Below are 144,179 nucleotides of genomic sequence, written 5' to 3'. Positions count from 1 at the left end.
CTGAATCTTGCTCCCAGATCCGATTAAAGAGCTCTGTGTTTTGACAGCACATTCCATCCAATGCATTGCTCTCACTTCTTATACATCATTCATGCTTTTACCTCTAGTCTCAACAATTCCTACACTCTCCTGACTAGCCTCTTGCAAACTACTCTTTGTAAACTTGAGATCATCCAAAACTCCACTTGCCTTGTCTTAACTCACATCAGGTCCCATTCCTACTTTGCTCCTTGTGGTTGCTGAACAACATTGACCCCCAATTGAGCAAAATCGCAATTTTAAAATTCTCTTGTTTGATTTTAAATGTTACCAAAGCCTCAGCCTCTCCCTATCTGTGTAACCTCCTGCAGCTCTACAATCCTGAAATCTCTACACGCCTCTCATCCTGGCCTCTTGTGTATCTGCAATTTTCATCTCTAGACAAAGGCTTCAGTGACCCAAATTCCTAATCTCTGGATTTCACTTCCTAAACCTCTCTCTCTCTCACACACACACATGCACACACATGCACACACACACACACACACACAAGTTGTCTTTTAGGATGTCCTCATAACCCACCTTTTTGATAAAGAATTGATTACAGAATCTGACTTTTGGCTCTGGATTCAGGAGAGCATAGAAAGCTCCCAACTCCAAAAACCCAACCGAAGAGAAAGTGTCAGAGATATTTTAACTTTTGTTTTGGGTAATGGGGTGGAGATGGGGTGGATGTGGGTTGGGGGGAGGGGTTTGTTGTTAACATTAATTGGACCCTCTACATCTGTATTCTTAATGCCACATCAAAAATATTGCACCCTCTTTGACCTGTCAATCAAATTGTGAACTGACAAGTACCACACTGTGATAATGATAGGCTGTGAAATCTGCCATACAGTACAAATCCCATCACAGTCAGTATTGGGAAAGACAGAGAAATAGTAAATACATTTTAAAAAAATACGTACTTTCTTTCAAGAGATTTATTGTGGAAGAATATATTTACATTTGAGGAATTTCAGAAAGGCTTTGATAGATTGATTCCAGAGATAAAAGTCATGTCTTGTGTGAAGAAGGATTGAGTAGTATAAGCCTCACAATGCCAGGGACCCGGGTTCAATTCCAACCTTGGGCAACCGCCTGTGTGGAGTTTGCACATTCTCTCCGCGTCTGCGTGGGTTTCCTCTGGGTGCTCTGGTTTCCTCCCACAATCCAAAGATGTACAGGTCATCTGGCCATGCTAAATTGTCCATAGTGTTCATGGATGTGTAAGTTAGGTGCTTTGGTCAGGGGTAAATGTAGAGGGGGGTGGGTCTGGGTGGGTTACTTTTGGAGGGTCGTTGTGGACTTGTTGGTCGAAGGGCCTGTTTCCACACTGCAGGGTTTCTAATTCTAATAAAAACTCTCTGGAGTTTAGAGGTAGTTAGATTCTTTATGACCAAGACGGTGAAAGATTGTCAGGGATATGCAGGAATGTAGGGTTGAGGTTAAAGTCAGATCAGCCACAGTCTTATTGACTGGTAGAGCAGGCTTGAAGGGCCGAATGGTCTACTCCTGTTCCTCATTCATATGTTCACATGTAGATAGGACAGATGGTTAAGAAGGTATATGAATACTTATCTTTATTAGTCAACCATTTTATACAGGATATAACATTAGCTCGGCCACGGCTGTTGTACTGGTTGCCACACTGTAGAAAGGATATGATTGCCCTTAGGGGGGGCGGGGGGCGGGGAAGAAGGGCAGAGGAGATTTACCAGAAAGTTGTCTGGTCTGGAGTGATTCAGCCAGAGACTGGAGAATCTCCTTGGAGCAGAGGAGGCTGAGGGAGGATCTGACTGAGATGTACACAGTTATGAGGGGCATAGACATTCCCCTCTAGCAGAGGGTTCACTAACTAGGGGGCACACTTTCAAAGTGAGGAGCAAGGGGTTTAGAGGGGAATTGATGAAAATAAGTTCACCCAAAGAATGGCGGGGTCTGGAACTCTCTACCTAAAAGGGTGGTGGAAGGAGGAACCCTGAAGACCTTTAAGAAATTTTTAGATGAGCATTTAAAGCACCATAGCATACAAGGCTATGGACCAAATGCTGTAATATGGGACTGGATATTTGAGAACAAGCACAAACACAATTGGGTGAAGGGCCTTCTGTGCTGCAAAAACTCTGTGACTCTGTGATACCCACCTCTTCCCTGAGGATGTCCATTCCCTGAGAGTTCATGGTCCATCAGCAGCAGGTGGATCTCAGGTCTGAGCAGCACCCCCTGGGTTCAGTGGCCACTTCTGGGACTGCATGCAGCTGGAGGTGAGAGGTGGGGGAGGCAGTTTTGGCTTAAGGTGGGAGTAAACATGATGTTGGTGAGGTGAGGGATTGCCTCTGATGGTCATAGGAGGTGTCCGAGAGGATGGTCCCTTTCTTGCCAACAGCTTGAGCAGCGGACATTATCAGAATTTCCAGTCAGTGGTTCCTCATCCAAACATCGGAATTGTACAGAGTGAGTGAATGAGAGAGAGAGAGAGAGAGAGACGCTCCCTGTTCATCTTTACTTGGCCTGACTTTCCAACTCTACAGAGTGACTCTGATTTCCGTTCGCTCAGCTTTAATGTTCTAGTACCTGTATTTGCAGCTTTTGTCTTTATTGGAACCCGGGGAATCAGATATTCTCCCACAACATTCCCGTCACTGTGGGAAAGAGGCATCAGGCCAATTACCGGCTGTGGTTGGTCATGTTCTGGAACTGGACAGAGGCACCAACCACTGGCTAACCATCTGGCAGAGCCACAGAGAGTGAGGGACACTGAACTGAGGAGCCATCGGCCTTATCTTGTGGGTCAGAGAGATTAGAAACTGAACACAGACACCAGGGCATAACTAATCCAAGGTGACTTGGGTCAGCAATGCTGGTTGATAACAGAGAGAGAGAAAGTGGAAGGAACTGAATGAGAGACAGAGACAGACAGCCAGACAGAGACAGAGCAGAGAGACAAGGAGGGAAAGAGAGAGAGAGAGACAGAGAGAGAGAGAAAGAGAGAGAGACAGAGAGAGAGAAAAAGAGAGATAGAGTTTGAGTATGAAACAGAGAGAAACACTGAAAGATAATGACAAAGACAAAGAGGGACATAATAGCAGAGGGACATAATAGCAGAGGGACAAGGGCAAAGAGAGGGAGACAGAAAGAGAGACTGGACGAGTGATGAAGACAGACAGCTAAAGACAGAGTGGCAGAGCAGAGACAGCATGTATTATCACTAAACTATTAATCCAGAGACCCTGGTAATGTTCTGGAGACCTAGGTTCAAATCTGATCATGGCAAATAGTGTAATTTGAATTCAATAAAAATCTGGGATTAAGTCTAATGAAGGTCATGAAACTATTACAGATTATGGGGAAAAGCAGCTCTCTGGATTCATTGGTGCCTTTAAAGAAGGAAATTTCCTGTCCTTACCTGGTCTTGCTTATGTCAGATACTACACCGACAGCGATGGGGCTGACTCTGAACTGCGCTCTGGATAATTAGGGTAGAAGATACTGACCTGGTTAGTAATGGCCCACATCCTGTGAATAAATAATAAATAAACACATCAGAGCTGAGGGAGGAGGGAGGGAATGGAGTGAGAGACAGAAACAAAGAAATCAAGAGAAAAACAGGTCAGGGGAGAATGAGAGGGAGAGAGAGAAGGAAAGAAACAGGCAGTGAGAGAGACATGGACAAAGGAAGGGAAGTGACAGAGAGAGCACATATTCAATCAAACAAATTCTGTCAAATGGAGACAGAGATAACTAAATGAATCCACCAAAGGGGTGAGCTGCATTAATATAGTGCCTGCAATTTGATCTGGTATGTTCAGTCAGTGTATTGGCTGAGGCATTCTCAAAAGCCTGGACCATGAGATGGCTTTAATAAAGCCTTTAGTGGTGAAGTGAATGAAGTTGCTATTCTAAAAAGTTTGAATTGAATTGGTAAGTCATTATTAGCAAGTGGCATGAAGTAGGCACACTGACTGCACATGTGTTCAGACAGATCTCTGCACAAACTGCTTCTGACGTGGAGCTCCATGTGTTGCCTCTGACGCTGTCAGCTTGCTCTGCAGTTAATGTAGCGTCTCGCTGATGTTAATGACTGCGGAGAGTATTCAAACCCAGTCCAACATCCTGGGCAGAAACAGTGGCAGTGAGTCTGTACATTGTCCTGGGGCTGAGGGGGCAGAAACAGTCAGAGGAAATGACAGAGATCTGGTTTTCATTTCAAAAACATCATCTATTTGTTTAATTTAAACATTGAGTGCACTGAATAACTTTGGAGACTAAATGTGAGCCCTGTAATCATGCCAGCCATCCGAAGGAATCACAGAAACACAATGGTATTCAGCCCATTGAGCCTGCTCTGGTTATATTGCTTAGAGCCAAACTCCTGCCTTTCCCCCCATCCCTGTGCTCTAATTCTATCCAAATAACCATCCAATGGCCCTTTTGAATATCTAGTTTGAACCTGCCTCCCTCACATTTTCAGTGCATTCCAGACCCTAACTACTCGCTGGGTTAAAAGGCTTTTTCTCACATCACTATTGATCTTTTAGCAATTCACTTTAGCTCAGTGCTCTCTTCCTCTTGATGTTGATAGCCGTACCTATGGAATGGTAGGGACCAGTGGATGGGTAAAGATCACTCACTGTTGTCAAGTACAAGGGGCTGGGAATCCTATTAGAGCTGTACAGAGTCGGGCAGCTGTGTCTCAGTAAGGACAAATCAGGGATGGGTGCAGTGAGGCTTTTCTGGGATGATCCAAACTACATTTACCCACCCATTCCCGAGACAGGCAGTACTTGATGTGGAAAGGTTGAGCAGTTTGGGCCTGTACCCATTGGGGTTTCAACGAATGATGGTGAGTGGATAACCAGGTTTATTACACCATGGCTGGTTCTCATTTGCAGCCACAGAAACACCTCTCTATTCCCCTTACAAGTGAATTCCTTGTAACTGGGTGGCTCAGTGATTAGCAGGGACCAGGGGTTCAATTCCAGCCTGGGGTGACTGTCTGTGTGGAGTTTGCACATTCTCCCCCTGTCTGCATGGGCTTCCTCCGGGTGCTCTGGGTTCCTCCCACAGTCCAAAGATGTGCAGGTCAGGTGGATTGGCCATGGGAAATTGCCCGTAGTGTCCAGGAATATGCAGGTTAGGTGCATTAGCCATGGGAAATGCAGGATACAGGGATGGGTCTGGGTGGGATGCACTTCAGAAGGCTAGTGTGGGCTCAATGGGAGTGACAGATCTTTGTTCAGGTAAGGGCAGTAAGGAATAGAGATCTGGGGATTGATGGAATTCAGATGTAGATCAGTCATGAAAATTGGAGGAGTGGGGAGGGTATGGGGATTCTGGAGTGAGCTCCAGTGGATGGTATTGTCCTACAGGACCCCTCCCCCCACTTTGTTAAATGTGCACCGGAGACAGACACTCCTGGAGCACATGGTCATGGGATGTCACTGTTCACTCCAACAACCCGGAGGGAGCCAGGATGGTAACTCAGGCCCACTGGAGGTGAGGAGCCTCCTGGATAACCAACCAGAATCTCACAGCCCAAACCCGAGCCTCCACAACTCAGGGCTGACGGAATCAAAGCAACAGAAGAAAACTATTCAGCCTCTTAGCCTGTTGTATCGTTCATTGACATCATAATTAATCAGTGACCAAACACTGTATACCTGCCTTATCCCTTATCCCTTAATGCACATTACAAAAATTGATCAATTTCTGATTTACCAATGACTGATTAAGCATCCACTGTTGTTTGTGTAAATGTTCCAAATATTTCCATCCCTTCATGCAAGAAAATGTTCCTCATTCCACTCCCATAAAGAAAAGCTTTTAATCTCTGATCCTAATCCTAGACTCCATAAGCGGTGAAAGTAGGTTTTTACTCTCTAATCATATTGTTACCCCCTCAGTGAGGTAGTGCGCTGAAAATCATAGAAGATAGAACATTACAATGGAGTACAGGCCCTTCTGCCCTCGATGTTGTGCCAACCTGTCATACCAATCTGAACCCAATCTAACCTACACTATTCCATGTACTTCCATATGCTTGTCCAATGACGACTTAAATGTACTTAAAGTTGGCGAAACTACTACCGTTGCAGGCAAAGCATTCCATACCCTTCCTACTCTCTGAGTAAAGAAACTATCTCTGACATCTGTCCTATATCTATCACCCCTCAATTTAAAGCTATGCCCCCTTGTGCTCACCATCACCATACTTGTAAAAAGGCTCTCCCTGTCCAGCCTATCTAACCCTCTGATTATCTTATATGTCTCTATTAAGTCACCTCTCAACCTTCTTCTCTCTAACAAAAACAGCCTCAAGTCCCTCAGCCTTTCCTTGTAAGACCTTCCCTCCATACCAGGCAACATCCTAATAATTCTCCCCTGCACCCTTTCCAAAGTTTCCACATCCTTCTTATAATGCGGTGACCAGAACTGTACACAATACTCCAAGTGCCGCCACACCAGAGTTTTGCACAGCTGCAGCATAACCTCATGGTTCCGGAACTTGATCCCTCTATTAATAAAAGCTAAAACACTGTATGCCTTCTTAACAGCCCTGTCAACCTGGGTGGCAACTTTCAAGGATCTGTGCACATGGACACCGAGATCTCTCTGCTCATCTACACTACCAAGAATCTTACCATTAGCCCAGTACTTTGCATTCTGGTTACTCCGACCAAAGTGAATCACCTCACACTTGTCCGCATTAAACTCCATTTGCCACCTCTCAGCCCAGCTCTGCAGCTTATCTATGTCTCTCTGTAACGTACAACATCCTTCATCACTATCCATAACTCCAACGGCCTTAGTGTCGTCTGCAAATTTACTAACCCACCCTTCTATGCCCTCATCCAGGCCGTGTATAAAAATGACGAACAGCAGTGGACCCAACGCTGATTCTTGTGGTACACCACTAGTAACTGGACTCCAGGGTGAACATTTCCCATCAACCACCACCCTCTTCTTTCAGCAAGCCAATTACTGATCCAAACTGCTATATTTTCCACAATCCCATTCCTCCGTATTTTGTACAATAGCCTACTGTGGGGAACCTTATCGCACGCCTTGCTGAAATCCATTTACACCACATCAACCGGTTTACTCTCATCTACCTGGTTGGTCACCTTCTCAAAGAACTTAGGCTCTGCTATTCCTGGAGACATCACAAAACTTAAAGGTTTTAAGAAGAAATTGCAAAGTCCCTAAATGACTTGATTTTCAGACTCGGTTGGATAGAAATCATGGACCAGGTTTCTGCACTTCACAAGTAAACATGATTTATCACAGGTCTTTGGATTCTAGCTACTGGTAAACAATTGAACTAAATTGAGTAAACACTGCAAATTACACTCCAAACCCCTTACAAACTGCTCTCTCTCTCTCACACACACACATATGCACACACACACACACACAACTCAGAAATAAATGACGGGAAACAGTTGCAAAGTCTATGCTCACAATATCTGTTCAAGTTGGTTTTGTAGATCCAACATTTTCTCCTTCATTTCCCTTCTTCCAAATCCTTCCTCTGGTTTGCAAGAGGCATGGGGTGGCTGGTTTCTGACTTTTCCGATTCGGAGTCACAGCTTGTACTAACTGTTGAAGGAAAGATAAGCTGGTTATGCTCTGGTTTTACATGGCTTACTGCAGAAAACTGAGAGAGAATTTCTGGGTACTGCAGACCTGCTGGCTTCACTTCTGAGCTAAACTAAGTTTCGCTCTGTCTCGCTCACAGCCCAAGCTCTTCAGCACCCTGACAACCAATCATCATGTTGTTGCCTTTGTCATTGATAATTGTTTCATAGTCCACAATCCAATCAGCTTCATTTGTAAAGAGCCCCTCAGCTCTAATTTATCTGCAGATTGCTGGAATCCACAGCTACACAGAGTTCAGTATATGTATCAAACTCCTTATGTTCAGAACATGCAGCCATCCTTGTAAATCCTTGGGATAAAACAGCCTTTCTCACTTCAGTCCAAAGGTTTACAAAGCAGAAAAAAAATCAAAAGTCTTTACCTTAATAATTTCCACTAATGTGTAAAAACATTTGATCATATTACCTTCTAAACTCCAATGAATATGATGCTAGTTTGTGGAATCCTTGCTCATGTTTTAAGCCCTGAAGTCCAAGTTTCCTTCCAAAATGCTTTGAGTATTGTATTCAATTCTGGTCACCACATTACAGGAAGGACGTGGGGGCTTTAAAGAGAGTGCAGAAGAGGTTTACCAGGATGCTTCCTGGATTAGAGGGTATGAGCTATAAGGAGAGGCTAGAAAGATTCTGACTGTTTTCTCTGGAGCAGAGGAGGCTGAGGGAAGTCTCGTTAGAAATCTGATAGGTTTGACGGTCAGAATTTTTTTCCCAGAGTTGCTATGTTTAATACTACGGGGCATGCATTTAAGGTGACAGGGGAAAGTTCAAAGGGGATGTGACGGGCAAGTTTTTTTGCACAGATATTGGTAGGAATCTGGATATGATAGGGAAATTTAAGGGACTTTTAGATAAGCACAAAGATTTGGTAGGCAGAAGATTAGATTACAGTGTGGAAACAGGCCCTTTGGCCCAACAAGTCCACACCAACCCACCCAGACTCATTCCCCTATATTTACCCCTTCATCTAACTCTACGGGCAATTTAGCATGGCCAATTCACCTAACCTACACATTTTTGGATTGTGGGAGGAAACCGGAGCACCCGGAGGAAACCCACGCAGACACGGGGAGAACGTGCAAACTCCACACAGATAGTTGCCTGAGGTGGGAATTGAACCTGGGTCTCTGGCGCTGTGAGGTAGCAGTGCTAACCACTGTTCCACCGTGCCACCCCAAGAGATTAGTGTAAATTCAGCACAACATTGTGGGCTGAAGGGCCCATCCCTGTGCTATTCTGTTCTAAGTTCTATGTTCTAAATTCTCCACAGCACTCTCTCTAAAGTCAATATCTCCTTTCTGGGGTGTCCACAGCACTCTCTCTAAAGTCAATATCTCCTTTCTGGGGTGTGGTGGCCAGAGCAGCTCTCAGTGTGACTCCAGATGTGGTCCAACCAAAGCTTTATAAGGCTGAACTATTACACTTAACCCCTTATCCTGGTGTGTGCAGGCAAAGACTGAGACATATTCAAAGGAGATTGTTTGGTGAAGTTGTGAGACCAAGACTTTTGCATATTACACAAGTGAGAGCAGATTAATCTGAGCTCAGGCTGCAATTCTTACAGTTTTATTCCATTGTAGTCAAAGAAGATTGAATAATTGATGGGCAAGAGCTGGATGAGTAAATGCTTCACAGCCTGAATGGAAAAACTCCTGAATCCCGTAGGAGGAAGTGACCGTTTTCTGCACAATGCGTGGGGTTCATTATCCCAGTCATTCACATTTCTCCCTCATTGTCTCCTTTCCGCCCCTGACAGCGAATAGTCTTTCTGCTGTACCTTGCCAATTCGCAGCTCCCTGAGTCCGAACAATGGCTGTCAGCTGATGCTAACTTCAGAAAAAGAGATCACTGCCATACCTGTCACAGGTCTGACATGAAAACACACAGGCACATACATTAACATAGTTAACACCATGGTATGCAGACTTCAACACTTGCTAACGCACACATATTAACATGTCACACACGTTAACACACACATTAACAAGTTGCATGCACACTTTAACACACGCTAACACACACTTTATCATATTGACACAGATATTAATGCACACAGGAGAAAAGACACATATTCTCATACACAGATGCATTAACACATACTCTCACATAGTTAGGCTCAGGCTCACACACACACACAGTCACACACCTGCATGTGAACATGCAAGCACTCCCAAGCACACTTGCATTTGCACTCTGAAGAAGTCATACCAGACTCAAGGCATTAACTCTGTTTCTCTCTCCACAGATACAGCCAGACCTGCTGAGTTTCTACAGCAATCTTTGTTTTGTTACACACGCACTAGGACACATCCAAGCATACATATACACATTAACACACATACTCTCAAACATACATGCTCACAAGCACGCTTACACATTAACACACATGCACAAAATCACAAACACACACGGTCATACATGCACACAAAATTTCACCTACATGTGCACATGTATGCGCACACACACGAGCACACGCAAGCACACATGCACACATACACACTCACACTCTCTCACACATTCTGAAGGTGACAAGAGTGAGTCTAAAAGCAATATTTAAACTTATTAAGCTATTATGAGGGCATGAAAATAAAGCTAACTAAAGTCAACTGATAAATTGAGGTTAACTCAATAGAGAAATAGCTACGGATACTTAAGGGGATACAAAACAAAAGTTGCATTCCAAAAAGAAGGAAGAAGAATCTGAGCAAAGGACCTGAAATCCATGCAAACTGAGAAAGTTATGATTTATAAAGACAATTAGAGCACTGGAACATCTGAATATTGTACTTCAGTGGGAGAGTCATTTCTGTATTCTTCTAATCAGGAAAGTAAGCCAATAAAGATATTGAGAGGGCCTGGAGCTAGTCAGTCACTGATGCTGCCTGACTATGTGTCTTTTGGGGGATTTTTGTAGCAGAAAGTAATAATTGAAGGTGCACACCTGTAACTCATAAACTAGTCCCATGATATAGTTGGATTACCTGATAACTTAGAATGGAATAGTGTGACCAATGCTGTTCGCAAGAATTGAAGAAGACTATTGGTTAAACAGAGAATGACTACAGAATGCTGAGAGACAGAAGGATTCTGGTGCATCAGTCACAGAACGTTAACACACAGGTACGGCACATAATCAAGAAGAGCAATGGGATGCTATAGGGACATGGGAACATAGGAACAAAGGAATTAGGAATGGTAGCAGGCAGTTCAGCCCTTCCAACCTGCTGTGCCCTTTAACATGATCATGGCTAATCTTATCCTGGTCTCGACTCCTGCCTGCTGCCCCATAGCCTTTTATCTCGCTTTTAATCAGAAACATCTATTTTTTCTTGAATCTGTTGATTGATTCTGCCTCCATTGCACTCTGTGACAGCGAGTTCCACAGATTCACAACCCTCTGAGAGAAGTGGTTTCCCCTCATCTTAGTTTTGAACCAACCTCTTCTATCCTTTATCATGGGAGGAGTTGAATGTAAAAGTAAGGGTAAGAATGAACAAAGAACGGTGGATGCTGAAAATCTGAAATGTTTTGGGAGGCACAGTGGTTCAGTGGTTAGCACTGCTACCTCACAGTGCCAGGGACCAGAGTTTGAAGTGCAGCTTTGGGTGACTTTCAGTGTGGAGGTTGCACATTCTCTCTGTGTCTGTGTGGGTTTCCTCTGGGTGCTCCAGTTTCCTCCCACAGACCAGGCTAATGGATTAGCACTAGGAAATGCAGGACTACAGGGATGGGATGGATCTGGGTGGGATGCTCTTTGGAGCAGTGGTGTGGATTTGAATTGAATTGAATTTATTGTCACATGTACAGAGGCACAGTGAAAAACTTTGTCTTGCGAGCAGTACAGGCAGATCCCATAGTTAAGTAGCATAGATAATTAAATAATTGGTAAACAGCCGGAAAAACAAAAACATAGGTACAGGCGAATGTTAAGGGTTTGTGAGTCCATTCAGTATGAGCAATATAACCTGCTTTCACACTGTAGAGATTCCACAAAAAAAAGAGGAAATTGTTGGAGAAACTCAGCAGGTCTGGCAGCATCTGTGGAGAGAGAAACAGAGTTAACGTTTTGAGTTCAGTGACCTTTTGTTACAACCTTTTCAGAGAAGGATCTAAACACATTTGAGATAGTTTTAAGGTTTATTGGATGTATACAGAACAACCTCGGTTATCCGAACATCAATCATCTGATATTCGGATTATCCAAACAAGATCTCAAGGTCCCATAAAAATGTTATCTGTTATCCGAACAATCAGTTATGCAAACAATCAGTTATCCGAACAAAATACTCGCTGCCCGTCTCATTCGGATAATCGAGGTTGTTCTGTACAGAGGAACCTCGATCATCCGAAGGACACGGACGTGCTATATTTTGTTCAGTTAATCAAATTCCAGATAATCGAATGCCGGATTGCGTAGTTTAGCCCGGCATCGGGACCTTGTGATGTTGCCGGATAATCCGATATTTGGATAATCGAATACCGGATAATCAAGGTTCCTCTGTACTGGGAAAAAAGATATCTTATCAATGGCCATAAGGCAATGATTTCAGCACATGGACTGCAGCAGTTCATAAAGAATAGAATTGAATAGAATTTATTATTGTCATGTGTACCAGGGCATAGTGAATAGCTTTGAGCAATACCCAGAGCAATACAGGCAGATCACAGGTTAATAATAGATAAGTAAATAATAGGTAAAACAGCAGCAAAAACAAAAACACAGGTGCAGGCAAATGTTAAGAGTTTGTGAGTCCAGTCATATTCTAACAACAGTGGGGTAGAAACTGTTACGAAACCAGCTGGTGCGTCTGTTCAGGCTTCTGTACCTTCCCCCCAAAAGCATTGCCAGGGTGGGATGGATCTTTGAGAATGCTGGCTACCTTTCCTTGACAGCGAGCCTGGTAGATGGATTCTCTAGATGGGAGGTTGGCCTTTGTGATTGTCCGGGCCAGGTTCACCATTCTCTGTCTTTGATTTTGAATGGTACAGTTGCCATACCAGGTAGTGATACATCCAGACAGAATGCTCTCGATGGCGCACTTATAAAAGTTGATAACGGTATTCACCATCATGCCAAATTTTCTCAGCTGCCTGAGGAAAAAGAGACGTTGTTGGGTCTTTGTAACCAGTGCATCCACATGAAGTGTCCAAGAAAGCTTGTTGTGGATGACCACTCCCAGGAGCCTGACATTCTCCACTTGTTCCACCTCTGTGCTGTTAATGTGTAGGGAGGCATGAGAAACATCCCGCTGAAAGTCAATAATGAGTTCCTTGGTTTTGACAGCTTGAGATCTAGGTTGTTCTCAGTGCACCATTTTTCCAGGTCTTCCACCTCCCGCCTGTAGTCTGTTTCGTCACCATCTGAAATTTGACCCGACTATGATGGTGTCATCAGTGAACTTGTAAATGGCATTAGTCTGGTATTTGGCAACGCAGTCATGGGTATACAGTGAGCACAGTAGGGGGCTGAGTACACACCCCTAGGGTGCTCCAGTGTTGAGTGTTAGTGACAATGGAATATTGTCCCCAATCTTCACTGATTGTGGCCTGTGGGTTAGAAAACTGAGGATCAGTTGCAGAGAGTGGGGTTTAGTCCAAGATCACTAAGTTTAGTAATCAGTCTTGAGTGGATAATAGTGTTGAAGGCTGAACTGTAGTCAAGAGTAGGATTCTTGCATAGCTATTCTTGGTGTCAAGATGTTCTAAGGAGGAGTGAAGGGCAAGTGATATAGCATCTGACATGGATCTGTTGGTCCGATAGGCAAATTGGTAGGTCAAGAGGAGTGGGGAGGCTGGAGTTGATGAATGTCATGACCAGCCTTTCAAAACACTTCATGACCATCATGTTTAGGGCCACTGGGTGGTAGTCATTGGGACACACTGTATGAGCCTTCTTGGGCACAGGGATGATGTTGTAGAGTACAGGTTGGAGTAGGATCTCTACCAACACCCAGCCAATGGGGATACATCCAAGGCCAATAATCTAGGTCCGGGGTCAAAGAGTCCCTCAGCTCAGGTCAGAGGCCAGGGGTGGGATTAGAAGCACAGATCTGGGGCAGCACGGGGCCAATGATTTCTGTCCCGGCTCATCACTATCTGCTCAACAGAGGTGGGTCCAAACTGTTGGTCCTACCAGTAACATCCATTTCCTTGCATGTGAATGCTTAAAAGAAATTATAGGATCATAGAACTGTCTGATAATATGGGACGGCATGGTGGCTCAGTGGTTAGCACTGTTGCCTCACAGTGCCAGGGACCTGGGTTCGATTCCAGCCTTGGGTGACTGTCTGTATGGAGTTTGCACATTCTTCCTGTGTCTGCGTGGGTTTCCTCCCACAATCCAAAGATGTGCAGGTTAAGTGAATTGGCCATGCTAAAAGTCAGGGGTAAACATAGGGGAGGAGGAACGGGTCTGGGTGGGTTACTCTTTCGAAGGTTGGTGTGGACTTGTTGGGCTGAAGGGCCTGTTTCCATGCTGTAGGGATTCTATGAATGATAGAACTTTGCAGTACAGTCAGAGGTCATTCGATCCATTGTGTCAGTACTGGTTCCTGCTGGAGTTAGCCAGCTAGTCCCATTCTCCAGCCCAACATCTGCAGTCCTCTGAGAAAGTTCTCCAGAGAGCAAGTTATAAAATAAAGTGTCCACAATAAGGGTGTGAAATGACTGTCAGACTGCGTCAAACCATAGAATTTGGCTCCAGGATGAGATAAGAGGAGCCAGCTAATGCCCAGCTGTAAAGAAGCCAGGAACAGCCATGATTGATAGCTTGTCTCGCATTCCATATCATTACTTTGCTGTCTACCCATTTCTCTATCAAACCTATACATCTAACTGTCTGGTAATACATATTGCTATTGATCAGTCCAGCACTCAAACTGTCTTTTCCTGTGTTCATTAATTTATCTAGATCTCTATCTATCTACTTTTCCACTTATTCAAGTTATTGCATGGGATGTGGGAGTCGCTGGCTGGGCCAGCATTTATCCCCATCCCTAATTGCCCTGGAGAAGGTGGTGGTGAGCTTCCTTCTTAAACCGCTGTCAACACTGTGCTGTAGGTAGACCCACAATTCCTGATGAAGGGCTTTTGCCCGAAACGTCGATTTTGCTGAAGCTCCTCGGATGCTGCCTGAACTGCTGTGCTCTTCCAGCGCCATTGATCCGGAACCACAATTCCCTTAGGCAGGGAATTCCAGGATTTTGACCAAGTGACACTAAAGGAACAGCGATATATTTCCAAGTCAGGATGGTGAGTGACTTGGAGAGGAACTTGAACATAATGGTGTTCCCATGTATCTGCTGCCCTGTCCTTCGAGATTGAAGTGGTCATGGGTTTGGAAGGTGCTGCCTAAGGATTTTAGTGAATTTCTGCAGTGCCTCTTGTAGATGGTACACACTGCTGCTACTTGAGCATTGGTGGTGGAGGGAGTGGATGTTTGTGGATGTGGTGGCAATCAAGCGGGCTGCTTTGTCTTGGATGGTGTTAATCTTCTTGAGTGTAGTTGGAGCAGTCCCCATCCAGGCAAATGGGGAGTATTCCATCACACTGCTGACTTGGGCCTTATACATGGTGGACAGGCTTTGGGGAGTCAGGAGGTGAGTTACTCGCTGCAGTATTCCTAGCGTATGACCTGTTTTCATAGCCACTGTGTTTATATGGCAAGTCCAATTCAGTTTCTGGTCAATAGTAACACCCAAGATGTTGATAGTGAGGGATTCAGAGACAGTAATGCCATTGAAATTCAAAGAGATGATGGTTATATTCTCTCTTGCTGGAGGTGGTCATTATTAGGTATTTACACATTAGACCACCTGTTTCATTATTTCCTCTATCTGACCAGCATGCAGCAACATTGACATCAGTCATCTCCTTATCTGAATTTAATGCCTATTTGGTTGTCTGGCCATCCTCAATCGGATATGAACTGAAATCATTGTATGTAATAATTATTCTTTAGGTCATAATTACAACTCCTCTTCTACAAACAATGACTTCTTATTCTTTATAAAAGCAATTTACTGCGGATGCTGGAATCTGAAACCAAAAGAGAAAATGCTAGAAAATCTCAGCAGTCTGGCAGCATCTACAAGGAGAGAAAAGGGCTGACATTTTGAGTCTAACTGACCCTTTGTCTCTGTCACTTTGCACCATCACCATTCCTTTGGTCATTTCATCAGTCCTGGCTTCTACCTGATTACACACCCTCCTTTTCATTCCCCCTCAGAACCCTGATCCCTCATTCTGCATTTTGTACTCACTAATACCTCCTCCAACTTTTTGACTTCCACTGAATGGCCATGACTTAAGACACAGCTCTGCTTTTTCTCTCTTTGCCTGATCCTGCTTAATCCTCTGAGCATTTTCCCTTTTTAATCCCCAATCCAAGAGCCTAGGAGAGTTATGTAAAGTGAAGATGGCAGTGTTGCTGAACTAGAAATCCAGAGGACCAGAACAATGGGGGATTGGGTTCAAATCTCACCATGACATTAGATGAATTTAAATTTAATTAAAGGCTATTGAACTTGAAATTTGTCTCAGCTATTGATACTGTTTGCTGTAAAATTCAATCTAGTTCACAAACATTCTTTAGGGAAGGAAATCTGCCATCCTTACCTGGTGTGGCCTACATGTGACTCCAGACCCACAGCAATGTGGGCAACTCTTAATTGCTCTCTCAATATGGATGGACAATAAGTGTTGATGTTGCTGGCGTCACTTGAAAGAATAAAACATTTAAAAATGCTGCGTTGTTTTGTAAGTTTTAAGTTACTTATGGATAAAGATAAGGGTTGCCCCCAGGGTGAAAGTGCTAAATTGAGGAAACAATTTTAGGCAGGAACTCGGGAATGTAGATTGGGAATGGGTGTAAATCCACATCTGACATGTGGAAATTTTTGAAAGGGTACAAAATTATGAGGGGCATAGATAGGGTAAATAGGCAAAGTCTTTTCCCTAGGGTCGAGGAGTCCAGGTTTAGGGTGAGAGGGGAAAGATACAAAAGAGATTTATGGGGCAACTTTTTCACACAGAGGGTGGTACGCGGTGGGCGACACGGTGGCAGGTGGGCGACACGGTGGCAGGTGGGCGACACGGTGGCACAGTGGTTAGCACTGCTGCCTCACAGCGCCTGAGACCCGGGTTCAATTCCCGCCTCAGGCGACTGACTGTGTGGAGTTTGCACGTTCTCCCCGTGTCTGCGTGGGTTTCCTCCGGGTGCTCCGGTTTCCTCCCACATTCCAAAGATGTGCAGGTTAGGTGAATTGGCTATGCTAAATTGCCCGTAGCGTTAGGTAAGGGGTAAATGTAGGGGTATGGGTGGGTTGCGCTTCGGCGGGTCGGTGTGGACTTATTGGGCCGAAGGGCCTGTTTCCACACTGTAATCTAATCTAATCTAATCTAATCTACGCGTATGGAATGAGCTGCCAGAGAAAGTGGTAGAGGCTTGTACAGTTGCAACATTCAAGAGGCATTTGAATGGGTATATGAATAGGAAGGATTTGGAGGAATATGGGCCGGGTGCTGGCAGGTGGGACTAGATTGGGTTGGGATATCTGGTCAGCATGGACGGGTTGGACCGAAGGGTCTGTTTCCATGCTGCACATCTCTAGGACTCTATGACAGTTGATCAGAGTTCAGGACCAGCATATTCCTGTGAAAATGAAGGACAAGGATGTTAAGATTCGTGAATCTTGGATGACAAGAAAAATTGAGACCTTAATCAAAAAGAAAATGCAAACTCAATAGAGATAGAGCCCTTGAAGAATGCAAAGATAACAGGAAAGAAATCAAAGAAGGAATTAGAAGAACATAAAATGTCTTTGGCAAATAGGATAAAGAAAACTTCCAAGGCTATTTATACATATGTAAGTAGCAAGAGGGTAGCAGGGGAAAGGGTACACAAGGACAAAGGAGGAAATTGATGCATGGAGCCAGAGGAAGTGAGTGAGGTCCTTCGGAATACTTTACATCAGTATTCACAAAGGAGAAGGACATGGTGGATGGTGAGTCTCGGAAGGGGCATTTTGGTATTCTGGGGCATGTCAATATAAAAAAAGAAAAGGTGTTGGATGTTTGGAAAAGCATTAAGGTAGTCACGTCCCCAGTGCCTGATGGGATCTATCCCAGAATGCTGAGGGAGGCAGCTAAGAAAACTGCTGGGGCCTTGTATGAAATCTTTAGTGACAAGAGAGGACCCAGAGTCCTGGGGAATAACCAACGTTGTTCCTTTGTTTAAGAAGGGAAGCAGGGATAATCCAGGAAATTACAGGCCAGTGAGCTTCACATTAATGATAGAGAATTACAGGAGAAAATTCTTAGGGACAGGATTTACTCATACTTGGAAAGATGTGGACTTATTAATGATAGGCAGCATGGCTTTGTGCAGGGAAGGTTGTGTCTCATAGATTTGATTCAGTTTTCTGAGGAAGTGATAAAGGTGATTGATGAAGGCAGTTTATGAAGTTTGGTAAGGCCTATGACAAAGTCCCTCACAGCAGGCTGATACAAAAGATTAAGCCACAGGGGATCTGTGGTGAGCTGGTAAGATGGATGCAGAACCAGGTTGATCCTAGAAGACAGAGAGTAGAGATGAAATGGTGGAGATGTGTGACCAATGGTGTTCTGCAGGGATCCCTATTTTTTGTAATATATATGAATGAATTGGAGAATAATGTAGGTGGTCTGATTAGTAAGTTTGTGGATGACACAAATATCAGGGGAGCTGTGATAATGGAGAGGATTGCCAGAGGATACAGTAGGATATCGATAGGCTAGAGGCTTGGGTGGAGAAATGGCAGATAAATTTAATCTGGACAAATGTGAGGTAATGCACTTGGAAGGTCTAAGGCAGGAGGGAAGCACACAGTAAATGGCAGAACACTTAGAAGCATTAATATACAGAGGAATCTAGGCGTACTGATCCACAGTTCCCTGAAAATGGCCATGCAAGTGGATAAGGTGGTCAAAAAACATATGGCATGCTGGCCTTCATTGATCAGGGCATAGAGTATGAACATTGGCCTGTCATTTTGTAGGTTTGGAACATTGTGTACAGTTCTGGTCACTCCACTACCAGAAGGATGCAGAGGCTTTGGAGGGGATACTGAAAAGTTAGCAAGAATTTGCCTGGTTTGGAGGGTATTAACTATGAGGAGAGGTTGGACAAACTTGGCTTGTTTTCACTTAAATGTCAAAAGACAAGAAGTGACCTGATGGATTTTCAGAGGGAGGTTAAGAAATTGATGTAGCACTGGGTCAGACGTAGGCCAGACTAGATCAGGATCTAAAAATTATGACAGGCACAGACAGAATGAATAGAACATAGAACATAGAACAATACAGCGCAGAACAGGCCTTTCGGCCCTCGATGTTGTGCCGACCTGTGAACTATTCTCAGCTCGTCCTCCTACACTATCCCATCATCATCCATGTGCTGATCCAAGGATTGTTTAAATCTCCCTAATGTGGCTGAGTGACTACATTAGCAGGTAGGGCATTCCACACCCTTCCCACTCTCTGAGTAAAGAACCTGCCTCTGATATCTGTCTTAAATCTATCACCCCTCAACTTGTAGTTATGCCCGCTCGTACAAGCTGACATCATCATCCTAGGAAAAAGTATTTCACTGTCTACCCTATCTAATCTTCTGATCATCTTGTATGTCTCTATCAAATCCCCCCTTAGCCTTCTTCTTTCCAGTGAGAACAGACCCAAGTCTCTCAGCCTTTCCTCATAAGAGCTTCCCTTCAGACCAGGCAACATCCAGGTAAATCTCCTTTGTACCTTTTCCAATGTTTCCACATCCTTCCCGAACTATGGGGACCAGAACTGTACACAATATTCCAAGTGTGGCCGCGCTAACGTTTTTTATAGTTGCAGCATGATATTGCGGCTCCGGAACTCAATCCCTCTACAAATGAAACCTAACACACCATATACCTTCTTAACAGCACTATCCACCTGTGTGGTAACTTTCAGGGTTGGCCGGAATCTTTTTCCCAGGATAGAAATGTCAATTACGAGGGGATATAGGTTTAAGGTAATGGGGGTAAGTTTAAAGGAGATGTGAGAAGCAGGTATTTTATACAGAGGGTGATAAGTATCTGGAATACTCAGCCAGAGGAAGTGTTAGAAGCAGATACAATAGCAATGTAAGATATATCTTGACAAATACATGAATAGGCAGTGAATAGAGGGCCATGTAGAGGCAAAAGATTTTCACTTTAGGAAGGCATCATGTGTCGGTGCAATGTTGGTAGACCAAAGGGTCTGTTCCTGTGCTGAATTGTTCTCTGTTCTATATGAAAGCAAGTACTTGTCATTTCAATTGAAATTAAATTCCCTATAGTTTTGGAAACAGGCCCTTCAGCCCAACAAGTCCACACCAACCCTCCGAAGAGTAACCCAATCAGACTCATTTCCCTACATTTACCCCTGACTAATGCACCTAACACTATCAGCAAGTTAGCATGGCCAATTTACTGGATCTGCACATCTTTTGGAATGTGGGAGGAAACCAGAGCACCTGGAGGAAACCCACGCAGACACAGGGAGAATGTGCAAGCTCCACACAGACAGTCACCGAGGCGAGAATCAAACCCAGGTCCCTGGTGCTATGAGGCAGCAGTGCTAACCAATGAGCCACTGTGCTGCCCACATGTTGTGTTGTGAGACCTGAATTAGCATTAGCATCTTTCAGGAACTGAACCCACAATTTAAACGAGAACCCCCCCTCCCTCCCCCCTCAGACAGCTAACAACACTTGGGCCAACCTTAATCTCATTCCTGAATGGACAGGCCCTCTCTAGCTCCAGCCCTCCCAGCTGCTGGTTCACTCTGGGGGTAAGAGTGATTCTATCTCCCACCTTTCCAGAGATTTGGGAGCCTAACTCTATTTCAATGAGGCTGAATTTGGTTCAGGTCTCAGCAAAGCACATGCGCAGGAGATTCCTTCTATCCTGGCCCTGTGATCATGCCAAACTCCAGCACCCCTGACACATTACCCCCTCTTTGCTACCCATTCTGATGCTGACTTCCCAATGGCCAGTGAGTTGAATCGTTCTTCCACAAATGACTTTTTTAAAAGTATTAATGTCTTTTCACTATTTATCAACATTTTCTTATTATTCTGTGGGATGTGAGTGCCGCTGGTCGGATCAGTGTTTATTGCCCATCCCTAATTGCCCTGTGAGCTGCCTTCAAGAACCACTTCAGTTCATGTGGTTTCTGAAGCAGCTTGATGTAAATTCTGTTTCTCCCTCCATTTATGCTGCCCGACCTGCTGAGTTTCTCCAACGTTCTCTGTGTTTGTTTCAAGACTTCCAGCTTCTGCAATATTTTGCTTTTATTATGATGGGATTTGAGCTCATTTCTTTTAGGGAAGGACATCTGACATCCTTACCTGGTCTGGCCTACATGTGACCCAGTCCCATAACGATTTCTTAACCGCCCTCTGAAATGGCATGGCAAGGCATTCCATCCAAGGGCAATTAAAGATTTGAGTCAAATGAGGACCTTGCCAGCGACATTGACATCCCACAAAGGAAGGAAAAAATGTGGGGGTGTATTCCTTCAACCGGCCTGGCACCTGATATGATCCCTTCCTCAATTCCAACCATCCATCAGCTCACACTGGTACTGTCCATGGTGCTGAAACCAAATCTGCCTCCATTGGAACAAGGTCAAAAATCACACGACACCAGATTATAGTCCAACAGATTTATTTGAAAACACAAGTTTTTGGAGTCTCGCTCTTTCTTCAGCTGCTAGCTATTGGAACAAACAGCAACAAACAAACAAAGGGTTTGAAAAACATTCCATGTCCCTCTGCTCCAAACTTCTCTTCAGCGTTTTACAACCAGCACTAATTGCCAGGACACTCACCTATTATCGAGCACAAATAGCAAACAGCCCATTAAGCTTGGAACTTTGACAATGAAATTGTTTAATTATTTATCACTTATGTGGCACCACATAGATTTGCTCCTGATGGATGACCTTCTCTAAAATATTGGAAGGGTCTGATGGAGTGGACACAGAGAGAACGTTTCCTAGTGATGGGAAAAACAATGATCATAAATTGACAGCACAAGATGGTCACCATGAAATCCAGTCAGGAATTTAGAAGAAACTGCTTCACCTGGTGAGTGGTGAGAATGTGCAGCTCCAGGGAGTGGATGAAAGAGATGGAAGAGGTACATTTTAACGGGAAGCTAGATGAATATCTGAGGGAATGAGGATGAGAAGGTAGGTGGGAGTGGTGCTGGAAACGCACAGCAGGTCAGGCAGCATCTGAGGAGCAGGAAAATTGGCGTTTTGGGCAAAAGGTCTTCATCAGGATGCTGCCCTTCATTCATGATGAAGGGCTTTTGCCCAAAATGTCGATTTTCCTGCTCCTCAGATGCTGCCTGACCTGCTGTGCTTTTCCAACATCACTCTAGTCTAGACTCTGATCTCCAGCATCTGCAGTCCTCATCTTTGCCTATATAGACAGGGGGAAATGGGAGGATGTTGGAGTGGAACATATACACCAGGCTGGAGTAATCGAATGGCCTACTTCAGCAGTATATCTGATTTCATCCTGTGTTCAAATAAGACTTCCGAAAAGTAAGGTGCCTGGGTTTAGACTCACTTTCCCTAAGATACCAACAAAGTGCTTAAGTCCATGAGACCCCCTCAATTGCCTCAGCATCACCTACATACTCGAGTTTGGGGGATGCAAACACTTTTCCAGGTAACCCATTCAAATTGATTGTGAATTCACTGTCACCTGATTAGGACATGTACAAGCTATAAAGTGAAGTAATTCGCTCTCAAGGTATGTCATCTTTCATACTCATTGCAAAGGGATCAGAATACTAGAGTAAATAAATCTTACAGAAATTCTGCAGAGGTTTATTGAAGCTGTACTTGGAGGATTGTATATGGTTTTAGTCTTATGCTTGAGGAAAGAGAGATTTGTTCGAGAGGGATTTGTTCCGGGATTTAAATGTTTTAGTAGGTTTAGAGGTGGGGGTAAAAGAGGGGGAGGTGTGGCATTGCTTGTCAAAGATAGTATTACAGCGGTGGAAAGGACGATGGATGAGGACTTGCCATCTGAGGTAGTTTGGGATGAGGTTAGGAATAGGAAAGGTGAGGTCACCCTGTTAGGAGTCTTTTACAGGCCTCCTAATAGTCCTAGAATCATTGAAGAAAGGATTGGGAAGGTGATTCAGGAGATGAGTGACAGTAATAGGGTGGTTGTTATGGGGGACTTTAACTTTCCTGATATTGATTGGGAAAGCTATAGCTCAAGTTCGTTAGATGGGTCAGTGTTTGTTCAATGTGTGCAGGAGAGTTTCCTGACACAATATGTAGACAGGCCAACAAGAGGTGAGGCCATACTGGATTTGGTTCTGGGTAACGAACCAGGCCAGGTGTTAGAATTAGAGGTAGGTGAGCACTTTGGGGATAGTGACCATAATTCGGTGATTTTTACACTCGTGATGGAGAGGGATAAGTGTGTACTACAGGGCAAGAATTATAGCTGGGGTAAGGGAAATTATGATGCGGTGAGGCATGACTTAGGATGTGTGGCTTGGAAAAGTAGACTCCAAGGCAAGAGTGTAAATGATATGTGGAACTTGTTCAAGGGGCAACTATTGAGTGTCCTTGATAATTATGTACCTGTCAGGCAGGTAGGAAAGGGTCGTGCGAGGGAGCCGTGGTTTAATAAGGAATTGGAATCCCTTGTTAAATGGAAGAGGGCGGCCTATCTCAAGATGAGACGTGAAGGTTCAATTGGGGCGATTGAGAGTTATAGGGTAGCCAGGAAGGACCTGAAGAGAGAGCTAAAAGCAGCAAGGAGGGGACATGAAAGGTCCTTAGTAGATAGGATTAGGGAAAACCCTAAGGCTTTCTATAGGTATGTTAGGAATAAAAGAATGACTAGGGTAGGAATAGGTCCAGTCAAGGATAGTAGGGGGAAGTTGCGTGTGGAGGCGGAAGAGATTGGGGAGACACTGAATGAATACTTTTCTTCAGTATTCACTCAGGAACAGGGCATTGTTGTCGATGAGAATACTGAGGCACAAATAAGTAGAATGGATGGCTTTGAGGTATGTAGAGAAGAGGTGTTGGAAATCCTGGAAAAGGTGAAAATAGATAAGTCCCCTGGGCCTGATGGCATTTATCCTAGGATTCTCTGGGAAGCAAGGGAGGAGATTGCAGAGCCATTGGCCTTGATTTTTATGTCCTCTTTGTCTACAGGAGTAGTCCCAGAAGACTGGAGGATAGCAAATGTGGTTCCCTTGTTCAAAAAGGGGAGTAGGGATAGCCCTAGTAACTATAGGCCGGTGAGTCTCACTTCTGTTGTGGGCAAAGTCTTAGAGAGAATTGTAAGGGATAGGATTTATGCACATCTAGATAGGAATAATGTGATCAAGGATAGTCAGCATGGTTTTGTGAAGGGCAAGTCGTGCCTCACAAACCTTATTGAATTCTTTGAAAAGGTGACGAAGGAGGTTGATGAGGGGAAAGCGGTAGATGTGGTATATATGGATTTTAGTAAGGCGTTTGATAAGGTTCCCCATGGTAGGCTACTGCAGAAAATACGGAGATATGGCATTGAGGGTGAGTTGGAGGTTTGGATTAGGAATTGGCTGGATGGAAGAAGACAGAGGGTAGTAGTTGATGGCAAAGTTTCTTCATGGAGTGCCGTCACTAGCGGTGTTCCGCAAGGATCTGTTTTGGGACCATTGCTGTTTGTCATTTTTATAAATGACCTGGAAGAGGGGTTAGAAGGTTGGGTGAGCAAGTTTGCGGATGATACGAAAGTCGGAGGAGTTGTTGACAGTGAGGAAGCATGTGGCAGGTTACAGCAGGATATAGAGAAGCTGCAGAGCTGGGCAGAAAGGTGGCAGATGGAATTCAATGTAGCTAAGTGCGAGGTGATTCACTTTGGGAAGAATAACAAAAAGATGGGGTACTGGGCTAATGGTCGGATACTTGGTAGTGTGGATGAGCAGAGGGATCTTGGTGTCCATGTACACAGATCTCTGAAAGTTGCCACCCAGGTAAATAGTGCGGTGAGGAAGGCATATGGCGTACTGGCTTTTATTGGTAGAGGAATTGAGTTCCGGAGTCCTGAGGTCATGATGCAGTTGTATAAGACTCTGGTACGGCCGCATCTGGAATATTGTGTGCAGTTTTGGTCGCCATACTATAGGAAGGATGTGGAGGCATTGGAACGGGTGCAGAGGAGGTTTACCAGGATGTTGCCTGGTATGGAAGGAAAATCGTATGAGGAAAGACTGAGGCACTTGGGGCTGTTTTCACTAGAGAAAAGAAGGTTTAGGGGTGACTTGATTGAGGTGTACAAGATGATTAGGGGGTTAGATAGGGTCGACAGTATGAACCTTTTCCCGCGTATTGAGTCGGGTATTACAAGGGGGCATAGCTTTAAATTAAGGGGGGGTAGATATAGGACTGATGTTAGGGGTAGGTTCTTCACTTAGCGAGTCGTTAGTTCATGGAATGCCCTGCCAGTAACAGTGGTGGACTCTCCCTCTTTATGGGCATTTAAGAGGGCATTGGATAGGTATATGGAGGATAGTGGGTTAGTGTAGTTTAGGTGGGCTTGGATCGGCGCAACATCGAGGGCCCAAGGGCCTGTACTGCGCTGTATTCTTCTATGTTCTATGTTCTATGAAATGCAACAAGTGGTCACCAGCCTGGGTGCCTGGGATAAAGATAATTATCCAGTTAAGAGAGCTTGAACATAGAGCTGTACAGCACAGAAACAGGCCCTTTGGCCAATAATGTTGTACAGATCATGACACAAAATTAAATTAAACCATTCTGCCTACCCTTGGTCCATATCCCTCCATTCCTTGCACATTCATGCGCTTATCCATAAGCCCCTGGAACTCCCCTATTGTATTCACCATCACTGCTGGCAGCACATTTCAGACTCCTACCACTCTCTGTGTAAACACTTGCCCCTCACATCTCCCTTGAACTTTCTCCTCACCTTAAATGCATGCCCCGCACTATTAGACATTTCACCTCTGGGAAAAAGATTCTGACCGTCAACCATATCCATGCATTTTATAATTTTATTGACTTCTACCAACTCTCCCCTCAGCCTCCACCACCCCAGAGAAAACAACCTGAATTTTTCTAGCCTTTCTTTATAGCTTACAATCTCTAATCCAGGCAGCATCCTGGTAAACCTCTTCTACACCCTCTCCATAGCCTCCACATCTTTCCTGTAAGGTGGTGACCAGAATTGAACACAATACTGTAAGTGTGCCCTAACCAAAGTCTTATAAATCTGCAACATGACATCCTGACTCTTGTACTCAATTCCCCAATCAATAAAGGCAAGCATGCCATACACCTTCTGTACCGCCCTAGCTACTGAAGCTGCCACTTCAGGGAGTAGGCCTATTGCTCCCTGGAGTGGAAAGGAATGAGAAATGCTCTCACCCATGCAAATGGGACTTCTAGTGGGGCTTTGACTGGATAAATGGTAAGAAACTGTTTCCCCCAGTTGGGAAACTCTTGATCACAGCAACAGCAATGTTTAGTTGTATATCAGCTTTACAGAGTGAAAGGCCCAAAGGTGCTTGGGAACTTTGTGGAGATATTTGCCAGGGAGAGAGTGCAGCAGATGTGTCCAGACTGACTGCTGGGATTCTCAGACTGTCTAATGTTCCTCTAGAATTTCAAAGCATGAAAGCTGATTGTGTATAAAATTACAAACCTTTTACAGGGTAGATATAGATCGAGAGTTTCAGCTAGCTGGGAGTTTTGAACCAGGGGACACAGCCTCAGGGTCGAAAAGTGTGGCGGTGGAAAAGCACAGCAGGTCAGACAGCATCCGAGGAACAGGAGAGTCGACATTTCGGGAATATCATCATTATTATCATCATTACATAAGAAGCCCCATCATTCCTGATGAAGGCCCTATGCCCGAAACATTGACTCTCCTGCACCTCGGATGCTGCCTGACCTGCTGTGCTTTTCCAGCACCACACTCTCGACTCTGATCTCCAGCATCCCCACTTTCTCCTCAAACAGCCTCAGGTTAAAGGGTTGAATATGTAAGAGTGTGATGAGGAGACATTTCTTCATGCAAAGTGTGGTGAATCTTTGGAATTCTCTGCCTGAGAGCTGTGGAAACTCAACCATATGTTCAAGACTGAGATTGATAAATTACTAAATGTTACCTATGTCAAGGCATTCTTTTTCATTTATTCTTTCAGGAATGTCAGTGTCACTGGTAAGGCTAGCCTTTGCTGCCCATCTCTGATTATATTTGAACTGAGTGTCTCACTCAGCCACTTCAGATGGCAATTAAGAATCAACCATATTGCTGTGGGTCTGGAGTCACATGTAGGCCAGACCAAGTAAGGACGACAGATTTCCTTACCTTGAGAATCTGATGGGTTTTTACAACAATTGGTGACGGTTTCATGGTCTCAATTACTAAGACTATTTTTCAATTCTAGATTTTATGAATTGAGTAGAAATATCTCTACTTGCTGTAGCAAGATTTGAACCCACATTACCAGAGGATTACAGAAATTGCTGGCAAAATCCTTCAGGTCTGGCAACATCTGTGAGGAGAAAGCAAAATTAATGTTTCAAGTCCAGTGACTCTTCATTCTGATGATTTGAGTTTCATCAGCAATTTCTGGTTGTGTTTGAGATCTCCTGCATTTCCTATTCTTTGTTTGATGCAGCAGAGGATCTGCTGTGTGTCTGGATCACTGACCAAGTGAAGGCTTGCACTCGGTCATCACCTCCACTGGAATTAGGGGAGAAGAGGCAGTTGAGGGATTGAACAGAAAAATGCCAATGTAGATGTTGCTTGACTAGGAGCCAGAGTGGGTTAGTGAGCGAGGGAGACTGGAATTTGCTGTGAGGGAAAATACAGGCAACAGACTTTTTTGGATGACCTCAAGATTATGGAATGTGGGAGACCAGTCGGGAATGCATTGGAATTGTTGATTTCACAGTTAATAATGGCATGGATGAGAGTTTCAGCAGCAAGAGAATAGCAACCGGTTTCAGGCTGGGGTAACGTTCCAGAAGTGGAAACAGGCAAACGTTGTGTTGTCATAAATATGAAATTCATCTCAGAGTCAAATGCAAGACCAACCTTGCCAGCAGACTGGTTTAATCTCTGATTGGTGCAAAGGAGAGGGGCATTAAAAATTACACTGTGTTCTCAGGTGATGCGCTGAGGAGTTGCAATTAGCTCAGGAAAAGCAGAGATCCAAGGATCTATCGTTATGTTTCACAGAGATAGCAGTGTGGGAGCAGGAAGAAAAGGTGACTCTCAGTTCAGTGGACAAAAATGGAAGTTGAGGACAGCAGTCACCCATGGCTGGACAACAGTGGAGATGATTCCCGAGGGCATGGAAAATTGGGGAGGTGCAGGAATGTCGAACTGAGGTTAAGATTAGGTCAGCCCATAATCTTATTGAATGGCAGAGCAGGATTGAAGAGCCAAGTGGCCTACTCCTGTTCCTTGCTTTGTTTGTAGGTGCTGGAAGTGGAGGGGGAGTCAGCGTGTCATAGACTGGGTCAAGGAGGACATGGAACAGAAAAGTGACATTTATTACAGTCAACTTGGATGTCATCAGTGACTTTGACAGAACCGTTTGAGGACTCGGACAGAAATCTGCTTGAAAGGATTCAAACAGAAAAGCCCGGAACAGAATTCGGTGGCAAGCCCCATTTAGCAAATTTGAAAAGGAAATGTAGGAATGTAATATAATGTAGAAATGTATGCGGGAAATGGGATGATAGTTCACAAGGACAATAAGGTTAAAGATTGTTTTTTGAGAAGAGGCATAGTGATGACAGATTTAAAAGAAAAAAATCAAACATTTGAAAAAAAGAGAACAGTGAAGCACAGAAAATAGGTGCAGGAGTAGGCCATTCAGCCCTTCGAGCCTGTACCATCATTCAATATGATCGTGGCTGACCATGTAATCTCAGTATGCTACTCCCGCCCTCTCCCCATACCCCTTGATCCCTTTAGCAGCAAGGACCACATCCAGCTCTCTCTTGAATATGTCTCGTGAACTGGCCCCAACAGCTTCCTGTGGGAGAGAATCCCAGTTTCACAACTCTCCGAGTGAAAAACGTTTTCCTCATCTCAGTCCTGAATGGCTTATCCCTTATTCTTAAGACTGTGACTCCTGGTTCTGGAGTTCCCCCAATATCAAGAAAATTCTTCCTCCATCTGATTGAAACTTTGATGCTCAGTTGCTGAGTACATTGAATGCAGAGATGGATCGATTCTAAAGGCTAAGGGAAGGACAGGAACAGTGTGGGAATTGGTCAAGGCTCAGTCATGAGCTTGTTGAATGGTGGAATCACCTCGAGAGGATTAAAGAAATGCCACTTGGTCCAATTTCTTAGTTTCTTATGTTCCTTGCCAAACAATCAAGAAAGATGTCAGCCAACAAGCCACTCACCAAGAGCTCTTTATTGCCTCTGCAAAATCACAACATTGTGAGTACAAGCAATTAATAGATAACAATAGATGTGCTCAGAATTAACCAGTATCATCAAATCACAAAATAAATAGACAGGTTTACTGTACTCAACTATATGAGGTCATGCAGGCATTTCAATGTATTATTGTCAATTAACATTAATGAGCATTGAATATCAATTATACCACTGATCACAGTTTAATATTCTTATAACTGATGAGGTAGGGTCAAATCTCTACATGGATGACAAGTTAATGACATTCCATAGTCAGTACACCATACAAGTAAGGATCTATATACGGGAAGACTAATATTTCCATTGACCTCATATCCTTGCCCTTATGACTGGGAGTCAATGTTAGAGTCAACAGCGTTCCTGCTCTGGGATGCAATTGTTGGTTTCTGGAGATTTAGCCGTGAGGTTATCTGCTCTACCCGGGTCTCTGACTGTGGCCATAACCAGCTGACAGTTCTGTCTGAGTCAAGTGGAGAGCTCTCACCTTCTCTCATCTCAACCATCTGCATAACAAAGTGACAGTTCACTCTGTCTGACAACTATTATCTGACAGAGAAGTTCAGTGGACTTGGCTGAGTGATTTATCTTAGAATCATAGAACGGTTATAGCTCTTCATCCACCTGTAACCTTCATCCATCGGCACCTTATCTTCCCATCTACCTCTAACCCTGCCTCCCCCCTCCCACCCCACTTAATGCGCAAGTTCTCTCAGCTGCCATGAAAAGTGGCGATGGCACCTTTAGATGGCAGAATACTGCAGCTAACACTGCAAAAGGGGGTGTATGTTCGTCAGTAATCTTCTTTGCTGCTAACTGCAAGGTTCTTCCACACTGCGAATGCTCTCAGGCCAGAGGTTCACCTGAGGAACTTCACAAAAGATAAGCTGCACATTTTTAATCTGATCGGGGTCAAAGCGGGGATTGTGACCCAATAGATTGGCCAACTCGGACCAGAAGATATGGACCAGGATGATGTGTGACTTGGAGGGGAATCCTCAGGGAGGTGATGGTCTTCCCATGCATTTACTGCTCTTGTCCTTCTAGCTGGTAGAGGCTGTGGGTTTGGAAAGTTGGAGGAATCTGTGTGAATTGGTGTGATGTATCTTTTTGCTTCTGAGCATCAGTGGGAAAGGGAGTGAACATTGAATGTTGAAAAGAGGATGCCAATCAATCAGGCAAATTCTTGAATATTTTTGGAGCTGCACTTGTCTCCATAAGTGGGAAATATTCCATCTCACTCCTGACTTGTGCCTTGCCGATGGTGGACAGACTTTGGGGAGTCAGGAAGTGAGTTACTCGCCGCAGTATTCCCAGCTGCTGACCTGGTCTTACATTTATATAGCTGGTCCAACTGAGGACTAACAAGAGAGGTTTTATACCATAATCTTTCACTGAGTCATTAACTTAAAATGTTCAGAATGAGTTGAGATTAAAATCTTTAAGTATTAATGTTTCACTACCAGAGCTTCAGTTCAATACTTGATCAATCTTTGAGCTAAAAGCCCATTTCAAACATATACAAGGTAGCTCAGCACCATCTTCTCCAGGGCAGTGAGAGACAGGCAATACCAGTGGGTGCAGTTCCTCCTTGTTAAGGTCCGCATGTGGATGTTAAATGGGGCAAATTCCTCTCCAACCGCTCCCATTATAGAGAATCTGTACCTCTCGCTGTTTAATCGCACGTATTGAGATTGGACAAATGAACTCTTTCCCCTTTCCCTTTAGATCAATGAGTTAGAATATCCATAGATTAATTCTCTTCCCATTGTGCAGAATTCCAATGATCTAGCTCATTTCCACGTTCAGCCAAATTCTATGGGATAAATGGACAATTCCATTTGGTTTTGTGAAGTGGATTCAACACCATGTTTGAACAGCATCATCTGATTAGTTGTGAATCCTCATTTGACTCTACAGGATGTACTTTCTTCTCAACTTCACCTTGAAGTGAGTGGATTATTTGTGTGTTGGATCACACTGTGGTGAGTTGTGTATGATGCTTGTTCACCATCTGTTCTTCCTGCCTACACCGAATGCCTGAGTGAATTCTTAGAGAACTGCAGGAAGAGGGTTTGTAAACTCGCTACAGTTTTCTGAAACAGAAATACAGGCCACAGGTGGAATACTGTGTGCAGTTCTTCTCTCCACACTATCAAAATTGCATGATTGCACTGGAGAGGATACAGAGGAGTTTCACTGGGATTTTGCCTGGGATGAAGAGACTCAGTTATTAGGAGAGACTGGACAGGCAGGGTTTGTTATCAGTAGGGGAGGCTGGAGGGCGGGCACTGATTGAGGGACATAAAATTATGAGAGGCATAAATTGGTTAGACTGCGAGAATCGTTTCCCCGTGGCAGATGTGTTTGAGACGAGATGGCATAAGTTTAAGGTGGGGAGCAAATGGTTCAGAGGAGATATGAGAAAGAATTCTTTTACCCAGAGGATGGTAGAAATATGGAATGAGTTGCCTGAGATGGTGGTGGAGGCATTTGAAAAAATTACCTCTGAGCACTTAAAATGTGAGGGCACAGCAGGTGCAAGTTTTATCAAATGCAGGTAAATGGATGGGATTAATGTAGTTTGGGGTTTGTTCGTCAGTATAGACATGGTGGGCCGATGGGCCTACTTCTATGCTGCATGACTCTATTTTCACCTAAATCAGAAGTAGGAAAAGGCCATTTGGCCCTTTGAGTTTAGTCCGCCATTCAATATGATCATGGTTGATCCTCTACCTCAATGTCATATTCTGTCCAAACTCCTTGAAGCCTTTAAAATCTAATAATCTATCTCCATTTTGTGGCCTGGCCTCCACAGATTTTGATGCTTGAGAATTCCACAGGTTCATGACCCTTTAAGTGAAGAAATGTTTCCTCATTTCAGTCCTAAAGAGTCCACCTTAATTCTGAGACCGTTTCCCCAGAATCCCCCAAAACCAGGGGAAAACATAAATCAAAGCAGCAATTACTGCAGAAATTCAGCAGGTCTGACAGCATCTGTAGAGAGAAAAAAAAACAGAGTTTACATTTCGAGCCCCGTGTCCTTTCATGAAAGAACTCGAAATGTTAACTCTGCTTTTATCTCTCCACAGATGCTGCCAGACTAGCTGACAGTCTCCAGCAATTTGCTTCAGATTTCCAGCATCAGGAGTTCTTAGTTTTTATTTCAAAGGAAACATCCTCCCTGTTAGAATTTTATGCAATTCAAGTCTTGGCAATGTAAGTCAAAGTTGGGTATTTATTTGAACACTGTCATACAGTCCTAGAGCATGGAAACAGACCCTTTGGTCCAACTCGTCCATGCTGACCAGGTTTCCCAAGGGTTAATAGTGTTTTCACACACCAATATATGTGCTGATCTAAACTCTGACAGTCACAATCTCATTGCAATGAATAACTACCAGAATTACAACAGCCAATTGCTACCGAGAGCCTGTTAGAGCCAACCTCAATCAACCTGAACCCTTAGACCATCAACAAATCTGGGGGATTTCTAGTCACTGTTGTTTCTCGCCTCACACATGGTGACTCTGAAATGAACATCATTATTACAGTGATAAGTCTACAAAGATCGGGGACTTACTCATTACTGGTATATTAACCTGGAAGAAATGTAAATGCAATAGGAATAAACCTACTTAATCTTCAGGGATAGATTCATAATATCAATCTAGGAAAGAACGTACATTGCAGTAACAACTGGGGAGAGATTCATTACAGGATAGTAATATGAAGAAACACTGATATTACCCTCGTAAATCTGTTCTAACATCAGTGGGACGTTGTGCTGGTTCTAGGAGTGTTTAATATTTCCTGGGATGTGGGCGTCACTGGCAAGGCCAGCATTTGTTGCCCATCCCTTGGACTGGCCTTGATCTGTGGGTCTCGCTCAGCCATCTCAAGGGGCATTGCTGTGGGTTTGGAGTCACATGTAGGCCAGACCAAGTGAGGGCAGCAGATTTTCTTCCCTAAAGATGGGCTTTTACAGCAATTGATAATTGTTGATGATTGGTCACCATGACTGAGAGTAGCTTTATAATTCAGTAATTAACTGAATCGAATTTTAACCAGCTGCTAGGCCTCAGAGAGGCATCTCTGGATTCCTAGGCCAGGGACATTACTGCTTCATTATCATCAAGCAAACTTATATTTGTCTCACATCCATACTGTACATTAATCAAGAGCAAACTATGGACAGAGCAGACATTTATTTTCTACTTAACCCTATACTTATCCCTGTCCTAGAAGCTTTTAGTGGGAACAGTGTAGACGGACCTTCATATTTAACCCTATGCTGGACCTGTCCTGTGAGTGTTTGTTGAGGACAGTGTAGAGGGAGCTTTACTTTGTATGAAACCCCTTGCTGTCCTTGTCCTGGGTGTGTTTGATGAGGACAGTTTAGAGAAAGCTTTATTCTGTATGAAACCCCATGCTGTCCCTGTCCTGGGAATATTTGATGGGGACAGTAGAGAGAGGGCTTTACTCTGTAACTGACCCTGTGCTTTAACTAGGAGAAAGTGAGGACTGCAGATGCTGGAGATCAGAGCTGAAAAATGTGTTGCTGGAAAAGCGCAGCAGGTCAGGCAGCATCCAAGGAGCAGGAGAACCGACGTTTCGGGCATAAGCCCTTCTTCAGGAATTCAGGAAACATCGATTCTCCCGCTCCTTGGATGCTGCCTGACCTGCTGCGCTTTTCCAGCAACACATTTTTCAGCCCTGTGCTTTAACTGTCCTGCGAGTGTTTGATGGGGATAGTGTAAAGAGATTTCTACTCTGTATCTAACCCTGTGCTGTATCTGAACTGAGAATGAGTAATGGTCAATGGAGATGAAGTTTGACTGCAATGTAACCTCTTTGTGATGAATGCTGGGGCTGATTTCTGACTTTAATTGCAATTCTTCATTTCCAAGCCTAGACATTTCTAGTTTTGAGAAGCTGCTAACTGTGAAAGGGAATGGAAGCTGCATTGACTGAATGGTCTAGCTTTCTCCTCAGTCCTAGTGATGAAACACACAGCATTATAGCGAAACACAAGTGGAATGCAGCTCATCAGTTACTTACACTTCCTCCAGGATTTTTAATCGCTCTGTTAGCTTGTACAATAAGCCTGCTTTACGTGCTCCTCTTCCCATTAGTTTCACAGTAAGGCCTGAGGAGCTCTGTACAGTCATGCTGCTTGATAATTGGTGGTTGTGATTTCCTACACTGTGGACCAATATCTCTAGCATGCTGCCATTGCAGAGGCTGTAGGAATTGCCCCAGTTTTGGGTAACGGTTAGTGATGGTTCCCTGGCAACATTCCTCTCCTTGCCGCAATGTAGGCCATTCAGCCCTTCCAGCCTGTGCAATTGAGCTGTGGTCTTAACACCATCAAAGAACAACTGATTCAACCCTTCCTGGCCCCTGAAGAGGGGATAATGGACTCGAAACTCTGTTTCTCTCCTGACAGACCTGCTGAGTTTCTCCAGCATTTTCTGTTTCTGTGCTATCCCCTCCTGGTGTTGCCCTTTCCTCCTGATCTTCAGCCCCCACCCCACCCCAAGCTTCTCAGGTAGAGAAAGTTTTAGATTTCCATTATATGGCCTGTTGTTTGTGATAAACTGGCTGTACTTGAGGATGATGGGGCATTGTACGAGGGGGCATAGGTACAAAGTGAGGGGTGATAGATTTAAGGCAGATGTCAGAGACAGGTTCTTTACTCAGAGAGTGGTAAGGGTGTGGAATGCCCTGCCTATCAATGTAGTTAACTCAGCCACATTGGGGAGATTTAAACAATCCTTGGATAAACACATGGATGATGATGGGATAGTGTAGGGGGATGGGCTTAGACAAGTCAGCACTACATCGAGGGCCGAAGGGCCTGTTCTATGCTGTATGTTATATGTTCTATGTACCCCCCATTTTAAGCTCCAGCCGGGGGTTGATATCCCTATCACTGCTCCAGAGTCGAGGGTAGAGTTGTCGTCCGGTGCTCATGATTTTGTGTTGAGCCTTTGGAAACAAAGACAGTGGGTCAGATCGCGACTGGCAGAGCTCTAATGAAGAGTCATTGTGACTCAAAACATTAGCTTGCTCTCTCTCTCTCTCTCTCTGCAGACACTGCCTGACCTGCTGGGATCTCCAGCACTTTTTTTTTGTTTTCAGCCCAGATTCCAGCATCTGCAGTCATTTGCTCCTCCAGGATTCTTAGGGGACTTGATAGGGTGGATGTGGAAAGTTTGTTCCTCCTGGTGTGAGTGAGTCCATGAGCAGAGGGAATCATCTCAGAATACGGGCTGCCCATTCGAGCAGAAATGAGGAGGAATTTCTACTCTTTACTATAGAGGGCTATCAATGCTGGATCATTAAGTAATTACAAATCTGAGATAGATTTTTAATCAGTAAGGGAATCAAGAATTATGGAGAAAAGGCAGGAAGGTCAGGAGCTGAAGATTGTCAAGTCAAATTATCAATGATCTCATTGAATGGCAGGACAGTCTTGATGGGTTCAATGGCTTACTTCTGTTGCTACGTGTTATAGTCTTATTTCTTCGTTTGAGAAGTATTTTATATCTTTGCCCTTTTCACTTGATCATTTTACGAATGGGAACAGTTTCTCCCTATCCGCTCTGAGCTTTTGAAAGCTTTTATCAAACCTCCCAGTAATAAAAATAAAATCATCCATGGTGATTATGGTAATTTAACCCCTGACCCAACACAGGGGTCATGACTATCAGAATAGAAACGAAGCTTGACAATATTTATCTCGGGTTGGTGACAGAAAAGTAATTGAAGAGAAAACACTGCGCCACAAATTCAGGTGGAGACTATAACAGCCTGTTTGGAAATGTGGGCACTACTCAAATGAAAATTGCTGCTACAATTTAAGGAGATGTAAAGATTTATTATTTGTTGAGGAATGAGCAGTTATAGGTTTAAATTCTATCGAATAAAAACTAATTTTGGACAGTGTGCAAATCCGAAGGAGCAATTAAGCATTTTTCTCATTTGAGATTATATTAGGTTCACGTCATCAGTTGTGGGTCTAATTCCAGCCACACATCATAAAACTAGAATTCATTTCTGCTCTTTTGTTCTCCAGAATCAACAACAGTGCTACCACTCACAGCAACAGCAAGTGGCTCCCCCGAGAACAAAGCAGAGGCATTGTATTCATCTGGACAAATATTAGTCATTGAGCAGCCGGACATAACTGTCAGTTATTGTGCACACAAGTGGCATTAATCAGTTACTGAAGCAGTCAAGGACAACTCCTTTGTGGTGACAGTTAATTAGGATTTTTCACAATGTGATGATCGCTCTATCATTTCACAATCGCTGATATCCGAGGAAGAGATGGTTGAATTCAGCTGCATTTGAAAGATTGGTTGCTCTCTTCCTCAGGCCACCTCCAATCCAAATACAAACTCACTCAGACCATTAGACCTAGGCGCCGAAGTAGGCCATTCAGCCCATTGAGTTTGCTCCACCATTCAATGGGATAATGTCTGATCTGATAATCCTCAATTCCACTTTCCTGTTTTTTCTCCATAATCGTTGATCACTGATTAAAAAGCCTTGAATATACTTAATGACCCAGCCTTAATAGCCCTCCGTGGTAAAGAATTCCACAGATGCACTTCCTTCTCAGAGAAGAAATTCCTCCTGAACTCTTTCTTAAATACGTGATCCTTTATTCTGGGATTATCCCCTTTGGTCCTAGACTCTTCCAAATGGGGAAAGTTACATTTTTGAAGTGTAGATGCTGTTGCAATGTAGGATAAAGAGGTGCAATAGTATTTAAAAAAAAACAATAACCAGATAAATATAAGAAAAAATGAAATATATTAGGCCATTCGGCCCTTCACCTGTCTTTGTCATTCATCAGAGTGACAGCTGATCCAATTGTAGCCTCAATTCCACTTTCCAACAACCTTCCCCCTCCATCCCCCAACCCTACATCACCCCAAAACATTTGGGTCCCTTGTTGACCAAAATCCCATCTACCACAGCCTTGGTAAGATTTAATGATCCAGACATTGCTGTTCTGTCTGTCAGAGAACTCCAAAGACTAACAGCTCTTTGTGAAAAGAAATACCTCTTCATCTCTGTCTGGATGAGGAACACTTTCTTTTGCAATTGTGCCACTGAGATAATCACCATATGACCAGCTACTGGGAAGATAGTCCATTCTGGTAATGTTGATGGAGTGGGATTTACTGATCCTGGGGGGAATCTCCCAGCTGAAATAATAACCAATGCCATCAGACCATAAGCAAGAGGAACAGAAGTAGGCCCCTCAAGTCTGCTCTGCCATTCAATAGGATCCTGGTTAATTCAACATTTCTCACATGCATTTTCCTGCCACTTTCCTTTAACCCTTGATTCTCCGATTACTCAAGTATCTATCTGTCTCAGCCTTAAATGTACACAAGGACCCTGCCCCCACAGCTCTCTGTGGCAAGGAGTTCCAAAACCTCTCAACCGTCTGAGAGAAAAAATTCTTCCTCATCTCTGTCCTCAATTGGCGCCCCTTTATTCTGAAATTATGCCCTCTGGTCTTAGACTCTCCCATGAGGGGAAACACACTCTCAGCATTTACCCTGTCAAGCCCCTGAAGATCTCATTTTAATGAGATCGTCTCTCATTCTTCTAAACTCCAATGAATAGAGTTCCAATCTGTTTAGGCTTTCCTCATAAGACAACTCTTCCACACTGGGAATCATCAAGTGAACTGTCTCTTCTCTGAACTGTCATTATCTGCAAGTTTAGTACCAGAGGACTGGAGGTTTGCAAATGTTGTGCCCTTGTTCAAGAAGGGCTATAATGACCCAGTGAAATATTTATAAGAGGTAGGATTCATAATCATCTAGCAAGCAACAATTTGCTTTCAGATAGTCAACATGGTTTCATTAAAGACAAGTCGTGTCTCACAAGTCTCATTGACTTTTTTGAGAATGTGACCAAGCATTTGGATGAGGGTAGGGCAGTTGACGTGGTGTACATGGACTTTAGTAAAGCCTTTGATAAGATTCCACATGGTAGGCTGTTGTAGAAAATGTGGAGGCATGGGATTGAAGGTGATTTAGCAGTTTGGATGAGAAACTGGCTTTCTAAAAGAAGGCAGCGAGTGGTGGTTGATGGAAAATATTCAGCCTGGTGTGTGATTACTAGTGGTTTGAGACCACTGCTGTTTGTCATTTTTATAAATGACATAGACACGGGCACAGGTGGATGGGTTAGTAAGTTTGCAGATGACACTAAAGTCGGTGGAGTGGTGGACAGTGTGGAAGAATTGCAGGTTGCAGGGGGACTTGGATAAACTGCAGAATTGGGCTGAGAAGTGGCAAATGGAGTTCAATGCAGATAAATGTGAGGTGATTCACTGAGGGAGAATAACAGGAAGGCAGAATACTGGGTCAATGGTAGTGTGGATGTGCAGATGGATCTTGGTGTCCATGTACATAGATCCCTGAAAGTTGCCACCCCGGTTGATAGTGCCGTTTAAAAAGCATACGGTGTGTAAGGTTTCATTGGTAGAGGGATTGCGTTCTGGAGCTGTGATATCATGCTGCAACCGTACAAAATGCTAGTGCGGCTGCACTTGGAATATTGTGTACAGTTCTGGTCACCCCATTACAGGAAGGATGTGGAAGCATTAGAAAAGGTACAGAGGAGACTTACCAGGATGTTGCCTGGTCTGGAGGGAAGGCCTTATGAGGAAAGGCTGAGAGACTTGGGTCTGTTCTCATTGGAAAGAAGAAGGCTAAGAGGGGATTTGATAGAACATTTGATCAGAGGATTATATAGGGTGGACAGTGAGAGTCTTATTCCTAGGATGATGACGTCAACTTGTATGAGGGGGAATAGCTGTAAATGGAGGGATGATAGACTTAAGACAGATGTCAGAAGCAGCTTCTTTACTCAGAGAGTGGTAAGGGTGTAGAATGCCCTGCCTGCCAATGTAGTTAACTCAGCCACATTAGGGAGATTTAAACAATCCTTGGATAAGCACATGGATGATGATGCGATAGATAGGGGGGTGGGAGGGGGGCTGTGATTGGTTCACAGATCAGCATAACATCGAGGGCTGAAGGGCCTGTTCTCCACTGTATTGTTCTATGTTCTACGTTCTAACTGCCTCCACAGAGATGATATCTTTCCTTAAATAAGGGGACCAAAGCTCCTGACAGTACTCTAGGTGTGGGCTCACCAGTACCCTGTACAGTAAGATGTCCCTACTCTTATATTCCAACCCCCTTGAACTAAGAGCTAACATTCCATTAGTCTTCCTGGTTACCTGTGTACTACCATTCTGTGTTTCATGTACACGTAACTCCCGAGTCCCTTTATGTTGCCGTTTTCTGCAGTTTTTCTCTAAGCAGATGGGTCCTTGGCTTAATGAACTGGGCTGAACACAATGACAGGATATCCTGTGAATTCTTTAGCCCCTCAAGTTGGATACTTGAATCAGAGAGATGACTGCTCATTAAAAGAGCTGAATTCCAGAGGTGAGGGGAGAACGATAGCCCTTGACGTCAAGGCTGCGTTCGACATAGTGTGGCATCAAGAAGCTAGACTGGAGTCAATGAGCATTGGAGTTCTCTGCTGAAGAGAACAGCAATGTCTGGGTCATTAAAATGTATCAAGGGAGAGGTAGATGGGATGTTGATCCATAAGGGAGTCAAAGGTTTTGGGGAGATGTGGGGTTTGGGGAGCAGAAGGGGGAGGGGTGTGGGAAAGTTGAATTGAGGCCACAATCCACCCCACCTCCTGCCAAATATTTCATCTGTTCTTACAATTATCTGGAGTTGGAGTCAGACCTGACACGCAGGAAGATGCTTATGACTGTTGGAGGTCAAACAACGGGCAAATCTTCAGGACCACCTCCTCTGAAACAAAACTACCTCAATTTATTCTCATTAAGACAAAGGTCCTTTAAGAGAACTGGCAACTCTCCTGAGCATCCAGTGCTGCTGTTGCAATAATAGATTGTAATGGTTTGCATGATGTTTATCATTTGAGAGTTAAGAGCTCTAACAGGAGAAAATGATTACCTGCAACAGGCTGCAATTACAGCTGGGTTTGGGGATGTGTTTCATATCCCATTGTTACGTAAGTTGTGAGAGTGAATCAATTAAATCAACGAAGTGGAAGAGCTTGTGTTCCAATTCCCACACCCCCCTTAGAGGAAAGAGTCTCAAAGTAAAGGGTAATTTTCCAGGTCCTACTCAGAATTATTCTCCTCTCACAGTCTATTAAATGGCTCACCTCCGCCAGTTTCTTCATATAACCATCGGGGGTTTTCAAATCAAAGCTCAGCAGTGAGGACTCACTTCTTACTCATGAATAAGATTCTAAGAGGATTTATTTCCTGATACCACCCTGAATGGACTCACTCTAATTTTCGGATTACTGTGGGCTGTCTTGCCCATTGTCCATATCCTGCTATTCTGAGGAAGGGTCACTCGACTCGAAATGTTAATTCTGATTTCTCCCCGCAGATGCTGGCAGAACTGCTGAGCTTTTCCAGCAATTTCTGATCTTGTTCCTGCTATTCTTCTCCATTGAAAACCAATCCCAATTCCCCAGCTCATCCTTTTGATCACATCCTCCAAATCCCAAGTTTTGGATTTTGAGGGCAGGTTACAGAAATTTGACCTGTGTCCCCAACTTCTTTTATCTTTCATTGAATGTGGCCGGCAATTTGCTGCCCATCCTCAATTGGCCCCTGAATTGAGTGCCTCACTTGGCCATTTCAGAGGGCAGTGAAAATTTGGCCACATTGCTGGGGGCCTGGAGTCACATGTAGGCCGGAGCGACAGATTTTTCTTTCCTGAAGAACATTTGTAAAGAGGATGGGGCTTTTACAACATGGATGCTGCTTTCCTGGGCCCCTTTGATGTGAATAGTTTTCAGTTTATGAATTGAATTTACATTCCACCAGCTCTTATGTTGGGATTCAAACCCGGGCCCTTCGGAAGCCTCAGGATTACTGATCCAGTGACATTGCCAGCAGAAGGTTGAGGCGTGATTCTACAGAAGTCTTGAAGCTAAGGAAGCAGAGCTGAAAGAGTATATAGAGACAAAGTCTTTCCTGTGCTGGGACAGTCCACAATAACCAGAAAATTAGAGTGAGCCCATTTGGGTGATATCAGGAAATAAAATCCTCTTAGAATCTTACATGATTCAATAAGGACAACTCTCATTCTTCTAAACTCCAATGAGTACAGGCCCAACCTCCTCAACCCCTCCTCATAAGACAGTCCTCCACATTGGGTATCAATTGGGTGAACCTTCTCTGGATGCCTCCAATGCAGTACATCTTTCCTTAGATAAAGGACTCCAAACTGTTCGCAGTTTCCCAGTTGTGGTCTGACTGGTGGCTTGTATAGGTTTAGCTAACCTTGACTCATTGACTCCTTACCCTGCCTCTCCTACCCCTTCCCACCACTTGCTGTACGTGGCACAACTCACAGCTGTCAGATACCCTGGAATATACGAGCATCCCGGCGCCATCTTTAGTTAGCCATTGTACACCTTTGTGATTTGATTTATTATTGTTACATGTGACCAAGGTAAAGTGAAAAGCATTGTTCTGTGCTAACCAAACAAATCACACCTTACATAAGTACATCAGGTTAATTGAACAGAATGCAGAATATAATGTTATGGCCACAGAGGAGGCTTCAGAGGAAAATCAGCTCTAATATATGAGAAGTCTGTTCAGAAATCTGATAAAAGAGGGGAAGAAGCTGTTCTTAATTCGGTTGGTATGTGTTTTCAAGCATTTGTATCTTCTGCCTGACGGAAGAGGATGGAAGAGATTATAACTGTGGTCTTTCATTATGTTGGCTGCTTTCCTGAGGCAGTGAAAAATGTAGACATAGAATGGAAGGAAGGTTAGTTTTCCTGATGGACTGGGGCTGCGTTCACAACTCTCTGTAATTTCTTGCGGTCTTGCCATACCAAGCTGTGATGCAAGCAGATAGGATGCTTTCTAAGTGAATCTGGATACATTGGTCAGAATCACTGTGGACAGGCCAGATTTCTTTAGCCTTCTGAGGAAGTAGACACATTGCTGTGCCCATGGCCACACCTTGGACTTTAAGAAAGTGAAAGGAGTTAAAGGAGCAGTTATTCAAAGTGAGGACAAGCTAGGTTTGGCGGAGAAGGGTGGTGGTGGATCCTGATGGTTCAGGCATTTTTTTTGAGGAAGAAGTGGAGACCCCTGAGACGACCCTGATAGAAGATGGGTGTCTAAAGGGATTGCTTGTCTATGGTAAAGAGAAGACAGCTGGAGTCCACAAACTGGAAATTCTGAAACTGGTGTAAAGTGTCAGAGGAATCGCAGATTAAGTGTGGAGGGGAGCAAAATATCGAGTCAAGAATAAGAAGGGCTGAGTCCCGTGGGACAGGAACATACAGAATCCATGGGTCAGCTCAGACAGTCCTGTTTGTGGATTTTGGGAAGGAGGTAGAAATGAGTTGTGTGGGCTTGGGAGTTCACCAGAAACTGTCATTGTAATGCTGCAGCAAGGACACACACCCAGCTCATGAACTGCACCAGGCTGTATCTCCAGGCTCCTCTCTCTCTCACTGTCATAGCACTCATCTCACTCTGAGTCTGTCTGGAAGCCTGCACTGGCTTTTTGCCCCTTGTCCCTCGACCAGACATACCAGTCTCATATTACTGTGGCCTCGCTGTTGGACACAGACACAAAATCAGGAAGCTTGTTCTGTTTGGTATCTGGTTTCACTCAAGACAGGGGAGAGAGTCTTTGCAAAGAGCATCCTGACACAATGTGTCGGGGGCAGCCTCGGACACCAGATCAGGGCTTGAACACAGGCAGGCAGCCACTCGCGGTGCTTAAGAGGCCGGGTCCTCTCGACTTTACAGGTGAGGAGCCGATTGTCAGTCAACATATCCCCGACCTTGACTCTTCCTGCCCCACTGGGGGCTGTTTCCTCCTGGAAGGAGAGAGAGGCAGGTTTTAAGGGAGGTGAAAATGGGGGCTGGGGTGGAGGGGCGCACAACTGATACTGTCAGTGCAGGAACTGCTTCCCTCTGTTGCACAGATTTGGAAAATTGATCAATTTCTCTTCCAATTTCACCCCATTCTCACCTTCACCTGGCCCATCGCTGACTCCTCCCCTCTCTTCCACAACATCTCTGTTTCCATTTCTGGGGAAAGACTGGCCACCAATATCCACTACAAACCCACAGTTACCTTGACTACCCATCCTCACACCTTGCTTCCTGTAAAGACGCTATTCCATTTTCCCAGTTCCTCCGTCTCTGTCATATCTGTGCCAATTATGCCAACGTCTCCAAACTGTCCACCTTCTTCCTCAACCGAGGATTTCCCAGCACCGTTGTAGACAGGGCCCTCAGTCGGGTCTGATCCATCTCCCACACTTCAACCCTTACCCCCCTCTATTCCCTCCCAAAACAACAATAGGTCCCCCTGACCCTTACCTACGATCCCTCAGCCCCACAGCACCTTCCCCTGCAACTGCTGAAGGTGTAACACCTTTCCATTTACTTCCTCCCTCCTCAGTGTCGAATGGCCCAAACACACCTTTCAGGGGATGCAGCATTTCACATGCACTTCACTCAATCTAGTCCACTGCAGTCGCTGTTCACAATGTAGTCTCCTTTACACTGGGAAAACGAAATGTAGACTGGGCGTCCACTTCATCTATGGAGCAGGAGAATCAGCGTTTCAGGCATAAGCCCTTCATCAGGAATGAGCACATGACCCTCATTCCTAAGGAAAGGCTTATGCCTGATTCTTCTGCTCCTCGGATGCTGCCTGACCTGCTGGGCTTTTCCAGCACCACACTCTTGACTCTGAGCTTCAGCATCTGCAATCCTCACCTTCTCCTGAGCGTTCACTTCACAGAACATCTACATTCTGCCACAAAAGATCCCAAGCTTCCTGTGGCCACTTTAACACACCACCCTGTTCCCTGGCCAACATCTCTGGGTTTGCTGAAGTGCTCCAATGAGGGTCAACACAAGCTGGAAGAAGAGCATCTCATTTTCCACATGGGAAAGCTAAAACCTTCTTAACTCAATATTCAGTTCAACAATTTCAGGGCTTGAGCAGCTTTCCCACACTTCCCTGACCCCCACACACCAGGTCTTGTTATCACATGGTCTGCTATTATACATAATCCATTGTTAGCCATTAACAGTCCTCATTGGATCGTAGACTGACGGCGTTGTACAACACGGAAACAGACCATTTGGTCCAACTTGTCCATACTGACCAGATATTACAAATTAATCTACTCCAATTTTTCAGCATTTGGCCCATAGCCCTCGAACCTCTTCCTATTCATATACCGACCCAGATTCCTTTTAAATGTTGTAATTATAGCAGCCTCCAGCATTCCCTTTGTCAGCTCATTTCATACACACACCACCCTCTGTGTGAAACAGTTGCTGCTTGGGTCCCTTTTATATCTTTCCCCCCTCACCTTGAACCCATGCCCTCCAGTTTTGGTCTTTGCTTTCCTGGGGAAAAGACCTTAGCTTTTCACCTTATCCATGTCTGTCATGATTTGGTAAACCCCTGTAAGGTCACCCTTCAGCATCCAACGCTCCAGGGAAAATAATCCCAGGACACTTTTCGAGGTATCATTATTTGTTTCTCCAAGTTCTCTAGCATCTACTGATGCATAATACCTGTTTATTATCTCACCCGTGTCCTGCGGTTCCACACTTAGATGGTCTTGTTGATCTTTAAAAGGCTCTGTTCTCTCTGTAATTACTCTTTTGCCCTTAATGTAATTGTGCAATCTCTTTGGATTCTCCTTAACCCTATTTGCCAAAGCTATCTCATGTCCCCTTTTTGCCTTCCTGATTTCGCTCTTGAGTATTAGCAGCTATTCATTCTCCTAGCCTGACCATTATCTACTCCTTTGTCTGTCTGTTTAACTGTTTTTCTTTCTCCATGGGCTCTATCCCCACCTATTGTTTACTCCTTACCCTTCCCCCAACCCTATCTTCTGCATTAATAAAAACAACCTTTTCCTAGCTACCATCAGTTCTGAAGGAGGGTCACTGGACCTGAAATGTTAACTCTGATATCTCTCCGCAGATACTGTTGAGTTTTTTCCAGCAATTTCTGTTTTTGTTTCAGAAAATCTTTCCTGGTTGAGGAGTCTAGAACAAAGGTTCACAGCCTCAGGATAAACCATTTAGGAGTGAGATGTTGAAAACACGTTTTCACTCAAAAGGTAGTGAACCTGTGGAACTCTCTACCCAGAAGGTTGTGGTGGTCATGTCACTGAATATATTCAAGAGATACATCTATTTTTAACTTTGAACTGGACTGGAAACAGCAAATCTGCTTTCTCCCTCCACAGATGCTGTTAGACGTGTTCAGTTTCTTCAGCACTTTCTATTTTGTTCCAGTCTCTCTGTGTTTCTTTCCTATAGTAAGAAGTGGGGATGTTTGCTGGTGATTGCGCAATGTTCACCGCTATTTGTGACTCCTCAGATACTTTACAGCTGATGACCGAATGATGCCCCAAGAAGTGATGGAGGATATGTCAGAGGGAGAATTTGTAGCAAATCTGCGTATTAGGAAAGGAATTGTGTTAGAGAAATTGGTAGGATTGAAAGCAGATAACTCCCAAGTGCCTCATTATCGACATGGCAGAGAACTTCAGCAGGTGGCCTGAGAAATCGTGGGTGCATTGGTGGTTCGTTTTCAAGATCTTTAAATTTTGAAACATTACCTACAGATTAGAGATTAGCTAATGTAATCCCATTATTTAAAAAGGGAGGTAGACAGAAAAAACGGGAATTATAGACTTGTGAGTGTAAGTCAAACGTAGGGAAAACATTTGAGTCCATTGCTTTTCGCATTAGAGAGCGGCGGGAGATGGGCGGAAGTGAAGACAGAGCGCAAAGCCGGTCGGGAAGGTAAGTGATTGTTATTTGAGTGGGTGTGTTCTAGACCCCAGGCCCTACATAGTAGGGCCTCCCTCCCTCCCTCCTCCTCTAACCTAAATTAAAAGTCCACAGACTTGCCCCAAAAAGAGGGTCCAAGGAAGTTCCTGTGGATTGAAGAATAAGGCTTTAGCTCAGGAGTCTTTGACAAGGAGGTTGAGTGAAGTGATTACGCCACAGTTGAAGAGGGTGAAGACATGACTGCCCAGCTGGTTCAGTGCGCTACGTGCTTGATGTGGGAGGTCAATGACTCTGATGTGTCTGGCTCGTATAAGTGTGGAAAGTGTGTGTACGTTCAGCTACTGACAGAGCATATTTGCAGCGCTGATGAAAGAACTCGAGGACCTTAGGCTCATCCGAGAGAACGAGATCTTTCTGGACAAGACTTTCAGCGAGGTTATTACACCAATCGTACCAGAAGAGAGCAGAAGAGAGCAGACGATGAGGAAGGCAGAGAGGAGACAGGTGCAAGAGACCCCGGGGGAAGTACCTGTCAGGAACAAGTTGAATCTTTTGGAAACAGTAGAGACAGATGACACTGCCAGTCCGCGAGGCGGCCAGGTCTGTCAATCAAAAGTTGGCGTGGAGGCAGAGCGGAAGAGTCAGACATCGCACAGAGCCGTTGTAATAGGGGACTCTATAGTGAGAGGAACTGACCGGGTTTTTTGTGGCAGCAGGCGGGACTTAAGGATGGTGTGTTGCCTTCCTGGTGCCAGGGTTAAAGACATCACAGAGTGCAGGAAATCCTCAAGGACGAAGGTGAAGAGCCAGAGATGGTGGTACATGTCGGCACAAATGATGTCGGGAAGAAGAAGAGGAACATACTACATCTGGACTTCGGAGAACTAGGAAGAAGGCTGAAAAGCAGGACGTCCAAGGTGGTTATCTCCGGTTTGCTTCCAGTTCCTGGGGCTGTGAGGCCAGAAACAGGGAGATAATGGACTTGAACATGTGGTTGGGGAACTGGTGCAGGAAGCAAGGATTTAAATTCTTGGATCACTGGGGTATGTTTTGTGGTAAGCATGAATTCTACAAGAGATACGGTTTGCACCTTAATAGGTTAGTGACCAGCATTCTGGTTTGCTACTGCAGCACAGCTATGTTTGAACTAAGTAGCGGGGGGGAGGGGACAAACTGGATGTTTAAGAAGGAAATTGGAGGGAAAGTTAGAACAAGGGAAGTCAAGAAAGACAACTGTATCAATGAGGCAGAAAACTCAGAAAGGGATCATGCTGTAAGGTTGAGTGAAATAGGAGTTGATGGGAAGGCTGAGGGCAGTAACAAATTAAAAATACTATACATGAATTCACGAAGCATTAGAAATAAGATGGATGAGCTTGAAGCTCTTTTGGAAATTGGCAGATTACGATTATTGTGGGGATAACTGAGACGTGGCTTCAAGTGGACAGGGCCTGGGAAATGAATATTCAAGGATACATGTGCTATCGTAAGGACAGACTGAGGGGCAGAGGGGGTGGGGTGGCCATGTTGGTAAGGGATTATTCCTGATGAAGGGCTTTTGCCCGAAACATCGATTTTGCTGCTCATTGCATGCTGCCTGAACTGCTGTGCTCTTCCAGCACCACTAATCCAGAATGTTGGTAAGGGATGATATTCAGTCACTTGCGCGGGGGGACCTAGAATCAGGGGATGTAGAGTCAGTGTGGATAGAGCTGAGAAATACTAAGGGTAAAAAGACCCTCTTGGGAGTTATCTACAGGTCCCCAAACAGTAGTCTGGATGTCGGATGTAAGTTAAATCAGGAGCTGAAATTGGCCTGTCGCAAAGATGATACTACAGTTGTTATGGGGATTTCAACATGCAGGTAGACTGGGAGAATCAGGATGGTATTGGACCTTAAGAAAGAGATTTTGTGGAGTGCCTCAGAGATGGATTCTTAGAACAGCTGGTGCTGGAGCCGACCAGGGAGAAGGCAATTCTGGATCTGGTATTGTGCAACGAACCAGAATTGGTCAGGGACCTCGAAGTGAAGGAGCCATTGGGAAGTAGTGACCATAATACAATAAGCTTCAATCTGCAATTTGAGAGGGAGAGGGTACAATTGGAAGTGACAATTTTTCAGTTGAATAAAGGGAACTATGGAGCTATGAGGGAGGAGCTGGCCAAAGTTCAATGGTGCAATACCTTAGCAGGGATGACAGTGGAGGAACAATGGCAGATATTTCTGTGTGTAATGCAGAAGTTGCAGGATCAGTTCATTCCAAAAAGGAAGAAAGATCCGAGGAGGAGGCATAGGTGGCCGTGGCTGACGAGGGAAGTTAAGAAACATAGAAAGTTAAAAGAGAAAAAAGTATAACACAGCAAAGATAAGTGGGAAAACGGAGCACTGGGAAGCTTTTAAAGAACAACAGAGGATTACTGAGAAGGAAATACGCAGAGAAAAAAATGAGGTACGAAGGTAAACTGGCCAATAATATAAACGAGGATAGTAAAAGTTTTTTTCGGTATGTGAAAGGCAAAAAAATTGTTAAGATTAAAATTGGGCCCTTGAAGACAGAAACAGGGGAATATATTACGGAGAACAAAGAAATGGCAGAAGAATTGAATTGGTACTTCAGATCTGTGTTCACTGGGGAAGACACAAGCAATCTCCCTGAGGTAACAGTGGCTGAAGGACCTGAACTGAAGGGAATTTATATTTGCCAGGAATTGGTGTTGGAGAGACTGTTAGGTCTGAAGGTTGATAAGTCCCCGGGGCCTGACGGTCTACATCCCAGGGTACTGAAGGAGGTGGCTCGAGAAATCGTGGATGCGTTGGTGATTATTTTCCAGTGTTCGATAGATTCGGGATCAGTTCTTGCGGATTGGAGGGTGGCTAATGTTATTCCATTTTTTAAGGAAGGTAGGAGAGAGAAAGCAGGAAATTATAGACCAGTTAGTCTGACCTCAGTGGTGGGAAAGATGCTGGAGCCTATTATAAAGGATGAAATTATGACACATCTGGATAGTAGTAACAGGATAGGTCAGTGTCAGCATGGATTTATGAATTTTTTAATTCCAGGAGATTTGTCAAGCATGATTTCCTCTTGAGGATGTAACTCTGAAGATGGAAGAGGGAGATCCAGTAGATGTAGTGTACCTGGACTTTCAGAAAGCTTTTGATAAAGTCCCACATAGGAGGTTAGTGAGCAAAATTAGGGCACATGGTATTGGGGGCAAAGTACTAACTTGAATTGAAAGTTGGTTGGCTGATAGGAAACAAAGAGTAGTGATAAACGGCTCCATTTCGGAATGGCAGGCAGTGACCAGTGGGGTACCGCAGGGATCAGTACTGGGACCGCAGCTTTTTACAATATAGGTGAATGATATAGAAGATGGTATTAGTAATAACATTAGCAAATTTGCTGATGATACTAAGCTGGGTGGCAGGGTGAAATGTGATGAGGATGTTAGGAGATTACAGGGTGACCTGGACAAGTTAGGTGAGTGGTCAGTTGCATGGCAGATGCAGTTTAATGTGGATAAATGTACGGTTATCCACTTTGGTAGCAAGAACAGGAAAGCAGATTACTACTTAAATGGAATCAATTTAGGTAAAGGGGCAGTACAAAGAGATCTGGGTGTTCTTGTAAACCAGTCAATGAAGGTAAGCATGCAGGTACAGCAGGTAGTGAAGAAGGCTAATAGCATGCTGTCCTTCATAACAAGAGGGATTGAGTATAGAAGCAAAGAAGTTCTTCTGCAGCTGTATAGGGCCCTGGTGAGACCACACCTGGAGTACTGTGTGCAGTTCTGATCTCCAAATTTGAAGAAAGACATTCTGGCTATTGAGGGAGTATAGGTTCACAAGGTCAATTCCTGGAATGGCGGGATTACTTTACACTAAAAGACTGGAGCGACTGGGCTTGTATATACTTGAGTTTAGAAGACTGAGAGGGGATATGATTGAGACATATAAGATTATTAAAGGATTGGACACTCTGGAGGCAGGAAACATGTTTCCACAGATGGGTGAGTGACGAACAAGAGGACACAGCTTAAAAATACGGGGTAGACCATTTAGGACAGAGATGAGGAGAAACTTCTTTACCCAGAGAGTGGTGGCTGTGTGGAATGCTCTGCCCCAGAGGGCAGTGGAGGCCCAGTCTCTGGATTCATTTAAAAAAGAGTTGGATAGAGCTCTCAAAGATAGTGGAATCAAGGGTTATGGAGATAAGGCAGGAAGAGGATACTGATTAAGGATGATCAGCCATGATAATCTTGAATGGTGGTGTAGGCTCGAAGGGCAGAATGTCCTACTCCTGCACCTATTGTCTATTGTCTATTATCAAGAATTTTATAGTAGAGCACTTAGAAAACAGTGGGATCATCAGACAGTCAGCATGGATCTACAAAAGGGAAAACATCATTGACAAACCTACTGGCATTCTTCAAGGATATAATAGCAGAGTTAATTGGGAAATATGTGGATATGGTTTATTTGGACTTTCAGAAGGCTTTCAACAAACACCCACATAAGAGATTGATGTTTAAAATTAACACATATGGGATTGGGAGTAGAGTTTTGAGATGGATAGAGAATTGGTTAGCAGACGGGAAACTAAGAATAGGATTAAGTGGGTTTATTTCTCAAAGGCAGGCAGTGACTAATCAGGTACCACAGGGATCGTACTAGAATCCAACTCTTCACAATGTAGATGAATGATTCAGCTGAGGGACTGAAACACAATATCTCACAATTTGCGAATGTCACTGAAATAATGCTCAGAGGCCTGTATCCATTCACCAAGTCACCCTTTATTTACATGTAGACAATCCATGACACTGATCCAGCTCCCTCAGGGCCATCTCTCAGAGTGAACAGAACTCCAACCCTCCTGTTTATTTATTTTTTTTTTTATTTTATTAAACAAATTACAAAACAGTTTACAAAAAAAACATTGACAGCTGTACACAAAAGACAGCAATTTTACAAGGGAGAGGAGCAGCAAAGCTAGGCCCTGAACCCTACCGTTCAACCAATTTACAGGGAGAGGAGGACAAACCTCAAATCCCAGTTCGACATATGACAAGACAGTGACAATGACATTTGTACATTAGACAATACCGTTACATACAAAAGTGCAGACAATACAGACCCAACCCTCCTGTTTATATCCGTCAGCCAGGGCTCACTGATTGGTCCAGGTTAATAGACCCAATCAGGGGACTCATATTCTATGAGGTTCACCTGACTGACCTTGTTAAAATCACTACAGTCACACAGCTGGATGGAAGGGCAAGGCGTGAGAAGGATGCAGAGATGTTGCAGTGTGATTTGGACAGGCTGAGTCAGTGAACAGATGCAGAACAATGTGGATAAATGTGAGGATATCCACTTTGAAGCAAAAAAAGGGAATGCAGATTATTATTTGAATGTCTGTAAACTGAGAAGGGGTGAGGGGGGAATGTTCAACAAGATCTGGGTGTCCTTGTGCACCAGTCACTGAAAGTAAATGTGAAGGTGCAGCAGACAGTAAAGGAGGCAAACTGCATGTTGACCTTCACAGTGAGAGTATTTGAGTACAGAAACAAGGATGTCTTTCAGCAATTATACAGGGCGTTGGTAAGGCTACACCTAGAATACTGTGTGCTGTTTGGTCTCCTTATCTGAGGACAGATATTCTTGCTATAGAGGGAGTACAGTGAAGGTTTACCAGGCTGATGCCTGGGATGGCAGCACTGATATATGGGGAGAGATTGAGTCTTGTTAGCATTATATTCTGGACTGGAGTTCAGAAGAATGAGGGTGGGAATTTCGTAGAGACCTGTAAAATTTTTATAGGACTAGACAGGTTAGATGTAAGCAGGCTACTCTTGATGGTGAGGGTCATAGTTTAGGGATACTGGAAACATTTTAGGATTGAGATGAGGAAAAATTTCTTCACTCAGAGAGTGGTGAGCTTGTGGAAGTCACTGGCATAGAAAGTAGTTGAGGCCAAAACACTACATTTTCAAGAAAGCGGTAGACATAACTCTTGTGGCTAAAGATATCAAGGGACATCCCTCAAAATTGCCACCCAAGTGGATAGGTTGTTAAGAAAGCATATGGTGTTTTGGCTTTCATTAACAGGGGGATCGAGTTTAAGAGCCGTGAGGTTTTGCTGCAGCTCTACAAGTCCCTAGTGAGACCACACTTGGAATATTGTGTCCAGTTGTGGTCGCCCAACTATAGGAAAGGTACAGAGGCTTTCGAGAGGGTGCAAAGAAGGTTTACCAGGATGCTGCCTGGACTGGAGGGCTTGCCTTATGAAGAAAGGTTGAATAAGCTCGGACTTTTCTCTCTGGAGAGAAGGAGGAAGAGAGGAGACCTGATCGAGGTATACAAAATAATGAGAGGAATAGATAGAGTCAATAGCCAGAGACTTTTCCCAGGGCAGGATTGACTGGTACGAGAAATCATAGTTTGAAGATATCAGGGGGAAAGTATAAAGGAGACATCAGAGGTAGGTTCTTTACGCAGAGAGTTGTGAATGTATGGAATGCGTTGTCAGTGGTGGTAGTGGTGGAAGCAGAGTCATTGGGGACATTTAAGCGACTGCTGGACATGCACATGGATAGCAATGAGTTGAGGGGTGCATAGGTTAAGTTACTATATTTGTCTTTAGGATTAGATCTCGGCACAACATCGTAGGCCAAAGGGCCTGTTCTGTGCTGTACCTTTCTATATTCTATGTTCTATGATACTGGGGCGAGGTTAAGTCATGTCCTTACTCTTCAAAGTCTGTCCACCATCTACAAGGCATAAGTCAGGAGTGTGATGGAATACTTCACATATGCCTGGATGGGGGAAGCCCCAACCACACTCAAGAAGCTTGACTCCAGCCCCTTTTATTGGCACCACATCCAAAAACATCCACTCCCTCCACCACCGATGCTTAGTAGCAGCAGTGTATATTATCTACAAGATGCACTGCAGAAATTTGCCAAGCCCACAACCACTTCCAACTCGAAGGACAAGGGCAGCAAATACATGGAAACACCACCTCCTGCAAGTTTCCCTCCAAGCCACTCACCATCCTGACATGGAAATGTATTACCATTCCTTCAATATCGCTGGGTCACAGCCACAATAAAATTGGAATGGCAGATAAAGGAAGTATGAATGCTGCTTGCTTGTCATGAATCCCATCAGGTTCACAAATATCTTTAGGGAAGAGAATGTACTCCACCTATTCAATTTGAGTATACAAGTGACCCCAACCTTATACCACTTGGTGAAACCATGATGCTCTCTGTGTTTTTGGTACAAGCAGAAATTGAAGTTTAAGTGTGTCACTGAGAGTCTGACAACTAATAGAACAAAAAGTTAATGTGGGAACAAATTAATCATCTCACTCACTGGGTTCTGGTGAGGGCTATGTTTGGAGGGTAATATTCTACAGCTGCTATAGTAAGGTGAGAGCTGAAATGCATTTTCATGCTGTTCCCAGAGACATAGAGTCATAGAGTCATAGAGATGTACAGCACGGAAACAGGTCCTTCAGTCCAACTCATCCATGCCGACCAGATATCCTAACCTAATCTAATCCCATTTGTCAGCAGTTGGCCCATATCCCTCTAAATTCTTCCTTTTCATATACCCATATGCCTTTCAAATGCTGTAAGTGTACCAGCCTCCATCACTTCCTCTGGCAGCCCATTCCAAGCACCATCCTCTGTGTGAAAAAGTTGCCCCTTAGATCTCTTTTATATCTTTCCCCTCTCACCCTAAACCTATGCCTTCTAGCTCTGAACTCCCCCACCCCAGGAAAAATACTTTGTCTATTTATCCTATCCATGCCCGTCATGATTTTATAAACCTCTATAAGATCACCCCTTAACCTCCGACGCTCCAGGGAAAACAGCCCCAGCTTATTCAACCTCTCCCTGTTGCTCAAATCCTCCAACCTTGGCAACATCCTTGTAAATCCTTTTTGAACTCTTTCAAATTTCACACCATCTTTCCGATAGGAAGGAGACCAGAATTTCATGCAATATTCCAAAGGTGGCCTAACCAATGTCCTGTACAGCTGCAACATGACCTCTCAACTCCTACACTCAATGCTCTGACCAATAAAGGAGAGCATAACAAATGCCTTCTTCATTATCCTATCAACCTGCCATTCTACTTTCAAGGAACTATGAACTTGCACTCCATGGTCTCTTTGTTCAATAACCAATATGTGTATAAGTCCTACTTTGATTTGCTGTCCCAAAACACTTCAAGTCACATTAATCTAAATTAAACTCTATTTGCCACTCCTCAGCCCATTGGCCCATCTGATCAAGATCCCATTGTAATCTGAGGTGACCTTCTTCATTGTCTACTCCACCTCCAATTTTGGTGTCATCCACAAGCTTAGTAATAATGCTGCTGGCATTTTTGGAACCTGGCATTGGTGTGGAAGGGTGCAATGCTGACCTGTTAAAGATTGATTCCCCAACACTAACATCCTTCATCTTGATCAGCGCAGAACTCATGTCAATTTGTCAGAAATTGGCCATACAACAAGAAAGGGAAAGACTTGAAATTTCCAAAAAGAAATCAACCAACTTACATCTTTAGTGAGAAATCTTACCAAACAGTTAAACGATTGATGAGTGTTGTGTCTGGTTTATGTTAGAAAGAGAAATCTGCCATCCTTACTCAGGCTGGCTAATATGTGACTACAGAGCCCACTGTAATGTGGCTGATTCTCAATCACCTTTGGAAATGGTGCTGTTCAGTTCAAGCAAACAACTAAGAATAGGCAATAAGTTCTGGCCCAGCCAGAGACACCAATATCTTGCTCTTTAATGAAAGTAAAAACTAGGTCAGATTCCGGTTTCCTCCCACAAAGATGTGCAGGTTAGGTGAATTGGCCATGGGAAATTGCCCGTAGTGTTCATGGATGTATAGTTAATTGCATTGCTCAGAGGAAATGTAGAGTAGGGGAAAGGGGCTGGATGGGATACTCTTTGGAGGGTCAGTGTGGAATTGTTGGGCCAAATGGCCCGTTCCACACTGTAGGAAGCCTATGATTCTATGAAGTCACATGACACCAGGTTATAGTCCAAAAGGATCATAAGCTTTCAGAGTGCGACCCTTTGTCAGGTGGAGTTCACTTCACCTGATGAAGGGGCAGTGCTCCAAAAGCTTGTGATTTCAAATAAACCTATTGGACTATAACCTGGTGTCATGTGACTTCTGACCTTGTCCACCCCAGTCCAACAGCGGCACCTCCACATCAATAAAAACTTCGCAGTGAATGTGGAACCTATCAGCTTTTTCGTGTGTGTGTGTGTGTATGTCTGTGTCTGTGTGTGGTTGGGGGTGGGTGGGGGGGGAGCAGTGGGGATACTGAGGTTAAATCAGAAGGCAAGGATGAGTCCAGACCCTGAAGGGATGGAGATCCAAGTGCGAACAGCGAACTCGAGAAGCCTGCAGCGCCAATCCTTTGGCCGGATTGTGCTTTGTCAATCAAACATCTCCTCCCCCCATTTCAATGCTCCTTGCATTTCAATGACAGAAGTGGTGTGTTGTCAATGTCCCATTGATTCCATTATGCCCAGTGAATGCTGGAATAAAGACAGGCTGTTGAGCTCTGTCCAATTTATATTGAATTTGTTTTGTGCTCAGATTGTTCTCCTTCCTCCTAAAAAGCTGAAGTGCATGATTTACCTCAGGGTGTGTGCCAGCTGCTGTGACTGAGAGATTATAAATATCCGCTAAGCGTGAATAATGGCCACCTCAGGGTTTATACTGACAAATTACACACTTCAAAATGGAGGCAATACTTAAAGGGGCACTGTCAAGACAGGAGGACGAAATTCCTGTTAGCACATATGTAGTGCCTAATGTCCTGTCATATTTTGTACATACAATGTACAGAAATATATTAGTTCTGTGAACACAGAGGATGTCACAAATAATGTGGCTTAAAAAGTTAGGGTGAAGTGAGAGGGGCGATCTGAAGAAACCAATTATCATAGAAATGGTGTTGGGAGTTTGATGGGATTAAAGGGAGATAAATTCCCAGAGTGCTTAAGGAAATGGCCCAAGAAATGATGGATGCAATGATAGTCATCTTTCAAGATTCGATAGACTCTGGAACACTTCTTACAGATCAGACAGTAGCTAATGTAACCCCATTATTTAAAAAAAAGGAGGGAGAAAATAGGGAAATATTGATTGGGTAGCCTGACTTTGGTATTTGAGAAAATGTGAGAGTCCATTATGAAAAATTTAATAGCAGGGCACTTTGAAAACAGTGACAAGATTGGACAGAGTCAGCATAAATTTACAAAAAGAATTCATGCTTGACAAATCTACTGGAGGTCTTGGAGGATGTAACCCATAGAGTCAATGAAGGGTAGCCAGAGTATGTGGTTTACTTAGACTTTCAGAAGGTGTGATGACCCCTACAGGGTTCATGAGAAATCACTTATTAATATCCCCATTGAGCTTCTGAGTTCCGTTGGTAACAGGCAATGGCCTACCCAACTTGGACTCACCACCCGAGCTCATTCTTCCAGAAATTCAGCTAATATTCTGGAGACCCAGGTTCGAATCCCATAGTAGATGGAGGAATTCAAATGCAAGTTCTGAAAAAACAGACCCAGCACATTTCAATTTTGATTTAGCCCCTTGCCAATCTGCTTACCTCTCCTTCACTGTTGACAGCTTGTTTTGCATTGCAATAGACTTGCCTGTAAATATTTAATTAGCTACACCCTGTCCATGTTCTTATTTAACATCATTGGTCTATTCACTAGTGTAACACTCAAGGAAGCTGTAGGGATCCGCACTGCAGCACTATATGATGGTAAGCTCAAACCCCATCACCATTGTGTAAAGCAGGACTCATTGCAGTAATGATCTTGGTATCTTGGGGGCCAGGTTTTAAAATCACCCGATTGGTTATCATTGATGGTGTTGCCATGGGATCCCTGTTAGGCTCAGCTCTTGCAAATGTCTTTGTTTGATTCCATGAAAAACGTGCCTTTGACAGTATAGAAACATAGAAACCAGGAGCTGGAGTAGGCCATTCAGCCCTTTGAATCTGCTTACCATTCAACACTATTATGACTGATCTTCTAATACAAAGCCATATTTCTGCTTTCTTCCTATACCCTTCAATGCCTTTAATATGCAAAGGTTTATCGATTGCTTACTTCAATATACTAATGAATCAGTCTCCAAAGATTTCTGTGGTCAAGAATCCTACAAGTTGATGGAAATGTTTCCTTATCTCATTCCTAAATAGTTAAGTTCTAGATCTCTGCCCTCAGTTCTAGATCCAATCCGCCACTGTTTGGGGCATATGGCTGACATGCCTGGCATTACACTGGTACTGAAAACCATATAACATAAAAATACAACACCTAACCTTGTGGCTTTTGCAGATTTCCAAAGTGATGATGATGCATTTGCTATGTTTGAATTTGTAGCTTCATGTAAGAATTGCCTGACCTGTCTTAATCAGTGTTATCTTTTGCTCAAGTTTTATGTTTGAAATGGAACAATCGAATAAACAGTCAATGTCTTGCTTGAGAAATCTGCCAGGGTCTTCTCCACTATTGTCTACTGGAAGCCCAGTGTCACTGGTCAATATATACCTTGGAATTCCTCCAGGTCCATATGCGAGAAGATAGGCCTTATCAGCAACACTAAAGTAAGTGTGATGCTGAAATAAGCCATCCTACAACCCAATATGGGGTTCTGGGCCCTGACAACGTTTGAAGCGAAAGTGAGGACTGCTGATGCTGGAGATCACAGTCGAGAGTGTAGTGCTGGAAAAGCACAGCAGGTCAGGCAGCTTCCAAAGAGCAGGAGAATCGATGTTTCGGACCTAAGCCCTTTATCAGGATGAAGCCCTTCCTGATGAAGGGCTTATGCCCAAAACGTCGATTCTCCTGCTCCTCGGAAGCTGCCTGACCTGTTGTGCTTTTCCAGCACCACACACTTGACTGTGATCTCCAGCATCAGCAGTCCTCACGTTCTACCAGTCTGGGTTCTGTGCCAGAGCCACCCAGCACCTGACCTCATTACAGCCTTGGTTCAAACTTGGACAAAAGAACTGAATTCCAGAGGGGAGGTGGGAGTGACAGTCCTGGACATCGAGGCTGCATTCGACCGAGTGTGGCATCAAGGAGCCCAGCACATCTCTGCAGGAGTTCTCAGGGTAGTGTCACTTACAGGATCTGTATCCCTCTATTCCCTTCCTATTTATGTAATCATCCTGGTGTTTCTTGAATACTGCTACTGTGACTGCTTCCACCACCTCCTCTGGCAGTGCATTTCAGGCACTCACCCACCCTTTGTGTGAAAACCTCATTTCGCACATCTCGTTTAAACATCCCCCTCTGCAAAAAGCCTCATGCTTGCCATTCTATCCATGCCATTCACAAACTTATAAACTTCTATCAGGTCACCCCTAAACTTCCTGAATTCCAGTGAAAACAAACCCAGTCTATCCAATCTTTCTTCAAAGCTAAAATTCCACAAACCAGGCAACATCCTGGTAAACCCTTTCTGTACCCTCTCCAAAGCATCCACATTCTTTCTTAGGGACCAGACCTGTTACGCAATATTCAAAGTGTGGCTTAACTAAAGTTCTGTAAAGCTGCAGCATAACTTGTCTAGCCTTATACTCAATGCCCCTTCCATTGAAGACAAGCATGCCATAGGCCTTTTTTCTACCTTCTCTTCCTGTGCTGCCACCTTCAGTGATATGTGGACCTGCACACCCAGATCCCTCTGCATATCAATACTCCAAAGGGTACAAATCCCAGGCAATGATCATCTCCAATAAGGGATGATCTGACCACTGCCCTTTGACATTCAATGGTGTTTCCTTCACTGAATCTCCCACTATCAATTGTCCAGAAATTCAACCGGACCCACCATGTAAACACAATGGTTACAAGATCAGTTCAGAGGCAAAGTATACTGCAGTGAACAACTCACCACTAAATCACCTTTAGACTCCTCAAAGCCTGTCCATCCTCTATAAGTGATGGAATACTCCCCACTTGCCTGGATAAGTGCAGCTCCAACAACACTCAAGAAGATTGACATCATTCAGGACAAAGCAATTCACTTGATGGGTACTACATCTGCAAACATCCACTCCCTCCATCACCAACGTTCAGTTGCAGCAGTCTGTACTATCTTCAAGGTGCACTGCAGAAATTCACCAAAGATCCTCAGACAGCACCAACTACTTTGGCAGGGGGGTGGGAACCAGAGCTCCATATCTGAGAGGGCGGTAGTTGTAGATGGGGCATTGACAGAATGTAGTGAATCTATCAGGGAAGTTTCTCATATGATAAAACAAAGGGATCACTTAAAGTGTGTCTGCTTTAATGTAAGAAGTGTCAAAAATAAGAGTTATGAATTTAGAGCATGGATCAGTACCTGGGACTATGATGTTGTGGCCATAAGAGACGTGGGTTTCACAGGGGCAGGAATGGTTGCTGGATGTTCCAGGGTTTAGAACATTTAAAGAGTACAGGGAGGGGGGGAAAAAGACGAGGGGGTGTAGCTAATTAGAGAGCGTATCACAGCTACAGAAACAAAGGTTTTCGAGGATGGTTTGTCTACTGAGTCAGTATGGGTGGAAGTTAGGAACAGTAAGGGAGCAGCGACCTCAGTGGGGGTTTTCTACAGACCCACTAATAGCAGTAGGGAGATTGAAGAACTCATAGGCTGGTAGATTTTGGAAAAATGCAGATGTAACAGGGTTGTTGTTATGGATGACTTCAACATTCTCAATATTGACTGGAACCTCCTTAGTGCAGATGGTTTAAATGGAGCCATTTTTGCCAGGTGTGTTCAGGAGGCTTTCCTTACTCAGTATGTAGACAGGCCGATGAGGGGAGAGGCCACTTTGGATTTGGTGCTCAGCAATGAGCCAGGACAGGTGTCAGATTTTGCGGTGGGAAAAGACTTTGGTGACAGAGATCGCAACTGCCTCACATTTGCCATAGCCATGGAGAGGGAAAGGGGCAGTTATTTAATTGGGGAAAAGAAAACTATGATGTTATCAGACAGGAGTTGGGAAGTACAGATTGGGAGCAATTGTTCCACAGAAAGGGCACAGCAGACATGTGGAGACTATTTAAGGAGCCTTTGTTGTGAGTGATGCATAAATTTGTTCCTCTGAGACAGGTAAGAATGGATAAGATTAAGGAGCCTTGGACGACGAGAACAGAGGAGCTTCTAGTCAAAAGGAAGAAGGCAGTTTATGTAAGGTGGAGGAAGCAAGGATCTAGGTCAGCTTTAGAGGATTACAGGCTTACGAGAAAGGAACTCAAAAATAGACTGAGGAGAGCCAGGAGGGGGCACAAAAAGGCTTGGCAAGAAGGATTAGAGAGAACCAAAAAGCATTTTACTCATACGTGAGGAATAAGAGAATGATCAGAGAGAGGATAGGGCCGGTCAGGGATAGCGTAGGGAACTTGTGCGTGGAGTCTGAGCAGATAGGGGAAGCCCTAAATGTGTTTTTTGCTTTGGTTTTCACTAAGGAAAGGGACCTTGTTGTGAATGAGAACTTTGAGGAGCAGGGAAACAGGCTTGAACAGATCGAGATTGAGGCCATTGATGTGCTGGAAATTTTGGCAAACATTAAGATTAATAAGTCCCTAGGGCCAGACCAGATTTATCCTAGGTTGCTCTAGGAAGTGAGAAAAGAGGTTGCTAAGCCGCTGGCGAAGATCTTTGCTTCCTCACTCTCCATGGGAGTCGTACCGAAGGATTGGATGGAGGTGAATACTGATCTTATTTTCAAGAAAGGTAATAGGAGAATTACAGACCAGTCAATTACATCTGTGGTCAGCAAGGTTTTGGAAAGAATTTTGAGGAGAAAGTGAGGTCTGCAGATGCTGGAGATCAAAGTTGAAACTTTATTGCTGGAACAGCACAGCAGGTCAGGCAGCATCCAGGGAACAGGAGATTCGACGTTTCGGGCAAGATTCCTGAAGAAGGGCCTGTGCCCGAAACGTCGAATCTCCTGTTCCCTGGATGCTGCCTGACCTGCTGTGCTGTTCCAGCAATAAAGTTTCAAAGAATTTTGAGGGATAGGATTTATGACTATTTGGAAAAGATTAGCGTGATTAAAAGCAGTCAGCATGGCTTTGTGAGAGGCAGGTCATACCTCACAAATCTTATTGCGTTCTTTGAGGAGGTGATGAGACAGGTTGATGAAGATCATGCAGTGGATGTGGTGTATATGGCCTTTAGCAAGGAATTGAATAAGGTTCCCCATGTTAGGCTCATTCACAAAGTCAGGAGGCATGGGATACAGGGAGATTTGGCTATCTGGATTCAGAATTGGTTGGCTGACAGAAGGAAGAGAGTGGTTGTAGATGGAAAGTATTCTGCCTGGAGGTCAATGGTGTCCTGCAGGGCTCTGCACTTGGGCCTCTGCTCTTTCCAAGTATAAATGACTTGGATGAGGAGGTTGAGGGGTGGGTTAGTAAATTTGCCAATGACACAAAGGTTGGAGGTGCCTTTGATTGTATTGAGGGCTGTTGCAGGCTGCAGTGCAACATAGACATGATGCAGAGCTGGGCCGAGAAATAGCAGATGGAGTTCAACCTGGATAAATGTGAAGTGATGCATTTTGGAAGGTCGAACTCGAATGCTGAATATAGGATTAAAAACAGGATTCTTGGCAGCATGGAGGAACAGTGGGATCTTAGCTTAGATTACTTACAGAGTGGAAACAGGCCCTTCGGTCTAACAAGTCCACACCAACCCACCCCCCTACATTTACCCCATCACCCAGCACTACGGGCAATTTAGCATGGCCAATTCACCTAACCTGCACATTTTTGGACTGTGGGAGGAAACCAGAGCACCCGGAGGAAACCCACACAGACACGGGGAGAATGTCCAAACTCCACACAGATAGTTGCCTGAGGCAGGAATTGAACCTGGGTCTCTGGCACTGTGAGGCAGCAGTGCTAACCACTATACCACCATGCCACCCCTAGGGATCTTGGTGTTCAAGTGCATAGATCCCTCAGAGTTGCACCCATGTGGATATGGTTGTTAAGAAAGCATATGCTGTTTTGGCTTTCATTAAGTTTAAGAGCTGCGAGGTTTTGTTGCAGCTCTACAAAACCCTGGTGCGACCACATTTGGAATATTGTGTCCAGTTCTGGTTGCCCTATTATACGGAAGATATGGAGGCTTTGGAGAGGGTGCAAAGGAGGTTTACCAGGATGCTGCCTGGACTGGAGGGCTTGCCTTATGAAGAAAGGTTGAATCAGCTTGGGCTTTTCTCTCTGGAGAGAAGGAAGAAGAGAGGTGACCTAATCGAGCTATGCAAGATAATGAGAGGCATAGATTGAGTCAATAGCCAGAGACTTTTCCCCAGGGCAGGATTGACTGCCATGAGAGGTCAGAGTTTTAAGGTGTCAGGAGGAAGGTATAGAGGGGATGTCAGAGAAAGGTTCTTTACACAGAGAGTTGTGAGTGCATGGAATGCGTTGCCAGCGGTGGTGGTGGAAGCAGAGTCATTAGGAACATTTAAGTGACTGCTGAACATGCACATGGACAGCAGTGAATTGAGGGGTGCATAGATTAGGTTAATTTATTTTAGATTCCTCGGTACAACATCGTGGGCAAAGGACCTGTTCTGTGCTGTACTTTTCTATGTTCTACGTTCTAGCACCTTCCAAACTCATGAGCACTTCTATCTAAAAGGACAAAGGTAGCAGATACATGGGAACACCACCCCCTGCCATTTCCTCTCCAAGCCACTCCCCATCCTGGCTTGGAAATATTTTGCTGTTCCTTCAGTGTTGTTGGGTCAAAATCCTAGGAATTCCCTCACTAACGGCATTGTGGGTCTACCTACAGCACATTGACTGTAGCGATTCAAGAGGGCAGCTCACCCCCCACTATCTCAGGGAAAGTTAGGGATGGGCAATAAATGCTAGACTCACCTGTGATGTCCACATCCCATGAGTGAATAAAAAAGAAACAATGACTACCTTGATCAGATCATTTCTGACTGCATCGCATGCAAACATGCTTCAAGCCACCACTCTTGATTCTGCAAAGTGTCCAGTCTACATTAGAGGATCCTGGAGCATAAGGTGTTTCAAATGATTAAGTAATGGGTGAAATTAGTTGTTTCACACTGCTCCTACACAGTAACAATAGGAATGGTGCTCACCACTAACAGCATTCTGCCTATCACAGAAGTGAATAATGTGGGAAATGAATTTCATAGATGCAATGTCATGCCAGGAATGTGGACTGGTGGGCCATATCAAACAGGCAGAAGTGGGTACTGCAGATGCTGGAGATTAGAATCAAGATTAGAGTGGTGCTGGAAAAGCACAGCAGGTCAGGCAGCATCCGAAAAGCAGGAAAATTGATGATCGGGCAAAAGCCTAATGAAGTGCTTTTACCCGAAACATCGATTTTCCTGCTCCTCGGATGCTGCCTATGCTTTTCCAGCACCATTCTAATCTTGGCCATATCAAACAGCATGACCCGTTAGCTGTTCAAAACAAGCAGTGTACAGACTGTACCGAACCAGGCAGTCCTTATAAAACTCACAATATAGTGTCTAAAATTAGACCTGATTCTGCAAGTGGATAACATTTACTGGATTATCCTGAGTGTGTAAAGAATTACACTGACTACCAATTCAAGATTGTTAGTCAGACTGTCACTGTGGCGTAGGTGTGTGTACCGGAAGCTAAATTTATGAGTTCCCAAGGGCTCTGCTCTTTACAGACAGAAATGTCAAATATGTCACTGTTTCAACTCAACAAAATAGGAGACAGCGATAACTTGGTTAATATCTTCGGGCAAAGCCCTAACCAATTAGAATCAACCTGCCTGGTTTAAAATCTAAACTGAGCCTGGCAGTTAATTGTCAATCCTCATTAACTGTTACATTCTCAATAGCAATATGGACCCCCTCAGAGTCCATTTGCCAACCAATAAGTACTCTCCTCATTCAGTGAAAATGTTGGTTTTTTCTGAGAACTGTCATTCTTTTGAATTGTCCTGATGAGAGCAAAATGGAAAGCTTCAGCAAAATGTGTCCTTTTTGAGTAACACACCTTTATTTTCCATGAATGAGTCCATAGCATTGCTGGCTATTGGGAAAAACTATTGTGTGTCTGCTGATGAGTATTATTAAATCAGCAAAACTTCAGAATTAAAGAGGGAGTCATTTGTTTGCTGTGATCGATCATTCAGTGCCTAATGATCGATTGCACTAGACAATGCAGGGTGTCAGATATTAATTTGCAAAATCAATCATTTCAGCTCACAATAGCAGTGCTGGAGAAACCAAAGCATTATCCTCTCCAGCTCTCCCTCTCCTACTGCCTCCTCCCGTCCTCCCCCCTTGCCCTGTTCTCCCCGCCCCTACTCTCCACTTCCTCACTCTCCCTTTCTGTCTTCGCTCCTCCTCCCTTTCCTGCTCATCATTCACCTCCTTTCACCCCTACCCTCAACTGCCCTCCAGTCACCTCGTTTCCCTTCCACTCTCCTCCATTGTCCTATCCTCAATTTGCTTCCCTCTTTTCTATCATCCACCTCTCTCCATTCTCTCTTCTATTTCACCATCTTCCCTTCTCTCTTACTATCCATTCCCCTCCTGTCATTTCTCCTTCCCTCTCCTGTTTCCTTTCTGCTCCATTCCCCTCCCTCCTGTCCTTCTCTACCATTGGTGTGTACAGCTTCTTCATCTGAGGGTCGGATTCACTAATATCTTTCAGGGAAGGAAATCTACCATCCTTACCTGGTCTGGTCTACATATAACTCTTGACCTACAGCAATGTGTGACTGGCTATTAACTGCAATTAGGGATAGGCAATAAATCTTGGGCCCGTGTCCCCCAAATCACATGAACAAATGAAAACAAATATTTTCCTTGCTGTTCTTGGCAATATCTCTCCTTCAATCAATATCTAGTAGGAAGATTGTCTTGTGGGAGCCTACTCTGCACAAATTGGTTGCTACATTTCCTGGTGTGAGAAATTAATATATTTATTTACATAACATGCTTATATTTTTTTATTTATACAGCACTGTTGACACCCTCAGGGAGATCTCAAAGGGTTTTTCTGGCTGGAAAAGTATTTTTTCTTTGATGCACCGTCACTGTTGTAGGGAAAAGCTGCATTTAGCAAACTCCCCCATACATAAAACCTAGATTATCTGATTTGTCAATATTAACCACATTAATACTAGACGTACAAATGCAGTGGCTAGAAGAGTAAATCAGAAACTTGGAATATTGTAGTGAGTAGATTAGATTCCCTACAGAGTGGACACAGGCCATCAAGTCCACACTGACCTCCAAAGAATAACCCACCCAGACCCATTTCCCTCTGACTAATGCACCTTATACTATTGGCAACTTAGCATAGCCAATTCACCTGACCTGTACATCTTTGGACTGTGGGAGGAAACCCACGCAGACCCAGGGAGAATATGCAAACTCCACACAGACAGTGGGGACAGACAGCCCTAGGCTGGAATTGAACCTGGGTGCTGTGAGGCAGCAGTGCTGACCACTGAGTCACCGTGCCACCCCTAACTCACCTCCTGCCTCCCCAAAGCCTGTCTATTGTTTACAAGGCTGAAAATGTGTTGCTGGGAAAGCGCAGCAGGTCAGGCAGCATCCAAGGAGCAAGAGATACGACGTTTCGGGCATGAGCCCTTCTTCAGGAAAGGGCTTATGCCCGAAACATTGATTCTCCTGCTCCTTGGATGCTGCCTGACCTGCTGCGCTTTTCCAGCAACACATTTTCAGCTCTGATCTCCAGCATCTGCAGTCCTCACTTTCTCCTATTGTTTGCAAGGCACAATTCAGGAGTGCGCTGGAATACTGCCCACTTACCTGGATGGGTGCAGCTCCAACAACACTCAAGAAGGTTAGCACTGTTCAAGACAAAGCATCCACTCCTTTCACCACCACGCTCAGTAGCAGCAGTGTGCACTATCTACAAAATGCACTGCAGAAAGTTGCCAAAGATCCACAGACAGCACCTTCCAAACTCCCAACCATTTCCATCTGGAAGGACTAGGGCAGCAGATACATGGGAATGCCACCCCTTGTAAGATCCCCTTCCTGACTTGGAAATATATCACTGTTCCTTCACTGTTGCTGGTTCAAAATCCTGGAATTCCCTCCCTAAGGGCATTGCATGTCCACCTACAGCACATGGACTGCAGTGGTTCATTAGGCAACGCACCAGCATCTTCTCAAGGGGCAGCTCGGGACAGGTAATAAACACTGGGCCCAGCCAGCCACAACAACACCACATGAGTGAAAGAAAAATAAATGAGGGGGATGAATATTGCGCTGGATACGCTGGAGAACTCCACTCTTCTCATCCCCATGGTGTGTTCTAACGAGGCATCACTGGGCTGAAACATTAACTCTGTGTCTGTCTCCACAGATGCTGCCAGACCTGCTGAGTTTATCCAGCATTGTCTGTGTTGGTTTTAGATCTCCAGTATCCACAGTGTTTTGCTTTTTTTATACTGGGGAGAACTCCCCTGCTCTACCTTCAAACAGGGATCTTTTACAGTTGGAAAATGTGGCGCTGGAAAAACACAGCAGGTCAGACAGCATCCGGAGAGTTGGTGAGTCAACGTTCCGGGTATAAGTCCTTCATCAGAGATGGTCCCAATGAAGGGCTTATGCCCGAAACATCGACTCTCCTGCTCCTCGGATGCTGCCTGACCTGCTGAGCTTTCCCAGCAACTTACTTTTCGATTCTGACTCTCCAGCCATCAGCAGACCTCACTTTCTCCTCGGGATCTTTTATACCTATCTTACATTGAATTGAAAGGGGTGATACCTCTGATAGGCAAAAGCGAGTACTGCAGATGCTGGAAACCAGAGTTTAGGTTAGAGTGGTGCTGGAAAAGCACAGCAGGTCAAGCAGCATCCAAGGAGCAGGAAAATCGACGTTTCAGGCAAAAGCCCTTCATCAGTCCACTGCACAGGGAACTGTCAGTTTGGGGTTTGGAGCTGCAGCCCCAGAAGTGGGTCTCCAACCCTGTTCTCTAACACAGCAGGACGTCTGCTACCCATCGAGTCATGGCTGAATGATGACATTCTCTGCTTCTGGCTCTTTTCAAAGCTGGTGACCTCCTCAACCTTCATCTGCACTTGTCAATGTGAATAGGGTTATTGATTGAAATCCCTGAAACAGCCATGATCGCTACAGAGAGAGAGAGCGAGAAAGAAACATTTGGCAAACTACCAAAAGTGGGAATGTTAGCATTAAGGAGCAGAAATTCAATTTATGTTAAAAATACATCACAGTGTCACAAAGATATCATTACATTTCCTGGATGTAAGTGTTTAAATGTTTCCCATCCCAGAGATAAAGTTAAATTCATACAATATTGAAGCTTAATGCAGAATTCTCACTGGCTGTACACTGGAGAGTGATGCACCTAACACCATGGACAATTTAATCATTGCCAGTCCACCTAACCTGCACATCTTTGGATTGTGGGAGGAAAACCTATGCAGGCATGTGGAGAATGTGCAAACTCCACACAGACAGTCACCCGAGACTGGAATCAAAGCCAGGCCCCTGGCACTGCGAGGCTGCAGTGCTAATCACTGAGCCACTGTGTCATTTCATATCCATCATGGGACTCTTTATCCTGCCATGGTGGGATTCGAACCCAAGTCCCCAGAATGTGACCTGGACTTCTGGATTAATAGTCGGCCAATGCTTCCAATAAAGGCTTTGAAGTTAGGGGATTGGCACGGTTAGACTGTGATTAGCATCGCTGCCTCACAGTGTGAGGGACCTGGGTTCAATTCCACCCTCATGCGTATGTCTGTGCAGAGTTTGCACATTCTCCTCGTGTCTGCATGGGTTTCCTCCCAGAATCCAAAGATGTGCAGGTTCAGTGTATTGGCCGTGCTAAATTGCTCATAGTGTCTGAGGATATGCAGGCTAGGTAGATTAACCATGGGAAACGTAGGGTTACAGGGATGGGGAGGGGTCTGGGTGGGGTGCAAATTCAAGGGTCGGTATGGGCTGAATAGGCTGCTTCTGCACTGTGGGGATTCTATGATTGACAACACTGGAGAGAGCTTTGGGACATCCCAAGATCGTGTAAGATGTTATAGAATTGCAAATTATTTGTTTGTCTATCTTTTTTTCCAATCAGTGCCTTGTGACTGTGATACAGATTAATTGTGCATCGCTTTCTGACCAAAGCTTTGTGAAGTGATAGGCTGCTGCCTGACTTTGGGAAGGATCAGGTGATATTTGAATGTTACAGTAACAGACATGGCCTACACTCTCGATTGATGAAGGTTAGTTCACTTTCACTGGCAGGGTGCCAAGTTATTCTTTGAGGAGAAAGTGAGGTCTGCAGATGCTGGAGATCAGAGCTGAAAATGTGTTGCTGGAAAAGCGCAGCAGGTCAGGCAGCATCCAGGGAACAGGAGAGTAGACGTTTCGGGCATAAGCCCTTCTTCAGAAACGTCGACTCTCCTGTTCCCTGGATGCTGCCTGACCTGCTGCGCTTTTCCAGCAACACATTTTCAGCTGCCAAGTTATTCTACCTATCTTCCAGCCTTTCCTCCAGATTTCCTCATCCAAATCATCAACCCTCTCCTCACCAACCCTGGCACACTATGCAATGCACCGTCTCTACTGGGGATCGACTGAAACCTTCAAGACGAGGATTTTTCTTTGGGCCGTACTAGTGGAAACATCTTCTCCCTGTCCTCTCTCTCCAGGCCTCTCAGTATTCTGTAAGTTTCAGTCAGATCCCCCCCTCATCCTTCTAAACTCCATCGAGTACAGACCCAGAGTCCTCAACTACTCCTAATATGAAAGCCCTTCACCTGCAGGATTATTCCTGTAAACCCCCTCTGGGCCCCCTTTAATGGCAGCACATCCTTACTTAGTCAAGGGGCCGAAAACTGCCCACAATATTCTAAATGCAATCTGACCAGAGCCTTATACAGCCTCAGTAGTCCATCTCTACTCTTGTATTCTGGCTGTCTCGAATTAAATGCTAACATTACATTTGCCTTCCTTACTGTCAAATGACCTTGAATGTTAACTTTAAGATAACCCCTGACTAGGACTCCAAGTCCCTTTGTGCTTCAGATTTTAGAAAATAGTCTACATTTCTAGTCTTCCTACCAAAGTACATAACCTCACACCTTCCTACTTGTATTCCATCTGCCTCTTTTTTGCCATCCTCCTAGCCTGTCCGAGTCCTTCTGTAGCCTCCCCACCTCCTAAACACTACCAGTCCTTGCACCTATCTTTGTGTCATCAGCAAACTTAGCAACAATGTCCTTGGTTCCTTTGTGCAAATCATTAATGTATAACGTGAATAGTTGTGGTCCCAAAACTGACCGTTATGGAACTCCACCAGTCACCAGCTGCCATCCTGAAAAAGACTCCTTTATCCCCACTCCCATCCTTCTGCCAGTCAGTCAATCCTCTGACAATGCCAGTATCTTTCCCCTAACACCATGGACTCCTTTCTTACTTAATAGCCTCCTATGCAGCACCTTGTCAAAGGCCTTTTGGAAATCCAAATAGATCACGTCTAACGTTCTGACTTGGAAAAAAGGGAAACAGAATTAATCTCAAATAAATCTCTTAAAACCCGGTCAGAAACGCTGGAATTATTTTGCAGGATAGTCAGTGATGGAGGAGAAAAGATTGATTGATATTTTGGATGTGAATCACCCTTTTTTTCTGATAAGGAAAGTTACTATCTATTTTTCCAACAATTGTCCAATTTCCTTTTGAACATTTAGAGTCATAGAGATATACAGCACAGAAACAGACCCTTCAGTCCAGCTCATCTGTGCTGATCACACATTCCAATCTGCCCTCGTCCCATTTACCAGCATTTGACCCATATCCTTCCAAACCTTTCTATTTGTATACCCGTCCAGATGCCTTTTAAATATTGTAACTGTACCAGCCTCCACCATTTCCTCTGGCAGCTCATTCCATACATGCACCACCTTCCGTGTGAAAAGGTTGTCCCTTAGGTCCCTTTTAAAATCATTCACCTCTCACCTTAAACCTCGCCCTCCCCCCCATTTTTGGACTCCACTACTCTGGGAAAAGACTTTGCCCTAATGTCATCATTTGATTGAGGGTTAATATATTGCAGTGGATTCCTCTGTTCTTTGTTGGACATTGCTTTGCTGCTTTTTGCACCTCATACCACAGAGGGTCACTGACAGTCCAGTGCATTGCTGGCCTGGAGACTCCCACCCCTAAAGAGAGGTCCATGAGAGATTAGTGCCCCTCCCACTAGGCTGCAGCTGATATCCACATAGTCGCTTTAAGTTCTGAGGTTGCTTTAAGCTTTGCACTAGAACAGTTTGAAATTACAGGATTCCCTGTTCTCCTGGGGATAATGATCAAAGGTCAGATCAAACAACGAGCCGACTGCATGGTGAATAATAACAAGATGAGAGAGAGTGTGATAAGGTTGACTGCTGCAAAGGGTGAGAAAACATCACACAGACTAACAGAGAGCGTCCAGGACTGATACAGGCCATTCGGCCCAACAGATTGTGCTGCTGTTCACACTCTACCTGAGCCTCCATCCATTCCAGTCATTCCTCTTCAGCTCATCCATCAGCATATCTTTCGATTTTGTTGCTGGCTTGAAGGTTTATTGAGCTTCCCTTTATATTCATTCAATTCCATTTCAGTCGTTGAGCCTGGTTTTGACTTTTGTAGATTTTGGAATCCATCATAGGTCAATATAAATGATGGGGGAGAATGCAACCATTTTTGTGAATGGGTTATCACTAAGCCATTCTGCTGGAACACCTGCAATACAAGGTGTATGATTTATTTATGTTCTAATATTATTTATTTTAGAGTTTGGATTTTGATCCAGTGGCATGTGGATTTGTTATTTCATGATTAATCTTTAATTATTTCTGTAGCTGTGGGGATTTCTTTTAAAACACTGTATGACAAGGAGATGTCCTGGAATGCAATGGGTTTTCTTTCCATTGAGTGAGTTTTATGAGTGAATAGAATAAACAATTGCACATTAGACTTCAGGGAAAAGGATCCAGACATTGTGTTTTAACCCAGGGGTTACATTTATAGCTTACGGAAAGCTGTTTTATTTACAAGTTTGCAATAGCCTTAGCAGAAGTTGAATTAATTTGGAACTGAAATCTAATCATCAATGATGGAGACCCTGAAAAGTCATTGATCAAAATAGAAACCCATCTGATTCACTGATGTTCTTCAGGGAAGGAAATCTGTCATCCTTACCTGGTCTGGCCTGCATGTGACTCCAGGGCCATAGCAATGGGGTTACTCCCGAATGTCCTCTGGTTTTGTTGAGGGAGACACACATTCAAGGGCAATAAATGTCAGCGACACCCAAATCTCCTGAAAGAATAAGTTAGAAGAAGACAGAGACTATGATTGTTTGCTTGAGGGCAGAGAAGTTCCCAGAAGAGGTTTGGAAGCAAGGAGGGTCTTGATTGGGAAAACTGGGAAACACTCTGCCTTCTGGATAACAGGCAGACATTAACTGGAATCGCAGAATTGTTTCAGTGCAGAAGGAGGCCATTTGACCCATTGTGTCTGTGCTGGTTCTAATACCCAACCCCAATCTCCTGCCTTCGCTAACCCCCCCCCCCCCCAACAACCCTGCACACCATTGGGTGGCACGGCGCCAGAGACCCAGGTTCAAGTCCTACTGTCTGTGTGGAGTTTGCACATTCTCCCCGTGTCTGCGTGGGTTTCCTTCAGGTGCTCTGGTTTCCTCCCAAAGTCCAAAAATGTGCAGGTCAGGTGAATTGACCATGCTGAATTGCCTGTAGTGTTAGGTGAAGGGATAAATGTAGGGGAATGGGTTTGGGTGGGTTGCTCTTCGGAGGGTCGGTGTGGACCTGTTGGGGCGAAGGGCCTGTTTCCACACTGCAAGTAATCTAATCTAATCATTTCTATTCAAATAAAAGTTCAAATAATTGGGGGAGAGAAGGAGAAAGGAACTGAGAAGTGGTGGAAGGATGGTTAGACGTTCATATGAGGAATTTCTAACTCCCAGCATTAGGAGGAAAACCTGGAGGTGGCGTTGATTGAATAGCCCCTGGTGGTACGGTGGCTCAGTGGTTAGCACTGCTGCCTCACAGCGCCAGGGACATGGGTTTGATTCCAGCCTTGGGTGACTGTCTGTGTGGAATTTGCACATTCTTCCCGCGTCTGCATGCATTCCCTTCGGGTACTCCAGTTTCCTCCCACAGTCCAAAGATGTGCACTTCAGGTGAATTGACCGTGCTAAATTGGTCATTGTGTTAGGTGCATTAGTCAGGAGTAAATACAGGTTTGGGGGTTGGGTCTGGATGGTTTACTGTTTGGAGGGCCGGTGTGCCTGTTTCCATACTGCAGGGGGTCTAATCTAATCCTCCACAGAACCAGCAAGGCACTGACGGGCTGAACGGTCTCATCCTGTTGCTGTAAGATTCTGCTTTGTGATCCTGGGGATGAGGGGGAAACATTGCCCCAGTGTCGCCCCCCCTGTGAATATTCACACCGCACAGCCTGTTCAGTCAATTAGGGGATGGAGGAGTGGATCGAGCTCTTGTGAAAATGGATCTTCCCTGAGCCGCAATCAACGCTCCTGTCGGTGAGCAGTGTCGGAGTGGGAGTGCAGGGAGCTAACACTTCATCAGTGTGTTGCAGAGGGACAGAAGGAGGGAGGATACGTTTCTCCAATTAGAAAACGCCTCCCTCCTTTGGAATCGGTGCAGACTGACCCCTAACTTGGATATAAAACTGAAGCAGAAACAGACCAGTTCAGAACTGCCCACCTCCTGCACAATAACAGAATGGGATTTACCTTTTAATCGGGAGAAAAGAGGCAGCACAATCACATTCGCTTGGCTCAACCCAGCAGGACAGGACAAGGAAGAGAGCTGTAAGTCAAGCTTGTGCTGTTAAATTTAACATGCATAGAATACAAATGTTTAAGAAATGCCAATTTATGTGGACAATTTTTGATTTCCTGAAGGATCTCTCTTCAGGGTGAAAGTGACAAGGTTACTTTCAACTTGGTGACTGGATCGAACTCTAAGTAAATGTCACAATCTCTAAGCCCACTCGTTAATTTAACACTGAAGTGATTATCCGACAGAGAGTTGGCCGCGTGTATCGATTATTTATCAAACGGGTTCCCAGGAAATGAATAATGAACAGAAATATGTAACTGCTTTGAAATGGATGCTGCCCTGAGGCAGGAGCTGTCAGGATGGGTTTGGGGGCGGGGGCACTTATGTAAGGCAGCCAGCAGAGGGAGATGGTCATAGTGTGGCTGGGCTAGGAGAGAGGGGGTAAGGAGGTGTGCAGGACACTGGGTGGGGAAGAGTAGGGACTGAGAAAGGGAGAGGGAGGTGGAGGAGGAGGGGAAGGGAAGGGGGAGAGAGAGAGCGAAAAGACAGAGGTTGGGGAAGAGATAGTGAGAGGGGGAAGACAAGAGAGAGGAAAAGACAGTTAACGTGAAAGGAGGTTGAGAATGCTGTGGGAAGGAGGGAATGATATATAGGAAAGAGTGGAGTAGAGAAGAAATGGGGAAGAGGTAAAGAGAGAGAAGAGGAGGAAGAAGATGGGGGAGAAAATGAGAAGTGGGCAAATGGGGATAGGAGGGGAAGAAGGAGAGAGACAGAAATGAGGAAGGAATGATTGAAAAAAAAATCTGGCAAAGTTTAAAGGGGAAATATTGACAAGAATGGATTGCCACTCACTGGGAGAAGAGCTGTTATAAATGAATCCCCGTTTTTGGAAAGAGCAGAAATGATTTTGAATTAAAGTGAAGCAAATCTGAGAGATATTTCTGCCCAAGTTATGACTTCACAATGTGAACAATTCTCAGGAATAAATATCCCATCATTCACACCAAGTGTTTGGAAAATATATAAATCTGAGATTAATCCACCCCAAAATATTATAACTTTCTTTTATGCACTCATGAGACGCGGGTATTGGTGGCTGGGCCAGCATTTATTGCCTGTCCTTAGTTATCCAAGAGAAGATGGGGGTGAACTGCCTTCTTAAATCATTGGTATGGTGTGAATTGACACAAAATATTGGTTGGGAGGGAGCAGCAGGATTTTCACCCAATGACACTGAAGCTGCAGCGATATATTTCCAACTCAGGATGGTGAGCGGCTTGGAAGGGAGTGTGCAAGTGGTGATGTTTCCATGTATCTGCTGCCCATGTCCTTCTGGATGGAAGAGGTTGTGGGTTTGAAAGGTGCTGCCTAAGGATCTTTGGTGAATTTCTGCAGTGCATCTTGTAGATAGTACACACTGCTGGTACTGAGTGGAGGGAGTGGATGCTTTGTGGATGTGGTGCCAATCTAGTGGCTGCTTTGTCCTGGATGGCGTCAAGCTTCTTGGGTGTTGTTGGAGCTGCAACCATCCAGGCAAGTGGGGAGTATTCCATCACACTCCTGACTTGTGCTTTGTAGATAGTGGACAGGCTTTGGGGAATCAGGAGGTGAGTTACCCATGGCATTATTCCTAGCGTCTGACCTGCTCTTGTAGCCACTGTGTTTATATGGCAAGTCCAGTTTAGTTTCTGGTCAAATGCAGCTCCCAGGATGTTGGTAGTCTGATTTCCCTTAATTTGTATTGCTAGGGACCAGTCAGTTTTCCTACCCTTTGCTCACAGAAATGGTTGAGGACAGTGGAACAGACTGGTAGCCACTGGTATTGGCACAAGTTCTCACTATCCTGACTAAACAAGTGTTGTTAATGCATGAGTCTGCGCTGATGAGATGTCAGACTTTTAGGGCAATTACTCGATCTCATCTCTTGTGTCCTCTGCATTCCCCTCACCAGTCACTAACACAACAACTTGTATTCACATAATGCCACTCATTTAATGAAGTGCCCAAAGGCACATCAAACAAAATTTGCTTTTGAGCTACATAAGATGATGTTACAGATGTTTGTCCATCTTAGAGATTCTTAAAAAGAAAAAAAAACACAAAGTGCTGGAGAAACTCAGTCGGTCTGACAGCCTCTGTGGGAAGAGAAACAGAATTAACATTTCGAGTCTGGGATGACTTTGTTTCAGATTCCCAGCATCCACAGTAGTTTGCCTTGATTTGATAGTGTATCAAAAAAAAGGGAAAGTGAATGCGTGAAAAGGAGAAGTGTAGAGAGGGATTTCTTGATCTCCAGCCAATCGTAAATGTTCAAGGGAATGTTCGAGGGAGTGCAGTGATCTTGGAGGGTTGAGAGGCTGGGGAAGTATACAGCGATAAAAAAGAGGGCAAGGGGATGAGAGGTTTGCAAACCAAGACGAGAATTTTAAAATTGCAGTGTTGCCAGACCCAAAACCAAGCTATGTCCATAACTGTAGCTGACAGGTGAAATCATAACTGAAATATTGGCCTCTTTCTCGAATGGGTTGGATTATAAAGAGTTGGAGGCTGTATAATGATTAGATAAAGGTCTATTTAGAAGCCCATTGAGAGGCAACTGTCAGCTCTGCTACCCACCATTGATCAGGAAGGAGAGATTGGCTTTGGAGTTGGCCCAATGTAAGTTCAGAAGAATGACACCTGGGTTTACTGAGTACAGGGTGCATCACCTTGTGTTCAGCTCACTGTAGGAAAGTATTGTGGATCAGCTGTTCAGGCAGGTTGCCACACACCTCTGCGACAGGTGGGACTTGAATGCAGGCTGAGAGACAGGGACAGTACCACTGTGCCCCAAAGATCCTCTGCTCGATATAGAACCTTCCGAGGTTGGTGGGCAGCACAGGATGGGGTCACTCATTGAAGCAGATAACATTGTTTTGATTTGATAAGTTTCTGTTCTATTCCTATAATTCCTATTAATGGTTTGGTTTGTGTTGCTGTTAGTGTCCCACCTAGGACTGTTTAAAATGTTAAAGTTTCATATTATAAGATTAGAAAGTTAAGTGTCACTATTAGTGACAGCGTAATGGGGCATAACATTGAAATTAAAACCTGTCTGTTCAGGCAAGTCTTCATCACAGGGATTCATAGACACCCTACAGTGTGGAAGCAGGCCATTTGGCCCAACAAGTTCACACTGACCCTCCAAAGAGTAACTGTCCCAAACCCATTCCCCTACAACTCTACATTTACCCCTGACTAATGCACCTAACCAACACATCCCTGAACACCATGGGCAATTTAACACAGCCAACTTACCTAACCTGCACATCTTTGGATTGTGGGAGGAAACCCACCCAGACATGGGGAGAATGTGCAAACTCCATACAGACAGTTGCCTAAGACTGGAATTGAACCCGGGTCCCTGGTGCTGTGAGGCAGCAGTGCTAACCACTGAGCCACTCACACTTGGACATTACCATCTGTCTCCTTGTAAAACAGCTGAAGGTTCTTAGTTCAAATTTCAAAATTTTGAGATGGGTAGAATTATAACTGTAGAAGGCAACTTGAGCTTCGTCGGTGGGTACATAAAGTGAGAATCTAACTAAATGGCAGACCAAACTTCAGGGACCTCTTTCTGTTCATATCAACAGAGAACAGGAGCAAATACATAATCAGGAACAGGAGTAGGTCACTCAGCCCCTCTAACCTAAGCTGCTATTTAATCACATTGTACATGACCGGATTGCCTGCCCATCACCACCACTCACCGCCCATTTATCTTTCACCCCCTTGGCTATCAGGAATTTTGAGCTGTGTCTCAATTACCCAGCAGAGAGTTTCTGAAGTGGACTCTATTTATTCACTCAAAGGATGTGGACCTCATTGGCTGGCCAGCATTTATTACCCATATGTGACTGCCCTTGAGAAAGTGGTGGGGAGCTGTCTTTTTGAACCATTGCAGTCCATGTTCGGTAGGTTGATCCACAATGCCATTAGAGAGGGAATTCCAGAATTTTACCTCCATGACACTGAAGAAACAGCAATATATTTCCAAGTCAGGATGGTGAGGGACTTGCAGTGGTTGCTGTTCCCATGAATCTGCTGCCTTTGTCCTTTCAGATGGAAGTGGTTGTGGGTTTGGAAGATGCTGTCTAAGGATCTTTGGTGAACTTCTGCAGTGTAAATTGTAGATAATACATAGCTGCTGCTACCCTGGTGGTAGAGGGAGTGGATGCTTTGTGGATGTGGTGGTAGCTAGCTGCTTTGTGTTAAGAATGGTGTTAAGCTTCTTGTGTTGTTGGAGCTGCACCCATCCAGGCAAGTGAGGAGTATTGCATCGCATTCCTGACTTGTGCCTTGTAGATGATGGACAGGTTTTTGGGGAGTCAGGAGGTGAGTTACTTGCTGCAGTATTCCTAAGCTGTGACCTACTGTTGGAGCCACAGTATTTAAGTGGTGAGTCCATTTGCGTTTCTGATCAATGATAGCCTCGAGTGCTGGGCTTGAGAACAACAGGCACCAAGATTGAGCTCTGGGCTTTCTAATTGGGCTAAGGTTCTGTTACAGAGTGGGGTGGACATGGCAGACCAATTCCCAGCTGAGCTTCCATATGTCAACACCATTTGTAATTCCACCAGCGTCCTTCTTAATGCCCCTGGTGACAGCGCAGTTTCTATTGTTTGTGTCCACGCCCTGAGTAGACGGTTTGGGAGTTCTAGTCTCCCATGAACACTTAAGCTCATCCTCCCAGGCTGATACGGTGGTGCAGTGCTGAGGGAGTGCCACACGAGCAGAGGCAATGCTCTTCAAGTGAGACCATAAGACCGCAAGGTATCGGAGCAGAAGTTGAGTTTGCTCTGCTATTCAATATGATCATGGCTGATCCTCTGTCTGAATGGCACATTCTCATTTCTTTCCCATATCCCTTGTTCCCTTTAAAATACTTTTAAAAATGTATCCATCAATTATAGAGTCATATAGCAAGAAACAGACCCTTCAGTCTAACCAGCCAATGCTGAACATAATCCCAAATTAAACTAGTCCCACCTGCCTAGTCCTGGCTCATACTCTCCCAACCTTTCCTTTTGATGTACTTAGCTAAATGTCTTTTTAAACATTGTAACTGTGCCCACATTCACCACTTCCCCAGAAAGTTCATGCCAGAAACAAACCATCCTCCATGCAAAAATGTTGCCCCTCATCTTTTTTTTTAAAATTCTCCCCTCTTACCTTAAAAATATGCCCCCAATCTTGAAATCCCCCATCCTTGGGAAAGGACACCTACATTAACCCTATCTATTGTCATGATTTTATAAGCCTTTACAAGGTCACTTCTCAACCTCCTATGCTCCAGTGAAAAAAGTCCCAGCATTTCCAACCTTTCTTCAACAGCAACAATCTGGCAATTCGCTTCTAAGCCCCCTCTTGAGTTGAATAATATCCTTCCTATAACAGAGTGACCAGAACTGTACTCCAGAAGAGCCTCACCAATGTCCTGTACAATCTCAAAATGACATGCCAACTCCTGTACTCAAAGGTCTGAGCAATGAAGGCAAGAATGCTAAATGTTTTTTTTAACTACCCTGTCTACCTGTCTCATAAACTTTAAAGAATTATGTGCCTGAACCTCTAGGTCCTTCTGTTCTACAACACTGCTCATAACCCTGGCATTAATTGTATAAGTCCTGTCCCTGTTTGTTGTACCAAAATGCAATACCCCACATTTAGCCAAATTGAACTCCATCTGCTGTTTTTTAGCCCGTTGACCTATTTGATCAAGATCCCTTTGTAATCTTAGAAAACTTTTATTTGCTGCCTACAATGTTGGCAAACTTACTAAACCTGTTTTCTATATTCTCATCCGAATCACCCGGTCTTGAAGTAATGAAAGGACAAATGAGAGATTGACCATGAGCTGAGCTGAGATGGGGGCAGGGTGGGTGTGTTGGGTAATGCTGTAGATGTGGAAATAAGTGTCTTGCTGAGGGTGTGGACATATGTCACGCTTAATTCTACACAGCACACAGGACATTCATTTGCAAGTCATTTTTGTTGTTTTTTTAGATTAGATTAGATTACTTACAGTGTGGAAACAGGCCCTTCGGCCCAACAAGTCCACACCGCCCCGCCGAAGTGCAACCCACCCATACCCCTACATTTACCCCTTACCTAACACTACGGGCAATTTAGCGTGGCCAATTCACCTGACCTGCACATCTTTGGACTGTGGGAGGAAACCGGAGCACCCGGAGGAAACCCACGCAGACACGGGGAGAATGTGCAAACTCCACACAGTCAGTCGCCTGAGTCGGGAATTGAACCCAGGTCTCTGGCGCTGGGAGGCAGCAGTGCTAACCACTGTGCGACCGTGCCGCCCTCACGGTTGTTGTTCGTTCACATGACGTGGGTGTCACTGGCTGAGTCAGCACTTATTGCCCATCCCCAATTGCCCAGAGGGCAGTTCAGTGTCAATCACATTACTGTGGGTCTGGAGTCACATGTAGATCGACCAGGTAAGGTCCTGAAAGGACATTACTGAATCAGATGAGTTGAAGTACTGAAGGAGAGTCACTCTAGATTTGAAATGTTAAGACTCTTTCTCTCTCCGCAGTTGTTGCCAGACCTACTAAGTTCCTCCAGCAATGTCTGATCTTAATCTCCAAGATGTTATTCTGACCTGGCTGATTTACAACAATCGACAGTAGTTACACAGTCACCATGGGTTATCTTTTTAAATTTCAGATTTATAAACAGATCCAATTCAGATTTCACCACCTGTCACAGGAAGGGTTTGAACTCACGCATCCAGACCATTAGCCTTCAGTTCGAAATTACCAATCCCATGCTTTACCATAATGCCACATCTCCCCAGAGTAAGAGCTAGGACCAGGTCTTATTTAATTGCTCTGTTGAAGAACTAGCAGAGGCGCATTGGGCTGAATAGTCTCTCTCATCAAATGATTCTAGGATGTGGAATAAATAATTACTCTCTTTCTGTTTTTTTTAAACAGGTGGCTATAATAATTTTATGATCAGTCCACAATATCGACGGGATGATCGTGTAACTGAGCAATTTGTCCAGTCTTTATAGACACATGGTGAAGTAGAGTAGGTCTTGGTGTGTGCTGCCCCTCAGACTGACTATGGGTGTTCTAATGTCCAAGAAGCAGACAGTGGAGCAGGTGCAGAAGGCCAGTGTGGTGGTGTCGGCTTTCAAAGACGGGCTGAAGGACAAGGGGTCAACCAGGAACCGGGCTGAGCCACCCCGGAGCAAGCCAGAGGTCGAGGAGACCAGTCAAGGACAGGACGAGGAGCTGGCTGGAGGATTGGAGCCCAAGACACAGGAGGCAAAGAAGAACCAGGCAGCTTGGGAGAGGCTGAGGGACGGCAAAGGAGTGGAGCCTGAGGATCTGGAGTGGAATGACCGGGCTACTCCACCCGCCTTCAATAGGCCCAAAAGACAACTTGGAGATGACGAGTCGATTGATATTAACCTGCATGAGAAAGAGGAGGTAGGATTAGAGTTTCATTAGCCATCCCTTCCCCACTCTTGACCTCTCTGTCCTTGTTCTGCTGCATTATTTCGATGAAGGTCAATGGAAGCTTGAGGAACAGCATCTCATCTTTCAGTTTACTGCCTTCTGGACTCAACTATGATTTCAATGTTTTCAGACTGTAATTTCTGTTTCCATTTCCTTTTTCCAATTTTTGCTTTTATTTTTGAGTATTTCATTTTGTTTTTGAGCTGCAGCTGACAGTGGTGATCCTGCTGTTGCCATTCGCACCTCCTCTGTACCCATCCTTTGCTCCTTGATTTGTTCTGTTCCCATCTCTTTAACATACACATAGTTATTAGTTCATACAGAACCTGAGTATTTCTGGAAAGGTACATTCTTGCCAAAGCTTGCAGTCGTCAGGCCAGTTTGCGAAAATATCAATAAAGTGAAAAACCAATAGTTATACTGTATGTGAGAAGGGTGCTGATTGGTTGACAAGTGGACTGTGGGAGGGGTGTTGCCATGAGGAGTGCAGCACTTAATGATCATCGAGTCAAGTTTTGCCTGGTTTAACATTTAAACAAAACCTGACATTTAACTGTCATTATCATTTACTGCTGCATTCTCCATGGCAATGCATCTAGCAATCAGAGATGGCCATCATTGTTGGGCTGAAGGGTCTGTTTCAATACTGTAGGGAATCTACTCTAATCTGAAATGCCAACTGTTTCTCTCAGTACAGATCTTGCCAAACCTGCTGAGTATTTCCAGCAAATTTTATCATTATTTCAAACTTGCAGCATCCACTCTATTTTACTTTTTCTTTCTTTTTAATGACATGGTTATTCTAGATTAGTACAAGTCATTGCAAAATTTTAGAATCCCAATGGATGAATCCCTTCCCATTCACTGCCACCATTCCAATGGCTTAAACTCCTCCCCCATTCACTCACCACTTTCTTAGTGAAGAAATTTCTCCTCATCTCAGTCCTGAAAGGGTTACCTCTTATCCTTGAACTATGACCCTGGTTCTGAACCCTGCTCCCCATCAGGAATATCCTTCCCACATCTAATTTGTCTACTCCTGTTAGAATTTTACAGGTTTATATGAGATTTCCCCCCATTCTTCTAAACTCCAGTGAATATATTCCTAGGAGAAAGTGAGGACTGCAGATGCTGGAGATCAGAGCTGAAAATGTGTTGCTGGAAAAGCGCAGCAGGTCAGGCAACATCCAAGGAGCAGGAGAATCGACGTTTCGGGCATGAGCCCTTCTTCAGGAAGGGATCATGCCCGAAACGTCGATTCTCCTGTTCCTTGGATGCTGCCTGACCTGCTGCGCTTTTCCAGCAACACATTTTCAGCTCTGAATATAATCCTAACTGACTCAATCTCTTCTTGTATGTCAGTCCTGCCATCCCAGGATTAAATTTGGGCAAGTCTTCATTGCACTCCTTTAGCAGCAATAACATCCTCCTTTAAATAAGGATATGAAAACTACATACATTATTCTAAGTGTGGCCTCACCAATACCCTGTATAATTGCAGCAAGACATCCTTGTTTCTGTGCTCGAATCTTCTCGCTATGAAAACCAACATATAGTTTGCCTCCTTTATTGTCTGCTGCACCTTTGCATTTACTTCCAGCAACTGGTGCACAAGGACACCCAGATCTTGTTGAACATTCCCGCCACCTCTCAATTTACAGCCATTCAAATAATAATCTGCATTCCCATTTTTGCTTCAAAGTGGATATTCTCCCATTAATCCACATTGTACTGCATCTGCTCTGCATCTGCTCACTTACTCAGCCTGTCCAAATCACACTGCAACATCTCTGCATCCTTCTCACGCCTTGCCCTTCCAACCAGCTGTGAGATATCTGTAAATTTTGAGATACTATAGAAACATAGAAAATAGGTGCAGGAGTAGGCCATTCGGCCCTTCAAACCTGCACCACCATTTGATATGATCATGGCTGACCATGCAATCTCAGTATCTCATTTTCACCGTCTCTCTCGATACCCCTTGATCCCTTTAGCTGCAAGGGCCATGTCCATCTCCCTCTTGAATATAACTAATGAGCTGGCTCCAACATCTTCCTGTGGGAGAGAATTCCACAGGTTCACAACTCTCTGAGTGAAGAAATTCTTCCTCATCTCAGTCCTGAATGGCTTGCCCCTTATTCTTAGATTGTGACCCCTGGACTTGCCCAACATCGGGAACAATTTCCTGGCATTTAGCCTGTCCAGTCCCAATAGGATTTTATGTTTCTGTGAGATCCCCCCGCCCAATTCTTGTAAATTTCAGTTGAGTACAAGCCCAGTCCATCCAATCTTTCCTCATATGTCAGTCCTGCCATCCCAGGGATCAGTCTGGTGAACCTTCGCTGGACTCCCTCAATGGCAACAATTTCCTTCCTCAGACTAGGAGACCAAAACTGCCCACAATAGTCAAGGTGTAGCCTCACCAAGACTCTGTATAACTGCAGCAAGACATTCCTACTCCAATACTCAAATTCTCTTATTATGAAGGCCAGCATGTCATTAGCTTTCCTCGCCACCTGCTGCACCTGCATGCCAAACTTCAGCGACTGTTCCACCGTGACACCCAGATCTTGTTGCACCTCACCCTTTCCTAAATGGCCACCATTCAGATAATAATGTCTTTCTGTTTTTGTGACCAAAGTGTTAACCTCACATTTATCCACATTATATTGCATTTGCCAAATTTTTGCCCACTCAACCAGTCTGTCCAGGTCACCCTGCAGCGTCTTAGCATCCTCCTGACAAGACACACTGCCACCCAGCTGAGTGTTATCTGCAAATGTGGAGATATTTCATTCAATTCCTTTGTCCAAATCATGACTATATATTGCAAACAGCTGAGATCCCAGCACTGAACCCTGCGGTACCCAACTCGTCATTGCCTGTCACTCTGAAAATGACCCATTCATTTCATCTCTTTGCTTCCTGTCTTCCAACCAGTTCTCTATCCATGTGAGTACATTACATCTGATACTATTATATAACATACCCTTATCTAAATCACTAAGATATATTGTGAATAGCTGGGCTCCAAGTATGATCCCTGTGACCCCCCACTAGTGACTTCCTGGCTTTCAGAACACATTTATTCCTGTTTTTGTTTCCTGCTCACCAATTTTCTATCCATCTCAATACACTACCCTCAATCCAATGCTCTTTAATTTACACATTAATCTCTTATGTGAATTTTGTCATAGGTCTTCTCAAAGTCCAAATACACCACCCAATGGTTCCATCTGATTGACTTTACTATTACATCCTTGAAGGAGTCCAGGAGATTTGAGGAGCATGGTTTCCCTTTTGCAAATCCATGCTGATTTGTGGATGACTCTATATCACTGTTTTCCAAATGCTCTGCTATAAAATCATTGATAGTGGTCTCTGGCAACTTCCCAACTACTGACTCACTACTGATTTAGACTCGCTTATTTATAATTCCCTCTTTTCTCTCTCTACCTTTTTTTAAAAAATAGAGGGATTACATTAGCTACTCTCCAATCTGTAGGAACTGTTTGAGTCTATAGAATTTTGAAAGATGATCACCTATGCATTCACTGTCCCTACGGCACTTCCCAAGAACTCTAGGTCATAGATTGTCAGGCCCTGGGAATTTATCAGCCTTTAATCCCATCAATCTCTCCTATACCATTTCTCTCCTCATGCAGGTTTGCTTCAGTTCCTTCCTCTGACTAAATCTTGTGTTCCCCATCATTTCTGGTACATTACTGTTTCTTTCTTTGTGAAGAGAGAACTAAAGTATGAATTTAGTCCATCAGCCATTTTTTTGTTCTCTGTTATAAATATTCCTGTTTCTGACTGGTAGGGGTCCACGTTAGTGTTCATCAATCTTTTTCTCTTTACATATCTATAGAAACTTTTACAGTGAATTCTTATGTTCCCCACAAGCGTATATTCTCATACTCGATTTTCCTTTACTGAATCCATCTCTTGGTCTTCCTTTGCTAACTTCTAACCTATCAAGTCAATTTCTTTTCCAGTTTGTATTTTGCCCTTTGAGTTCACTTTTACTGAGTCCTGTATTTCACTAAATGAGATAAATGTCAAGAAATTCTGAATAAAATTGGGAATGGGGCAGACCGATGGTAAATTAAATTCAAAAAGAGAAAATAAAAGGATTACGCAATGGCCTATGAAATCTCCTGAGGCGCTATTACTGAAATGAAAAGAAAATATGGCAGATTAAAAATAAGAGTTCTGGGACCTGAAGGACAATGAATTGAAACCAGAGCTTCAATGTTTTATGGCAATGAATAAAACAACACGAGCCAACATAGTGAGGTAATCATGCCACTTAATAAATTATTGGTGCATTCACACTTTGAGTACTGTGTATAGATTCTGTCATCACTGTGTAGAGAGGCATCTCCAAATCATGTAGAGAGGATGCAGCACTGACTGGAAGAATATAGATCAGGTCAAGCTGAATGGTTGAGATTACGTCAGATCAGAGCTCTCCAAACCATAGTGTAATCCTATCACTTGAAAATTAACATGACCTCTAATGCAAATGAAAGGAATTGAGCAATAATGCAGCATGGTAACAATCAAAATATAGTTATTCAAGTTCACTTACAAGATTATCTTGTGAGGGAGTGATACTGGCCCTATCTCTGGACCAGAATGTCTGTGTTCAACTTCCAATTGCCCTAGTAGTGTGTTATGGTATGTCTGAATTGGTTGATTAAGAACAAAAATGATGCACATATAAATAGTGTTTTCACATTATTTTGTAAAAAGCTCATCACGTTATGTATTCATCAGTCCATTTCTTCATCTGAGCTGCTGTGGCTCTTGGACTTTGGTCAGGAAGCATAGACTGAGGGTTCCAAGTTGGGGCTGGGTCTACTGTAGATTTAGGGGCTTCTCTGACTCGACCAACATTTATTGCCCATCCCTATTTGATCTGGAGATGCTGGTGATGGGCTGCCATTTTAAACTACTTACAGGCCATTTGATGTAGCAGTATGTCTCCAAGTCAGGATGGTGAGTGGATTGGAGGGGGACTTGCAGATAGTGGTGTTCCCACACATCAAGTAATATTATCCTTCTGGATGGTAGTGGTTGTTGTTTTGTATAAGCAGCCTTGGTGAGTTACTGCAGTACAGTTGTAATGTAGAGCTGCTTGAGTGTTGCTGGAGCTGTACTCATCCAGGCAAATGGGGAGAATTCCATTACGCTCCTGACTTAAGCCATAAGAAGTAGGAACAGGAGTATGCCATTCAGCCCCCTGAGCCTGTTCTGTTATTCAGTAGGATTTGACATTCTTCATGTTTACTTTCCTCATTGTCATTAACTCCCCGACTGACCAAGAATTTTTTTTCATTCATGGGATGAGGGCATCATTGGCTAGGCCAGCATTCATTGCCCAGAGGGCAGTTCAGAGTCAACCACATTGCTGTGGGTCTGGAGTCTCATGTAGGCCAGACCAGGTAAGGATGGCAGTTTGCTTCCCTAAAGGACATTAGTGAACCAGATAGGAGTTGATTGTCAGGTAAATCCTCATTCCAATTTTTTTACTGCATTCAAATTTCATCACTGTGGGGCGGCATGGTGGGACAGTGGTTAGCACGGCTGCCTCACAGCGCCAGAGACCCGGGTTCAATTCCCGCCTCGGCAACTGTGTGGAGTTTGCACATTCTCCCCGTGTCTGCATGGGTTTCCTCTGGTTTCCTCCCACAGTCCAAAGATGTGCAGGTGAGGAGAATTGGCCATGTTAAATTGCCCGTAGTGTTAGGTGAAGGGGTAAATGTAGGGGAACTGTTCTGGGGTGGTTGCTCTTCAGAGGGTCGGTGTGGACTTGTTGGGCCGAAGGGCCTGTTTCCACACTGTAAGTAATCTGATCTGCTGGGGTGAGATTTGAACTCGGGTCCACAGAACATTACCTGGGTCTCTGGATTAACAACACGAAAAGTGTGACACTGGAAAAGTACAGCAGGTCAGGCAGCATCTGAGGAGCAGGAGAGTTGACGTTTCGGGCATAAGCCCTTCAATCTGGAATGTGGGGTGGGGGTGGATGGGGGGCAAGAGATAAGTAGGAGAGTGGGGCTGGAGGGCTAAGTAGCTGGGAGGGTGATAGGTAGATGTAGGTGGGGGGTGATGGTAATAGGTGAGAGCGGATGGTGAAGTGGATAGGTGGGAAGGAAGATGGACAGGTAGGCCAGTTCAAGAGGGCAGTGTTGAGTTGGAGGGTTGGATCTGGGATGAGGTGCGAAGATTTGGAAACTAGTGAAGTCGACATTGATGCCATGAGGTCGAAGGATCCCAATGTGGAAGATGAGACGTTCTTCCTCCTGTGTCTGGATTAACGGTCCAGTGATAATACCACTAGACCATCTTCATCTTTTAAATACACAAGGATTCTAGTCCCTACACACCTCTCTGTGGCAAGGAGTTCCAAAGTGTCTCAGCCCTCTGAGATGAAAAAATTCCTCCCCATCTCAGTCTTAAACTGGCACCCCTTTATTTTGTGACTATGCCCTACTGTCTTGCAGATAGTGGTCAGGCTTAGGGAGACAAGAGTTGAGTTTGTTGCTACCGGTTTCATAGCCTCTGGCCTACTCATGGAATGTGCTCATGTCCTAATTAATATATAGTCAATTGTAACCCATAGTTGAGGAATTCAGTCCAAGTAATGCTATTGAAAGTGGGGTTGGGGGGGTGGTGGTGATAATTAAAATCACTCTCTTTGGAGATGGCCATTTCCTGGTATTTGTGTGGCGTGAATGTTACTGGCCACTTATCAACCCACTTGTTCAGATCTTGTTGCATTTGAACACTGTCTGTATCAGTATCGAATGGTGCTGAACATCCGTGAATATTCCCGTTTCTGATCTATGATGGAGGGATGGTTATTGATGAAGCAGCTGAAGATGGTTGGGCCTAGGACACTATCCCAAGGAACTCGAGCAAAGGTAGCCTTGAGCTGAGATTACTGACCTCCAGCAACCACAACCACCTTATTGTGTGCCAGATATAACTCCCAACTTGTACCCAGTTTAGTCAGTTCCCATTAATTCTAGTTTTGCTAGGGCTCCTTCTTGCCACACATTGCAACCTTGATGTCACTCTCACGTCCCTCTGGAATTCAGCTCTTTTGTCTATGTTTGAACAAAGCTGGAATTAGGTCAGGAGCTGAACAGCCCTGGCAGAACCCAAACGGTATGACTGGGGATAGATCCCTGTGATTAAACATTAAAACATGGAAAATAGTTGCAGGAGTAGGCCATTCAGCCCTTCGAGCCTGCACCAGCATTCAACATGATCATGGCTGATCACGCAATCTCAGTATCCCACTCCCACTTTCTCTCCATACCCCTTGATCCCTTGAGCAGCAAGGCCCATGTCCAGCTCCCTCTTGAATATACCTAACCAACCGCCCCCAACAACTTTCTGTGGGAGAGAATTCCACAGGTTCACAAATGCTCCAAGTGAAGCAATTCTTTCTCATCTCAGTTCTGATCTCGGCTATTCTTAAACTGTGACCCCGAGTTCTGGATGTCCCCCAACATTGGGACCATTCTTCCTGCATCTATCCTGTCCAGTCCCATCAGCAATTTATATGCTTCTTTAAGATTCCCCCCCACCCCCACTCTTCCAAATTCCGGTGAGTACAAGCCCAACAACAATAACAACTGAAAAAGGAGAATGAGGTGGGACTTGGTTTCATTTTCCATCAACTCTGATGCTTACATATGTTTTGATAATCTATCATTCCAGTATCAGGGCTATCACTTACTGGAAGTTTTGAGTGAAAAATCAAAATGAAAATTTTAAAAAATTCCTTTTCTGCCTTATCCTTACAGTGACTCCTGTTTTTGATGTCAAGAAAGCTTACACGGTTATAACGTTATATATTAACTCTCTCCTCAGAAGTTGCAAGACCTAATGAATTTTTCCAATACTTCTTTCAGATTTCCAGCATCTGCAATATTTTGCTCTTATTTGAGAAAGTAGTAACTGATATAGTAAGGCAATGCTTTAAAATGATTAACAAAGCGCTAGAGCATGAAGTGTGAAACAGTCCCTGGACAGGAAGAACCCAGAGTTAGATACAGAGTAAAACTTCTCCCACTCTTTCAAATAAAAAGTAATGCTGACTCTACACTAGCACCCACCAAACACTCCCAGGACAGGGACAGCACAGGGTTAGGTACAGAGTAAATCTGCCTCTGCACAGTCCCTATCAAATACTCCCAGGACAGGGACAGCACGGGGTTAGGTACAGAGTAAATCTGCCTCTGCACTGTCCCCATTAAATATTCCTAGGACAGGGACAGCATGAGGTTAGATATAGAGTAAAGCTCATTTTACTCTTTTTAAACTGAAAGCAATGATCCTTCTACTCTCTTAAACTGAAAGTAAAGCAGCTTTTGCATTGCCCTTCTCAAACACTCCAGGACGGGGTCAGCAGGGGGTTAGATACAGAGTAAAGCTCTCTCTGCACCGTCCCTATCACACGTTTGACTAAGAAAATGTATTGCTGTCGGATTAAAAAATAAAAATTGTTCTAGAGTCTGCTGTTTCTTGGGGGTGGTTGGAGAGTTTAAATTTGTATGGTTTAAGCTCTGTTTGGTGTTGTGTTGATGTGTTTAACCCTAATACATTTTGTTAAGCTCACACTGAGAGGCAATTGAAAAGCTCCTGTAATTTTGAGTCTAATTCGTTACTGTAGCTCCGCAGTAGGTCAGCTGCAGGGCACTAAATGACAAAAGGCAGGCTGATACTTCCCTGAATTGTGGCCCATTCTTATGTAAATGGAAGTGACAGGAACAGGCGGGGGTGGCTCTGTGCAGTGGCAGCCTGTTGAGTAAAAGCTGACAAACGATTTGCACAGTGGGGCTGCAGACCACACTGTATTTACAACTTCCTGTTCTATATTACTCTAATTACCACTGTTCGGAGGTATGTCAATCTCTCTCCCTCAAACACTTGCTTGCTCGGGTAACTACATCGCCCCAGATTTGCTCCACATTCCTGCAAACTGGAAAAAAAGATTGTGGAATTTTTGTTCTAATGCGACTGATCTGCAAGATTACAAATGTGTTCAATGGGTCCTTGAGGTCGCTCAGCGCTGGGGACTGTGAATGCTAGACTGTCACTCAGAAATCCAATAAAGAATCCAGGAGAAACTTCAGCACCCAGAGTGGTGAGAACAGGAATATGGTGACTGGAGTAGACCATTCAGCCCATCAAACCTGCCTGCCCCACAATTCGGTTTGACCATGGCAGGTCATCTATCTCCTCCCCCATTGCAATTGCCATATCCCTACGTGCTACTAGTCTCCAGTAGACAAACTGTGGGCACAGCTTGCAAACCAAATAAGAATATTTCAGGCAGAGTCGCAACATTGTATACACAGCTTCTTCAAAGTGAACTCCCTTAAAGCTAGGAAAACATATTCACCTCCGGACATCTTTCTTGAACATGTTCAGTGTACAGAGGAAACTGGAACGTGCTGCCACAGGGAGTGGTTGAGAGGAATAACTTTGATACATTGAACTCTGTTTGTGGGAGAAAAGAGTAGAAGGATATGTTGATGGATGCTAGAGGTGGAAGGAAGCATGCATTCTAGCAGGTGGGCTGAATGGCCGATGTACCTGCTGTCAATAGCATGTTAGAAGACACCGGAATGGAGAGGCTGTTTTATCGATTAGAGTTGAGAGTGTGGTGCTGGAAAAGCACAGCAGGTCAGGCAGCATCAGAGGAGCAGGAGAATCGACATTTTGGGAAACAGCACTTCATCAGGACCTCCCTATTTTATTAACCATTCAAAGTCACCCATTCGATTAAGAAAGAGAGCATTTGCCTTCTGATTTATTCAGACAGACTGCATGGGGAGGTGATTGCAAAATTGCGAGATTATTGCAGGCTATTCAGCTCATCTCGTGTAGACACAAGCTTCCTCCCACCTTATTTCATCTCAAAGTAGGATGGGCATGTCGGTCACCGATGAGGTGGAGCTTGAGAGGCAGGGCAGGTCCAGCGGGAAGCTGTGGGTCATGTGACTCAATGGAGTTGGCACTGTGTTGACTGGCAGGAAACAGCCCTTGTTTCTGTTCTTGACTGGCCAAAGGCCCTTGCACAAGTCCTCTGTGCCCAGTGTGATGGGGAGAACTCAAAGCAGCAAGCTGACGAGACGACACTTTCTGTTGGAGCCAAACTGGCAAAATGTTGTGAAGTTCAAAGAACGCTTTCATCTAATTTAATTAAGAATTTTTAAAGGCTGATGCAATGTGTCAGTCTTACAATCTGAAAGTTTGGGATGATGCATTGACTTTGACTTTGAGTTAATGCATTTTGATAAGGTTGTTTATGTATGTTTTTCAATTAATTTTCCAAGGTCTGTCTGTGCTGTGGAGTGATAGTATTTGGACGGCTGTTGAGTGTTGCCATCAATCTCTCTCTGTTCAGTAGCAGGATTAGTTTGCATGCTCCCCTTGCCTCTGTTAACACTTTGAACAAAGAGACAACAAAGTATCTCAGCGTCTGCTCTCAGACCAGCATTATGCTGGTGTTTTGTGGTGTGTGGGGCTGGGAGAAGACCATTTAGCCCCACTGGGCCTATTCTGCCATTGACTTACCTGTCTTAACTCTTGTCTCAAATACATTTAAACATCCTTGCCCCACACAAAGTCCAATCTACTTACAATTGACCCATCGCATCAACAGATTTTTGGAAACGGTCTTAGACATGATAGGTGAAATGGCCTCCTTCAGTTCTTAATGATGGCCCATCTCTTGTACTCCATGTTCTGACCAAAGAAGACAAGCATACCAAACACCTTCTTTACCATCCTGTTTACCTGTGACACCACTTTCAAAGAACTATGTACCTGCACTCCTCGGTCTCTGTGTTCTACAACACTCCCCAGGGCCCTACCATTAACTGTGTAGGTCCTGCCCTTGTTTCTCTTACCAAAAATGCAACAGGTCTCATTTATCTTAATTAAATTCTATCTGCCATTTAAATCAGGTAACTTCAGAGCATTCTGATTAAATTAAGTAAACCCTTCCCATTTTGCATGTTACCTACTACTCATCTGGCATCCTATCCACTGCGGTCCTATCCCATCCCTAGCTGGCACCCTAGTACCCTACCTGCATAGCACCCCACTTACCTGGCATCCTATGCACTGGTCACACAAGCCCTACCTAGTTGCTTTGCTATCCAGCTGGCACAAATTATTTGGCACTCTATTGCCCCCCTGCTCCCTCCAACCACCTGCCCACCCATTAAGTACCACAGCCTCACTGCGCTCTAACATCACTTGCCTTATGTACCTGTTGTTTGATAGAAGCTGTTAAAGTGATTGTCAGGTCCTTTAACTGTCAGAGTTCAGCTGCTGACTGCCGTGAAAGGGGGGGGAGGGGTATGGTTTACCCTGGTAGTTCTGTGCTCTGAAAGAACTATCAGCATGGGAATACGGCTGTGCTGTTCTGAGGGAGACCCGGATGGAGCCTCCTGTCAGAAGTGTGGAGCTGTCTCCTTCCTGAGGAAGGAAGGGGTAGAGTAGCACTCTGGTGCCAAACTAGTGTAACCCCTCACATTCTCTGCTTTAGTCTGTTAGCCTTTGCTACTTTCTCCTCTGGGAGAGCACTGGGGCTGAGCCATTGAATACAATCAAGGCTGAATTACACAGATTTTTGATTGACCAAGGAGTCGAGGGCTACGGGGGTGGGGCAAGTGTGGCTAATAAGAAAGCAGAGATAAGGCCCTAGCTGGATCAACTCTGATCTCATAGAATTGTGCAGCAGGGAATATGGGCTCATGTTCCTAATTCATAGTTTCCTATGGATTTTTTTTATCCCAGAGGCTACTATGTCTTCAGGCTGCTACTGTCCCGCAGCCTTCAATTTTGCAAACAAGACTGACATGTGCCACTTTATTAAATGTTGTTGATAAATTCATTATCTCTGTCACTGCCCTTATCCGCCATCAGTTAGATCTCTCCAGTGAGATCCTACAGCAGAGGCTGTGATCCAGTCAGATCCACTGGTACAACCAGGTATGAGGTCAGAAGTCACACAACACTAGATTATAGTCCAATAGGTTTGTTTGAAATCACAAGCTTTTGGAGTGCTGCTCCTTTGTCAAGTGGACCCACAGATTTCTCTATGCTCTGTATATAAACCTGTTGGACTAAACCTGGTGTTGTGTGACTTCTGACCCTGTCCACCCCAGTCCAACACCGCCACCTCCACATCATGACAGTCAGGTACGTACAATGGAGTATCAACTATCCCAACATTCATAGGTGCAGTGAAAGTGCTCTATTCAAATGATTAGTCTGAGCTTTCTCATTAAGTCCTTTCAGGAACAAAATGGACATGACTGCCCATTGTCCAGTTCGACAGACTGAACTACAGAAGAGAAGAAAGGAGAGAAGGATAATGATAAGCACACGTTTACTGAATGAAAAATGATGATGTTGAGATATTCCTGTGACAGAATGGCTTAAATGTTCCTTGCCTTTCGACAGGTGGTCAATGACGAGATGTGCGATGTCTGTGAGGTCTGGACAGCGGATGATCTTTACCCCTGCAGGATCTGCACCCGTGTCTTTCATGATGGTTGCCTGCGGCGCATGGCCTGCCTCAGCCCCAGCAGCATCCAGGAGCTGAAGGAATCTGCCCACACTACGGTGGGCTGGAGCTGCCAATACTGTGTGAGTTCACGCTTTGTAAGGATTGAGGACTGGAGCCTGGGAGAGATGGTGGGTTCGCAATCTGGCCATCCTTCAGTTTAACAGCATTTCTAGTCTTGCTTTCCAGTCCCTCCCTGTTTTCACCATCTCTTCACTAACTTCACCACCCCCTCTCAAGGTCAACTCCACTAGCACCTTCCACGTCTCTCCACCCCTGGCCTCTAGCTTACTCCCCATTTCTATCACGCCATCATTGGCAGCCGTCCCTGCTGTTACCTGGTGCCAAGCTCTGGAATTCTCTCCCTTAATCTCTTCTCTTTAAAACACAGCTCTGACCTACCATCTTTTCACATGACTTGGTTAAAATTTTACTTGGTGACACTCTTATGAAGCACTTGGGGATGTTTTACAATATTAAAGGTCTTATGGAAATGGTGTCAGTTTAGAAGTGCTGATATTTTACAGCAATTATAGGAGTGGCGAGTGGGCTTTCCACCATTCAGTGAGTTCCTGGATCATTTATATCTTATTCGCATTTCTCCACATTTTCCCTGTTTCTCAGTCTGTAATCCAGTCCAGTCCACTATGTTTACATTTACTACAGAGTGGCTCTTACCCATCACACACTCATTGAACTCAGCTTTGAAAAGTCATATTTCTGGGCAGGACAGTGGCTCAGTGGTTAGTGCTGCTACATCATAGCACCAGGGACCTGAGGGCGATTCCCGCGTCTGTGTGAATTTCCTCCAGGTGCTCTGGTTTCCTCCCAAAATCCAAAGACATGCAGTCCATGTGGATTAGCCACGGTTAATCCAGAGGGGCTGGGTCTGGGTGGGATGCTGTCTGGAGGGTTGGTACAGATGTGATGGGCCAAATGGCCTCTTTCCACGTTGTAGGAATTCTATGATAAGCGTACAAACTTTTTTTCGTAGATTTCCTGAACTCTTCATGTGGAGAGTGTGTATTCAGTTCCTTCTCAACTATTGTTTTCAGAATGTTTCACTTCATTGTTGACTTTCCAACCAGAGAAAAGGGTTTGTCACACTCTTCTTTTCAAGATGTCACTTTCATTTTAAATATTAATGGGATCCTCTTCAACCTTCTAGACTAAAACACATGAAAGCAACATGGGAACTTTACTCTGTATCTAAACCCGTGCTGCCACTGTCATAGACTCATACAGTACGGAAACAGACTGTGTCCTGGGAATGTTTGATGGGAACAGTGTAAAGGGAGCTTTACTCTGTATCTCACCCCTTGCTGTCCTTGTCCTAGTAGTGTTTGATGGGGGAACAGTGTAGCAGAAGCTTTACTCTGTATCTAACCCTGTGCTCTACTTGTCCTGGGAGTGTGCAATGAGAATGAGGTAGAGAGAGCTTTGCTCTGTATCTAACCCCGTGCTGTCCTGGTCTGAGTAATGTGTGGTGGGGACAATATAGAGACCGCTGTGTTTTAATTTAAAAGCGTAGAGGGATTTTTACTTTGTATTTAACCCTGTGCCATACCTGCCATCTAAGTGTTTTATGGGGATGGTGTATTTTTTTGTGTGATTTCCACTGGGGTGGTTAACTCTCACATTAAGCATGGTGTAATGTAGTATGTGAGCCATCCTCTGCCAGGGCAGTCTTTGCTTCAGTTGCTGCAGAGGGAGACACTGGGCTGAGAAAGTGCAGGATGTTCTGGTCTCTGTTTGCTCTGGGCCCTTCTTCTCAGCAGCTGATGGTTTTCACTCACCACTTCCAATGGCCTTCCACGCTGTCACCTTCCAGAGGTCCAAGCTATTAGTGACTGTCCTCCAGTTGTCAGGGTCAGTGTCCATCACCTTCATATCTCACTTACAGGGGTCCTTGTGGAAGGGGTATGGACACATTGCAGGAGGTCTCTCGGCAAAAGTTCGAAATCCATCCAGTGAAAGTGACTGAGCCAGTGCAGATGTTGTTCACTTTGCAATGAGTGTGTGACTGCAGGACCTTGGAGTTGGTGATCTTGTCCTGCCAAGGGATGCCAAGGACAGGTCTGAGAGCGCGGAGAGGGGAACTGTCCAGCCTTTTCTGTGGCTGAGCACATGTTGAACAGGTTGCATATAAAATCTTTAGGGGACTTGACAGGATAGATGCAGAAAGATTAATTCCCTTGTGGAAGAGTTTAGGACCAAAGGGTGTACTCTCAGAATGAAGGAGCACCAATTTAAGACTAAAATAACGGGGAATTTCATTTTGACTCACATACAAAGGTCTGCTCAGCCCTGGCTAATGGGTATAGGGACTCCAATATCCAACAGGACCTTGTTTTGTCAAGGTGAAAGGTGTTAGCATTGCAGATTTCAATCTATCGAACACCATGGAGTAACACTCCCTGGGAGTGTCTATTGGTCTGTCTGATAGTTGTAAGATATTGGAATGCAATTAGTAATTGTAGGATATGGAATACGGGAATGTGTGGAAAAATTCCAAGATTTGGAGTATGATGGGGAATTGTAGGAAATGGGAATACTGTCAGTTTTCTATAATGTGTGTTTCTTCAATATGAATTGGCTTTAATGTGGTTGAAGAATTTAGACCATTATTTGTAGAATGTGAACTTTCTTAACCTGTATTGGCCATAACATGATTCCAACCCATTAATTAAATATGCTGCTATTGCGTGATTTTCTCATTGCGCAAGAATGGAACTATCGCATTTTATTGGAACCGACTGTATGTGCAGTAATTGTAGCATATTGGAATGGGATCAATAATTGTAGGATATAGAGTCAGAATCATACAGCACAGAAACAGATCCTTCGGACCAACTTGTCCGTGCTGACCCAGTTTCCTAAACCAAACTAGTCCCATTTGCCTGAGTTTGGCACATATCCCTCTAAACCTTTCCTATTCATGTAGCAGTCCAAGTGTCTTTTAAATGTTGTAAATGTACCCACCTCTACCGCTTCCTCTGGCATATGCCCCACCCTCTGTGTGAAAACGTTGCCCCTCAGGTATCTTTTAAATCTTTCCCCTCTCACCTTAAACCGATGTCCTTTAGTTTTGGACTCCCTTACCCTTGGAAAAGACCTTGGCTTTTCATCTTATCTAAGCCTCTCATGATTTTGTAACCTTACATAAGGTCACTCCTCAGCCTCTGATGGTCCAGAGGAAAAAACATCCCAGCCTATCCAACCTCTCCTTAGAACTCCAACCTTCCAGCCCCAGTAACACCTTGTGATTTTTTTCTGTATCCTTTCTGGTTTAACACCATTCTTGCTGTGTTTAATAATTGTAGGATATGGAATTGCAGTAAGTGTAGGATTTGGAAATGGTTGGAGACACCAGATATTGCAAAGGCTATGGGCCCTGACAACATTCTGTCAACAGTACTGAAGACTTGTGCTCCAAAACTTGCTGCACCCCCACCTCCCACCCCAGTCAAGCTGTTCCAGTACATTTACAGAACTGGCAACTACCCAACAGTATGGAAAATTTGCCCTATTATGTCCTGTACATAAACAGCAGGACAAATCCAACCTGGCCAATTCCCGCCCCATCAGTCTACTCTCCATCCTCAGTAACGTGGTGGAAGGGGTCAGTAACAGTGCTATCAAGCAGCAGCTGCTCAGCAATAACCTGCTCAGTGACGCCCAATTTGGGATCTCCCAGGGCCACTCAGCTCCTGACCTCATTACAGCCTTGGGTCAAACATGGATAAAAGAGCTGAATTCCAGAGGGAAGGGGAGAGGGACAGCCTTTGATATCAAGGCCGCATTTGACTGAGTGTGGCATCAAGGAGCCCTGGCAAAACTGGAATCAGTGGGTATCGGGGGGCAAACACTCTGGTAGTTGGAGTCATGCCTGACACAGGAAAATGGTTGAGGTGTTTAAGGTCAGTCATCGCAGCTCTAGGTCATCTCTGCAGGAGTTCCTCAAGGTAGTGTCCTGGGCCCAACCACCTTCAACTGCTTCAACAATGACCTTCCCTCCATCATAGGGTTAGAAGTGGGAATGTTCACCGATGATTGCACAATTTTCAGCACAATTCACACCTCCTCAGATACTGAATAAGTCTGTGTTCAAATGGAACAGGATTTGGACAACATCCAGATTAGGGCTGACAAGTGGCAAGTAACATTCGCGCCACACAAATGCAAGGCAATGACCACTACTAATAAGAAAGAATCTAACTACCACCCCTTGACATTGAATGGTGTTACCATCACTGAATTCCCCAGAATCAATGTCCTGGGTGGTGTCATTGACTAGAAACTCAACTGGCCTCCCCACAAAAACAGAGTGGTGCCAACAGCAGGTCAGAGACTAGGAATACTGTGGCAACTTATTCACCTCCTGACTCTCCAAAGACTGTCCACCATCTACAAGGCACAATTCAGGAATGTAATGGAAAACTTCCCATGTGCCTGGATGGGTGCAGCTCCAGCAACACTCAAGGTGCTTGACACCATCCAGGACAAAGCAGCCCACTTGATTGGCACCACATCCACAAGCATCCACTCCCTCTACCACCAATGCTGAGTAGCAGCAGTGTGTACTATCCATAAGATGCACTGCAGAAGTTCACTAAAGATCCTCAGTCAGCACCCTCCAAACCCACGACCACTTCTATGTAGCAGAACAAGGGCAACAGGTATATAGGAACACCACCACCTTCAAGTTCTCCTGTATCCTTTGCTATCGCTGGTTCAAAATCCTGGAATTCCCTCCCAAATGGCATTGTGGGTCATGGACTGCAGCGGTTCAAGAAGGTAGCTCACCCCATTTCTCAAGGGGCAACTAGAGATGGGCAATAAATGCTGGTCAGTCAGCGACACCCACATCCCACAAATGAATTTTAAAAAAGGACTGTTTGCAGTAATTGTAGGATATAGAAATGTGATCAGTAATTGTCTTACATGGAATATTTATTCCATGCTTGTGGAATCATCTGCATACCTACATTGGTTTTTAAGATATGTCAAGAAAAGTAGGGAGTGGGAAAGTGAGTTATTGCTCACTTCCCTCCAGGTTGAGAACAACTAGTTCTGGTCGTCATATTATCGAGAGGATATTATTAAGTTGGAGAAGGTTCAGAAAAGATTTACCAGGATGTTGCCAGGAATGGAGGGTTTGAGTTACAAGAAGAGGCTGGATAGGCTGAGACCTTTTTCCTGGAGCATAGGAGGTTGAGGGGTGACCTTTGTCGGTTTATAAAATCATGAGGGGCATAGGTATGGTGAACGACCTGTGCCTTTTCCTCAGGAAGGGAGATTGCAAGACCAGGGGGAATATTTTTAAGGCGAGGAGAAAGAACGATAAGACGGGAAATCTCTTTACACAGAGAGTGGTTTGTGTGTGGAATGAACTTCCAGAGGAGATGGTAGATGCAGGTACAATTACAAAGTTTAAAAGATATTTGGATAAGTACATGAAAGGGAAATGTTTGGAGGGATATTGGCCACATGCAGGCAGGTGGAACTAGTTTAGTTTTGGATTATTGTCAGCATGGAATGTTGGACTAAAAGTTCTGTTTCCCTGATCTGTGACTCCATGACCATTCACTACTTCTCCCTGCCTCCCCTCCTAAACCATGTCATCCGAGCTGACATCTGCACCTTTAATCCCCTAGATTTTGAGATTATGAAGGTTATGAGAGGCTGATTGAAAGCAGTCAGTGAGGAGTGGACACAAGGTTATAATGACTTTTGAAACCACAATGAAAGATAAGCCCTTGATCAAATCATTTGAAAGCTGTTTAAGGTCCAGCTGATCTAGTAGCCTGGAGGTGGTGTCACCAGCAAGGACTCTGAGCTGCTGAGAATGTTCAGGAACAATAGTTGCTTCATCTCTGTCAGCTTTCTTGTTGCATGCTATATGTGAGGATGGGAATGAGCTGCAAGATGAAAGTTGCATTGCAGATTAGATTTGCAGAGTGCCTGAGCATGTGTCCAGGAACCTCCATCCCACATTGTGGCACCAAAAACCTATAGATTCTGCAGCTCAGTGCAAGTAAAGGCAATGGTAACCTGAGGCACTAACTCCAAGTCTTAAGGTTCAGGTAATCAACATAATCAAGAAAGCTAGTGGAATGCTGACTTTCATATTTAGATTGCTGGAGTATAAGAATGCAGAAGTTATTCTGCAGTTATATGAAACCCTGGTAGACCCCACTTGGAGTACTGTGAGCAAATCTTACCGCACCTTAGGAAGTTGACCTTTGAGGGAGTACAACATAGATTTGTAAGAATGAGATACGGACTTCAAGGGTTAAGTTGCGAGATGAGATTACACAAATCAAATTCTACCCTTCTAGAATTTGGAAGGGTAAGGGCTGATCTGATTGAAATCTACAAGATATTTACAGATGAAGACAGAGTAGGTAAAGTTGGAGAGTCTAGGAGACATAGTCTGAGAATTAGGACCAGACCATTTAGGAGAGATGTTAGCAAGCAATTTTACATACAAAGTATGGCAGATGTTTGGAATTCTTTTCCACAAATGGCAGTGGCTGCTGGATCATTTCGATCGTTTTAAATCTTGGAAAGATATATTTTTGTATGGCAAAAAGGTATGAAGAGATGTGAGCAAAAGGCAAGTATATGGAGTTAGGCCACAAATCAGGTGACACAGTGGCTTAGTGGCTAGCACTGCTGCTTCACAGTGCCAGGAACCTAGGTTTGATCCCAGCTTCAGGCGACTGATGGAGTTTGCTCATTCACCCTGTGACTGTGTGACAATCTAAAGATGTGCAGGTGATGTGAATTGGCCATGCTAAATTCCCCATAGTGTTCAGGGATGTGAGGGTTAAGTCGTTAGTCAGGGGTAAATGTAGAGTTGTAGGGGAATGGGTCTGGGTGGAATACCCTTCGGAGGGTCGGTGTGGACCTGTTTCCACACTGTAGGAATTCTAAGTATAAATCAGTCATGATTTCATTGAATGGCAGAGCAGGCCCAAAGGGCTGAATGGCCTACTGCTGTTTCTAGAACATAGAACATTATGTTGCAGTACAGGCCCTTTGTCCCTCGATGTTGCGCCAACTTGTGGAACCAACTGAAGCCCATCTAACCTACACTGTTCCATTTTCATCCATATGTTTATCCATGACCATTAAATGTCCTTAAAGTTGGCAAGTCTACTGCTGTTGCAGGCAGTGTGTTCCACACCCCGACCAATCTGAGTAAAGAAACTATCTCTGACATCTGTCCTATATCTATTGCCCCTCAATTTAAAGCTATGTCCCCTCGTGCTCGCCATCACAATCCAAGGAAAAAGGTTCTCCCTGTCCACTCTATCTAATCTTCTGATTATCTTATGTGTCTCAATTAAGTCACCTCTCAACCTTTTTCTCTCTAACAAAAACAGCCTCAAGTCCCTCAGCCTTTCCTCATAAGACCTTCCCTCCATACCAGGCAACATCCATCCACATATGGAGTCAGCTATTACGAGGGGGCATAGCTTTAAATTAAGGGGTGGTAGGTATAGGACAGATGTTAGGGGTAGGTTCTTTACTCAGCGAATCGTGAGTTCATGGAATGCACTGCCAGTAGCAGTGGTGGACTCTCCCTCATTATGGGCATTTAAGCGGGCATTGGATAGGCATATGGAGGACAGTGGGCTAGTGTAGGTTAGGTGGGCTTGGATCGGCGCAACATCGAGGGCCAAAGGGCCTGTATTGCGCTGTATTCTTCTATGTTCTATGTTCTAAATCTCCTCTGAACCATTTACAAAGCTTCCATATCCTTCCTATAATGCGGTGACCAGAACTATACACAACACTTCAAGCGCAGCCGCACCAGAGTTTTGTACAGCTGCAGCATGACCTTGTGGCACTGAAACTCAATCCCTCTACCAATAAAAGCTAACACGCCGTATGTCTTCTTAACAATCCACCTCGATGGCAACTTTCAGGGGTCTATGTACATGGACATCGAGATCTCTCTGTTCTTCTACACTATCAAGAATCTTACCATTAGCCCAGTACTCTTTATTCCTGTTGCACCTTCCAAAGTGAATCACCAAGCAATTTTCCACATTAAACTCCATTTGCCACCTCTCAGCCCAGCTCTGCAGCTTATCTATGTCCCTCTGCAACCTGCAACATCCTTCAACACTATCCACAACTCTGCTGACCTTAGTGTCATATGCAAATTTACTAATCCATCCTTCTATGCTCTCATCTAGATCATTTATGAAAATGACAAACAGCAGCGGACCCAAAACAGATCCTTGGGGTACACCACTATTTACTGAACTCCAGCAAGAATATTCACCATCAACCATCACCCTCGTTCTTCTTTCAGCTAGCCAACGTCTGATCCAACCGCTAAATCACCCTCAATCCCATGCCTCCGTATTTTGTGCAATAGCCTATCATAGGGAACCTTCTCAAATGCTTTACTGAAATCCATATACACCACATCAACCACTTTATCCTCATCCACCTGTTTGGTCACCATCTCAAAGAACTCAATAAGGTTTGTGAGGCATGCCCTACCCTTCACAAGTCCGTGTTGACTATCCCGAATCAACTTATTCCTCTCTAAATGTTTAAAAATCCTATCTCTTATAACCTTGTCCAACACTTCACCCACAACCGAAATAAGGCTCCCTGGACTATAATTTCTAGGGTTGTCTCTACTCCCCTTCTTGAACAAGAGGACAACATTTGCTATCCTCCAGTCTTCTGGCACTATTCCTGTAGACAATGACGACATAAAGATCAAAGCCAAAAGCTCTGCAATCTCCTCCCTAGCTTCCCATAGAATCCTAGGATAAATCCTCAGGGATTTATTTAGTTTCACACTTTCCAGAATTGCTGACACTTCTTTGCTAACGTCAATTCCATCTAGTCTCATAGCCTGTATCTCAGTATTCTCCTCGACAACATTTTCTTTTTCCAGTGTGAATACTGGCAAAAAATATTCATTTAGCGCTTCCCCATCTCCTTGGACTCCACGTATGACTTCCCACTACTGCCCTTGATTGGCCCTAACCTTTCTGTAGTCAATCTTTTATTTCTGATATACCAATAGAAAGCCTTAGGGTTTTCCTTGATCCTATCTACCAACGACTTCTCATGTCCCCTCCTGGCTCTTCTTAGCTGTCTCTTTACGTTTTTCCTGGCTAAGTTGTAATCTCAAGCACCCTAACTGAGTCTTCATGTTTCATCCTAACAAGCATTCTTCTTCCTCTTGACAAGAGATTCAACTTCTTTAGTAAACCCTCGCTCGACAACTTCCTCCCTGCCTGACAAGTACATACTTATCAAGGACACACAGTAGCTGTTCCTTGTATAAGTTCCACATTTCAATTGTGCCCATCCCCTGCATTTTTTTCCCCATCCTATGCATCCTAAATCTTGCCTAATCGCATCATAATTGCCTTCCCCCAGCAATAGCTCTTGCCCTGCTGTATTGAACTATCTCTTTCCATCGCTAAAGTAAACATAACCGAATTGTGGTCACTATCACCAAAGTGCTCACCTACCTCCAAATCTAACACCTGGCTGGGCTCATTACCCAGTACCAAATCCAACATGGCCTTGCCCTTTGTTGGCCTGTCAACATACTGTGTCAGGTAACCCTTCTGCACACATTGGACAAATACTGACCCATCTAAAGTACTCAAAGTGTGGTATTTCCAGTCAATATTCGGAAAGTTAAAGTCCCCCATTAACAACTACCCTGTTACCCTCGCTCCTATCCAGAATTACTTTTGCTATCCTTCCCTCTACATCTCTGGAACTAATCGGAGGCCTACAGAAAACTCCCAACAGTGGGACCTCTCCTTTCCTGTTTCTGGCCTCAGCCCATACTACCTCTGTAGACGAGTCATCAAACATCCTTCTGCCACAGTAATACTGTCCTTGACTAACAATGCCACCTGCCCCTCTTTTACCATCTTCTCTATTCTTACTGAAGCATCTAAATCCCAGAACCTGTAACAAACGTCTGGAATGAACCTTCCAGCTCAGCAAGCAAACCTACATCCATGGCTCCATATTCCATTACCTTTTGCGTGAAGAAGTGTTTCTGAGCAAGAAAATGGAGTTGAGAGCAAGATGGGATCAGCCATGATCGTATTGAAAGGCGGAACAGGCTTGAGGGGCTGAATGGCCTCCTCCTGCTCCTAGTTCTTGCATTTGAAATTTTGCCCAGTGAACCAAAGTTCAGATTGTAAATATTTATCAGAAGAGTAAGGGTTCAAACACTGACCCCTGAGGTATTCCACTTCAAACCTTGCTCTGTTTCTTGTCAATCAGTCAATTTTGTGTCCATGTTGCGACTATGAGCTCTAACCTGGTTTCGATGTCTATCGTGTGGCAGTTCATCAAACCTTTCTGGAAGTTCATATACCCACTACACACTACATCAATCACATTACCCATATCAGCCCTCTCTGTTACCCCTTCAGCAAACTCAAGTGAGTTAGTTAAACATGATTCCCTCTGAACTAATCTGTGCTCACTTTCCTTAGTCAGTCGCCTTCTGTTATTCAAAATCCTGGAATTCTGCTGGAATTTCCGCTGCAGTCCATGTCCTCCCTAACTACATTGTGGGTCATCTTGCTGCTGGCAGGCTGCAGCAGTTTAAGAAGGCAGCTCACCACCATCTCCTCAACTAGAGATGGATAGGAAATGCTGGCCTCTCCAACGATACTCACACTGACTGAATGAATGTTTTAAAAAGGTTTCTATATTTTCTCTGGGAGTTTCATGCTAGTAATGATTTCTTTACTGCTGGTAATATGTGACGTAATCAATCTGTAGGACTCTTTCTGTCAGTCTCTCTCTCTCACACACACCCGTCTCTCACACGTCTCTAATGTCTCTCTCTCTCTGCCACATGTCTCTCTCTTTCCCACTTCCCTCTCTTTCTCTCTCAAGTCTCTCTCTTTCTCTCTCTCACGTCTTTCCATTTCTCTCTCATGTCTCTCTGTTCCTCTCTCTCACGTCTCTCTCTCTCTCTCTCTCTCGCATCTCTCTCTCTGTGTCTCTCTCTCACGTGTGTCTCTCATGTCTCTCTCTCTGTCACGTCTCTCTCTCTCACGTATCGCTCCCTCTCACATCTCTCTTTCTCTCTCTCACATCTCTCTCTTCCACGTCTCTCTTTCTCTCTCGTGCCTCTCTCTCTCTCACATCTCTCTTTCTCTCTCTTCCACATCTCTCTCGTTCTCTCTCTCTCTTTCTCTCTCTTCCACGTCTCTCTCGTTCTCTCTCTCTCTTACGTCTCTCTTTCTCTCCCGCGCATCTCTCTCTCTCTGTCTCTCTCTCTCTCCCATGTCTCTCTCTCACATCTCTCTCTTTCTCTCTCTCTCTCATGTCTCTCTCTTTCTCTCTCGGGCACCTCTTTCTTTATCTCTTTCACGTCTCTTTCTCTATCTTTGTCTCTGTCTCTGTCTCTCTCACTCTCACACACACACCCATTTCTCTCACGTCTATCTTTCTCTTTCTCACATCTCTCTCTCTCTCTCACTCTCTCTCTCTCACATCTCTCTCTCGTGTCTCTCTCTCTCTCCTGTCTCTCTCTCTCTCACGTGTCTCACCCTCTCTCACACATTTCTCTCTCTTTCTCTCTCTCATACATGTGTCTCACCCACTCTCTCACGTCTCCCTCTCTCTCGCGTCTCCCTCTCTCTGTCTCACATGTCTCTCTCTCTCCCTCATGTCTCTCTCTCTCTCGCGTCTCTCTCTCTCTCTCCTGTCTCTTTTTGTCATGTGTCTCACCCTCTCTCTCACATCTCTCTTTCTCTCTCACATCTCTCTCTCTCTCACACACACACGTGCCTCTCTTTCTCTCTCACGTCTCTCTTTCTCTCACATTTCTCTCTCTTCCATGTGTCTCTCTCTCACACATCTCTCTATCTCTCTCTCTCTCACACACACACACACATGTGTCTCTCTTTCTCTCTCACTCACATCTCTCTCTTTCTCTCATGTCTTTCTCTCTTCCACGTGTATCTCTCTGTTCCACGTGTCTCTGTCCCACGTCTCTCTCTCTCCCATGTGTCTCTCTCTCTCACATCTCTCTCTCGTGTCTCTCTCCTGTCTCTCTCTCATGTGTCTCACCCTCTCTCTCACATCTCTCTCTCTTTCTCTCCCTCTCACACATGTGTCTCTCCCACTCTCTCACGTCTCTCTCTTTCTCACGTCTCCCTCTCTCTCATGTCTCTCTCTCTCTGTTTCACATGTCTCTCTCTCTCTCACGTCTCTCTCTCTCTCCTGTCTCTTTCTGTCATATGTCTCACCCTCTCTCTCACATCTCTCTTTCTCACACACACACACGTGTCTCTCTTTCTCTCTCACGTCTCTCTTTCTCTCACGTCTCTCTCTCTCTTCCATGTGTCTCTCTCTCTCACACATCTCTCTATTTCTCTCTCTCTCACACACACACGTGTCTCTCTTTCTCTCACTCACATCTCTCTCTTTCTCTCACGTCTTTCTGTTTTCCACGTGTCTCTCTCTGTTCCACGTGTCTCTGTCCCACGTCTCTCTCTCTCTCACATGTCTCTCTCTCTCTCACGTCTCTCTCTCCCACGTCTCTCTCTCTCTCTCTCACATGTGTGTCTCTCTCTCTCTCTCTGTCTCTCTCATGTCTCTCTCTTGCTCACGTCTCTCTCTCTGTCTCATGTCTCTTTCTCATGTCTTCCTCTCATGCCTCTCTCTCTCACACATCTCTCTCTGTCTCTCACATGTCTCTCTCTCTCTCTCACACATCACTCTCTCTCTCCCGTCTCTCTCTCTCTCTGTCTCTCTCGTGTCTCTTCCTCTGTCTCTCTCATGTCTCTCTCTCTCCCATGTCTCTCTCTCTCTCTCACACACACACGTGTCTCTCTCTCTCTCTCTGTGTCTCTCTTATGTCTCTCTTTTGCTCATGTCTCTCTCTCTGTCTCACGTCTCTTTCTCATGTCTTCCTCTCATGTCTCTCTCTCTCACACGTCTCTCTCACTCTCTCTCTCTCACTCTCTCTCTCTCACATCTCTCTCTCGTGTCTCTCTCTCTCTCCTGTCTCTCTCTCTCTCACGTGTCTCACCCTCTCTCACACATTTCTCTCTCTTTCTCTCTCTCACACATGTGTCTCACCCACTCTCTCACGTCTCCCTCTCTCTCGCGTCTCCCTCTCTCTGTCTCACATGTCTCTCTCTCTCTCCCTCATGTCTCTCTCTCTCTCGCGTCTCTCTCTCTCTCTCCTGCCTCTTTTTGTCATGTGTCTCACCCTCTCTCACATCTCTCTTTCTCTCTCACATCTCTCTCTCTCTCACACACACGTGCCTCTCTTTCTCTCTCACGTCTCTCTTTCTCTCACATTTCTCTCTCTTCCATGTGTCTCTCTCTCACACATCTCTCTATCTCTCTCTCTCTCACACACACACACACGTGTCTCTCTTTCTCTCTCACTCACATCTCTCTCTTTCTCTCATGTCTTTCTCTCTTCCACGTGTATCTCTCTGTTCCACGTGTCTCTGTCCCACGTCTCTCTCTCTCCCATGTGTCTCTCTCTCTCTCACGTCTCTCTCTCCCACGTGTCTCTCTCTCTCTCACATCTCTCTCTCGTGTCTCTCTCTCTCTCCCATGTGTCTCACCCTCTCTCTCACATCTCTCTCTCTTTCTCTCCCTCCCACACATGTGTCTCACCCACTCTCTCACGTCTCTCTCTTTCTCACGTCTCCCTCTCTCTCATGTCTCCCTCTCTCTGTCTCACATGTCTCTCTCTCTCACGTCTCTCTCTCTCCTGTCTCTTTCTGTCATGTGTCTCACCCTCTCTCTCACATCTCTCTTTCTCACACACACACACGTGTCTCTCTTTCTCTCTCACGTCTCTCTTTCTCTCACGTCTCTCTCTCTCTTCCATGTGTCTCTCTCTCTCACACATCTCTCTATTTCTCTCTCTCTCTCACACACACACGTGTCTCTCTTTCTCTCACTCACATCTCTCTCTTTCTCTCACGTCTTTCTCTTTTCCACGTGTCTCTCTCTGTTCCACGTGTCTCTGTCCCATGTCTCTCTCTCTCTCACGTGTCTCTCTCTCTCTCACGTCTCTCTCTCCCATGTCTCTCTCTCTCTCTCTCTCACATGTGTGTCTCTCTCTCTCTCTGTCTCTCTCATGTCTCTCTCTTGCTCACGTCTCTCTCTCTGTCTCATGTCTCTTTCTCATGTCTTCCTCTCATGCCTCTCTCTCTCACACATCTCTCTCTGTCTCTCACATGTCTCTCTCTCTCACACATCACTCTCTCTCTCCCGTCTCTCTCTCTCTGTCTCTCTCGTGTCTCTTCCTCTGTCTCTCTCATGTCTCTCTCTCTCTCTCTCTCACACATGTATCTCTCTCTCTCTGTGTCTCTCTTATGTCTCTCTCTTGCTCATGTCTCTCTCTCTGTCTCACGTCTCTTTCTCATGTCTTCCTCTCATGTCTCTCTCTCTCACATGTCTCTCTCTCTCTCTCTCACGTCTCTCTCTCACGTCTCTTTCTTTCGCTCACATCTCTCTCTCTGTCTCATGTCTCTCTCTGTCTCTCTCTATCTCTCACACACACATCGCTCTCGGCTCTCGTCTCTCTCGTATCTCTCTCTGTCTCTCATGTCTCCCTCTCTCTCACTCACGTCTCTCTCTCTCTGTCTCACATCTCTCTCTCTCACGTCTCTCTCTGTCTCACACCTCTCTCTCTCTCACACACGTCTCCCTCTCTTTCTCACACGTCTCTCTCACATGTATGCGTGTCTCTCTCTCACGTGTCTCTCTCTCTCACGCCCACGTTTCTCTCTCTCACATCTCTCTTGCTTACATCTCTCTCTCTTGCTCACATCTTTCTCACTCTCATGTCTCACTCTCTCTCACACGTCTCTCTCTCTCTCTCTCCCTCTCTCACATCTCCCTCTCTCTCTCATGTCTCCCTCTCTCTCTCATGTCTTCCTCTCTCTCTCTCGTCTCTCTCTCACGTCTCTGTCTCACATCTCTGTCTCTTAAGCGTTTCTCTCTCTCTCACACGTCTCTCTCTCTCTCTCTCTCATCTTCCTGTCTCTCTCATATCTCTCTCTCATGTCTCTCTCTCTCTCATGTCTCCCTCTCTCTCACACCTCCGTCTTTCTCTCACGTCTTCCTCTCTCTCTCACACGACTCTCTCTCTCACACACGTCTCTCTCTCTCGCTCATGTCTCCCTTTCTCTCTCACGTCTCTCTCTCACTTATCTCTCTCTCTCACGTCTCTCTCTCTTTCTCTCACTTATCTCTCTCTCTCACGTCTCTCTCTCTCTCTTTCTGTCTCTTTCTGTCTCTCTCTCTCTCTCTCTCACTCACACACCTCTCTCTGTCTCTCTCTCTCTCTCTCTGTCTCTCACTCTCACACACATCTCTCTCTTTCTGTCTCTCTCTTTCAGGATAATGTGAACCTGCTGCTGACTGATGAGGAGATGTTTAGTTTGAAGGAAGTTTTCCGACAATGCAGGATCATCCCAGGTCAGTCCAAATATTGACTTCTCCCAACATCATTGAGTTGTACTGAATTCTCAAACTGACCTTTTATTTGAAATAATTTGGCAATTTGGTCACTCCAATACTTTGCACTCAGATGAAAGCAAAATGCGTATTGACAGTAACACCAACATTTTAATGTTATATCAAATGTGCTAATTATAGTTCAGGATAAAAGGGAGGAGTGTATCCTTTGATTAAGTATCTTGGGCAGATGTAAGAGGGGACTGCTGGAACACTGTAGGCAACCAGTCAATTTCACTTTGGTAGTTGGGAAGGTAGGTAGGAGGCAGAAATATCTACTACTGCATTCTGTAAATAAACTTGCAATGCAGGAAAGCAATTGCCCCAGGATTCAGACCTCACCATCTGCTTTGGGATCGAAGTTTGAACCCAGATCCAGGCTGTTTAGTGAGCTGACATTGGCCAGTCTTTACGTTCCTTACAAACCTCTCCTCATCTGACTTGAGCTCATCCTTTCGGCACATCCTTCTTTTCCTACCACTCTCATTCATCAGTCTTTGTCTTTGATGTACCTATATTCTCTGCATCAACCCCTCTCTGAAAGAGGTAGCTGGTACCACATCCTCACCACCCTCTGAGTAAAGACCTCTGCATTCCCTCTTGGGTTAATCAATTTATAGGTGGTCCACATGTTATGAATAGGTCCCACTCTGGCGTCTGTTCACAAGTCAGTTTGTATACAAATCAGAAAACAATGCAGAATAATGTAAAGCAGCCGTTTGTAAGTACAGGAACAGTTCATATGTCAGGTGCTTAAAATGCCTCTGTATGGGATCATGCCGTTTGGAAGGTGGATGTTTGTAAATCTGCCACACCCAACCACACCACACCCTGCCACACCCCACCACACCCCACATACACTCCACCACACCCCACCACACACAGCCCCACACACCCCTCACACACATACCCCACCCCACACACACCCATCACTCACACTCACACCACACACCCCACACACCAACCCCACACACCCCACACACACCCCTCACACACACACACCAACTCCACACACCCCTCACACACACAGCACCCCCCACACACACCCCACCCCACAAACACACAGCCCCCACACAGACATCCCACCCCACACATACCACACCACACACCCCACACCCCACCCCACACTAACACAGCCCCCACACATACCCCACCCCCCCCACACACACACAGCACCCCCCACACACACCCCACCCCACAAACACACAGCCCCCACACAGACATCCCACCCCACACACACCACACCACACACCCCACACCCCACCCCACACTAACACAGCCCCCACACATACTCCACCCCCTCCCACACACACAGCCCCCACACACACACCCCAACCCACACACAACCCACCCCCCTCAAACACACACAGACCCCCAACACACTCACACACACAACCAGCCCCCACACACACACCCCACCCCACACACATACCACACACCCCACCCACACCACCCCCCACACACACCACACACACCACACCCCACCCCATACACACCTACCTTCTGTCATTGTGAAAATCGAATGAGATGCTCCAATAGCTAAGATTGTGGGTGGAAGTTTCCCTTCCCTGCTGTGCTGTGGATAATGCTGACAAAGGTGGGGAGTTATGATGAGAATGAAAAACTCAGACTATCAACCTTGAGTTTGAGTGACCCTCAAATATGGGGGAAATGTGGGAAGAGGGAACTGAGTTGGATGATCAGTCACTATCAAACTGAATGGCAGAACAGAGTTGAAGGGTTGAACGGCCTATTCCTGCTCCTATTTTCTCTGTTTCTGATTCTAGTGCTACCTTTATAAGGCACAAGTCTGGGCTAAGTATCCCTGAGATGTGAGGATTAATCCTGTTATGGTAGCTTAGAAATTGAAAACAAAGTTTACATTTTACACAAGTTTGGATTAAAAAGCTTAGGTCAGTAATGGTGACTGTGAAATTACACGATTGATGTAAAATCCCTTCTGGTCACTAAAATCACTGGATTAGTATTCCAGAGGACCAGGCTAATGTTTTGGGAATATTAGTTCAAATCTCACCACAGCTTCTGGGTGGACCTTAAACTCAATAAATAAATTAGTCTGGAACTTAAAACTACTCTCAGTGATGGTGACCATGGAATTGTTGCAAAAAAACTGATCTGGTTAATTAATCTCCTTTAGAAAGGAAATGTGGACCCACAGCAATGTGGTTAACTCTTAATTACCCTCTGAAAAGGCTGCGTGAGCTGCTCAGTAGTATTTAAGAAGGTGGTTTACCAACATCTTCTCTGGAGACATTAGGGATTGGCAGCACTTGCAGGATAGGCCAGCAACACACACAACCTATCAATTAGTAAAGAGAAGTCAATTTGGGCAGCATGATGGCTCATTGGTTAGCACGACTGCCTCACAGCTCCAGGGACCTGGGTTCGATTCCACCCTTGGGTGCCTGTCTGTGTGGAGTTTGCGCATTCTCCTCAGGTCTGTGTAGGTTTCCTCCCACAGTCAAAAGATGTGCTGATTAGGAGAATTGGTCATGTTAAATTGCCCATAGTATCCAGGGTTGTGCAGGCTAGGTTGATTATCCATGGAAAATGTGTAGTTGTCGGGACCTGGTTGGGGTGTTGGGTCTGGGTGGGATGCTCATCTGAGGGTCGGTGGGGACGTGAAAGGCCGAATAGCTTGCTTTCATGCTGTATGGATTCTGTGATTCTATTCTACAAACAGCTCTGCGTAAAATGTATGGACTTTAAAATGCTAACTCTGTGTGGGATCATGCCTGCGAGTACAGGCATTGTGGGTCTACTGACAGCACATGGACAGCAGTGGTTCAAGAAGGCAGCTCACCTCCACCTTCTCAAAGGCAACTAAGGATGACCAATAACTGCTGGCCCAGCCAGCAAGGTGAACATCCCTTGAACAAATAATAATAATATGTTGAAGGGAGTACGAGCAGCTGAGAAATGCATGTTTTGTGCACAGTGAGTTGCTAAATTGCTGATTTCTGCTTTTCCAGAGTCCTGCCTGACACTGGATGATTTTCTGCATTACAAACACTACATTCACAAGCAGATCTTTGACGAACAGATGAATGAGGAGAAGGAGGAATTAGTTGTGTTGCAGTTTTCTGCTCTGGATGGTGATAAGAAGGGCCAGGTGGAGTGGACAGACTTCCTGTATCACGAGTCATTACTGGTATTGCAGAGGTTCCGATCCGAGGTGGGTCTGTTTTGGAGTTTCATTGTGTGTGGGGGGAAGAATGTGGGTGAGGATGTGGGAGAGGGGTTGAATGTAGATGATGAGGGTGATGGGGAGTTAGTGTGGAGGATGTGGGAGGCATATGGTGTGGAAGATGTCAGGGATATATGGATATGGAGGATGTGGGGGGATATGGGTGTGGAGGATGTGGGAGGGATATATTGGTATCGAGGGTGTCAGGAATATGGGTGTAGAGGATATGGTGGGGGGAGTTATGGGCGTGGAGGATGTGTGGGAGGATATGTTAGCACTGCTGCCTCACAGTACCAGGGACCCAGGTTCGATTCCAGCCTCGGGCAACTCTCTGTGTGGAGTCTGCACACTCTCCCCGTGTCTGCGTGGATTTCCTCCAGGTGCTCAGGTTTCCTCCCACAATCCAAAGATATGCAGGTTAGGTGAATTGGCCATGCTAAGTTGTCCGTAGTGTTCAGGGATGTGTAGGTTAGGTCTAATAGCCAGGGGCAAATGTAGAGTAGGGGAATGGGTCTAGGTGGTTCACTCTTCGGAGGGTTGGTTTAGATTTAGATTAGATTACAGTGTGGAAACAGGCCCTTCGGCCCAACAAGTCCACACCGACCCGCCGAAGCGCAACCCACCCAGACCCACTCCCCCACATTTACCCCTTCACCTAACACTACGGGCAATTTAGCATGGCCAATTCACCTGATCTGCACATTTTTGGATTGTGGGAGGAAACTGGAGCACCTGGAGGAAACCCACGCAGACACGGGGAGAATGTGCAAACTCCACACAAAGAGTCGCCAGAGGCGGGAATTGAACCCGGGTCTCCTGCGCTGTGAGGCTGCAGTGCTAACCACTGTGCCACCGTGCCGCCCACCGGTGTGGACTTGTTGGGCTGAAGGACCTGTTTCTGCACTGTAGGGGTTTTTCTGTGTGTGTGTGTGTGTGCGCGCGCAGGGGGTAGGAACGCATGGGTGTGGAGGATGTGGGGGGATGGGGGAATATAGAGGCTATGAGTGAGGGGGTGGAGATGAGTCTGAGGGATATGGGAGAACACATGGGATGGGATTTGATGTAGGAGAATGTGTAGAATGTGCGAGAGGGAACTTAGGGGCAGGGTTTTGGGGCGGGTGTGGGGTTATGAGGGTGGAAGGGGTAGGTATCATTGAGGGAGGTTCATCTACTAGTATTTCTTGATTTACATTGTTCTCTCCCAAACATCTTGAGCCTTTGATATCATCACCTTGACTTTTGCCCATTCACAGGGGGTTTGCGATTGAGATATTACAGTACATAAAGTGACTCTTCGGCCCATGGTGCCTAGGCCATTCACCAGGCACTATCTACTCTTGACCCATTTCCAGCATTTGGCCTGAAGTGTTGTGTGCTCTAGCATTTCAAATGTCCATCTAAATGTTTCTTAAATGTCTTTACAATTCCCACTTCTATCAACCTTTCAGGCAGTGAGCTCCAGATACCCACCAGCTTCTGGGTGAAAGGAATACTTCCTTAAACTGCTTGCTCCTCACCTTAAATCTGTCCTCCTGGTTCTGACCTCTCTACTGAAGGGGAAGGGTTCTCTATTATTCACTCACGGATGTGGGCGTCGCTGGCTGGGCCAGCATTTATTACCTATCCCTCGCTGCCCTTGAGAAGGTGGAGGTGAGCTGCCTTCTTGAACTCCTACAGTTTACATGCCATCTTTGTTGAGACTTTGTAGTGTTTGATACAACAGAGTGTCTTGCTCAGGGAGGAGTTGACAGTCAACTGCATTGCTGTGGGTCTGGAGTCACATGTAGACCAGACCAGGCAAGGATGGCAGATTTCCCTCCCTAAAGAATATCAGATAGGTTTTTTCCAATAATCAGCAATGGTTGCATGGTCATCATTAGATTCTTAACTTCAGATTTCTTTTTATTGAATTCAAATTCCACCACTAAACCTAGGTCTGGATGAATAGTCTAGCGATAATACCTCAAGGCTATCGCTTATAGAGTCATGGAGATGTACAGCACGGAAACAGACCCTTCGGTCCAACTCAACCATGCTGACCAGATATCCTAACCTAATCTAGTCCCATTTGCCAGCACTTGGCCCATATCCCTCAGAACTGTGTAGAAAATCAGACCCTCCATACCCCCACCCCCTGTCGCCCTGCTTTCTTTACTTAAAGGCAAACAACCCTAGTCTTATCCAATCTCTCTTCAGAACTGAATCGCTCCGGCCCAGTCAATGTCCTGGTACATCACCTATCCACCACCTCCACTGTAATCACAGCCTTCCGACAGACAGCATGAAATCAAAAGTCCTTTGTTCTGAGATTTTCTCCATCAGAATTGGCGACCCTCCGATACCTCACAGGCTTGATCTGCTTTTTTTCTGGTTTTCCTCCAGAACTCCTTGCTGAGACTGCTGACAGCCAAGGAGCACGTGCGAGCTCGGAGCTGCTTCCTGAGCCTGGATCAAAACCAAACGGGCTTAATCACTGGGGCTGAATGTAGGAGAGCACAGAATTCCTGGTTCTGCAAAAATTCCAAGGAGTCGCAGTCCTGCAATGTCAGGTGAGAATAGACATCGGAGGCTGAGTGGTGACATTATAGAGGTTTATAAGATCATGAGGGTCATTGATAAGGTGTACAGCCGTGAGGGGCATTGATAAGGTGAATAGTCAAGGTCTTTGCCCAAATGTGGGGAGTCCAGAACTAGAAAGCATAAGTTTAAGGTGAGAGGGGAAAGATTTAAAAGGGACCGAAGGGGCAACTTTTTCATGCAGAGGTGGTATGTGTATGGAATGAGCTGCCAGAGGAAGCAGTGTAGGCTGTTACTGTGACAACATTTAGAAGACGTCTGGATGGATAAATGAATAGGAAGGCCAAATGCTGGCAAATGGGACTAGATTGATTTAGGATATCTGGTTGGCATGGAGGAGTTGGACCGAAGAGTCAGTTTCCATGCTGTACAGCTCTGTGACTGATTTTATGAAGGTGTACCTTTAATAGAGATAGAATCAAAAAGTCATATAGTCATACAGTACAGAAGCAGATCTTTTGGTCCAACTTGTCCATGCCAACCAAGTCTTCCAAACTAAATTAGTCCCATTTGGTCCATATCCCTCTAAACCTTTCGTATTCACGTACCTGTCCAAATGCCCCTTAAATATTGTAACTGTACCTGCCTCTACTACTTTCTATGGCAATTCATTCTACATACAAACCACCCTCTTGATGGAAAATTGCCCCTTAGATCCCTTTTTAAACCTTTCTCCTCTCAACTTAAATCTATTCCCTCTAGTTTTGAGCTCCTCAACTGTAGGGAAAAGACCGTTGCTGTTCACCTTATCCATGCCCCTCATGACTTTATAAACCTCGATAAGGTATGTGACAGAGTGATTAGAGAACTGTAATCATGATCCAGAGACCCTGGTTCCAGTCCTACCACTACATGTGGTGAATTTAAACTCAATTAATTAAACATATTTGGAGTAAGAAGCCAATACACGACCATAACAGGAGGCTCCCAAGCACTGAGGATGTCACCTAGACAGGGGATGAAACGTCTGCAACACAAATTCCCAGCTCGGCGAACAGAACCACAACAAAAAACACGACCATAAGATGTAGCAGCCGGAGTAGGTCATTCGGCCCATCAAGTCTGCTCTACCATTCAATGAAATCATGGTTGGTCTCATAATCCTCAACTCCACTTTCCTGCCTTTTCCCCAATGATTCCCTTCCTGATTATTAATCTGTCTATGTCAGACTTTAATATTCTTAATGTCGTGTAAGAGAGATGTATTTACAGAGGAGGTAGTTTAGGCCTGTACTCTCTGGAGTTTAGAAGAATGAAAAGAGATCTAACTGAGGTGTATGAGATGCAAAGGGATTGATAAATTAGACGTAGAGAGCATATTTCCTCACGTGGTGCAATCTCGAACAAGGGTCATAATTTTAAGTTTCAGGGTGAGCAGATTTAAAACAGAGGTGGAGAAAATTACTTCTCTCAAAGGGCTGTGAATCTGTGGAATTCACTACCTCAATGTGGTAAATGCTGGGACATTGAGTAAATTTAAGGACAAGATAGACAGATTTTTAATTAGTAATGGGTTGGAGGGTTATGGAGACCAGGCAAGAAAGACAGCTTGGGGGTGTTGGTGATAGGCAGTGAATGCAGGATTAAGGATGTTGAATTTAAACAAGGGAAATGAGATTGTGGTGCAGATTGAAAATGGCAAGTACGATGCTGTGGGTATCACACAGATGTGCTGCAAGGGGATTGGATCAGGCTTGGGAACTAAATATCCAAGGATACACATCCTGTCAAAAAGGCGAGCAGATAGGCATCGGAGTGGGGTTGCATTGTGTGTACAAAACTAAATTAAATCAAAAGCAAGAAGTGATAGAGTCAGAACGTGTAGAATTTGTGTGGGTGGAGTTGAGAAAACACAAAGGAAAATAAAACTCTGATGTGAGTTATGTGCAGGTCTCATGCTAGTAGCAAGATTTGGGAAGAAAATAAGTCTGGAGATAGAAAAGGCATATAAGAAAGCAATATTATAATAAACATGGGGGAATTCAATATGCAAGTGGAAGTTCAAGTTGGTGGTAGATCTCAAGAAAAGGAATTTGTGAAAGGTTTATGAGCTGTTCTTTGGAGCAGCTTGTGGTAGAGTCCCAATTGGGAACAGGCAATTCCGAATTTGGCGATCAGTAATGAGGCAGCCTTGATCGGGGAGCTTAAGGTGATGGAAACCCAAAGGGGCAGTAACCATAATATGATAGAGTTCACCCTCTGGTTTGAGAGGAAGAAGCTGGGATTAGATGTAATGGTATTGCAACTGAGTAAAGGCATGAGGGAGAAGCTGGCCAGAGTTTATTGGAAGGGGAGCCTAACCAGGAATATGATGGAACAGCAATGGTAGGAGTTTCTGGGAATAATTTGGGAGACGCAGCAGAAATTCAAATCACGGAAGAAGAAACATACAAAGGAGGGGATGAGGCAACCATGGCTGACCAGGACAAACAAGGACAGCATAAACACAAAGGAAGAAACATCCAATGTGGTGAAGATTAGTGGGAAGACAGAGGATTGGGAAGCCTTTACAAACCAGCAGAGAAATAACGGCAAGAAGTTTCAATGGACAGCGGATTGTCAAAAGGCATTTGACGGCCTAAAAACTTTGTTCACCACTGCCCCAGTATTAGCCATACCAATTACACAGAGCCTTTCAAGGTGGCTATCGATGCCAGTGATGTGGGTTTCGGTGCAGTGCCCTTTTTTGACAATTTGGTAAGTGGGAGCAACCATGCTGCTAAAGTTTGGCACAAACTTTCGATAAAATCCACTTAACCCCCAGAACCATAGTACTGCTTTTTCCATCGCTGTGGGAAATTCCACAATTACTTTCATTTTGGCATCTCTTGGGGCCATTTGTCCATGCCCAATAACATGACCCAGGAAGGTGATTTGGGCTTTGGCAAATTCACTTTTAGCTAGGTTTACCACCAAGCCTGCCTTCCAAAGTCGATTGATAAATGCTGTAAATGTTCCTTCCATGAGTGACTAAAAATCACCAGGTCATCAATATACAGCACACAGTTGGATAATCCAGCGATGACCTTATTAGTCAGTCTCTGAAATGTGGCTGGAACGTTTTTTGTACCAAATGGCTTGACTTTGAATTGATATAGTCCATTTGGGGTTACGAAAGCCGAAATTGCCTTTGTTCTTTCTGTCAGAGGTACTTGCCAATCACCTCTGAGCAAGTCCAACTTAGAAATGTAAGTTGCTTGTCCTACTTTTTTGACTCAGTCTTCAAACCGTGGAATTGGATATGCATCAGTCTTTGTAACGGCGTTGACTTTGCGATGGTCCACACATAACCGTTGGGTACCATCTGGTTTTGGCACTATGACTATGGGTGAGCTCCAGTCACTGTAACTCACTTCGATTATGCCATCTTGGAGCATGTGCTCTATCTCCTTCTGAACCGGTGCCAACTTTAGAGGGTTATGCCTATAAGGATGTTGCTTAATTGGAACAGCATCTCTTATCTCTATATCATGTACAATTAGGTTAGTACTTCCCAGTTTATTTTTGCATAACTCTCCATGTGATAGTAAGAACTCTTTCAGGTCTTTTCAATTTTCTTGTGGAAGGTAACTCAATAATTTATCTCAATTTTTGACAACTTCCTCGTTGTCCAATTTAATTTGAGGAACGTCCAATTCGGAATCCTCTGAACTTGGTTCTTCCTTCTGTGCTGTAATCATGAGCACCTTCTCCTCTTGCTTTCCTTCCCTATCAAAATACCTTTTGAGCATTTTCACATGACACTCTGTGAGATTTCTTCCTGTCTGGAGTCCTTATCAAGTAGTTCACCTCACTCAGATTGAAGTTGAAGAGCAGAAAGAGAGAGTTTCCATGCAGCTCCCTGTTGAACTTCCCAGTTGAAGAATGAACTAAAACTGCTCAACTCAGCAAAGAGCTGACCACTCCCCTTTCATTATACAGGTCACTTCTAAAGCATGACCACTTTGGTCTGAAGCCTCATCTGTTGACATATATCCTTTTCAACTCTGTACCAAACCAGACTGATTGGAGTCTGTCCCGGTTTATTGCCCCTCTGAAAAAACAAAGACAGAGTCTCTTTGGGCCAAGGAACAGTTTTTAGCATATAAAGGGATGAGATTTGTGACAATACCAGAACTTCAAGTGATTCAGGGGCAGAGGTGAGTGTAGTGGCCATCATTAGGAGATGGTCAATGTGGATACAGGTCTGAAGGTGGATAAATCACCTGGACCAGAAGAGCTACACTCTCTTAAAGAGAGAGCTGAGGAGATTGAGAAGGCATTGATCTTTAAGGAATTACTGCGGTCAAGGAGGGGGCTAGAGGACTGGAAAATGGCTAATGTAATAACCCTGTTTAAGAAGGGAGAGAGGCAGAAGATAGGAAACTATAGGCCACTTAACCTGACCTTGGTCGTTAATAAGATTGTGGAGTCCAAAATTAAGGATGAGATTGCCGAATGCTTGGAAATGCATGGTAAAATAGGTCCGAGTCAGCACAGCTTTGTCAAGGGAAGGTTATACCTGATAAATCTGCAAGAGATCTTTGAAGAGGTAAGAACAAATTAGGCACAGGAGAGTTAGTGAACGTGATCTATTTGGATTTCCAGCAGGTTTTGACAAGCTGCTGCACAGGAGGCTGCTGAGTAAAATAAGAGCCCATGGTGTTAGGTGTAAGGTACTGGCAAGGATAGAGGATTGGTTGACCGACAGAAGGCAGAGAGTGGGGCTTAAGGGGTCTTTTTCAGGATGGCGGCTGGTGACTGGTGGAGTTCCACAAGGATCAGTGTTGCAACCACAACCATTTACGTTATACATTAACAATCTGGATGAAAGAATTGAGGGAGTTGTTGCTAAGTTTGCAGATGACACAAAGATGGGTGGAGGGGCAGGTGGTGTTGAGGAAGTGAGAGACTGCAGAAGGACTTGGATGGGCTCAGAATGGGAAAGGAAGTGGCAGATGGAATACAATGTGGTCAAGTCTGAGGTTATATGTTTGGTAGGAAGAATAGAGGTCTGATTATTTTTGAAACATGAAAAGGCTGGAAATCTGAGCACAGAGGGACATGGGAATCCTGGTGCAGGATTCTCTTAAGGTTAAGAGGCAGGTTGACAAATGCAATGTTAGCATTCATTTCAAGAGTCCTAGAATACAATAGCAGGGATATACTGCTGAGGCTGTATAAGGCCCTGGTCAGAGCACGTTTGGAATATTGTGTGCAGTTCTGGGTCCCGTATCTAAGGAAGGATGTGCTGGCATTGGAGAGGGTCCACTGGGAGTTTACAAGAATGATCCTGGAGATGAAGAGCTTGTTATGTGAGGAGCAGTTGAGGATTCTGGGTCTGTATTTGGTAGACTCTAGAAGGATTGAAACCTGCAGAATGCTGAGGCCTGGATAGAGTGGATGTGGAGGTGATATTTCCACTGGCAGGGAGACTATGACATGAGAACGTAAGAAATAGGAGCAGGAGTAGGCCATCTGGCCCATTGAGCCTACTCTGCCATTCAGTAAGATCATGGCTGATCTTTTTATGGCCTCAGCTCCAATTACTCGACTGCTCACCATAACCCTTAAATTCCTTTACTGTTCAAAAATCTATTTATCTTCGTTTTAAAAAGATTCAACAAATAGCCTCAACAGCTTCACAGGGTAGGGAATTCCACAGATTCACAACCCTTTTGTGAAGAACTTACTCCTCAACTCAGTCCGAAATCAACTCCCCCTTATGTTGAGGCTATGCCCCCTAGTTCTAGCTTCATCTGCCAGTGGAAACAACCTCCCTACTTCTATTTTATCCATTCCCTTCATCATTTTATATGTTTCTATAAGATCCCCCTTCCTCATTATTCCAAATTCTAATGAATATAATCCCAGTCTACTCAATCTCCCCTCATAAGCCAACCCTCTCCACTCCGGAATCAACCTGCTGAACCTCCTCTGCACCCCCTCTGGTGCCAGTACATCTTTTCTCAAGTAAGGAGACCAAAACTGGACGCAGTACTCCAGGTGTGGCCTCACCAGCAGACTATAGTTTCAGCATCACCTCCCTGTTTTTAAAATTCATCCCTTTAACAACGAAGGACGATATTGCATTTGCCTTCTTAAGTATCTGCTGCACCTGCAGACCAACTTTTTATGGTTCATCCACAAGGTCCCTCTGCACAGCAGCATGCTGTGATTTTTCACCATTTAAATAATAGGCCATTTTGCTGTTATTCCTACCAAAATGGGTAACCTCACATTTACAGCATGGCATTCGAGGGGAGTTTAAACAAGAGGTTTTTAAAGTAAGGTACAGGCACTGCTGAGATCTGAACCAACGGCCTATCTGTTTATCAGACAGGTGCTTTAAACAACCAAGGACCCGAGGGCACAGCCTCAGAGTGAAGGGGCGAACTATTAGAATTGAGATGAGGAGGAATTTCTTTAGCCAGGTGTTGGTGAATCTGTGGTACTCCTTGCTGCAGAGAGCTGTGGAGACCAAGACAGAGATAGATAGGCTCTTGTTTAGTAAGGGGATCAAGGGTTATGGGGAGAAAGCAAGAGAATGGTGTTGAGAAACATATCGGCCATGATCGAATGGTGGAGCAGACTGTACAGGCTGAATGACCTAATTCTTCCCCTATATGTTACGGTCTTATGGGAGTTGAGGCCGAGATTACCAGGCATGGCCCAGCATGGCCTGGCACTGCGCAGCAGGGTCTGGCACAGTACAGCCTGGCCTGGTAAGGTAAGGCAGAGGAAGAATGGATACTGTGAGCATGCAGGTTGGTGCTAACTGAGCGAGTGCCAAGAAAACAAGTGAGCAGTCCATCTCACTCAGTTCATTGGAAGATAGAAAATAGGAGCAGGAGTAGGCCATTTGGCCCTTTGAGCCTGTTCCGCCATTCAATGTGATCATGGCTGACCATCCAACTCAGTACTCTGTTCCCGCTTTCTCTCCATATCCTTTGATCTCTTTAGCCCTAAGAACTATATCTAACTCATTCTCAAAAATATTCAATGTTTTGACCTCCACAACCTTCTGTGGCAGAGAATTCCATAGGCTCACCACTCTGAATGCGGAAATTTCTCCTCAACTCAGTCCTAAACAGCCTATTCTGAATCCTTAGACTGTGACCCTGGTTCTGGGCTTCCCAGTTATTGGGAACCTGTTTACTGCATTTACTCTGTCTAATCCTATTGCAGGGTATGGGTTTTTATGAGATCCCCACCTCATTCTTTTAAATGGCAATGAATATAGATGCAGTGTCTCTTCATATGTCAGCCCAGCCATCCCAGGAATCAACTTCAGGGCTGAAGTGTCTGTAATTGTTTAGCACAATTTACCTGCCTTTCTAATTTGCTTATTATCATGATAATCACAAGGAATAATTACATCTAATTACACTGCCACTTTACTGTGAATTTATCAATGACATGAGGGAATTACCAAACAGTCCTGCTCTAATTGTCTGCCATCTACACAATGCCCCACAGTGACTTCATTTGAAAAGCACAGCATTCATGCTTACACTGACCCTGATGATACTCAGCTCTACCTGCCCATCACCACTGTCAGCTCCTCCACTGTTGCGAAATTATCAGACAGTGTATCCAATGTCGAGTACTGGTAAAACTGAAGCATTGTTTTCATCCCCAGCTCTGAAATCCGTTCCCTCGCTGCCCACTCACTCTCCCTGGCAGCAGTGTGCAATTAAATGACCACCACATTGGATCCTGAAATGACCTTCTGACCTTCTGGTTGTGCCATCACTGAGACTGACCACCTGTTCCAGCCCTTCTGCTGCTGAAGATCTCATCCGTGTCTTCATGACTTCTAGAGCTGGCTATTCCAATGCATTCTAACTTCTGTAAATATACAGTCACCTAAAACCGTGTCTTAAACTTGGTGCAAGACCTATTTCCCTATCACCCCTTGGGCTTGCTGACCTACACTGTTTCTCAGGCGGAAGTGAGGATTGCAGATGCTGGAGATCAGAGTCAAGATTAGAGTGATGCTGTCAGAATGTACAAGCTCATGAGTTAGGAGCATGAATCGGTCATTTGGTCCCCTGAGTCTGCTCTGCCTCTGATAAGATTGCAGCTAGTGAAGGCATTCATCGATTTCAGACCATGAACACTGTATTCTATTTTCATAGAATTCCTACTGTGCTGAAAGAGGCCATTTAGCACATACCAACCCTCCAAAGAAGCATCCTACTCAGACCCAGCCTTCTACATAACCCCACAGCTAATCCTGCACATCTTTTGACTGTGGGAGGAAATCCACACAGACACAGGGAAAATGTGTGAAACCCACACAGGCAATCACCTGAGGGTGGTGCTGTTAAGCAGCAGTGCTAACCACTGAGCCACCGTGTTACAATCACTTTGCCTCTACTCAAACAATATTGAATTCAAAATGTTAACTCTCTCTCTCGCTCTCGTTTTCTCTCTCGCTGTCGCTGTCTTGCTCTCTCTCTCTTTGTCTTTTTTCACATACCTTGCCAGACCTGCTTAGCGTCTCCAGCACTGGCTGTTTATATTAGACCTAGCCTGTTCAGGGTGTTGTCATGCAGCAATTCTTCATTCAAAGGGCAATGCAAACCTGAGGTATGGCTTCCAGAAACCTGTTATGACTGGGCTAATTGCATATTGCAAGGCAAATGTTGCTGGATAAAAATATCGACTGATATTTCCCAAAGGCAGGAGAATAGCGTATGTGTGCAGGTCAGGGGGTCTTGTGCCACCAAGGTAGTGCATCCAACTCTGATTCAGGAGGTAAAAACAATGACTGCAGATGCTGGAAACCAGATTCTGGATCAATGATGCTGGAAGAGCACAGCAGTTCACCCAGGTTCAAGTTGCACCTGCTCCAGAAATATGAGAATAATATTTTTTTAAAAAATGCACTAAGCTCACTGGATGATGGCACGAAGTTGAGGGATTAGATGTCCTCTATCTATTCCTGTGGTGATTTCCCTGTCGTTGCCAGTGTCAATGTTAGAATAGTTAAAAACCCATCTCTCTCTCTCTTGTTGACAGCATTAGTCATGTTGGGCCCATCTCTGAGAGCAGCCCAGCCAGCAGAGGGCGTGGGAGGGCACAGGAGAAGACCCTGCTCAGCCGGGAGCAGGAGGAGAACAGGTGAGTGCTGAGACATTGTCTCTGAAACCAAATGACCACACAGAACAAACCAACCCCCGAGTGTCAGAATCCTCCTTCAAGTCAGTGGGGAACAAATAAAACTTACAACGATAAAAAACACCTCTTTAGGAATCATCCAGTCTGCAATCTGTTATTCCCTATATACATCACCTGAAACCCTCGATTAGATTGCAGTCTGTAATTCACTGCTGGGTACCTCTTATTAAACAATATTAACCTTATGGAACGCACTCCTGGATAACTATTTAAAAAAAAGCTCTGCTGTCCTGATCATACAATCAGGTCATGGAGTCTGCACCAGCCCTCCGAAGAGTATCCCAATCAGACCCAGCACCCCACCCTATCCCCATAACCCTGCATTTACCATGGCTAGTCCACCTAGCCTGTGGGAGAACATACAAACTCCATAAAGACAATCACCCAAGGCTGGAATTGAACCTAGGGACTTTCCTTTGTGAGGCAGCAGGGCTAACTACTGAGTCACTGTAGCTCCTACTTTCTACTTCATACTTTCTCATCTGCCCCCTCAGTCCTTTTCTTTTTGTTTCTCTTTTCAGTTCTATATTGTTCTGAAATTTCTTTTTCTTTCTTTACATCTCGACCTCTCTATCTCCATCTCACTAACTCTCTGTCTGTGGGTCAATTGATGTATCTCACTCTCTCTCTCTTGCTCTCTCCCTCTCGCTCTCGCACTGTCTCTCTCGTGCTCTCTCTCACTCTCTCTCCAATTCTCCTGCCCTCCCCTCTGCCCCTCCCCCTCTCTCTTTCCTTTTTCTTTCTTAGTCTTCCTCCATATCCCTCTTCCTCTCTGTTTTCCTTAGTTCCCGCTCTTCCTTTCAGTCCTCTCTATCATGGCTTTCTGCTTCTTCACCTGTTCCTGACTGATCTTTTCTCGTCATCCGTTTGACATTTTTATACAGATCTCCTTCTGTGACAACAGGCTGTGGGTTCTGTCACCATGGATACTGTTGTAAACGAGAGACTCCTTTGAATCTGGTCTAAACCAACCAATAATTCTTAGTGTGTGACCCTGAGCAGTTTCCCTGACAGTTGTCCTGCTTCCTTTCACAGGCGCGTAGACTGGAAGACATTCCTGAGGGAAAACGCGATCTACATCCTCGCTGCTCGGCCCAACAGCGCTGCCATACACCTCCGACCCACCATCTAATACTGAGAAGACAGGGGCATTGGTGGACAGCCCATTTTCATCCTCCTCATCCTCTCCCAATATCAACTCCCCAACCCCACTCCCCACCCCCTTCCACATACCCTCCCAATCTTAATCCCCACCCCACTCCCCAACCCTCCCAAATCCATTCCCACCCCCACTCCTCCCACCACCAATTTCCCACTCCCTCCCAACCCCCTTCAAACTCTCCTGTTCCCTCTCCCAACTGCCTCAATCCTCTGCCTACCCCAGTGCTCACACCTTCTCAAACCTCTGCCTACCTGACTCCTTCCCCACTCGCTACTCCCTCGCAAACCCAGTCTCCACCTCAGCAAGCTCTCAGACTGGAAATCAGTAACTAATTGAGTGAGAGGTGTGCACTGTCTTGTTGACACCTGTTCCTCACCCTCCTGAAGCATTGCTGTGTTGAATTCACCCAAATATTTGGTCCTCTATAATTCATGTACATAAAGACAGCCCAGGCAGTCTGATAGACCAACGTGTGAGGTAAATGTCAGCAATTCATGATGGGCCGTTTGGAACTGAAAAGCTATGCCATTTGACTGAGCTTAAATATTCACTAATCCACTGCAGGATATCGCTCTCCCTTATAGTCAGCCATCATATTAGTGTATTTATTGATGAAAACCAACTCATAAGCAAAGTCCCAATTTCTCTGTTCCTCCAGGTACACTCTCTTCCCCCCTATCATTGACCTTAACCCCCCATTTAATCCCCCTCCCACAGCCCCGTGTACACTCTCTCCTCCCCCAACACTGACCTTACCCCCCCATTTAATCCTCCTCCCACAGCCCTGTGAACACTCTCTTCCCCACAACACTGGCCTTACCCCCCCCATTTAATCCCCCTCCCACAGCCCTGTGTACACTCTACCCCTATCACTGACTCGACCCACCCCCATTTAAAAATCCCCCTCCTACAGCCCCGTGTATACTGTCTCCCCCCACCAACGTTGACCTTACCCGCCCATTTAATCCCCCTCCCACAGCCCTGTGTACACTCTACCCCTATCACTGACTCGACCCATCCCCATTTAATCTCCCTTCCACAGCCCTGTGTACACTGTACCCCTATCACTGACTCGACTCATCCCCATTTAATCTCCCTCCCACAGCCCCATATATTTTCCTCCCCCCCATTACTGACCCTATGCCCCCATTCAATCCCCCTCCCACAGCCATGTGTACACTCTACCCCTGTCTCTGACTCCTAAGGAACATTCTGTAATATTCTCTGTGATAATTATCTGTGACAAATCATGCAGTTTATGTGAGCTCAGCCCCACTGAACTCGAGCTGAATAGCTTATGCTAGTGACACTTTGTGAGTCGAGCAGTGACTCTGTGAATCCATGAAGAGCAGTGAACAGTTACAGAGGACCCCGAAGTAATGGAGAACTCAGTTGTTATGCTGTTGGACTCAATCTTATCTTAGCCATGTTCAGAAGATCAAAGGGATCTGTGCGTAATTGGGAATTGGGTTTGATAGTGACAGGTGGAATTCAGCATAAGAGGATCACAGTGGTCATGTCCCTGTGATTACCATGGAAGGCTGTGGAAGGACAGAGGGTAATGGCTGGGGTGGAGCAGGATATTGATGGCAGACTACAGATCGTTGAAGCTTAAAAATGAAACAATTGAGATCGAGACTTAATCTCATGTAACATAGAGTATAAAAACCAAGTGGTAATTCTGTTGATATCAAAGTTCATTCAGAATACTGGGGTGCTGTGATGAATTTCACAAGTGGGAAGCATCTCGAGTCATTGGATAGAAGACAGTGTCACTGACTGCAGAACATGTCCGAGACAGGGGAACACAAACATGAAGGACTCTGGAGCATCAGTGAGCTGGCAATATCCTGATGTTTGAGAGATATTATAACAGGGTGGAGGTGGGGTTGGTGATATTGTTGGCAGTTCATTGGGACCATGGTTTTGTAGAAATGAAATGGTGTTTCTGAGGAGGACAGTGACCTGCTGAAGGTCATAAGCACACTCTGAATTAATTTTCTATGCTGTGGAGTATAAAGTGGGGAAATGTAAGGTTCTGCACTTTGGCAGTAAGATTAGAGGAGATGAATATTATTTAAGCGGAGAAAGACTGCAGAAAGCAACAGCACGGAGGGATTTGGGGGATCCTTCTGCATAAATCACAAGAAGCTATCATCTAAAGAGAGAAGGCCTACGGAAAAGGCAAATGTCTCCTTATCTAAGGAAAGGTATACTGGTATTGGAAGCAACCTAGAGGAGGTTCACTTGGCTGATAGCAGGGATGGAGGGACCCTCTTATGAGGAGAGATTGAGTAGATTGGATTTGTATTCATGTGAATGTAGAAGAATGACAGGTGATCTCATTTAAAATATAGCACTCTTGGTGGACTTGACAGGATAGATATTGACAGTTTGTTTCTCCTTATGGGAGACCCTACGACCAGAGGGCATCATCTTAGAATAAGGGCCCATTTAAGACAGAGATGAGGAGGAGTTTCTTCTCCCAGAAGGGAGTGAATCTATGGAATTCTTTCCCACAGAGGGCTGTTGGGGCTGGGTCATTTAGTATATTGAAGGCTTAGAGAGATTTTTAATGGGTAAGGGAATCAAGAGTAATGGGGAAAAGGCGGGAAAGTGCTGTTAAGGATTATCATAGCAGCCATAATCTCATTGAATAGTGAAACAGATACAATGGGCTGGATGGCCAGTTTATGCTCCAATATCTTATGGTGAATGGGTGTAGTTAAGAATGAGATGTGGTCAATGGGTTATCAAGTACACGGAAATGGGCTTAATTTATTTGGATATAGGGCATGAATAAATGGAGAAGGTTTTGGTTTTTTACAGTTATGTAGCAGAGAAAAGGGTGTTTGAAAAGATTAATACTCAGGATATAAATTACAGGAGTGAAGGCGTGCTTTTGCAATTCCACAGCGCAGCATATGCTTGATTGATTCCTGTTTAAATCACCTCTGTGGGTGGTGAAGCTATTGATGTGATATGACTGTACATTACTGATGTATGAACCATAAAAGGATTCAGATGGAATAAAGTGATAGAAGAGCGTATATCCCTTTACCTCATTGCTCCCTGCTGTGTTATCGTCATTATTATGTAGATCCTGTCGACCATCACTGTAAAGAAGGATTTCAACTGATAATCATGAATTGTGATGACATCATGTACTGACAACTACAGAATTTTGAGTTCAAGGACTTGCTTTGTGCAAATATACTCCTCTTGTAAGTGTGGAGTCTTTTCAATAGTGCTGACGCTATCCTGGGAGTGTTTGATGGGGACAGTGTAGAGGAAGCTTTACTCTGTATCTAACCCCGTGCTGTCCCTGTCCTGGGACACGACGGTTGGAGGAAGAGAGCCTCATCTTCCGCCTAGGAACCCTCCAACCACAAGGGATGAACTCGGATTTCACCAGTTTCCTCATTTCCCCTCCCCCCACCTTGTCTCAGTCAAATCCCTCGAACTCAGCACCGCCTTCCTAACCTGCAATCTTCTTCCTGACCTCTCCACCCCCACCCCACTCTGACCTATCACCCTCACCTTGACCTCTTTCCACCTATCGCATTTCCAACGCCCCTCCCCCAAATCCCTCCTCCCTACCTTTTATCTTAGCCTGCTGGACACACTTTCCTCATTCCTGAAGAAGGGCTTATGCCCGAAACGTCGATTCTCCTGTTCCCTGGATGCTGCCTGACCTGCTGCGCTGTTCCAGCAGCACATTTTCAGCAGTGTTTAATGGGGGACAGTGTAGATGAAGCTTTACTCTGTATCTAATCCTGTGCTGTCGCTGTCCTGGGAATGTTTGATGGGGGACATGTAGAGGAAGCTTTACTCTGTATCTAACCCCGTGCTGTCCCTGTCCTGGGAGTGTTTGATGGGGACAATGTAGAGGGAGCTTTACTCTGTATCTAACCCCTGTGCTGTCCCTGTCCTGGGTGTGGTTGATAGGGACAGTGTAGAGGAAGCTTTACTCTGTATCTACCCCTGTGCTGTCCCTGTCCTGGGAGTGTTTGATGGGGACAGTGTAGAGGCAGCTTTACTGTGTATCTAGCCCCATGCTGCCACTCTCCTGTGAGTGTTTGAACGCATGGTGGCATAGGGCATGGCTGAGGTGTTAAATGAATACTTCCTATCTCTTTTTATGACAAAGGATGCTGCTGCTGCCTAGGCCATGGTGACAAATTGCAGGGAGTGTGGGGTAGGGTGGGGGTGGGGGGGGGGGTGTTGGTGATAGAAGTGTTCAAAATTAATAAGGAAGAAGTCTTGTACAGATTGTTGCCACTTAAAGTTGATAATATATTGGGACCCGATAAGATACGCCCAAAGATTTTGAAGGAACAGATGGTAAAAATTGTGGAGGCACTGACCATAATCTTTCATTTTGCTTGGACTCAGGACAGGTACTGGAAGACTGGAGAATTCCAAACGTTACAGCCTTGTTCAAGAAAGGCTGTAAGGATAATCCCAGCAAGGACAGAGCTATTAGTTTAACTATTCAAGAAATAACTGTTCAGTATTAGTATTGACATGGAAAAAGATGTGTTGATCAAGATGACATAGCATGGATTTCTAAAGGGGAAATCGTGTTTAACTAACTTCCTGGAATTCTTTGAAGAAGTAACAGAAAGGGTCAATGAGGATAACGCAAGTAATGTGGTATAGATGGATTTCTAGAGGGTGTTTGATATAATCGCATGACTTCCTTGTGAGGAAAGGAATAGGTCGTGGTATAAAAGGAGACAGTAGCAGTGAGGATACAAATTTGTCCAAGTGACAGGAAACAGAGAGTAAAGGTCATTGGATATTATTCAGGCTGGAGGAGGATTTAGTGCAGAATTCCCCAGGAGTTTGTATTGGGACCCTTGTTTTTCCTAAAATACATTCATGATCTGGATCTTCATATGCAGGGAACAATTTCAAACTTGCAGATGATGCAAAATTAGGAGAATTGTTATCATGTGGGGAGACTAGAATTATAAAAGGACACTGACAAGTTGGTGGAGTGGATGGACAGGTGGCAGATGAGGTTCAATGTAGTGCAGTGCGAGGAGATGCACTTAGTTTGGAAGAACATTGAAAGACTATAAAACAGGGGGTTACAATGCTAAAGGGAATGCAAGAGCAGAGGGAGCTGGTTGTATATGTACTCAGGTCTTTGAAGGTGCTAAGACAGATGGAGAGAGCAGTTGATAAAGCATATAGTGTCCTCAGTTTTATTAATAGGGACAGCAAGAAGGTGATGTTGAATTTGTACAAGCCAGTTGTTAGATCGCAGCTGGAATATTGTGTACAGTTGTGGGCACCACAGTGTACTGCAGAAGATGTAAATGCATCAGAGAGAGTGCAGAAGCGATTTAGAAAAATGGTTCCAGGTTTGAAAAACATCACTGATGAGAATAGATTGAAGAAACTGGGATTGTTCTCTCTGAAAAGAAGGATGCCAAGAGGGGATCTGATAGAGGTTTTCAAAATCATGAGGGGGCTGAATAGAATAGATAGAGAGAAGCTATTCATACTTGTAAAAGTAAAAAAGAAAGGGCATGGATTTAAAGTATGTCCAAAAGAAGCAAGAATAATTTGAGGGGAGAAAAGGCAAGGATGGTGTGAGAAAAAGCTTTTCCACACTGCGAATGATTAGGGTCTGGAATGTGCTGCCTGGAAATGTGGCGGAGGCTGGTTCAGTTGAGGTATCCAAGAACGCATTGAATGATAATTTGGATAGAGGTGGTGCGCAAGGTTATGGTGAAAGGACAGGAGATTGATACAAGGGAATAGAACTGGTGCAGATATTTTGTCCCATAACAATTCTGTGATTCAGAATACGACAGAGCAAAATTGGTGTTTACACTAATCCCAAGGCCGTACCTGCCTTGATGGTGTCTGATAATAATGAAACTTAGAAAATAATAATTCAGTTAGGTACTGTCAACATGGTTTTGTGAAAGGGAAATGGTACTGCACAAATCTTTGAGGAATTAACAAGCATTGTGGATAATGAGGCACGGAAGTTTCCACAAAGTGTCACAGGAGAAGCTTGAAAACAGAATTAAGAGCCTGTTGTGGAGGTGGTAACATGTTAGCTAGTTGGAAGATTGACTAGTTAACAGGAAACAGAGTAGGCATGAATGGGTCCTTTTTTGAGTTATAGAGTCATATTGCATAGAAACAGACCCTTTAGTCAACTGATTCATTCTGACATGTCCCACTTTCCTGTGTTTGACCTATATCGTTCCCAACCATTCCTATTCATATACTTATCCAAATGCCTTTTACATGATGTAACTGTACCTGCATTCACCACTTCCTCTGGCAGATCATTCCCAGATAAATCACTCTTTGTGTAAAAAATAAATTGCCCCTCGTGTCCTTTTTAAATCTTTTTCCTTGCACCGTAAAATTAGCTCCTCCACCCTACAGAAAAGGTGCATGCCCCTCGTGATTTTGTAAACCCCCTATAAGGTCGCCCCTCAGACTCCTGTGCTCCAGTGAAAAAAGTCCTAGCCTATCCAGCCTATGTATATAACTCAAACCTTACATTCCGGCCAACATCCAGATAAATATTTTCTGAACCCTCCCCAGTTTAATAATATCCTTCCTATAGCAGGCAACCAAAACTGTACACAGTATTCCAGAAGAGGTCTCACCAACGTCCTGAACAACCTCAACATAAGAGATTGCTGCGCCTTTGGCAATAATCTTTTTGTGCTCACAGTCCACTGGAGTAGTGCCAGATGAATGGAGGGTGGCAAATGTTATTCCCTTGTTCAAGAAAGGGAATAGGGACAATCCTTGGAATTACAGACCAGTAAGTCTTACGTCTGTGGTGGGCAAAGTATTGGAGAGGATTCTGAGAGACAGGATTTAAAATTACTTGGAAAACCATAGATTGATTAGAGATAGTCAGTCAGCATGGCTTTGTGAGGGGCAGGTCATGCCTCACAAACCTTACTGAATTATTTGAACTGAATTATTGAACTTTACTGAACAACCTCCTATACTGAAAGATCTGAGCAATGAAGGCAGGCATGTTAAATGACACCTTAACCACCCTGTCTACATGTCTCACAAAGAATTATGTACCTGAATCTATCTGTTCTACAACACTGCCCAGGGCCCTGCCATTAATTGGATTAATCTTGCCCTTGCTTGCTTGCTTATTTGTTACCTCACATTTATCCAAATTAAATGCCATCTGCTAATCTGTTGACCGAATTGATTAAGATGTCTTTGTCTTCTTAGATAACCTTCTTCACTGTCCACTATACCACCAGTTTTGCAAGATGTAACCAGTAGAGTGCACAGTGCTTAGTGCTGGATCATCCCAACCAAGCTATTTTGATGATTCAGGTGAATGGACCAAAAGCACAACAGCTAAATTTGCTGACAATGCAAAGAAAAATTGAAGAGTAAGTTGTGAAGAGGACAGAAGAAATCTGCAAAGAAGTAGAGATAGATTCAGTGAGTGGGGAAAATTGGGCAAATGGAAAATTAAGTGCAAAAATGTGAAATTTTCCTCTTTAGCAGGAAGAAAAGAAAAACAGTTTACCTTTTAAATGGAGGCAGGTTGTAGAACTACACATTACAGATGGATCTGGGTGTGCTGGATATGAATCACAAGGTGAACATAGAACAGTACAGCGCAGCACAGGCCCTTCAGCCTTCAATGTTGTACCAGCCTTTTCTAAGGTCAGACTACTCTAAGATCAGACAACCTGCATACCCTTCATTGTAATATCTTCTATGTGCTTATCTAAGAGTTGCTTAAAAGTCTCTAATGTATCTGACTGTACTACCACTGCTGGCAGTGCATTCCACTCACCCAGCAGTCTCTGCATATTAACCTACCTCTGACGTCTTCCCGAACCTTCCTCTAATTACCTTAAAATTATGCCCCCTTGTGATAGACGTTTCCGCCCTGGGAAAAAGTCTCTGGCTACCCACTCTATCTATGCCTCTCAACATCTTATACACATTTATTCCTGATGAAGGGCTTTTGCCTGAAACGTCGATTTTACTGCTCCTCGGATGCTGCCTGAACTGCTGTGCTCTTCCAGCACCACTAATCCAGAATCTTGTACACCTCTATCAAGTCATGTCTCATCCTTCTTCACTCCAGTGTGAAAAACCCTAGCTTTGTCAACCTTTCTTCATAGACATGCCCTCCAGTCCAGGCAGCATCCTGGTAAATTCCTCTGCATCCTCTCTAAAGCGTCCACATCTTTCCTATAATGAGGTGATCAGAACTGAACACAATATTCCAACTGTGGTCGAACCAGGGCTCTGTAGAGCTGCAGCATAACCTTACAGCTCTTAAACTCATTCCCCTGTTAATGAAAGCCAACACACAATATGCCTTCTTAGCAAGCCTATCAACTTGGTGGCAACAAGATCCCTTTGTTGCTCCACACTGCCAAGAATCCTGCCTTTAACCCTGTATTCTGCATTCAAATTCACCTTCCAAAATTAATCACTTCACGCTTTTCCAGGTTGAACTCCATCTGCCACTTCTCAGCCCAGCCTTGCATCCTGTCAGTGTCCTGTTGCAACCTACAACAGTCCTCCACACTATCCACAACTCCACCAACCCTCATGTCATCAGCAAACTTACAAATCCACCCTTCCATTTCTGCATCCAAGTCATTTATAAAAATCCCAAAGAGCAGGGGTCCCAGAACTGATCCCTGCGGAACACCACTGGTCACCGAGCTCCAGGCTGAATACTTGCCATCTACCACGACCCTCTGTCTTCTATGGGCAAGCCAATTCTGTGTCTAGACAGTCAGGTTTCCCTTTATCACATGCCTGCTTAGGTTTTGAATGAGCCTACCATGGGGAACCTTATCAAACACCTTGATAAAATCCATATACACCATACCCTCTTCTTAATCTTCATCAATGTGTTTTGTCACATCCTCAAATAATTCAGTAAGGTTTGTGAGGCATGACCTGCGCCTCATAAAGCCATGCTGACTATCTCTAATCAATCTATGGTTTTCCAAGTAATTTTAAATCCTGTCTCTCAGAATCCTGCTCCAATACTTTGCCCACCACAGACGTAAGACTTGCTGGTCTGTAATTCCAAGGATTATCCCTATTCCCTTTCTTGAACAAGGGAATAACATTTGCCACCCTCCATTCATCTGGCACTACTCCAGTGGACTGTGAGCACAAAAAGATTATTGCCAAAGGTGCAGCAATCTCTTCCTTCATTTCCTCTCGTACCCTAGGGTATATCCCATATGGCCCAGGGGATTTGTCTACCCTTTTGTTTTTCAAAATTTTCAGCACATCCTTCTTCCTAACATCAAACTGTTCTAGCATATTAGTCTGTTTCACGCTGTCCTCAGAAATGTCAAGGTCCCTCTCCGTAGTGAATACTGAAGTAAAGTATTCATTAAAGACCTCCTCTCCTTTGTCTGACTCCAGGCGCAATTTCCCTCCACTATCCTTCATTGGCCGTACCCTCACTCTGGCCATCCTCTTGTTCCTCACATAAGTGTAGAACACTTTGGGGTTTTCCTTAATCCTATCGGCTAAAGCTTTTTCATTCCCCCTTTTTGCTCTCCTAAGTCCATTCCTCAGTTCCTTCCCGATTACCTTATAAGATACCCAGACACAGAATTAGGAAGGCAACTAAATGTTGTAATTTGCAGTTTGAGATGTTTGCAGCTGAGACCACATCTGGAATATTGTGGGCGGCATTATTTTCCATGTAATTAATTTATTTCTACATGGTATTTGGGCATCATTGATTTGGTCAGCATTTATTGCCCATCCCTCATTGCCCTAGAAAAGGTGCCTTCTTGAAATGAGCTGCCTTCTTAGCCTTCTCTGAAATACTGCAGCCCATTTAGTGTTGGGACACCCACAGTGGTGTTAGGGAGGAAATTCCAGAATTTTGACCCAGCGACAGTGAAGGAACAGTGATATATTTCCAGCTCCGGAAAGTAAGTGGCTTGAAGCCTTGTCCTTCTAGATGGCTTGATTTAATTTGATTTATTGTAGTCACGTGTACCTAAGTACAGTGAAAAGCTTTGTTTGTGAACAGTATAGGCAGATCATAGTATGCAAGGACATACAGATTATAGGGTGCTTCGACAGAGTGAGACATGAAGTGCACAAACCAGGCAGCATCAGAAGGTGGAGAAGTCGACATTTTGGGTGTAACCGCAAAGCAGGATCCACATTAACAAGATTAACATTATTTAAAGTTAGGGAGTTCATTCATCATGATAAATCTTGAATTCATCTTCAGGATAGCATGGTGGCTCAGTGGTTAGCACTGCTGCTTCACAGTGCCAGGGACCTGCGTTCAATTCTAGCCTCGGTGACTGACTGTGCAGAGTTTGCACATTCTCCCCATGTCTATGTGGGTTTCTACCAAGTTCTCTGGTTTCCGGCCACAGTCCAAAGATGTGTGGGTTGGTTGGATTGGCCATGTTAAATTTCCCATAGTGTCCGGGGATGTGCAGGTTAGGTGGATTAGCCATAGGAGATGCAGGGAGAGGATAGTGGGATGCGATGCTCTTTGGAAAGGCAGTGTGGACTTGATGTGCTGAATGGTCGAGGTTGTAGATTTGGTTGGTGTTCGAAAGAGGCTAGGCTGTGCAGAATTCTCTCCAGCTTTAAATTTCTAATTTCACTTGTGTAGCTGTTGATTGTCTCAAGTAGCTCTGGTGTGTCTTAACTATCATTAATATGTTAATTAAACCAGGAACATTTTCTCATGGTGTGAACAGTACCCATCTGTGGTTTACTGAACATGTAAGTGAGATCATCAGGGTGAACATCAGCTTCAATATGTAATTCCAACAGTTCAAAACCTGTGAAAGAGAGAAAAAGACTGAGAGGGAAAGAAAATGGTATGAGATAGAAAACAGAGAGAAAGAGTTACAGAAGAGGGGGAGGTTGAAATCGAGGAAAGGAAATGTTACAGAAATTGATAGAGAGAGAGAAAGATGGAGAAGGAGTGTGAAATAAGATTTGGGGAGAGGGAGTGAAAGGATGGATGCCAAGAGGATGCTTTCTCATGTGGGGGCATCTAGAATGAGAGAGGTGAATTAAATTGAATTGAATTTATTGTCACGTGTACCGAGGCACAGTGAAAAGCTTTGTTCTGTGAGCAATACAGGCAGATCACAGAGTTAAATAACATAGATAGGTTCATAATAGGTAAACAGAGGCAAAAACAAAAACACAAGTACAAGTGAATGCTAAGAGTTTGAGAGTCCATTCAGTATTCTACCAACAGTAGGGTAGAAACTGTTTCGAAACTGGCTAGTGCGTGCTCAGGCTTCTGTACCTTCTCCCTGATGGTAGAGGTTGTAAAAAAACATTGCCAGGGTGGGATGGATCTTTGAGAGTGCTGGCGGCCTTTCCTCGATGGCGGGCCTGGTAGATGGATTCTACAGACAGGAGGTTGGCCTTTGTGATTGTCCACACCAAGTTCACCACTCTGTAACCGTCTCTGATCTACCAGTTGCCATACCAGGTAGTGATACATCCAAACAGAATGCTCTGGATTGCGCACCTATAAAAGTTGACAAGGGTATTTGGCATCATGCCAACTTTTCTCAGTTGTCCGAGGAAGAAGAGACGTTGTTGGGCCTTTGTAACCAGTGCGTCCACATGAAGAGTCCAAAAAAGCTTATGGATGACCACTCCCAGGAGCTTGACACTCTCCACTTGTTCTGCCTCTGTGCTGTTAATGTGTAGGGGGGGCATGAGCAGCATTCAGGGATCTCGTTTTCCTGATAGAGATGAGGAGGAATTTCTTTTGTCAAAGGGTAGTGACTCACTGAGTCATACAGTACAGAGAAGGCCTTTTGGCCCATTGAATCTGTACTGACAAAAGGAAATTTTTAAAATTCTGAGCCCCAAAGGCTGAGGCATTGAATATATTCACAGTTAAGTTTGGATATCTTGTATATCAAAAATCAAACATTATGGGGACAGACAGGAAAAAAAGAGTCAAGACCGCAACCAGATTAGCTATGATTTTATTGATTGGCAGAACAGACTCGAGGGGCTGAATAGCCTCCACCTGCTTCTATTTCTTTTTGAGGTACAGAAGACAAATTGAGTGAGAGATGGGGAGAGAGGGAGACAAACTACTGTGGGCACAGGTCAATCGAATTATCATGTCCCAGTGGGCATGAGCCAAGTGCACATGCAGTAATCTCCTGGGCAAATCAATAGCTTGGGTATTTCCAGGAAGAACCGACACATTCAGACTAAACACTCCAGAATGCTCAAAACCAGATGCTCTTATCCAAGAATTGCAATCCGAAACCAGAGACAATCATGGCATGTGATTGCTCTTTTTTGTTGAATCCTTACAGTGCAGAAGCAGGCTATTCGGCCCATTGACTCCATACCAACCTTCTGAAGAGCATCTCACACAGACCCATGCCCCTACCCTATCCATGCATTTTCCTATGGCTAATCCACCTGGCCTGCACATTCCTAGACACCATGGACAATTTCCCGTGGCCAATCCACCTAACCTGCACTTTGGACTGTGGGAGGAAACTGGGACACCCAGAGGAAACCCATGCAGACACGGGGAGAATGTGCAAACTCCTCACAGACCATCACCTAAGGGTGGAATTGAACTCAGGTCCCTAGTGCTGTGAGACAGCAGTACTAACCACTGTGCCATCCCATTGGTGCTGTCTGCAAATGCACACAAGTGCCAGGCAATTACCATTTCCAACTAGTAGGAATCTAACCATCTCCCATTGAGATTCAATGTCATTACCATCACTGAATCCTGCAGTATCAACATCCTGGGGGTTACCATGTGGGTTTAGAACCAGGGGTCATAGTCTCAGCAGACAAGGGTAGGCCATTTAGGACTGAGATGAGTAAACATATCTTCACTCAAAGAGTCATGACCCAGTGGAATTCTCTATGACAGAAGGGTGTGGAGGCCAAGTCACTGAATATATATAGGCAATGTTGGCAGAAGGTTGGCAAATGGAGCATGATATGGGAAAATGTGAAGTTCATTTTGGAAGAGAGAACGGTATTAGTTAAATGAAGAAAAACTACAGAAAGCTACAACACAGCAGAGAGCGGCGCGAGCTGGGCGGAAGTGAAGTTGGAGCGCAGAGCTAGTCGGGAAGGTAAGTGATTGATATTTAAGAACTTACCTCGACGCCAACGGTCTTTTCACAGCAGAGAGTGGCACGAGCTGGGCGGAAGTGAAGTTGGAGCGCAGAGCTAGTCGGGAAGGTAAGTGATTGATATTTGAGTGGGTGTGTTCTACGGTGCCATGTGACAGTGAGGCAAGGAATAGGGAAAGAGTGCAGTTGAACACTTGACTGCAAGGATGGTGTAGGAGGGAGGGCTTCAGGTATTTGGACAATTGGACTGCATTCTGGGGAAGGTAGGACCTGTACAAGCAGGACGGGTTGCACCTGAACCAGAAGGGCACCAATATCCTGGGGGGTAGGTTTGCTAGCACTCTTCGGGGGGGTTGAAACTAATTTGGCAGGGGGATGGGATCTGGACTTGTAGTCCAGCAAGTAGGCTAGCTGTTTGTCAGGATGTCCAAGAATGTAGGGAGGCTGTGGAGAAGGTAGCACTGACAGGGAGTACTTGCGGACACAGAGATGGGCTCAAGTGTGTATACTTCAATGCAAGGAGTATCAGAAATAAGGTGGGTGAACTTAAGGCGTGGATCGGTACCTGGGACTACGATGTTGTGGCCATCACGGAAACGTGGGTAGAAGAGGGACAGGAATGGTTATTGGAGGTTCCTGGTTACAGATGTTTCAGTAAGATTAGGGAGGGTGGTAAAAAAGGAGGGGGGGTGGTGTTGCTAATTAGAAATGGTATAACGGCTGCAGAAAGGCAGTTCGAGGGGGATCTGCCTTTGGAGGTAGTATGGGCTGAAGTCAGAAATAGGAAAGGTGCAGTCACCTTGTTGGGTGTTTACTATAGACCCCCCAATAGCAGCAGAGATGTAGAGAAACAGATTGGGAAACAGATTTTGGAAAGGTGCAGAAGCCACAGGGTGCAAAAGTCATGGGTGATTTCAACTTCCCAAACATTGATTGGAAGCTCTTTAGATCAAGTAGATTGGATGGGGCGGTGTTTGCGCAGTGTGTACAGGAAGCTTTTCTAACGCAGTATGTAGATTGCCCGACCAGAGGGGAGGCCATATTGGATTTGGTACTTGGTAATGAACCGGGACAAGTGATGGGCTTGTTAGTGGGTGAACATTTTGATGATGGTGATCACAATTCTGTGACTTTCACCTTGGTTATGGAGAGAGATAGGTGTGTGCAACAGGGTAGGTTTTACAATTGGGGGAAGGGTAAATACGATGCTGTAAGACAGGATCTGAGGACCATAAGTTGGGAGCATAGGCTGTCAGGGAAGGATGTCGTGGAAATGTGGAACTTTTTCAAGGAACAGATACGACGTGTCCTTGATATGTATGTACTTGTCAGGCAGGAAAGAGATGGTCGTGTGAGGGAACCTTGGTTGACGAGGGAGGTTGAATGTCTTGTAAAGAGGAAGAAGGGGGCTTACATAAGGTTGAGGAAACAAGGTTCAGACAGAGCATTGGAGGGATACAGGATTGCCAGAAGGGAGCTGAAGAAAGGGATTAGGAGAGCTAAGAGAGGGCATGAAAAATCTTTGGCGGATAGGATCAAGGATAACCCCAAGGCATTTTATGCGTATGTGAGAAACATGAGAATGACGAGAACAAGGATAGGTCCGATCAAGGACAGTCGTGGGAGACTGTGTATTGAGTCGGAAGAGATAGGAGAGGTCTTGAATGAGTACGTTTCTTCAGTATTTACAAACGAGAGGGACCGTATTGATGAAGAGGAGAGTGTGAAATGGACTGGTAAGCTAGAGGAGATACTTGTTAAGAAGGAAGATGTGTTGGACATTTTGAATAACTTGAGGATAGACAAGTCCCCAGGGCCTGACGGGATATATCCTGGGATTATGTGGGAAGCAAGAGAGGAAATTGCAGAGCCGTTGGCAATGATCTTTTCGTCTTCACTGTCAACAGGGGTGGTACCAGGGGACTGGTGAGTGGCGAATGTTGTGCCCCTGTTCAAAAAAGGGAATAGGGATAACCCCGGGAATTACAGGCCAGTTAGTCTTACTTCAGTGGTAGGCAAAGTAATGGAAAGGGTACTGAAGGATAGGATTTATGAGTATCTGGAAAGACACTGCTTGATTAGGGACAGCCAGCACGGATTTGTGAAGGGTAGGTCTTGCCTTACAAGTCTTATTGAATTCTTTGAGGAGGTGACCAAGCATGTGGATGAGGGTAGAGCAGTGGATGTAGTATACATGGAATTTAGTAAGGCATTTGATAAGGTTCCCCATGGTGGGCTTATGCGGAAAGTCAGGAGGCATGGGAAAGTGGGAAATTTGGCCAGTTGAATAGAAAACTGGCTAACTGGTCGAAGTCAGAGAGTGGTGGTAGATGGTAAATATTCAGCCTGGAGCCCAGTTACAAGTGGAGTTCCGCAGGGATCAGTTCTGGGTCCTCTGCTGTTTATAATTTTTATTAATGACTTGGAAGAGGGAGTCGAAGGGTGGGTCAGTAAATCTGCAGATGATACGAAGATTGGTGGAGTTGTGGATAGTGAGGAGGGCTGTTGTTGGCTGCAAAGGGACTTAGATATGATGCAGAGCTGGGCTGAGGAGTGGCAGATGGAGTTCAACCCTGCCAAGTGTGAGGTTGTCCATTTTGGAAGGACAAATAAGAATGCGGAATACAGGGTTAACGGTAGGGTTCTTAGTAAGGTGGAGGAGCAGAGGGATCTTGGGGTCTATGTTCATAGATCTTTGAAAGTTGCCACTCACGTGGATAGAGCTTGTAGGAAGGCCTATGGTGTATTAGCGTCATTAGCAGAGGGAGTGAATTCAAGAGTCATGAAGTGATGTTACAGCTGTTACAGGACTTTGGTTAGGCCACATTTGGAGTACTGTGTGCAGTTCTGGTCGCCTCACTTTAGGAAAGATGTGGAAGCTTTGGAGAGGGTGCAGAGAAGATTTACCAGGATGTTGCCTGGAATGGAGAATAGGTCGTACGAGGATAGGTTGAGCGTGCTAGGCCTTTTCTCATTGGAACGGCGAAGGATGAGGGGTGACTTGATAGAGGTGTATAAGATGATCAGGGGAATAGATAGAGTAGACAATCAGAAACTTTTTCCCCGGGTACAACAGAGTGTTACAAGGGGACATAAATTTAAGGTGAAGGGTGGAAGGTATAGGGGAGACGTCAGGGGTAGGTTCTTTACCCAGAGAGTGGTGGGGGCATGGAATGCGCTGCCTGTGGGAGTGGCAGAGTCAGAATCATTGGCGAACTTTAAGTGGCAATTGGATAGGTACATGGATGGGTGCTTAAGCTAGGACAAATGTTCGGCACAACATCGTGGGCCGAAGGGCCTGTTCTGTGCTGTATTGTTCTATGTTCTATGTTCTATGTTCTAACACAAAGGAATTAGGTGGAGGGACCTGTGCATGAAACACACAAAGCTAGTTAGGGGTAGCAGGTAATCAGGAAGGCTAATGGAATGCTGTCCCTTAATGGAAAGTGTTTGGAGTTAAGTGTGGAGAAGTCTTACTGCAACTGTACAAGATGCTGGTGAAACCACATCTGGAGCAATGTGAGCAGTTTTAGTTTCCTTATTTAAGAAAATATATCATTTCATTGGACACAGTTTGGAGAAGGTTTGCTTGGGAGATCACTGGCATGGAGGGATTATCTTATGAGCAAAGGTTAAACAGGATGGGACTCTACTCAGTGCAGTTTAGGAGAATGAGAGGCGATCTCATTGAAACATATTGGATTCTTAAGGTGCTCTACAGGGTAAATGCTGAGACGGTGTGTCCCTTCATGGAAGAGTCTAGAACCAGAGGGCACAGACTCAGAATAAAGGGGTGCCAACTTAAGACTGAGATAAGAGTGAAAATCTTCTTTCCGAGGGTTGAGAGTCTTTGGAACTCCTTGTCTCAGAGAGTTGTGGGGGGGCAGAGTCCTTGTGTATATTTACGATTGAGACAGATTTTTCATCAGTCGGGGAATCAAGTGTTATGGGGAAAGGGCAGGAAAGTGAATGTGAGGAATGTCAGATCAGCCACGATCCTATTGAATGGCAGAGGAATCTTCAGGGGCATTCTCTGGTTCCTATTTCTTATGGTCTTATGTTCAAGAAAGAGGTTCTTAAATATTCAAACTATCTCGGACTATGGTGTGAACATGGGAATATAGCATTGAGTAAGAAGATCTGCCATGATCATACGGAGTATTGGAGCAGGCACAAAGGTCTGAGTGACCTCCTCCTGCTCCGTGTTTCTATATAAATACAGTGGAGAAGAACAGGTCTGAGGCTGGGAATACTGCTGAGAGCAACTCACCTGACTCCCCAAAGGCTATCTACCATCTGCAATGCACAAGTCAGGAGTGTGATGGAGTTTTCCCCACTTGCCTGGATGGGCGCAGGCTCCAACAACACGCCAGAAGTTCAACACCATCCAGGATAAAGCAGCCAACTTGATTGTTTCCCTGTCTAACAGCTTCAACGCTATGGACAAATCCATTTTGAGCTGGACAGCATCAAACTTTTTTTAAAAAAAGTAATTTAAAGTGTTAACATAATTAAAGACTAACTAACTGTCCATAATTGAGAATTAATATATTGCTGTTCCTTCAGTGGCACTGGGTCAAACTCCTGGAACACTCTTTCTGAAGTCATCGTAGTCAAACCAGAACTTAGAGCTGCTCTCTCATTAGCAAGTGTGGTTTATCCAGATGGTCATCATGCCTTAGGTGAAGGGAGAGGTTGAGAAGGAGAGTCCTTCATGGTGAGCTCAGCCAGTGTGGAAATTGAACCCACACTGTTGGGCTCGTTCAGTATTTCAAACCAGCCATCTAGCCATCTGAGCAACATGACTTGCCAATTTTTATACGCTATGCTGAAGAGTGTGGGAAAGGATTCCCGATGAAGAGCTTATGCTCAAAATGTCAACTCTCCTGCTCCTCGGATGCTGCCTGACAGGCTGTGCTTTTCCAGCACCACACTCTTCGGCTCTGATCTCCAGCATCTACAGTCCTCACTTTCTCTTTGCTTTATACTCAATGCCCCAACCAATGAAGGCAAGCATGCCATCTGCCTTCCTGACTACCTTATCCACTTGTGTTGCCACTGTCAGAGAGCTGTGGACCTGTATGCCTAAATCCCCTTGTACATTGAAGCTACTGAGGGCTTTGCCATTTACAATATACTCATCTACTCCTTTAGACTTTCCAAGATGCATCACCCTGTAATTGTCAAGGCCTTCTCAAATGCCTCTTAAACCTGCTGGTCCCTACCTTAGAACCATGCCCTCTGGGTATTGACCCCTCTACTAAGGGGAAACATTTTTCCCTATCAACCCTATCTATATGGCCCTCAGAACTTACTATACCTCAGTTAGGCCCCACACCACTCAGCCTTCTCTGCTCAAAGGAAAGCTACGTCTGCCTATAATAGCAATGTATTGTGGATGCTGGAAATCTGAAACCCACAGAGAATTTTGGAGACACTCAGCAGATCTGGCAGTATCTGTGGGGAGAGAAACAGTGAACATTTCAAGTCTGGTATGACTCCTTCAGAACTTCTGAGTCCAGGTTAGTAGACCAATGTCCATTTCTAAAGGACAATGGTCATCATTAGACTTATTTCCAGATATTTACTGGATTTAACTTCCAACATCTACCATGGTGAGATTCAAATCCTGTTCCCCAAAACATTACCTGGGTTTCCTGATTAATAGTCTAGTGATAATACCACTAACTCATTGTTTGGTGTGGTGACCAGAGCTGCACACCATTCCAGCTGTGGCTTGACTTAGGTTATTTACAGCTGCATCATAGCCTCCTTGATCTTGCATTCAGTGCCTCGACTAATAAAGACAAGTATCCTCCAGTCCTTCTGAACACCCTATCGACATAGAACAATACAACGCAGAACAGGCCCTTCAGCCCTCGATGTTGCGCCGACCTGTGAACTATTCTCAACTCGTCCCTCTACACTATCCCATCATCATCCATGTGCTGATCCAAGGATTGTTTAAATCTCCCTAATGTGGCTGAGTTGACTACATTAGCAGGTAGGGCATTCCACGCCCATACCACTCTCTGCGTAAAGAACCTGCCTCTGACATCTGTCTTAAATCTTTCACCCCTCAATTTGTTATGCCCCCTTGTACAAGCTGATGTCATCATGCTAGGAAAAAGACTTTCACTGTCTACCCTATCTAATCCTCTGATCATCTTGTATGTCTCTATCAAATCCCCTCTTAGCCTTCTTCTTTCCAATGAGAACAGACCAAAGTCTCTCAGCCTTTCCTCATAAGACCTTCCCTCCAGACCAGGCAACATCCTGGTAAATCT

At 44.7% G+C, this 144,179-nt stretch overlaps 1 protein-coding gene across 1 annotated transcript; it reads left to right on the top strand.

The window, feature by feature from the left end:
* Positions 1-72,708: 72,708 nt before the first annotated feature.
* On the top strand, positions 72,709-127,825 carry phf24 (PHD finger protein 24). The gene is made up of 8 exons (XM_043703194.2): positions 72,709-73,039; positions 80,003-80,503; positions 93,035-93,220; positions 108,536-108,614; positions 111,647-111,849; positions 114,244-114,410; positions 123,445-123,546; positions 124,639-127,825. Exons 2-8 carry the CDS (start codon positions 80,135-80,137, stop codon positions 124,733-124,735), a joined length of 1,203 nt encoding a protein of 400 aa, XP_043559129.2. The 5' UTR covers positions 72,709-73,039; positions 80,003-80,134; the 3' UTR covers positions 124,736-127,825.
* The last annotated feature ends 16,354 nt before the right edge of the window (positions 127,826-144,179 follow it).

This window comes from Chiloscyllium plagiosum, unplaced genomic scaffold (assembly GCF_037043375.1).
Source record: "Chiloscyllium plagiosum isolate Xiang-an unplaced genomic scaffold, Cpla_swu_hap1 HiC_scaffold_2, whole genome shotgun sequence".
NCBI lineage: Eukaryota > Metazoa > Chordata > Chondrichthyes > Orectolobiformes > Hemiscylliidae > Chiloscyllium > Chiloscyllium plagiosum.
The sequence above is the reverse complement of the archived record's forward strand: the minus strand, read 5'-3'. Positions and strand labels throughout refer to the sequence as shown.

What these genes read in the sequence shown, in the direction of transcription:
- phf24 (XM_043703194.2), top strand. Translation starts at nt 80,135, where the DNA reads ATGGGTGTTCTAATGTCCAAGAAGCAGACAGTGGAGCAGGTGCAGAAG. An exon ending in ACCTGCATGAGAAAGAGGAG is followed by an intron (nt 80,504 to 93,034) that starts GTAGGATTAGAG and finishes GCCTTTCGACAG; the next exon opens with GTGGTCAATGACGAGATGTG. An exon ending in ACAATGCAGGATCATCCCAG is followed by an intron (nt 108,615 to 111,646) that starts GTCAGTCCAAAT and finishes CTGCTTTTCCAG; the next exon opens with AGTCCTGCCTGACACTGGAT.